Source organism: Scardinius erythrophthalmus (genome assembly GCF_964197995.2).
Source record: "Scardinius erythrophthalmus genome assembly, chromosome: 25".
Taxonomy (NCBI): domain Eukaryota; kingdom Metazoa; phylum Chordata; class Actinopteri; order Cypriniformes; family Leuciscidae; genus Scardinius; species Scardinius erythrophthalmus.
In genome coordinates, this window is record NC_138245.1 from 28346987 (window position 1) to 28485086 (window position 138100).

The window sequence follows — 138100 nt, forward strand, 5'->3', positions numbered from 1 at the left end:
AAGAATCTGTAAATAACTCTGAGAATTGCGCTGGAGGTGAACTGATGGAGATAATGAACGTGAGGAAACCGTAAACTCTGCTAAAATGCCAAACGTCAGTATCACACTGCTGACTTTTTATTGGGAAAAGGGGCAGGTGGGGGCGTGGGTGAAGGGGGGTAGATATGGAAATTATGGGTCATAATTAAAGGAAGATCAGCTCATATGCTAAATATGAGCCTCTTTGGCACAATGCACAGATTCCCTGAAGTTTAAATTTTAACACTTTGCTAGGTTCAGTACACCACAGAAAATAATTTCAACTCGTACATCAGTTTGCATAAACAAGCACAAATTCAGTGTACAGGAATGCACTTATAGTGAAAACCATGCAGTGTTGATAGTAACTGAATTGACAGTGCCAATGTGTCAGGAGCCGTTCTGTTCACTTACACTAATCTGTAATCAGTTTTTGCCTTAAGTCATATATATTCACATCAGTCAAAAGTTTGGGGTCAATACGATTTGAGGTAATTTATTGAAATATTTTTGTCTCTTATGTTCAGCAAGGCTGCATTTATTTGATCAAAAATACAGTAAAACTATGGAAGCTTGTTTCCACCACATAATAATAATAATAAAAATAAAAAAACGATTTGGAATTTTTACTTATTATTGCGAATTTATATCTTACAATTCTGAAGATTAAAAAAAGTCTTGCGAATTGTGAGATATAAAGTTGCAATTACCTTGTTTTTATTTCCTGGTGGAAACAAGCTTCCATTAAAAAAATAAATAATTATATATATATATATATATATATATTTATGTAATTTATTTCTGTGATGGTAAAGCTTAATTTTTTAGCAGCCATTTCTCCATTCTTTAGTGTCACTATGATCACTATGTCACTATGATCCTTCATAAATCATTCTTATATGCTGATTTCTGCTCAAAAAAACACATTTATGGAAAACATTTTGATCAATTTAATGTGTCCCTGGCTGCTGAACAAACGTATTACTTATATTATATAAAATAATAATAATAATGATAATAATTCCTTATAATAATAATAATAATAATAATTATGTATTATTATATATACATTCCTTTAAATTGTTCCTCTTGTAGTTTAAATTCATTCTTTCTGGTTTTAGTCCAACAGCCAGTTTAACCGACAACGTCAAACTGGGGAGGGTGAGTAAGTTTACTATTGTTTTGATTGTTGGACGAGTAGACAAGTTTGCCTCAGTCGTAACATAGATCTAAAGGGGCACTTGAGTGAACGCGCGTGCAGCACTTAAAAGGCAGTTATCCATCAATGTGCCCTGGTCCCCATTCGAGCATGGTACTCATCCTTTTTTAATGTTGTTGAATGGAGCACGCGGTCTCCATCGCAGCAGGGGGTTTCTGGGCAAGTCACGGAAGCCCCATCTAAGAGCAAGTGAGGCTGTGTCTCTCACGCCACTCGCTCGTACACACACACACACACACACACACACGCTGCTCTTGCTCTAGTTCTCCTAGACAGACTCATTTCAACAGCCTTGTGCACTGAACTACTTTTGAGGACAACTATCCACATACATGTACATGCAATGACTGTATAGCTTTAAAAAGGCATGACATTTCCTCGCGCTTTCATTTCCTTGCAAATTTGTTACTCTTTAAGACTTGACCCAATTTACTTTCTTTTTGTGCACGATTCATTGGTGCACATTTCTCTTTTCTTTTATGAGAAATAAACTGCACATATTTTTCCCTCTTCTAAAACGACTTTCCTTTTAAGCTCATGTCACCCATGTCATCCGCTTTAATATCACAGCTTATTTTTTTGTTAAATATCCTGTTTCACTTGGAAATACAGCACATTGCGGACATAAAATAGTTTTATGTTGACTAAGAAAATATTTTTTTTACTTGATAATTTCACATTTAATTGAATGTGTTACTTGCTATTTCCTTATAATTGTTTGTTAAACATGCAATTTCTGAGTGAAAATTGTTTCTACACCCATTTTTGTTTTGGCAGTGTACATGCAAATTACAAAAAAATTAACAAAAAGTATATAGAGCTATGGAAAATGAATGCGGATAGCAGCTAAGATAACCTTCACATAGAGCGCTGCATGCAGTGATGACGTATTTTTATAGCCAACCCATAAGTTTGCATCATCCCAGTTCCCTTGACAAAAACCCAACAGAATTTTTCCATTGGCGTCTGGATTATTGCAGAAAAATGGTCGCATGACTTCAGTGTAATTTTTCCCGAGAGTTTGAGTTTGAATAGTTTGCGAGAGCATGATTATAAACACAACGAGTGGACTAGTGAGTAGATAAGTAAACTTGAGATAAAAACTAAGAAAACTATGACGAAACATAATTATTTCAACAAAAATACATCAAATGTGAAGTGTCACGCAGGGAATTGTTTTTTCACTGTAAATTATACAATGACTTGTTCGTTTTCACTTCACGGTATTTTACAGTAAAATTATATTAAATGTACCATTAGATCTATCACAGTTATTTACCGTATATAGTAAGGAAACTTTCTGTTAACCAATTAACAGTTTTTCACTGTAGCATTTTTAGTCTTTTACTGTTAAAATCACGACCATTTTTTACAGTGAAGATACTAAAATTGCTCTATATCTCAGTACTGTTAAGGAGAACTAATTAAGATGCAGTAAAGAGATGTCATTTGTGACTTTTCATTCCAACAGACGTCTTTCTTTCGCTCACTCACATGCAGACATTCAACATGGTCTTGTGGGATCTGTCCTCAACGGTGGCGGCAGCAATCGCTTTCTTCCTGTTTACTCACAACTAGCCTTAATCCTTTTATCTGTCCTTGTACAGTCTATTGTGTGTGTGCAGAATTAGTGCCTATATAACAATGCATCATCTCAGACACATATTTCCATTATGTGTCCTGATTACATTGGGGGATGGCAGTCTCGTTTTGGACTTATTTATAGCTGATTATCACGAGAGAGAGAGAGAGAGAGAGAGAGAGAGTCAGTGTTAATAATTCAAATCCAAAAGAACAACTCTTCTCTCAGAGATTATGTGTTCAAGTGTCTCTTGTGAGGTTTGATATCAAGTACTGATTATGTATGTAGTTCTGGCACTAAAATCCAAAATCTGAATCAACAACCTTGGTGGAAGAATTTTAATAATTGTAATTATTTATTGAACATTAGTTTGTATGATCATGCAGATGTTTCTCCTAAAACTTTCTGTATTCTCTGAGGCAGAAATGGGCTTCTGAGTTTCATGATTTTGAAACCTGTTCCTACTATTTTGTAAAAGCAATAGAGAAATATGATTTTACCACGGTTAAAAGGTTAGTTCACCCAAAAATTAAAATTATCCCACGTATGGAAAATTATCCCAAATTACTGCATATGGTCATTACCGTAAGCATGGGCGCCATATATGGGGGAATAGTTAGGACAGTTCCAAGGGCCCCTGACTGACAGGGGCCCCAACAAATAAGTAAAAACTATATTTTTTTTTTTATCATATTATACACTATATAAACCATCATCATTGAGTATATTTCAATAATAATAACATGAATGATGTCTTTGATTTGACTTATTTTGGCAATACAAGTTTAATATCCCCATTGACCAAAAAGTAAACATTCATATTGACCGACCACCCCCCTGTATCTTCATGAAATGGTTTGGTCCTGCGTTAGCGTGCGCGGTGTTTAAACTTGCAGATTCGATGCGCCAGAAACACACAGAGACCACAATGTTGCATAGTAAAATAAAATCTGCTTTTCAACAAAGGAAAGAGAGAAAAGAGAGAGGGGAAAGACAAAAGAAAGGGTGTCAATCTGTAACCCAGTTTTTCCCCAAAAAAGGTGGGTAGCCTTTAGGGTTGCAAAGGGGCGGAAATTTTCCGGTAAATTTCCGGAAAGTTTCCGGTAAATTTCCATGGGAAGTTAAGCTGGGGAATTTTGGAAATATTCATTACCACGGCAACCGCTTGCGCGTCCACTCTGAAAGTAACTGTACACATAAGAGACGGATAGATACATTATTTAAGGTTATTTCTATTCGTTAGAATATTGATATATGAACTTGTTGTCAAGTAAGCCCCGTTGCGAGCATGTGCGTCTCTCTAAACTTTCAGTGTGCTGCACTGCTCTAGTTGACTTCTGCACCTTCCCCCCCGAAAATATCACGTTAATTTTGAAAACGTAATTCCTTTTGTGGATCCTCTTGGTCATTCTTCATGTTCCTTTGACAAATATCAGTGTCTCAGTCTCATGCATGCTGCACGTGAGTTAACCACGCCTACTTATTTACATGTCGCGGTATACACGGAATAAAAAAATCTGTTACGGTTGACATTTTCTTCCGCGGTAACGATATATACCGTCATACTGCCCAGCCCTACTTATGTGGTAAATAAAGTTATGCTAGCTTATTTAGCATCTAACTTATCAGCTTGCTATCTACTAGATGAATACATTTGTATGTGATATTTGCAATTTAAACATCTAATAAATATATATCCCCATAATATCATCAATACTTACTTCACTTTGTTTAGTCCACAGGCTCAAATGTGTGCCTTCAATAGTCTTGTGCTTTGGGCTTCTGTACATGTGATGGAGGCATGCACAGTGCCAGTGGGGGGTGTGGTCTCAATAGCCATGCAGTAAGCAGTGTGCTATGTGCATGTGATTGAGGAATGGCATGGATATTCAAGTGTATTTGAATGGCATCTGTTTGTTTTTGTCAAGATTATGCTAAAATATACTTTCCTCAACTATATTTAAGTTCCCTATGAAGAGCTAACCCTCAACTTTGAAAATTCCCAGTTTATTCCCGTTTATTCCCATAAATTCCTGTTAATTCCCTTAAATTCCCATTAATTCCCATGGAAAGTTTCCATCTTTGAAAATTCCCAGAATTTTGCAACCCTAGTAGCCTTTAGTCTGTGAGTGGTATTAACCTGTTGTCCATAGTGAAATAAGCTAACGTTAACTAGCTGCAGGCTAGTGTTAGCCTACATTTCATTAACATTTAATCAGTGCAGGGAAACGTTTAGCAAGATATTCATATTAAATCATTGTCCATGCCCATTTTAGCAGACTAAAGTTGTCAGCAGCACCCCAGTCTCCCCATAACTACCCCTCCCTGTCCCAGTGAAGAAGGTGAGCAACACTGTGTTAATGACTTAGCATCATTCCAGGGAGTCTGTGTGGGGTTCTCTGACTGTCTCTCTTGCTCTTTTTCCCATAACAAAAAAAGAAAATGAAATATTTATTAATGACAGAAATCAAAAACAAATTATTTTCTCACATAATGACCATCATGACAAAAAAAACAAAAACAAAAAAAACTCCTGTCTGTACTGGATGCAGTTAGAAACAATGAGTAGCTTACCTCAACCTGCATGTAAGTTACAGACAATATTAGAATAATCCAGTTTGATGTGTTCATTTAGACTGAATTTTGGCCGTTAAATGACATCTATAGATACAGACTTTATTATTCCCATCATTCCAAACCTCAAAACCTATTGATTTAGTGATCACTTGATCTGTTTTGTAGCACTATAATAACCCTGATGTGGAAATTCCGTTTTACACGTCAACTTTATTTTGTTGTTGGCATATATGTGCAGTTATGTTAAAAAATCTGCTGTTTTTCTTTTTTTTTTATCTGTCTTTTTAATTAATTTAAATGTAATTAATTTTACAATAAAAATACATTGAGAATGTGTAAAGGATTGCCTTAAGGACATTTTTACGGTGGCTTTTAATCTTGCATCAAATAGTGAACTGCAGACTTGCATTTACAAATCACAGCATTAAATATTGTGCTAGTACTAGTATTGAACTACAAGAAGCAAGACAGTTGCAAGCCTTTGATTAGAGTTATGTAAAGCTTTTGATGGGACAGTAAGGTCCTAGAGATGTGGTGACAACAGCTGCGCAGAGGGGGCCCAATTCGATTTTTTTGTCAAAATTCCTGGTGGCGCCCCTGCCCGTAAGCCAGTGATTGTAGTATATCAAGTATGTCTTTCTTACAAAAACGCATCGCTTCACTTCAGAAGGCCTTTATTAACCCCTGGAGCCTTATGGATTACTTTTATGATGGATGAATGTGCTTTTTGGGTACCATTCACTCCCATTATAAAGCTGGGAAGACTTGAGGGTGAGGAAATGATGGATAATTTTCATTTTTGGGCGAACTATCCCTTTAAGGTGAGTTTAGTTCACAACATGCCTAAAAAAAGAAAAGTGTCATACAGTATGTTGTGGCTTCTTGCTTTATTATCAAGTGCAGGGATGTTAAAGACAGGTACGGATAATAATATAACAAGTAAAAAGTGAATTTCACATTGTCTCCATTGAATGATTATTATTTAGGATAATACATCCTGATGCAGTGCTGTTAGTTTGACTTCTGCTTTGAGTTTCTTTTGTTATGCTTAACTTTTAATGTTCTGTTTCAGATGGCTCTTGTTCCACAAAAGAAGAACGGCAGATATTTGTCATGTCTTGCTCATGATTAGGTGCTGACTCCGATATAATGATGACGACGTGCATCTTCCGTCGAGCACGCGCATGTTCGTCTTCCACAGCTCCGCTGGGACACGCTAGATCCCACTGGGATTTTCCTCCATTCTCTCAGCACGGCTATTTGTGCTACACCTTGTTAGAACAAGTGCAAGAAAAATGTGTGGGGTCGAGGAAGGCATGGGAAGGAGTAAACTATAAAAAGAAACCGCCACTACCGTCTCCAGGCTGGGCTTAAGAATAGCTCGATTGGTAAACAGCTTGTCGGTTAAGGTTCACATAACATGATTACGGAAGCGAAAAGGACGCAAAACTATATTTTGCTCAAATTTCTCCTTCAAAACTAGACATGAACCAGAACCTACAAATATAAAAAAACTTCAGCTAACTAACTTTGCCGATAACACACATAACAGGGATCCAGATCGTAACTATTCGAGATCGAGAAAGCTTTGCATTTTCGCCATAGTCTCGCTGGAGCGCGCGCCAGTCACATTAAAGGGATAGTTCACTATAAAATGAAAATGAAGTCATCATTCACTCACCCTGGGGTTGTTCTTATGCTGTGTGCCCTTCTTTCTTTTATGGACCACAAAAGGGAGTTAAAAAAATAATGAAAAAATGTCCCGCTCGCACTCATCCATATAATGGCAGTGAATAGCGATCAGCATTAAGCTATTTTAAAAAGACAAAAGTATCACAGAATGATCCCATGTGATGTGCCGTGTGTTATTGTTTAATGTATGATGTGTAATTTGAAATAGAAACCCATTTATGTGTGGAGCCTTATTTAACACGACGATAATGATTTATATAGAGCAGCAGTAAGGCCTACCATGGTCTTGCACTGAAATGCAATGTGCTAAATTGGCACAAACTGTTTAGTGAATTTTGCTCCTCTCTGGCTTCACAGAGCTGTTTCATACATAACAAAGTTAATAACAGGACAAGAGTGCTCTCAGGTTTAATTAAGAGGGAGCTATCTCTGCCCACACATCTTTAAAAATAGATTTCACATCCACCGTAACCTCAAGGTTTCTCTGGTTAATATGCCAACGCTTTATCAGATCAGAGAAAGAGTAGAGTAGAAACTAGAAAGGCAAAAAAAAATACAAAAAACAGTTGGCTGACCTGGACGAGACAGTCATTAGAGGAGCTTCACCTATACAGGAAGAAATAAATGAAACTTAATTTAACAACATCATTAGTAACAGAACATCCTTGAATTAAAAGTGAGTGATATGAAAAAAAATCTGTTTTATCATATCAAAATATAGTCCAACGAACAATTATGTGTAGGCTATATAAATAATTGTATATGTTTAATATATTTATTCAGTTGTTAATTATTAATATATTTATATAATGTATGTATAATTGATAATTTTATAGATAAGTGTAAATGTTTATTTTTGGACAATTTAGTGAATTTCACCTGAATGGTACATTTTCATTTGAATAATTTTCTTTTATTATTTATATATTATTTCATTAAAGAAGGAAAATACCTTTACATTATATAACACTTGAATTCAAAAGCAAAAATGCAGAACATTAAAATTAATATTATCACTGTATATTCAAATATAGTTTTTTTTGCTTATAATTCAATGGAAAGTGTTTATACATAAATAATTATATATATATATTTAATATATTTATTTTGTATTAATATATTAAATAGTATTTAATTAACTTTTAGTTATTTAACTTAAATTATTGAATATAAATAATTGTGTATATCTTTACCAATATATATATTATCCAATAATAGGCACTGCCACACACACACACACACACACACACGCACACGCACATATATATATATATGTGTGTGTGTGTGTGTGTGTGTGTGTGTGTGCTGTGTGTGTGTGTGTGTGGCAGTGCCTATTCTTGGATAATTCAGTACATTTACAAATAAAAGCTACTTTTTACATTGTTTTTTTTTGTTTTTTGTTTTTTTGCTTGATAGATATCCAAAAATCATATTAATATGATTAATATGATAATGTAAACATCTTTACATTATACAGCCCTTGAATGTAAAACAAAAATGCTAAACATTAAAATTAATTTGATACAACTCTAAATTCGAATTGGAACTTATACAACTACATTCAGTTTCACATTGTCCCTCGTTAACATGTTTTTTCCACATTTCTTTGTAGATCTCACATATCCACTGATGACTACATGGATCTTTTTTCTGCCTGACATTTTCAATCATCACACGGTGCTATACATATATATTATAATTTATTTATGTATTATATTATATAGCACTGCTTGAATGCTGTAACAAGATGCTGAATTATAGAGTAATAATGAGACTGAATGACATTCTGCTATGACTTTTAATTACAGTTCACACATGAAAAACCAGCCAACTACGACCCAGTAAAAAGCTCAAATCTCACTCGCTGCCTTTCACCCATCTGTCAGGCACGTCCGTAATGCATTAGGGCATAACTCCATCTCCATAGCAGACAGTCGAAGCCCAGACTGAGCGCATAGACATCTTAATGTTTCCGAAAGCTTCCAGTCCCCCCGTAGAGTTTCCCCCTCCACACACCACTCAATCCACAGTTAAGATATCTTGTTAGTAGATAACAAGCGGTCTCTGCTGGGATTTCGATAGGCTCACTTTTATTTCACCAGAGGATGTCTTTCCGGGCTGCGAGAAGTGTGAAGGGAAAGAAAGCAGGGAAAAAATAAAAAAAGGGCTTGCTGTCAATTATCTTCCCTCCACCAGGCTCCAGGAGAAAGAGAGCAGGTAATGTTGGGTCCTGAGCTGCGGGCTGTCCATCAAGGCCCGGCTCGCGCCAGCTCTGCCAGGCCTGAAAAATGGATGGGAGCAGAGCGCAGCAAATGAAACTGAGTCACAGAGAAGGAGGGAGAAAAAAAGAGCTGGTCCTTTTGACTTGTGTTAAAGGCGTCTGTGTCCACCGCTGTTCATAGGAGACACACTTGAACCTGCCACACATTTGTGGTAAATTCACTTACATTTAGGTTATTATTAGGTTATTATAATTAACCGAAAAAAAGAAAAAAAAATACATATATATATATATATATATATATATATATATATATATGCAGAAAAATGTAAACTTTCTTTCAGCTAGTTGCAATGTTTCCCATTTTATTTAGTTGAACTTGATGTATAGAATAGCTTAAAATAAAAGAAAAATTAAAAACTATTTTGACATTTAAAACATAAAAGTATAAATGCTACAAAAACACACAAGAAAATTGCTAAAGTTTAAATAAAAACAGAAAATATATAAATAAAAAACTAATTCAAAATATTAATAAAAACTATAATAGTATCATAATTGAATGATACTAAAATTACACTGATTGTTAATTCTGTTATTATTTTTAAGCAATCAGACTTATGTAAGTACAAAGTTTGAGCATCGAATCCAAACGGCTAAATTGTTACTAATATGTTTATATTTCTAACTTGTCCCTGGTACTCAGATGTACAAATAACTCTGCAAATGATTCTTTAAAATGAATTATTAATTAAAATAATTAATATAATAAAATTAATTCCAGTCAATTAACAAAACATAAAGACATCAGTTTTTTTTATGTTTGTGTTTTGCTCATTAATACAGAGGTTCCCTATGTACATAATTACAATTTTCTAATTCATATATTCATTTTATTATGAAAAATAACTGCTGTGGATATTTACTGTTATTTATTGTTTTTCTTATGCAAGTTGGACACAGTTCTGTGAAGCTGTCAAAACAAGTCGCTCCAGAAGAGAATGATGAGCTGGTGAGGTTTGGAAGGAAACTTCTGGTAAGCGAAAACAAATATTAATTTGAATAGGTCTCTTCTTCCATTATCAGATTCAAAATCAGGTAAAAGAATGTTGTCTGGGGTTGGTTAAATGTATTGATTATGATTCATAATTAATGATCATGGTAAATGCTCAATTGGACTCTTGATGTGTCAAAAGTTAATCTTTGAAATTACTTGGTCATTGTCGCTAAGAATACAGCCTTGACTTCTGTTGCACGTTCATACAGACTGTAATCAAGATGCTGTAAGTTGTGTGAACGTGACATTTCAAGACTTACTGTACACCTTTAAGTAAATTGTCAATCCCAAAAACTGACAGTGTGAATGTATAGCCAAAGTCCCTTTGAGGCAAGTCATTTCACTCGGCGGCCATCTTTGAAACGCCTCTCGGCCGCTATTTCAGTCATGCAAGTGCAGCTTCTATCTCTTTAAATGGGGAAACATCAAATTCTTCAAATCTGTTCACCAAGCTTATGATTAAATTGACCACTGACCACAACCGTCTCATAATTTTTCTTCCTAAACGCTCAAATAATGACAAAAAACCTGCATTTTTCAGCCAATGTGCATACGCACGTCTCACAACACTATTTCTGCACAACTTTATCAATTGGCTCTTTTATTTAGAAGGCGGAACTTAATCCTCTATATTATGTGTTGCACTTTCTCCCATTCATAAGTAATATTAGGGTGTGTTCACTCTTGTTATGTTTGGTTGGATTAAAACGAACCCTGGTGCGATTGCTCTGTTAGCGCGGTTCATTTGAATAAGTGTGAATGCTGATATCTGAACCCTGGTGTGCAATAAACCGACCGGTCTCGGTCCATTTCCAAGCGAACTTTGATGCGGTTTGAATGAAATATGAACTCAACACGCACCAAAGACATAAATGAACCAAAAACGGGACATGATGTCACAAGATGAGACCCTAAAAATGACAATCCTCAAGCATACCTGTTTTTTCTTGTCATAGTTGCTATGTTGCCCATCACAGTTCAGCACAGGCATCAGAACCATGTCTCCTCGCAGCAGATCTTCATTTGTGTGTGTGACAGAGGGATTCCCGCTGCTGTTTTGACTCCTTTACACATTTTATAAGCTCTTCACGAGTTCTCAGCTGGTCAGAATATCATCATATGTAGGCTACGGACACACAACGAGCGCATTTCGCCCAGAACACAGCATTGTTTTGGATGTTCGGTAAGTTCGGTCGCAAAATATACATAGCCTAATAAAAGCCGACCAATCAGCTTGTAAACATATCCCTATGTCTTTAGGTTCGGTGTTAAAAATGACAATGTGAATGATAAGCGGGCCAGGACTAAAAACAAACCAAACTACAAACGTGAACACACCCTAGTGCACCGTCTTATATCTAAAGTCTTTGTTGTAATGGGGTAAAAAGTGTGGTTGAACTCTATGTCAGTTCTTCCATGGCATGTATTTGTTCTTGGTCATCTTAAATCATTTAAGGTCTGTGCATTTGATTTGTGGCCCATCTAAGTGAGTTTTGATAAATAATAAAAGATAAAAGATCAAGCAAATGCAGAGAGCAATTTTGGATCATTATGAAAAGAGATGCATGACACAAAAACTGCCAACATTCTGGACCCTATTTACATTTTGCAGTGCACATTCCAGGTCTTGAATGATTAATCAGTGCACGTAAAATTTTCCAGGGTTTAAAGGAATATGAAGAGTTGTTTCCATCAAGCAATTTTGTCACGGCGTCATGAAAAAAATGCTGGAATATAAAAATCAAACCTCTTCGATGGAAATCGCTAATGATGTTTGACTTGATATTTTCCCTACTGCCATTTTTCCCATTTTTTTCTACTCTTTTCCTGGCCAATTATTATTCTGCAACAAATCCAGCAGTCCGTCAGGTGCCAATTGACCGAAATGTGAACCCGATTCATTACTGATACAGCATCTAAAATTAAGCAAATGCTTATAGGCTTTATAACAAGAGGGCAACAGTGAACGCTTTGCTTTGTGCATGCTGGCTCCCGAGAGTACTGCAGTATCAATGCTGTACAAACCAATTAATTCATACGGAATCTCTCTGAGAATTTATGGACTAGGATGACTTCATCATTGCTTATAATTACTTTCATAGCCCTTGGGTTACTTCTAAATGAGCTAAAACCAGAGAAAATAAAGTAGTGTGTGTCAACCCGGGACAGGAAAGATGTACCGTCTTACACGGCTAAGCTGAGCTGGTCCGTACAGCGAGGTAGCATTAAAGCACTAATGCATGGATTTGGAAACTTTACGCTGCCCCTGTCAAAACCGAACCGGAGGTAATCAGTCTTGCCGGTGTCCAACCTTCATTGAGGTGTTTAATGTACGCTGCCGAGTCTATGTCGCGTGTTGGATCTTGTCAGTTGTGTGTAAGCATATGTTAGCAGGCATGCTATACCCAGACTTATTTTCCCGCCTGAGGGTCGGTTCCTCCGATTCTCAATATGCTGTGGAAGAACAGATTTGATTTAAAGACTTGCCTTTTAATTCATGAAGTGGAAAAAACATTGCCCCCGGGATAACAAAGGACATAGACCAAGGAACACAGTTTCCTTGCAAATTGAATGTCGTCTGCTTTAGCACATCGCCTCAGTTCTCCTCTTCGACAAACTTTTGGCTTCTGGCTACGAAAAGACAATACAAACAAGATTACAAAAAGGAGCCAGTATTACAAAATCTGGCTTTGAATCCTCTGAGTTTGACACAGAACCTTTCCCCCAAGGTTCAGACGACACATCGACAGTGAAACAGAGCTTGTGGGTTAATTATTTCATCGAGCAGATGTTACACTTTCGTGCTCTGGGTTTTATATAATTCTTTTTTATCTCGCAAATCCCTGTAGTGTAATTACAGCGGTAAAACCATTTACTCATTAGCATAGTTATGTAATCTGAACTAATGAACTGTGCTGGAATCACATTGAAAGTGAGAGTGTATGCACTTCAGATGACTGCTGCGTGCTTCTAGTTTTGTAAGACATCATAGACGCTCACGTATTCCTGCAGAAACAGGCTGAATCATTAGCAGGTATATCTGTGTTAAAGAAACAGTTCACTCGCCAATGAAAATGTACTCATGATTTACAGGTTGTACTGATCATGTCTTCCGAGCAATATTTAAACTATTGGTCATTCACTGATATTTGATTTTTTGGTTTTATGATCAATATAAGATATATATCAGCCAAATTGGGTATTTAACTGTGCTTGCTCATTTCATATTTTTACATTTAGATTACTTTTGCCATCATCTAATGCTTCCATAAAGTTGTCTTTTTTTGTTTTTTTTTGTTTTCATCTGACCAAATGCCGAGGATATTCAGAGATACATATAGAAATGTTGATACCGCTGAATATTCCTGCAGCGTTGGGGGTTTCCAATGAATACTTATTTTATGTGCAGAAAATTTGCATGCATGAATATGGTGAATCTGTGTTTGTCTTAACTTCCAGAGACCTCCTGTGCTCATTTACCGCAATCCATCTCCAATCTCAGCTCCACGGGAATCGTTCAACACGGCTCCAAAGGATTCCACGCTGTGAATATCCCCTGTCATTTCGTTCTACGTCCCGCAGCAGAACCGCGTTTCCATCCTTGCAAGCCTCTCTCTGGGCACGTCAGAGTCTGGTTGATACAGGCGTGGAGAAAAGCAGTGGTCTGTAATTGTCGTGCTGTGCTTTTGACAGTCCTTAACACTCAAATGGACGACCCCCATCTAGAATAAAGACCCGTGGCACTCACAGCATTGGTGTGTCACTGTCTGGCACCGTGATCAGCTGGGTGTCAGGTCTTGTCAGTGATCTGGCTCTGGGGATAAGAACACATGGATCAAGAAACCAACACTATCCATGAGATCCCAGACACTATCATGATGTGGTTTTCCAAGCAGCTTTAAACACAGGACACAAGTTGTGCAACGGATTGAGGCCAATGAGGTGAAGGATGAACAATAGTTTTTGTTGACAATAGTCAAGTCAAGTCATCTTCATTTATATAGCGCTTTTAACAATGTAGATTGTTCCAAAGCAGCTTTACATTGATAATAAGAAATTCAAGTATAGTGTTTTGGCTTTATAGCAGCTCTAGAATAAAGTTATTGTCCAGCTAAAGTTAGTTTGATTGATTCACTTCCGTCACAGCGATCATTAGTTATTAACTTAGGGGCCGCTATCACGACACCGTTTTAACTGAAAACTCTTAAGTTCTTTCTGCGCAAACTTCAAAAACGCGAACCAGTGTGAACACCGATGGCGTGCACATGCTTATTATGAGTTCAGTCTATAGTTATACGCGTTTGAATATATGTGCGCAGGCGTGTAGTCCATCCCTACAAATCAGCCCTCAACATACTACTTGTCTGGCCAGAATTTTTATTGCTTCCATGTAGCCACGCGAACCGGAATTATCCCGACAACGCTTTATCTGTAGATAGGTAAAGGGAGGGAAGGGTCAACATAAACCATGTCACTTCCGTAATCTGATGCCCAGTGGCCCCAAAGGGTATTTGGGCACATTTGGATGCTTAATAATATATGCAAGAAATTGAATTAGATGTCAAAACGTAGCATCTGCAAAGGAATGCTTGAGGTTTTTTCAGAATGAACGAAACAGGATTTTAATGATATATATATTATGTTTCTCCTATTATATACATAGGGCCAGATTTACTAAACAGGGCAAATTAGCGTGGGAGCGCAATCCCATAAAAGCACAAATGGGAGTGGAAAGTTCTGCGCATGATCTACTGACGACGAGCAAATTAATGAACACATGAACACAGCAGCCGTGTAATTTCCATAATGACCAATGCAATCTACCAAGAGTGCAAATTAGCGTCTGGATTAAGACATGCTTTTTTTGGGTGGTAAATAATGGTGTAAATACCAGTAAATTGACTATCACAAACCTTAGTAAATCACCTTCCATGGTTTCATTTAAATACTGTCCTCCCATCAGTTTTGCGTCTGGAAAGAAAAACTCCTACAATCGCATATGCAATAAGGTCAGCCGCAAAAATAACCTTGTCCGTGCCTTTTCAGCGCTAATTTTTCACTGCGTGTCTTTATTAAATCCTGACAGTAGTTTTTAAATGCCAGAATGTCACTTGGTTTGGAAATGGTCTAAATACTGTTTTGTATTTAAGGGAAACATAATGTAAAAAAAATACAGGGACTTGGAAAAATTTGTTAAGCAATTTTAACTTTGGAATAACATACACAACTGAATCATGCACAATAAGAACAGGAACACATATTAAAGGATCTCCGTGTAATTTTTTTGTTGTTGATTGTACTAAAGCATAAAAACACCATAATATGCTTGCAGAGATGTAGGAAACATGCTAAGTTCATGTACTTGTTTCTCTGAAACACAATACACCCAGTTATTCTACTTTGAAATGTGTGTTCCGTGACCAAATGTCTGTTTTTGTTTTGGTCTCTGTGATCACGCCCACTGCCAATTTATCCAATAGTGTTTTGACACCCCGGGTTGCCAGTTGGCGGAAATCACAGGGATGGAAGCCAGCAAATGAGCTGGGACAGAGATCACGAATTCTACCCGATCTAAAAAGCCTCGGCAATAAAAACATTGCAAATGTATACAGTAGCAGATCAACTTTACTGTGTTGATCTGTGAGCCTTGTCGCTATCTGTTGCGTGTCCTCAATCTGGCAACCTGTGTCGAGTCTGAGGGGAGACCCAACCACTAGCTGTCAATATTACATAGTGCAGCTTTAAGACTGTAAACTGGGTTAATTTTGATTTCACATTGGCCTACTTTGGTTTATTGGGGTTGTTGTTGGGTTTTTGACCTCCTGCATCTCAAACATAGAAACACAGTTGGGTATATATTTGCAGTGTGTCCAATAATAAGTCTCGTATTCAAATTTCTAGTCCGTGCACGGCATGTTTATACACTCTCTGAGGTTTTGTGTTCCTTCTCTTACAGTAGTCGAAGCCGGCGGACTCCTATCTTCTGCATTAGTGCTGGGAACAGAGATAAGCTGCTCTAAAACGGAGAGAGAGATCGTCAGAGCTGGTCGTTGTTGTGAAAGATTAGGAACACCCATTCTCAGAGCTGGGCAAAGCTTTCATTTGTCTGCTGTGCTCGACTAGGCCCCTTTCTCCCACTTGCAATTTCAACATTTGAGAAAAGTTCTGATTATAGCTGCCCGGGGTTTTTCTTTATCTTTTTGTTTTTGCAGCGTGGGAAGGGTGGGAAGAAAGGTCCTAATAATTGCAACTCGACAGCTTTAATTATGGCAGAACGTTTGGCAGAGAATTCATAACATGCCTTGGTCTTTTCCTTTTCAGGGTTTTGGCGCTAAACGCTCTGCAAACAATGAAAACGACGATTACGGTTTAATTGTTTTCCTGCACGACCCGAGTGGGGAAGCATTCAATAGCGATCCTCGTTCCTTATATCCACACATACAGCGCAAAATGCAATTTTAACCTGAAGATAGAGAACTGAAATTCAGGTCAATTTGATGCTTTTTAACCTTGAATAATAATACGACCTGCATAATCATCTCACGCTGCATTAGAAATCACGAGATGGTGATATCGAAGCTTTTTCATCTTTCACACCTGGTAATCCACAATTACTCAACATGAGTGCTGGATCTGAGCTTTATTCTCCGCAACAGACCATAATGTAATGTTTCGTCTCCACACCAGCTTAAGGGCCAGCAACAGCTGGTGAGATCACCTCGCCCCATCTGCCAAATGATGTTGGCTATCGCCATCCCTGCCCACAAGACCTTGAGCATCATTCTGTCTTCCTCTGTTTACGTACATAATGGTATTAACGAGAACTTGGCGCCGTCTCAGATCAACAGTTTTGTCTGCCTCCCCAACAAAATACATTTAGCAAAGATGTTTGTCGGCTACCGTCCTTCTTGAATATAACTCTCAAATTAGTTTAGCCAATGAACGTTACAGGTGTTCTTGCTGGAACCAGTTAAAGGTTTTATTATTATTCGTTTAGCAGACTTAAAGGAATAGTTCACACGTCATTCGTGCTTGAAGCTGAGCTGTAAGCTTGAATATGAGCAAACTTGATCACTATTTCAAAAGTTTTTAGTGAATTTGAACAACAAATTTCAGTCGTTTCCTATTGCAAACCTATTGTATGACTTCAGAAGACAAGGAAAAGAGTGCATGGGTCATATGGGCTACTTTTATGGCACTATTTGCAGTGCGAACACACAATTCTAAGTCTAAGAGAACGGTCTTCTCTCTCTCTTTTTTTTACATTTTTAATACATGGTTAGCATTGGTTTTGTTGCAATTTGACATGTTTTTTTTTATTTTATTTTACAGGGACAGTCATGCTTTACTCCAAGACATCTATAAAATGTTCTTAATTTAGCCATATTATATTCATTAATTTAAATAAGTTGTACTCATCTAATTTTAGTTGAAGAAAATAACATTTTAGAAAATGTTTTTTGCAATAATTTAAACGTTTATGTTTAACTTAAATAATATGTGAAAACTTTTTGCTATAGTTACTATCAATTTTTTTGTGTGATATCGTATTTTTGCCAACAGTACGGTTTTAATGAAAATGATAAATTATCCTTATTATGTATGTTTTTAGTCTTGTCTTCATGATTGATGGAATGAAAAAAAGATGAATTGAAGAGATTAAGGGCCAGTTTATACAGAACGCGTTTTTGCTGTTAAAAATGTGAGATGCAGGGCGGTGGAACGGAAAAAAGTGCAAGGTCTAGAGACGTGTTTTTTTAAAGTTGAACTTGTCGTGCGCGAGATGGTCTAGCCCGTCTAGCGTGTTTGCATTGAAAACAATGGAAAAGTAGCTCAGTGAAATGGAAATATGTGTTCTGTGTGAACAGCCCTTAACACAACCTGAAATGTTCCTGCTGTGATTCGAACCTACAACTTTTATGCCACAGGCCCCAAGATTTAACCATTAAGCCACATAACTGCAAGTATCCATTAAAGACTCAACACTTCAACAACCCCAGTTGAGTTTAATGAGTGATAACCATGACAATGCAAGTAATTAGAGAATGATGAGACATCAAAGACTTGCTTCAAAGGCTTTCGTGAGAGATTTGGAGGATGGCGCTCTGGGCGCTGGAGATGGATATCACACGGATGAGTCTCGCATCTGTCTCAGCTGTGCCAGCTGACGCAAGCCACGTTCCTCAGAATAACCCTGACAGCTCAGCTCCATCCTGACACGCGTGTGCCACCGAGGAGGAGCAGCCGAGGCGCAAACAATGTTTCTGATCCAACTAATTGTTTTAGACCAGTGCGCATGCTAAAGTTTGAACTTGCATGCTGTCAAACACTTTGATTTGAAGAACAGAAATAGAACCGGAGTTCCCCTAGCATGGCGCTCCAACCTGTCCAGCATAAACATGCGTGAAATCTTTCCATTTGACCCTTCAAGGCCGTGTTCCACTAGACCTGTCATATGAAAGACTCCTCAAATATTCCCTTGTCGGAAAGGGTTGTCTTATCGGTGCAGAGGCTATTCCATAGTTCATGGGCCGTGTGACACTGTGTCTAAGGTTCTCATTTTCCTCTCACTTAAAACACCGCAGCAGTGATGTCCCTTGTGGGCTCAGTCAGGGGAAAGCTGTCTGCTCCGAGGGCAGGGTCGACGCTCCTTCAGACCACGACTGCCAGAGCGCTGTAGGGAAATGGCAAGCCAGACATGTGCCGGACTGAATACGCAATGAGGATAGTTGTGAGAAAGACATATATGTCAGATATTTCATGATGTTAAAAACAAGCCAACTGAATTTGACTGATTACGTTTTAGTCGACTGGACGTGACGAGATTTCCTTAAGACCAAAAAATCCCTTTAGTCATTTGCGTAAGGAAAGTGGAATTAACGCTTAGTCCTGACAAGATTGAAAAGCGCAACTCTCAAGAGAGAGCATGACGTATGTCAGAAAAAAGTAAGAACCCAGAGAGAAATGTCATTGCTCATATGTTGCTCAGGAGTTCACTGAAGTATAGACTCTTAGGCCTTGTTTACACCTGGTGTTAAGATGCGTTTTGGTCGATCGGATCACACGAGGCAGACACATACCCGTTAACACCTGGTGTTTTAATCCGTCTCTTTTGTTCTGTTCATCATATAAAGCGATCGAGTCTCTAAACCGCTCAATTCATATGGATTAGTTTTACGATCTCTTTATGAACTTTTTGAAGCTTCAAAGTGGTAGTTGCGTAGCTGTCGATAGAGGGACAGAAAGCTCTCAGATTTCATCAAAAAGACCTTCATTTGTTTTCCGAAGATTAACAAAAGTCTTATGGGTCTGGAACGACATCAGGGTGATTAAATAATGACAGAATTAAAATTTAATTGGGTGAACTATCCCTTGTTCCCCTACCGAACTAAATCCCTAGTTTAGGTCGGTTCTGAACACACTGCTTAGAATTTTTTGTAAATTTCGTTGTCACTACCTTGAGGCGTTAATTCTGTTTGTAGAATGTGGTTGTCACTCCCGTAAATTACTGAACTATGTGTGTACAGAATGGGATTAAGCACTAAAAGGTTGATTGACAACTGAATTTAGCTGTAGTGTGTATGTGGCCTACCTTGGAAATCCAGTTCTCGCGATTGAATTGAAATTGACAAATTGAACAAATTGAATTTGCTCAGCGAGTTACTCTGGCGTCGATGCGTAATGATGCTCATTAAATATGCCCTTGTATCCAAGCTGCACCAATCACATCGGGTTATCTGATATAGGCGGGCCAGAGGCGAGATGACGACAGCGCTGTGACGTCAAAGTCATTAGTAAACTTTGCAAGATGGCTTTGGATGAACACCAGTTGTTTGAAACGGCTTTGGCCGCTACAGTGAACGAGTTAGACTTGGCTTTTTATCTAAAAGAGGAACAGAAGACGGCGCTCGAATCGTTCCTTTGCAAGAAGGGCGTTTTTGCTGTTTTGCCGACCGGATACGTCAAGAGTCTAATTTACCAGTTAGCTCCGCTGGTAGCTAAGCGTATGGGGCTTGTTGTGATTGGTCGTAGTGTTATCCAATTGCGTGCAGTGAGATTTTAAAATGCATGCTTGGTGCCGCCCCTCGAGCTGGCCGATTTTCATTAGTCGATGCCAGACCATTAATCTTTCAGATTTGGGTCTGGATTTCCAGGCTATATGTGGCCATTATGTTGCCCTTATTTATTGTGGGGTCTGAAATAATTAATTAATTATGGGGTCTGCATGCTCAGAGTCCAGTGTAACCTGCACGCTGTTGGAGCACAAATCAGCTTTCTTTGCCACCAAAAGATCTAACCCTACTTTTGTGTCAGGAGGATCTCAATCATTGAAAGTGAATCTGTAAGCATTTTTGCCTCTAGTTACCATGGCAACATCAGAGCCAAAACCTTTTCTGTTTTCAGCTGACATAAAAATCAATGTGAAAAGTTGCTTGTTTCACTCTTACTTACCTGACAGTGCATCATACCATGGCCTCCATAAATAGTTCTTTTCATTTAGAGCTGGTGGAATGAAGGGGAACAGAAAGAACGTCTGGAACTCCTAAATCCAGTGCTGCAGATGACAGATCCCCAGCCTTGAGTATTTATCACCCCAAATACCGATATGCAGTGATTTGAACAAATAGGTCTTTGTCATACATCCCACATTGCCAGTGTGGTAAAATTCCAGCAAACTACATCACGGATTCCCCCCTCTCAGACGCCTTTACTCTTTAATCACGCACTGTACTGACTTTTATATATAAATTTCCCCTCCCTTTTTATATTTCCCCATCTTTTCCCCACGTTAATAGCCTTTAACATAGTACAGTGCTGCCCTGGTAACAAAGAGAGGCTTCCTCAAGCCATTAATCATGATGACAAGTCCTTTGTTGTCAGTTAGCAGCTGTGCGCGAAGGAACATTACTCTTCTATTCTGGCCTGCGGTGCCGAGTCGGCCCGCTCTGCTCCTCTTTTCATGAGGAATCGGAAACTGGAGGGTCCAACCCCTGCTCGCTTATCAGCTGCTAATTGAACTCCCAGCTGTTAAGAAAATGGTCCCTGTGTGTATTTTCAGCCGAGTTTTGGCAGATATTGCAGCCTGGAGTGAACTCGGGAATGTCTGCCAGCCGCGCTAGTTTCTAAAGGTTAATAATTTGTTTTTGATGAAGGATGATGGCAAACTTTGAGTTGCGTGCTACAGTATTTTAAATGACCGGCCCTCTGAGAATTCCCTGCATGTCAACATCTCAACTTCATTTTTAGCTCTGGGGGTGTTTAGATATGCTAGCGCGAACCTATTCACAGCGATAGTTATAGCCGTAGGCACTCGGAAGCGTTGGCATGTGAAACTGCTGTTTTATTTACTCGCCTGTTGGCTGGTAACTTGTAATATTTGAGGTTGCAAACATTTAAATTTTTAATTGTCAATTGTTGTATCTGTTTTTCCTCCTTCCAGAATTCCATGTAGTGACACGTTTGTGGGATATCCCTTTGTATTAAACCATCAAAAAGACATATGAGGAACAAAAAGAAGGTATGAAAGTGGGTTTTATGCCCTAAATTATATTTATATTATACATTACTGGTCAAAAATTTGGGGTCAGTACAATTTTTCTTTTCAAATTATTAATACTTTTATTCAGCAAGGATGCATTAAATTGATCAAAAGTGACAGTAAAGGCATTTATAATGTTACAAAATATTCCCATTTCAAATAAATGCTTTTGTTTTGAACTTTCTATTCATCATAAAATCCTGAAAAAAAGTATTACGTTTCCACAAAAGAAAAATAAATGTTTTCAACATTGACAATAATAAGATTTTTTTTTTTGAGCAACAAATCAGCATATTAGAATAATTTCTGAAGGATAATGTGACACCGAAGACTGGAGTAATGATGCTGAAAATTCAGCTTTGATCACAGGAATAAATTACATTTTAAAATATATTAAAATAGAAAATTGTTATTTTAATTTGAAATAATATTTCACAATATTACTGTTTTTACTGTGTTTATGATCAAATAAATACAGCCTTGATGAAGAAAAAAATCTTACCACTTCTAAACTTTTAAACAGTGAACATACACTATTATATTATTATTTTTGGAGCATATTTTAAAAACATCAGAACTTTTATGGTGCTTTTGTCACTTTTGCTTCCTGGTTGTAAAAATAAGCATTCACTTTCATTGTTTGGAAAGGAGAAGCTTGAACATTCTTAAAAAAATAATAATAAAAAAAATAATAATTGAAGGGTGAATAAATAAATAATTTTAAAAAAGGGGGGTGAATAAACAATTATTCTGAATTTTTTCGCCCAATTGTTGTTGTTGTTTTTTGTGTCTTTTGTGAAGTAAAGGAATCCACAGAAAAACTTTATGGATTCAAGAATATGGTAATTTCATGATTGGTCAGGAATATTTTTGAATTGTAATTTTTCTCCATTCACCTGTCATTGGCGGGGTAGGTTATAGACGACCGCCTTACAGTGTTTTAAAAAGCAAAAGCAAATTCTAGCTATAGTTGCAGACAGTGAACTCAAATTGACCGCCGAGTTTTTCACCACTCAAAAATGCTGCACTTTAATTGGCCGTGACATGCGGTTAAGCGCTCCAGGTTTCCTCTCTATCCACCTTCAAACAGACATGAAAAATAACCCATAATGCGCAACAAAGCAACAAACCCGGCACAGATATGTATAAACATGACTCATATTGGAGTTGTTTTTGTCCTAACCACTGTTGTTGTGTAGATTAGGGTCTGTGAAAAGCACCGTGCGGTATTAGCCTGCTACGCGCTAACTGCTGTCGCACTGCCAAAAGCCTGGAGTCAATCCGTGTCTCTGGAGCTGCGTTTGGATCCGGGCGCCTCCAGATGAACTTTCCCTCACCCTGCCTCCCACAACCGCTGTGACTGCCACTAGCTCGCTTACAGGCCTCCTCTGAAAGTGACAAAAAGCCTCTGCTGTGTGGTGACGGGCCTTGTTCTGTCTCTCTCCTTGTCCACCCCCATTTCCCATTCCCACTGTTTTTCTCACAAGAATGGGAAGCATAAATGTGTGTGTGAGTTTAAGACAGCGAGAGAGAATGAGAGAGAGCAGGGTGTCTCTGTCAGCTCAGCAGAAATCCCTCCCTAATGAAGTCCTTCCTGTCACCTATAGCGTCTGTTTACTTTGTTCTTCCATTATTTTGCATAATATATGTGCATATAGGCTTGTTTGAGCGTGCGTCTCTGAGTCTCAGACTCTCAGCTCCAGCCATATGTGACTGAGATAACAAGTTCCTCAAATTAATGATGCTGCCGTAAACATATTTTTGGAGCCATGCTAAGTTCATTACATATAGGCTGTGTGTTTAAGTGTTTGGCTTCCTGAATATCGCATTCTAGTAAAGGGATAGTTCACCCAAGAATGAAAATACTCACCCTAAAGTTATTTCAAACCTGTATAAGTTTATTTCTTCTGTTGAACACAAAAGAAGATATTTTAAAGAATGTTGGTAATCAAACAGTTTACAGTAGCCATTGACTTCTATAGTAGGACGAAAAATACAATGGAAGTCAATGGCTACCATCGACTTTCTGGTTACCAACATTCTTCAAAATATCTTCTTTTGTGTTCAACAGAAGAAAGAAACGCGTACAGGTTTGGAACAACATGATGGTAATTAAATAATGACAAATTTTCCATTTTTATGTGATCTGTCTCTTTAAGAAAGTTTTGTGAATTTTTAGATTGGTGCTTGGTCCAGTTTCTGTACCCTAGGAGGTAATCCTGCGGTTGCCCCTGGTGGCTATGGGCATGAATGACACCTTTCTTTGAAGAAGGGATCCTAGTCATATCCCATATCGAAATGTCATAGAGACTCTTTGACTTGAATGGCTAAGAAACCCACTAGAACACTTTAGCAACTGCATAGAAATACAATGAAAACCATTTAGAACACCATAGGCAACAACATCTGGCAACTGACCACAGCACTTTAGCATTTCTTGTTGGCAGCTTTTGCTCGGGCAAGCCACTGACATTTACTGTGTGAAAATGTAGTTGTGAAAGCTTACAGCTGCTAACTGCATGGGCAACAACAAGTGACTAATTACTTCAGACAACAAAAACATCATGCCTCCCTTTCTGCTTAAATAGCTTTACTCATTATTGAAGAGTCCACATGTTTAAGATCCTCTCAGGGTCTTTAGAGAGCCGCAATCAATAGGAAACAAGTCGGATAACCTCCAATACACCCTCAAATGTCTGAAACATGAGCTGTGCTAACATGTTGATGCTTCTGATATCTCTGATCCAGGGAGTACAGGTTCAAAGTGCCTGAGGCCAAAATGAAAGTAGATTTTCTGTTAAAATGTGAATAGCGTTTAGTTATGGAAATGCGCTACCACAATGCTGGGGTGTTGTGGGTGGTTTTCAAAGCATTGCTAAGGAGTTTCTACGGTGTTTTGAATTTGAACCCTTTTGGGAATGTTGCAAATTGCTATGCTGTTGCTGGGGTTTTTGGCGGGTTGCCAGGTGGTTTTGAAACCCCATCCCCAAATCTCTCTGATAGCCTGGGCACTAGATATGGCTTGTATCCTTCAATGAAATGTAGCTAAATGAACAATAACACATCCAATTTACTTGGCAGCCGAGGTAACTCTAACGCCCCCTTGCTGAGGTTTCTTATCACAACAGCAGCACAACACGTCAAGGAGAATGTGAGCTTGCAGTGCATTGGTCAAGCATTCTCGTTTGAGAGGGGAAAGTAGATATCTGGCCTTAGGGTTAAAGGGTTGTTCAGGATTGGTCAGTAATATTTAGTAATATTAGTAATATCAGAATTTTATTTTGTCATGCTGGTTGAAAGTCTCTTCACATTCTGATAGCAATCACTGTTAAGTGGTCTAAATGTGTTTATATTTGTACAGTATATGTATATATATATATATATATATATATATATATATATATGTGTGTGTGTGTGTACATTATATATGTACAGTATATATATATACACCTGACACACATCACACATCATCAGCGCGTTTCATGGTTTGAGTTAGACAGACGTCAGTCACTGAGCACCGCAACTGAAACAGTTCCTCCTGAACCAAAACAACAAACTTACCATAACTACACGCCATAACTACCGTAATTTAGAAGAGTAACTTGGAGAGATGGAAACCCGTGACGTTTTACCCTGAGTGGTTTGTGACTCGAATTTATGCGTTTCAATGATGTGAAGTTCGGATCATTTTACTAACTCTCTCGTTCGATTTTGTTCATCAAAATGAACGAATCTTTATTCGAGTCATTTCATTTATTTAAGTGGCTTTAAATGTTATACTTTTAACAGCCAAATTCCCCAAAAACATCCACCTACACAATCTCGATCATATTTTGAATGAAGAAATCATTATAATGCAGCCAAAGATAATTTACAGGGAACATAAATATTTAATTTACCTTCCGAGTCTTTGATTCATTTGTCATGTGACACACGCAATGAACGGATCGTTCGTGATCGTTACTATCAACGCCAAAATGAATCTTCAGCAGTCTGGTGGTACAGGTCAGCGCTCTTTAAGTTGTTTATGTTCATTATTATAGTAATGTTATGTGCTCTGAGACGTGAGGTAGTCATGACGCTTTTGTTTGCTCCCTTGCTGTATGCGTAACTCGTTCATGTATTTTGAAGGAGGCGTGGCTTTGTAGACACTCTGAAAGGAGGGTGGGATCTTATGCTTTCAAAGCTAACTTGCAATTGCTAGCCTCTCTGAAAATGACCTACCTTTAACACTCCTTAGCATGTGTCACTAATTCAGTGAGAGCAGCACATGGTGCCCCCAATGGTGCTCCATCTAAAAGTTTCCCAGTTGATTGAATCAGTAGAACTAGTTAAAGTAAAAGTGTGATTCTGTCCTAAAAAAGCTAATTGAAACTGTCTTTCTTAACCTGGATGAATGGATATGAAACCCGACTGTCATCTCAGAGTGATTAATCATAATTAGGAAGCCATTTTGTGGTCATACTTCATAGCAAGATGTCATGTCTCTGCCTCTGATAAAGTGATAATTAACCCCTAATCATCTTCTTTCTCGAGGTGCATCACCTTTATGATGACGAATATGGAAACTGGACAATTTGGAATTGCATCCAAAACAAAGCAAACAACTGAAGGTAAGAGAAGCGCCTCATGAAAGCCGTTTCCAATATATGTCAACTGAATGAAGAAAACGTACTTTGAACCTTTTTCTTTTTTAATTTAAAAATATTTCTAGGGTGACAGTATTAAACTTTATTAAACACACGCACACCCACACAAGGGATTTAAATGAGTCTTTGAATGTTTTTTAACCATTCATTTACATAAACTGTCTGAACGAACTGATTCACTGAAAAGATTTATGACTCACTAAAAATAATCAGAGTTTGCAATGCTATATACAGCTTGTGTTTGATTATTACCTTCATTCTTGTTACTGGAAAAAGCTACTGTTTTTGAGTTGCGTCATTCTATAAAATGCTATTAAGTTGCTGTTGCTACTACTAACATTTGCTAAAGTAAGTTTTTACTCCTTTTTTACTCTTAGTGGGTTTTAATTTTGCACTGAAAGTCTTCAGATGCACTGAATATTAAGTTCCCAGTTGTGTGAATTAAATCCACGAGGGCAACGGTGCTAGCAGACGAGCACACATGACTACACCGTATTTACAGTTTGTAAGGATTCTTCCCGAGTGCAGTGTCACGTTCAATAGAGCCGGGAGCTAATTTTCACAGTCTATGAGGAGGACGGCTACATTAATCACTACTTTGAATTTTGAATCCTGGCACTTTCACGCAAGGCGGCTTTCCATGCCTTTGAGGGAGATAAGGCAATCTTTCACCATCTCTAATAGAATGAAAAAAGAGATAGGATGAAGCAGATCGAAAATGAGGATGAGGGTGGATGAGGAGTTTGTCCACCCTTGATTTGATCCAATCAGGCTAGTGGACCATTAATTTACAAAATGGCTAACAATGTGTATTACTCATAAACGCAACCTTAAGTGCTTGGATGGACTCGCTGAATAAAAACTCTATGCAAATTTGCAAAACAATGAGATAAAAATAAATGAAATAATAGAAAATCTCTGAACTCAGAGAGATAAGCACTTTATGACTTTCCCACCGACGGCTTAGGCGGAAAGAGAGACTCATTTGCTGTGATGTGTTTCCACAATTCAACAACAAAAGATTCTCTTTATAACTGAAACGTACAGTGAAAACACTCATTAATATGCATCAAAGAGAAAACGTAATAAAGGCACAGACTTCATCTTATTAGGATCATATGAACAGGCCTTCAGCAAACAATTTAGATGGGATTGAAGCCAAATGCATTGTGGTGATTCTTCAGTGAGGGGAACTTTTAGGTTTTTGTTTAAAACAATTTTTGGTTTTGAAAGATAGATTTTAATGTTTTGTTTTGTGTCTCTTTAATACCTTTTCCTAAATTTGAGAAGTGCAAAAAACTTAAATACCAGAATTAAGTGGTAAACCAGCCATTGTTTTGTCATGATCTTGATTTTAAAGTTTTCTTCTTGGTCTGCCGATAACGAAAGCCATTCCTAAGCTCTCTCTCTCTCTCTCTCTCTCTCTCTCTCTCTCTCTCTCTCTCTCTCTCTTTATATATATATATATATATATATATATATATATATATATATATATATATATATATATATATATATATATATATATATATATATATATATATATATATATATATATATATATATATATATATATATATATATATATGGCCTTTGACTTTGCACTTTTTTCCTAAGAACTTATCAGAATTTATTTGGTTTTTATGTACAGTTTTGTATAGAAAATATCTATAAAGATTTACTGTCACAAATAATAAGAAAAATTCAAGGCTGGTTAAAATTCATAACTTCTGTTGAATGTTTTCACACAGATGAAACATACTTTGAAGAAGTTTTGTTTTTCAAGATCTCAAGAAGTCAGAAATGACAGAATCAGCCATTAATGAGAAATAAAGACTGTCTAGAGTCTAGACTTTGCTTTTGTGATTATGATTAATTTCTGACTGAATAAGCAAAGTCCTCTCGCTATGGTTAAAGAGCTGAAGACAACGTAATAAGATCAGCAGGTGGTAACCTGTCATGGTCGTCTACACACTTCACGCTTGGCCTATAATGTGAGATGCTAGAGGTGTGTGATTTTTGCAGAGGGCTTAACTTTGAATGTCACATTGATCACACTTGCTGATTCGGCTGTCAGGAATGTAATTAATGTCGTTTTAGATGTTCTCAAACTGTCATCGCGATAAGAGCTACAGATGTTCTGCATTGAATCTGTGACACACGGTGTATTTTTACCACACTCACGTTGGCATTTTTATTTTTAATGGGCAGTTGACAGTCATATTAGCATATTACTTTCTGCACATTGATTACTTGATTACCAATTATATTATATTATATATACCAATTAGAGTTATGAGAGCGGAAAATGGAGGCTTCATGGAAGTGCAAATTAAAAATCAGTAATATTAATGTCTTTTTGATTAAGGTTATGTTACATTTATGGTCTGTCTCGCATGGTTCATCATGTTTTTGGTTTAGTCCTGTGACTCAGTTTTCCCCAGTCTGTCTAATTAGTCATCATCTCCTTCACCTGTGTCCTGTTAGTTATCTAATGAAGTTCCTTTTGTTTGCTCTGTGTAATTAGATGTTAAGGCCACATTTACACATAGCCGGGTATTTAGAGAAACGAATATTTCTCCCCCTCCGTTTTCAAAAATAACATTGTGCACACAACATCGTTTTCAAAAAAAGTTGTCGTTAACATCAACCCGCATAAATACAATGGGCGGCAGTGTAGGGAGAAGGATAAAGCCATGCAAGCCAATCAGAATCCTCAAAATCGACAACAACGAATAGCACGAGCGACTTCCTATTCCTTTCAAAACAACAGACATGGCGCGAGGTTCGTTCGTGTGGACAGACAGCGAAGCAAATGCAAACAGGCCAAAAGCGTTTGCACAAAAGTAAAAATGAACACCACTTTAACAGCATCCATGATCAAATAGTAGCCAAACAAACTTTAAACATAGGGCGCTCACATGACGTAAGCATTTTCTGGCGCATAATGTGACGTTTGAGAACCTAAAACCCCGTTTCTCCCAGTTGACACGGCAACACATAACCGGCGTTTTCAGAAATCTCCACTTTGGCCGGAGTTTTTAGAAATAATCGTTTTCTGGGATAAAAACGGCGTTTTCGTGTAAATGACAGGCCAAAACGCAGGGAAATATCTGCGTTTTCCCATCGTGTAAACAGGGCCTAAGTGTGTTTTTCTCCTGGTTCCTTAGTTTTGTCATTAAAGACCATTATCATCATCATCATCAGCATCAGCATCCTCCTCCTCCGTCTTCGTGCTATTTCCACTTCCACGTTATACGTAACAGGTTATACATCAAATTATTTAAAAAAACACTTTTTTAAAATAAAATAAATTAAAAAGTATAAAATGTATATTAAAAATATAGAATAAAATGAAACGTAGCTACTTCTGATCAGTTACATATTTGAAAACATGACTGTTTTATAATATTTTTAATAGTAAATACACATTCAAACGTTTACTAATGTCTTTGAGATATTGCTTATGTACAGCAAATTGTTCAAAATTATAGAAATGTAGGGAATTATAAAAACGTCCTTTTATTAAGGAATATATATCAATTTCTAAATCAATTTCATTAAAACATTTCAATAAAATATAGAATACAATTAAACAATATTGTGACTTAATCGGTTAAATATTTTAACATTGCTGTATTTTAAAGTATATTTTTATAGTCAAAATTACTTATTTCAAGATCCATGAAAATTTGATTTCCTCCTGAAAAAAAAAAAAACTCTTTTTAAACCAGCCTAAGATGGTCTGCTAGTCTTAGCTGGTTTAATCTGGTCTCCCAGCCTGACCAGTGCCAGGTGACCCATTAAGACCAGCAAACCAGCTTAGGATGTTCATCATACAGCATCTTTCATCCAAATTAAAATGATTTATCTGATTAATAAACTATAAGGACTGCTGCTTTTAAATGTGTGGTTTTCTCATATTCTTTCCATATTCGTAATTTAGGCTTCATTTAGCACTGAAACGAGCAAAACTATAAGCTTTGTTAATGCCATTTGACAAATTTGTGCGTGTATTTTTTCCATTAACCTTCTTTATTGTGCATGTCTAGCACTAGCTTGTTTTTTGTGTCATAGCGATTTCTGGTTATTTTTTGTACCTTCGTCATGGTTAGCAGAGCTGCAGGGCTTCCCAATGTGATTAGCTTAAAATTGGCTCTGAATCCCGCCATGGAGAACGTGATTTGCTTGTGCGTTTGAAGTTGGCGGCGATTTTAGGAAGCCTTTGAGTGGCTTTTTGAACTGAATTTGACCCGTATGTTCCATCCTTTCAATGTTTGGTCTGGCATTCGGAAGGCGTTTGATTAAAACTTCACATTAGCCTTTGATGAGAACAGGCTTCTCCTTTGTAGCGCACGCTCCATCTGGAGAACCGGCCACCATAAGGTTGGCATCTTCATTGTGACATGCCCACATGCCCTCCAGCCACTGATAAAGGGACAGTTCGGCCAAAAATATCAATTCTGTTGCCATTTACTCACCCTCGTTCCAAATCCACGTCGTTTTTTTTTCGTTTCAAGAAAGAAATATTGAAGAATGTGGGTGCTCTTTTATTAATAATACATACATTACTCTTTTAATAATATATATATATATATATGAAGACTTCAGATGCAAAAGCCTCTAAGTGCTATCTGAAACTTTCTTCTAAAATGAGCATTTTTTTTCAAGATCGTAAGTTCAGTAATTTCACTTTAATGACAATTAATAGATATATAAAGGCACTAAAGGATATAAATAACTGAACATAAACATACAAGCTTGATAAAAATGATCATTCTAGAAGGAAATTTCAGATGGCACTTAGAGGCTTTTGCATCTGAAGTCTTCATATATATATATACACACACACACATTTCTGTTGTATTTGATGTGAAATTGGACCTGAACCTTTTTTTTTTTTATATGTAATATATAATTTATATTCTTTTTTTGAAGTTTATTCTGCTCTTATCTGCTGACTGGAGCTTTTTAAGCTTCAAAAAAGGCTCAAAAGTACCATAAAAGCAGTCCATATTACTTGAGCATGAAATTATAAGTCTTCTGAATTCATATGACACAAAAGGGTGAGTAAATGCTATAGTATTTAATTTGACATTTTTGGGGTGAACTATCCCTTTAAAGTTTCTAAACACCCAGAAAAGTGTTTGAAAAGCATTTGTCTGCAGTTTTGTCAGGGAAAAATAGCTAAGCAATGATGTAATGGCAACAAGAGAACAACAAGTCCTGCCAATAACAGATGACGCAAGACAACAATGCATGCCATGATGTGTTAATAAGAAAAACATTGTGTTCATACATCATTTTTTGCTTAAAATACATTCATCTCATCTGTTTTCTTGGCATGAGCGTGATTCATCGCAATGTTAATTGCATTTATTATGTTTTCTCCATAAATAGGTGAATCCATTAGACTACACAAGCGTGCTGCTGCAGGTTTATATATAGCAGCCACTCAGTGTCCAAGACCCGTGTAGTGACCCGCACCATCTGCTGCCACACAGTGCCACAAAATGGCAGGCCGCAGGGTAGCCAGGCAAGTAATTCAAGGCTGGCGAGTGCCAAGCGCACTGCCCGAGCGTCCATCAAGCGCACAGGAACGTCAGGTCCCCAGCAGTGCTTCTCGTGCAGCAGTGTGTTGGAGTTTATTAAACACTTCGAGTTAGTGCGGGCCGAAGCACATGACAGCACATCAGGATGTTTGTTGCTTGTGGGATATTGCTGAAGAAAAGTTCGATTTAGTCGGTGAATGTAACGAAACTTTCATGCCACCGTCAAAAAAATATCATTAAAAAAATTAACGTTTATTTTTAAGAGCACTAAAGTCAGCGTGAAATGGAAACTCACCGTGTCTGTTTTCTAAACGCATGTTATGTTGAACACATTTGAATGATCATCAGACATCCTCCATCCAATCAACAACCCGCCCTACATTTGTTTTTCTCTTGAATAATACGTGCGTCACAATATGGAAGAAAAGATCTTTCGCTACTTTTGTTACATCAAGACTTTAAGATGTTTTCGCACTGGGATGTCATTTTTCCCATGATAATCAAGCACATTAAATGCAAACATGAATATTAATAAAATTTAATTTAAGATTTTATTTTATTTTATATATAATACTCTATATAATATATGTATGTGTGTATAAATATATATATATATATATATGTGTGTGTATATATACAGTATGTGTGTATGTGTATATATATATATATATATAATGGCTGTAATTACACACACACACACACACACACACACACACACACACACACACACACACACACACACACACACACACACACACACCTAGTTAAGTTTAGCAGAGGAAGCATCAGAAGCTTATGAATTTACATTTACACCCAAATTCACCTAATGCAAAAAAAATATATATTTTTAATATATATTTTCTAAAATAAATATATAAATTATTGAAATGAATGGCATACACACACACACACACTTTAGATTAGGGTCCAATTCTCTCTATTAATTAACTATTAACTACTTCTTTTGCCTCAATAAACCAATTACTGCTTATTAATAGTTCGTAAGGTTGTTGTTAAGGTTAGGTATTGGGTAGGATTAAGGGATGCAGAATATGGTCATGCAGAATAAGGCATTAAGTTGTGCTTTATAAGTACTAATAAACACCCAATATCCTAATATGTATGCTAATAAGCAACTAGTTAATTGTAGGAATTGGATCATAAACTATATATATATATGTGTATATATATATATATATATATATATATATATATATATATATATATATATATATATATATTCTTTTGTTTTTGGTATGAAATATTGCATGTTTTTTGGAGATTAAACCTTATGTTCTGCTAAGGAAACTTCAATAGCTTTGTGAGGAAAAGGAGACACAGCTTGGGGCGTCTCCATGTTGTGGCGGTGGTGTTGACGGGAGACGTTTCAGTTCCGCGTGATCCGTCGACGTGTGTTCACTTCTTCTTTCTCAGTTCTGCTCGGCTCCTTTTCACAAAAGCACACACTGTTTCTTCTCCGGAACGACTTGTCGCATGTAATTTTGATTGTGCCTTAATGATGTCCCATTGACAATTTCTTAGGAAAGAAAGCTACACTCATTGAGACATGAAATATTCTTGATTTTAATGAGGGGTTTTGGTTATGAGCTGCGAGACATATGGTTTGCACTGATTACAAGTTCCATCTCTGAGAATACCTGTCATATATGCGTTGTTTATGTTCTGGCATTGAAACAGAACAAAATAGCTTTTTATTTTTTCCTTTGTTGAACTAAAATCAGGCACAACCTGAAATAAAGATACGGCAGCATATGTGCAGATTTGTTTTTTAGTTAATTTTGTTTCATTAGATGCAGAATTTCTGTTGGAGAACTCAATGTTTAAAGTCAATGATTGCTCATCAAAGCATTTATAGTGCAGAATATATGCATTTATATTTGAATGCAATAAACTCTAAAGCAGCTTTGATGTTAAAATATAGTTTAAGCTTCAATAATTTGATTGGTCTTGTGGCATGTTTTAAGGTAGCATCATCTCTGTCTGGGTTTCTCCACGTCTGCTGAAAGGCGAACAGCTGTAAAGCTCAGATGCCGGGCTGCTTTCGTCTCCTCCTGAGGATTAGTAACTAAACAGCTAAAGAAGCCTCTCGTAAGATGGGAACGCTAGTGCGTCTAAAAGCACACTGCTGAAGAAACGAAATCATTTTGTGCGTCTGTTAATCTGAACACTATCTGGATATTCTAGGACTGAACACATAAAAGAATGCGTTCGCAAGCATGAAATCAATCCGTATGATTTAGTCACCCATCCTTAAAATGTTCTAGTCTCTTTTCCACACTGCAGAGGCACAATCGAATGTTCTTGGCCTTAAAATAGTCATGTGTAGAGGAAGGAGCCTTACATTTTAGCACTGCAAAAATGATTGTTCCTCGTCAGGGTTGTAAGCCTGGCAGGAATGTGTATGTTATATTGTTGTTTGCAAATATGTTAATTTTATTTGTTAGCTATGTTTGAATGAATGTACACTTCCGTTCAAAAGATTGCGGTTGAGCCGCGTCACCCAATGGGTGGTTTTTACCGCGACCACATAACTCTGACAAATGTCACGAGCCACTTCCTCTATTTATATTACTCAACTCCCGTAAAAGGTCTACCTTTATAGATTCAGGAAGTCAGGTAGGCGTATATTATATACTCTTCCTTGATTATATTATCTCAGGGTCTACTCTGATATCTACCGTACCCCCTCCTACCTGGGTGGTGTGGGTTAGCCTGCCGTTCAGTGCACCACAGCTCAGAGACTGTAAACCCAAATAAGTTGGCAAAACTCAAAAAATTTGAAGTAATCAGTTACATCAAATTTTTTAAGTTCAAGCAAAACTTGAAGATTTTATTTTTTTAATCATTGATTTTAATTGCTTTAAACTTGAAATATTTGAGTTAGCTAATTCATACACAACTTAAAATGATCATGTAATCTCAACTTAAAGGGGGGGTGAAATGCTATTTCATGCATACTGAGTTTTTTACACTGGTAAAGAGTTGGATTCCCATGCTAAACATGGACAAAGTTTCAAAAACTAAGTTGTACGTTTGAAGGAGTATTTTTGTTCCAAAAATACTCCTTCTGGTTTGTCACAAGTTTCGGAAAGTTTTTTTCGAGTATGGCTCTGTCTTACGTAAGATAGAGCGGAATTTCCTTATATGGGTCCTAAGGGCACTTCTCCGGTAAGATCGCGGGCGCGCGCGCACTCGTAGACTAGAGCAAGAGAGCGAAAGCAGTTCGCCATCAAAGCACCCTGCCCGGCTTTTGGGAAGTCAATGTCACCAAAGAAGTGTGTTTTTGGTTGCCAGGGCAAGACACCCTGCACAGATTCCCAAAGAACCCGGCGTTAAGGAACCCGTGGATGGAGTTTGTTTTCCTGAGCATAAACGGAGTTGTGTAAGACTGTTGTTCCCTGCATTTCGACGATGATTGTTTTATAAACAAAGCCCAGATCGACGGATTTGCAGATCGTCTAATGCTTAAGGATCGAGCAGTCACAATGATAAAGGTTCGCGGTCGTGCGTTGGAACGGTGAGTAAAACTGTTGAACAAATGTATCTGTGTGTTGTTAGCTAGGCGGGTAAGCACAGCTAAGCTTCGCCCACACGGCCCGCCCCCAGCCGCTCGTTTTTTTCCGGAAAGACTCGGTACAGCCTATCTTTCAATTAAAAATATAATAAAACAAAAGACTTTTTGGAGATATGAAGGATGCAATATTACTCTATAGGTACTCAAGATTAACAGGAGATTGAGTGAAAATGAGCATTTCACCCCCCCTTTAAATATTTTGAGTAGTGAAAACCTGCTACAGTAGCTTTAACTAGCTAATTCAGTAAATGCTACCTTGTTAACTGGTGACACTATGCTTTGATAGCATTAGCAGAACATAGTTCTTACTGAATGAGTACAGCAATTTAAACTTTTAACATACACTGTTCTCAAACCAAGCTCATGCTCCACTCGTCACCATGATGGTAACCAGCCCCTAACCCCATAACAAAACGTTAAACACGACTAAATCTCCCACTCAACACTTCATTTTAGCATTTACTCTCCCTTTTCAGTGTCATGGCAAAGCATGCTGGGAAATAGAAATCCCAGCACAGTTTCAATTAAATTTAAGTTCGTCTAAATTAAAAGAAACAAGTTCATAGAACTCACAATGAAACAATTCAACTTACTTAAAATGTGTCAGTTTTGTGAACTCAAAAAAAAAAAATTCTAAATACTCAAAGTTATTTTGATGGAATTTGTATAATTTGAGTTGGCCCTACTCAAACCAATTAATTATTTTGAGCGTTAGGGTTTTCAGTGAGCTATACCTGCTCATGCACTCCCACGGCCCACTCTGTTGTGACTGGTTGGCAACCTTGACTGACTTTGTAAAGGCTTCCGCTTGCTGCTTTCTCTCGCCAGAAGATCTTACACATACATCTACAATTCTGCTAGTAGCTCAAAAAGGCCCCATTTTATAATCACTACGCACAATATCTCTACATTTGCGCACATGCTGCTTCTACTTGCGTCAATATTATTCCTGCGTGCGTTAATTGTTACATCACTTGAGTCAATGCTTGGTTTTACCTGCGTTAATGGAATTAGCAATACACACATTTGTTTATTGTGCATTTTATCAGTTTTCTACCTTTCTAGACATTTAACTCCTGTCTTAATTTTTTAGCAGTTACACACAACAATGCTCCTGTTCACCCACACACATAATGCAACATACGTCATCTTTACAGGATTTGTGCACAGTATACGTTTTTGTCACCTTCTGAAAACTTCATGGCCTCTAGAGATTTTCCAAGATCTGTAATTTTCTGCTTTTTAATATATTTTTGCTTATAATTTAGATCTTTATCTAATATAACACTCATTTCTCTTGACATGGTCTGTAAGATTTTTTGAAATGTTTTTGAAAGAAGTCTCTCATGCTCATCAAGCCTGCATTTATTTGATCAAAAATTCAGTAAAAACAGAAATATTTTGAAATAATATTATTACCATTTAAAATAACTGTTTCCTATTCAAATATATATTAAAATGTTATTTATTCCTGTGATCAAAGCTGAATTTTCAGCATCATTACTCCAGTCTTCAGTGTCACATGATCCTTCAGAAATCATGATGATTTGCTGCTCAAGAACCTTATTATTATCTTTTATCTGAACTATTATCTTAACTTATTATCGATGTTGAAAACAATTGTGCTGCTTAATATCTTTTTGGAAACATACTTTTTTTTCAGTATTCTTTGAGAAAGTTTTAAAGAACAGCATTTATTTGAAATAAAAATAATTTCTAACAATGTAAAAGTCTTTACTGTCACTTTTGATGAATTTAATGCATCCTTGCTAAATAAAATGATTAATTTCTTTTTCACCCCAAACTTTTGAACAGTAGATATGGAGAAACATGCTTTCTGCATACATATTATATCAAACACCATCTTGACTCATTAATATCAATTATAACATGACGAGGCGTTCATGCAATAGTCATACTTGATTTGTAGAAAGGTAAATAACTAGTCATAAGGATGAGCAATAATAATGATTTCATTAGCATTCTAACAACATACTGTATGAGATCTCATTTGGCCTGAAGTTATAAACAGAGGCTCATAGACTCATCCAAATGTCTTGGCCCTGTTGCACGTATAGGCATGTTGCTCACAGGGGGACTGAACAGCACTAGCTGTGACCCAGCACAACATCTTCCCTGTATTCTCCGCCTGAGCAGGAAAGACATTGGCAGGCAAGACGCAGACCCTCGCTTTGGCTCCCAATCCCCCAAGTGTCTCTTCTTCCTCTCATCTTCTGTCTGTTTCTCCCGCCCAGCTGCAGAGCCAGAGATGGAGCAAGACTGCTTTATGGTAACACTACTTTATGTTCTACAAACATTTGTACATATTATAATGTGTATTATTAAACAAATAGTTCTAATTCTGATTAGAAGAGCTGTGATGTAAATCTCCTTATTGTATTTTTCCATTCATTTTTCCCATAGGGAGTTAATTGAAGAGTTATAAGCTATGCACCAATCCAACCAGCTATGAGGTGAATCATAACATTAGAAACTTTCATTTGAACCGAAAAAGTTTTGGAAAATCGGACAAAACGACAAAGGTAGGCCTACAGGACCGTGTACTTAACGGGAAAGAACTACAATCCCATGAAGCACTGCGAACTGCATAATCAAATTGAAAATGGAAAAATCTAAAACTACTCATTTACAAATGTTGGTTATATTAATATAAAAACAACATATTTTAAGTTTATTGCATAATATGCAGAAATATATAGAAACATTTTAAGTATTTTGAGGGTGTAGAGACGATTACGTCATTCGCAGTGCTTCACGGGAGTGGGCGGAGCTAAAGAGATATTTTGGCGCATGCATGTTGCTTTTTCGACTGATTGGTGTAATTTTCTATAATTTTCGATTGTTCATAAATAATAACACACTGATTTGAAATTGAATGTCCTGTTTTTTTATTTGCTAAAATGAAGAAATGATATTTGATTAACATATTTAATGCGCAGCATCTTCTGCTTGGGAAAATTTGAGATTTACAATACTATCATTCAGTTATTCAGTATTGTTGAGAATTAAAGTTACAGCATCATGGGTAATGTAGTTTTTCACCAGGAATTCCACTGTTAAACACGATCATTTAAAAAAAACAAGCTTAACAACATTGTGGACATTTGGTCTGTCTTTAAAGGTTTATACGTTATCGTTAAAAATCTGTTTCCCTATGGAGAAAGTGAATGGAGTTTTTACTTCCAGAACCCGACTGTTTCACTCTATTACATGACTCTATGGAATACTTGATTCTGATTCGACAATCGCAGCATTCTGTGGTCAAATATTTTTTGCATAATGACTATTGTCCCAGTCACTAGATTTCCAAGTTTCATGTCTCTCAAACGACTCCCTTTCTTTTTGCGTGCAAAAAAATTTGAACTCAGTATTTATTTGGTTTGTAGGTGTTATTATTGAGTTAAAGTACAGTCAACTTTATCTAAAAAAGCTGCACAAATGGGCAGCAAGTCACATTTATTTTATATATTGCATATACAATGCAGATTGTTTCAAAGCAGCTTCATATTAATAAACAGAAAAATAATTCAGTGTTGCAAAGTTAATCAATTATGAAACAAGTTCAATTTAGCTGGAAGCAACTCTGCGAAACATTTTCAAATATATAAACATTTTTAATTCAAGATACATTTACTTGAGAAGCAACATTTACTTACAATTTATCAAAGTAAACAAGAAAGCAAAAAAAAAAATTGTTTAAGATCATTTTTCTTGCCCCACTGAAAAATATTTTTTCTTGTTTTGAGCAAAAACTCATTTAATTTTGATAAACACAAAACTTAATATCATAAGTCATTTTGCTACTAAAGTAAATATATATTAATTAAAGAATTTTAAGATATGTTGATAGAAAACAAGACAAAAATACTTTTTTTGTTTTTGCAATGCAATCGTGTTTCTAATCAGCTCAAGTCAGTTCAATATTGATGCAATTCAGTTTATTAAAAGTGTTGATGTTGCAAAGTTAGTGTCATTATTCAGTCAGGATGACCAAATTATAATGCAGATAATTTATGTAGGCTATATTTCAACACTTATAAATGTCATGAAACCATGAGTTGTTAATTACTCGATGAAAGTTAAACTGTTACCAAATGAATATAAAAGCCGTTCACATTGAAAAACAATCAAACTTTTGATGGAGTGTTTACATTTGAGAAAAATGGCTATATGTTTAAATATACAGCAAATCTGGCATAATGTAGAGAAAGATCTTTTAAATGGCTAAAATTTTTGTGTATTTGAGCAGAAATCTGAAATTGGTTATGCAAAATGTGTTGATGCTGTTTAGGCGAGTGACACTAGCAGAAAAGCAGATGTTTTTTATGGTTATGTTGAATCAATGTCAGCAAAGCAAGTAAAGACTCCAGTTTGGAGGTTGGAAGTCTATAACTGAATCAGATATTGCCATGAGAAACGCTCTGAGAAGAGCAGATATGCAGACATCGTTTTATCTGCGCCTGAAGCACTTAATCAGAAAATCCATCAGACGATGGCGGCTGAGGTGGCCTCTTGTTCATAAATAATAACACACTGATCTGAAATTGAATGTCCTGTTTTTTTTATCTGCTAAAATGAAGAAATGATATTTGATAAACATATTTGATGCGCAGCATCTTCTGCTTGGGAAAATTTGAGATTTACAATACTATCATTCAGTTATTCAGTATTGTTGAGAATTAAAGTTACAAAAAGTGCAGCATTTCAGGAATATTAGTACAGAGTCATGAGGTAGACATTATGAAAGATCCAGATATTAAAATACGGTTTCAAAAAAATCCCCATAGTTGAATCTGATTCTAACATTTGATATATTTAATAAGATTAGATTGAATGCTGTATTCTTGGGGGTGTAATTTAATTATTTGACATTATTTGCTGCGTTATGTTTACCTTTAAGAAAAAATAGCTTATACATTTAATTATAACAGTTTATGCTGTCATGATAAATCTCAGTATTAAAGTCACATCATCACTTAAAAACAATTTTCATTTTGAAGCCTTACACTTCCAAAAATGAAAAAACTAAATTTCACATGTTCGAGAAATGATAGGGCTAGAATATGTTTTTTCACAATTCAATTATATTTTTTATTTTTATTTTATTTAAAATTTGCATTTATTTATGGATACTTTTATCGACTATAAAATGTTTTGTTGTTTGAAACAATGTTTCATGTGGTAACACTTCATATAAGTAAACTGTTTTTATTCAAGTCATAAATATAATCTAATTTGACATATGATTGAATAAACTCGTCTTATTAAGGCTACATGAATAAACACACGCACACACACACACAGAAATTTCAGGAAATTTTAGGGTCATTATGTTTAATTTGTTTAATTACCTTAAACATAAACAATTTTCCTTATTTTCTGTAAACAAAAATCTTTTTACAATCTGATTTCAATCAAATTTACAAAAAAAAATTGAAATCAATAAATATATGCATAGGATTGTAGCCGCAGATGATAAATGGGAGGTTTGCTGGATGTAATGATAGGGATGTGCATATTCCAAACCCTGCATTCTGATTGGCTGCTGTGTGTGACAGGCAGCGCTGGACCCGCCCCCGCGCTGCGCCTGGTGATGTTGCATGTGCCCGAGTGCAGGCAGTTCTGAAAGCAGTTCCTGATAGAAGCCACTGCTCCGATTCTACACTGGCAGAGAACGAGAGAGGGAGTGAGCGAGGGAGAGGGGAGAGCGAGCGAGAGAGAGGGAGAGAGAGAGAGATTTCTCCCCGTGCGCCGGGTCCACATTTGCACGATGGCATCAGATCCAGGGCTGCTGCCCCTCTTAGTGTGGACTATATCAATGCAGGTCCTGGGCTCCAGAGGAACGTCTAATAATGAAGGTAAGTGTGTGTGTGTGTGTGTGTGTGTCATACTGATGGAGACTTATGCTGTCTTGCTTTCAGATGTCAGGGTGATGCAAATGGGGAGACCGGGGCTAGTTGTCACAGCGTCTGTATCAGTAACTATGGGAATTAGACTTTAAAGTTAATCGAATATCATAACATTATACTTTTCTCTGTTTTTCCTACTTTATTGTACATTTCCACTGCTCTATTATAAAGTGTCCTTGAGTTGGTAGAAAGGCACTAGATTAAATAAACATTATTATTATTATTATATATTATTTTGTTACAGCTGTTAGATGACCACAATAAAACAAGAGTGGTGAACATTAAGAGAAAAATCTGACATAATTCAAACTTTTGGTTCAAAAATGCTCTCAGGAGTCAGTGTTTTTCATAAATACCTGGTCTCTATAAGTTGTTTAAATGTGGTAATTTTATACAGTGCAATTTATTATTGCCAGAAAGGATATTTTTGAATGTTACCTTTTCTAGTTTTGCATAATTTGATTCTGCCTGGAAAGCATATAATAGGCTGTTTAAAGGCAGGTTTTCATTGTGACAACATGCCCCACTATCACCAAATGTCAGTGTGTGTATTTTTTATTTATTTTTCCTGGCCAATAATGGTGTTGGCAAAAAATATTGACTTTCAAAAATAAACCTTATCTGGAGTTAAAAGTGTGACAACTAGCCCCGGTCTCCCCTTGATGACACTTGGCCGTTAAATGCATCAGTACAAATGACAGGAAAACTTTTATTGAGAGTGATGTGTGTGTGTGTGATTAAAAACAATGCTTTTGGAAAGTGCACATATATCATGAAGTAAGTGTGTGTGTTTGTGTGTGTGTGTGGGCTGATCGGTTGCTGTGAAAGAGGGAACACACACTGCCTGTTCGGATCTGTCATTGTGATTGGACTGATCCCGCCACTTTTCCAGAGTTCTGCCGGGCTCATCGGTGCGATAACACACAGCGAGAGCATTTCTGAATCTTTTTAGTGTTTCTGATATAAATCTGGCATTATATCACGGACTACATGACTATATCATGCTGTAAATCTTATATTTCAGAGCATCAGATTGGCAAAAGAGCACTGTTGGGGTGATAAGGGTCTTTTCTCATCATATCTAACATCAGATCATCACTGAGTCGTTCTCTTACACACACACACACTGCGATGTTGTCTTGCAGAATCCTGTGTGCTCTGTCAGGATATGTGGTTATTCCCTCGCATAACTCGCTCTTCAAAATTAAAGACTTTTGCTTCTGTTATTAACTTTCAGTAAAAACAGTAATACATACTTTTTAGTACGTTTGGATAGACACCGAAACATCCACTATTAATGTATTGACAGCATCTTTATTTAATTTCTTTATATAACTACATTTACATATTTTTTTTTATAAAATATAATATATTATAAATTAAAATATATGACAAATATAAGATAAATTTATCCTATGAATTTTATTCTATACTATTTTTTAAATTCTATTGATTTTCTTTACATGTTTTCATATTTATTTAATTTAATTTAATAGAAAAATATAATGTTATAAATTAAAATGTATTACAAATATTATAATTCATCCTATGAATTCTGTTAGTCTATTGATTTTCTGTACAAACATACATTTACATATATTTTATAATAAATTAGATCAATTTAATATGTAGTAAATTAAAATTAAGTCATATGAATTATATTCTATTCTATTGATTGTCTTTACATATTTACTAATCAAATTAATCTAATTTATTCTAAAATATGTTATAGAATTAAAATATATAACAAATATATTATAAATTCATTTTATGAATTTTATTCAATAGATTTTCTTTACAATCATACATTTACATATTAAATTAATCTAATTACTTATAAAATATAAAGTCGTAAATAAAAATATATTACAGATATATTATAAATCCATCCTATTAATTCTATTCTGTTCTATACTATTCTATTCTGATGATTTTCTTTGATTCATAAACACTTGCACATCTCTAAAGTAGTAAGATGAATATATAAAGTGTCTTTATTGCTGTCAGATATTGTGCATTATGAGATCTTGTTGATCATTTTTAAAGAAACGTCTTCATACTGTACGGGCCGTGCTGTAGAATATTGATCTCTGTTTTGATGTTGTGTGGACGTTAAGCGGTTGTGACCTCATGACCTCACTCAGCCTGTGTGTGTGTGTGTGTGTATACGTCATCTCAGGCTCAGGGTTTGCGTGTGGCCGAGGCTGCAGCTCGGCACGCATGTTGCGCTCAGACACACTAAGTGAACACACGGTTTGCGTGATATTTCTGCCTCTCTAGTCACTGTCACAAACGGTTCAATACAGCATGAAGCCCGCTGAGGTGAGAGAGAGAGAGAGAGAGAGAGAGAGAGAGCGAGAGAAAAACACTCTAGATGACAGTTGTGCTGTCAAACAAGGAGACCGGGGCTAGTTGTCACGCATAAGTTGTGACAATAGCTTAATCTCAGACGATTTCAGTCAGAAGTCCAATGCATAAATGCTAGTTTTTGCTTACCAATGCAGCATCATATTCTTGCCGAATCTGTTTGGTGAACAAGTTCCAAATATTTAATAGCTTTTTAATTTTTTTTATAGTCAAGTTTTTTTTTTTTTTTTGACTTTCAGTAATAAACCTGCCCTGAAAAATATTCACTGGAGTAAAAAGTGTGACAACTAGCCCCGGTCTGCAGTGTATAAACAAATACACCTTCAGCTTTCAATTTCGCCTTTAATTTAACGGCAGACGCTTTCAAAAGCATCTCAGTAGAAATTTGTTCTGAACGAGTTGCAGTGACAAAAGAAAACAAGGCACCTATTTTTGAGCTTTCAATCGACGAGACGCATGTTTGAAATTCAGAATAACTCTGTTCTTTAACGCTACGCTGTTCAGTGCTTTACTGCTGATGCATTTGGTATTTTGTTGAATTGTTCCATTAACCTGCACAAAAGTCTTTTGAAAATCCTTGTTGAAAAGAATTTCTACCTGCCCTATAAAGTACTTTAGTGTGAGCGTGATTAAGCCAGAGTTTGTATTGCATTGCATAAAACATCCAAGAGATTTCCCTCTATGATTGTGTTGTGCATATTCTCGTGTAAAAGATGAATCGTGTTGGCAGAATCGCTAAAACTCAATGTTTTTTTGGTCATGATTAAAAAGGCATACGCAAATGTTGACATCAAGTGCACTTACAGAGAGAGAAAGAAGTGTTTATGAAGTCAGTCAGAGAGAGCACTACAGTAATTGTAAGAAACATTGTACATTATGCAGTCAGACATACTGTATTAAGATATAATGGATCATTTTGTGAACGCATTGTGACCACATGAGTTTCTTTGGTTTTCTTTATTAATGTAATGTTATTTTGTTTTAATTTATTTTATTTTATTGTATTTATTTATTTTTTATTTTATTCAGATTGAGAGATATCCAGTTAATTTCAAACCCAAATTGCTTATGGCTAGAAGACAAGTGTAAGGACAAAAAATGATTAAGAAACAAAAAAGTTTTGACACAATAACATTTGTTAACATTAGTGAACTACGAATGAACAATGCTTCTACAGCATTTCATGTTCATTATTGAGAACAAATGTTGTACAGTATCTGTTAACATTAAGCACAGTAAACTTACATGAACATACACTATTTTATTAACTAACATTTACAAAGTTTAATAAATGTTGTAAAACATATTGCTCATTAGCTTATGTTAGTTAATGCATTAATTAATGTTAATAAATTATTTATTTTAGTGCCTTCCACTGTGTGAATTTTTTATTTTATTTTTTTATTTGCCCTTGATTGGAATATTTATCAGTGGATGTGTGAAATTTATATGAGAAACTAAATGAATTTAAGTCAGAGAGTTTCTCAAAGACCCTTTGCATGCTGAAATGAACGAGATCTTGTTTGAAGAGTGATTTTTTTTTTCCTTGTACGTGATTGGCACCTTTCTGATGAGAAAAGATTAGCATGAGTGTTGTTTTTTTGAATGTTCTGCTCTGCTCTGATGATTTTACAGCACACTCAAGGTTTGAACATGAATCTTTTGGGCTTTCTGTGAGGGAACCTCAAGCTCCGTATCTGAACCTCTTTAGTAGAAGAAGCCTTGCTAAAGGCGTTCCTCATAGACAAGCTCTTACTCTTCTAAAATCACATTAGTAATTCATTGATCCATGATGTAGTCATCTTAATGCTCTATAAAGTGAGTGTTCGACAGCAGAAGTTCATATTTTCCGATCTTATGTATATTAATTAAGTCAAAATCATAGTTCAGTGAGGTTCTGAGTTAAATGAAGTCCTGTTTATTTATTGTACATTTCGTTTTTTATGAATTAATAACAGTGGATGTATTAAATGTGTTTTTAAGTTTGTAAGAAATGCAAAAATATGTTGATTTTGTGCTTTTACAAACAAAAACCGCATTGTTATTTCAGTACAATCAAGTAACTGTTATAGTTTTTTATTAATATTTTGAAGCATTTTTTAATTTTTATATTTTCAGTTTTTTTTTTTCAATTTGTTTTAATAGTTTATTTTATGTTATTATGTCTATATAGTTTTTATTAACTTTTATTTCAGTTTTAGTTATTTTAGTAGCATCAAGGTAAACTAAATTAAAATGAGAAAAGTTGCCTTGGCAAGTAGCTGAAATAAAATAAAAATCTTATCTCATCTCAAGTATGAAAAATGCTTTTTATTATTATTAATTTAGTTTCAGTTTTAATACAACAACCCTGCTGCATAGTACTTGATTTTAGCGTGATAGATTTAAGTGAAACCTTTTAAAGTGCAACGAACTGAATGCTTTTCAACATTCAGCAGAACATTCTTCTTGATTTTTTATTTTTTTATTTTTTTTGCGTACGTGTGCAGTTCGCGATCAAGATTCTAGACACTTGCGCTTCTGCATGTAGGTTACATCAAAGCTTCAATGGCTTTAAAAGCGGGAAGAAAAGTGACTGCTGAAGTGTGACAGTAGGGAAAAAAATCCCAAAGCAAAGCCTTATCTTCCCAGGGAGAAAACAATGATTCCCGAACAGGACTGTCAAATCCCTTTCCTCTGTTTATATCCGCGCGGGAGGCCGAGGAAAGAGATGGCAGTCCTGCTCTGTAATTGGGGTCTCAGCATCACAGGGTTCATGCACAATTTCAGGAGGGTTGCGCACAATGTCCCCGACTTGTCCTGCTGTTTTGAGGCCTTGCACCATCTTCCTCCTGCAGGACATTTGCTCTGATCTGTTAAAATGACAGGAATGCAGTGTGTGAGATGCATTATGATTTCTTACATGTCCGTCGTCGCTGCGGAGGAAAAGCAGAGCTGAAACCTGCATGAGGAAACCTCTCTGTGTGGGGAATCTGATATTGATTGCGGTCCGTTTGTGACTTTGATAAGTGCGGATTCGGCGATGGGGAGAGACACTAGGCTGTAGTGCTTTAGCATCTGGGATGATAACACGTAAGGTTGTGGGTTCAGATCCCAGAGGAGAATACAAGGGACACTGAGATCCCATAGCTTTACATTGCATTCAATCGTCTTACTCGGTAGTACAGTTTTGTGCTATCTGCTAAAATATATGCACTAGCATTCAGAAGATTAAGGGTCAGTCCTTTTTTATTTATTTATTTATTTATTCTGCAAGGACACAATAAATTGATCAAAAGTGACAGTAAAGACATTTATAATGTTGCAGATTTTATTCATTTGAACTTTTTATTAATCAAATAATCCTGATTTTCCACAAAAATATTAAGCAGCACAACTGTTTTCAACATTAATAATAATCAGAAATGTTTTTTTCGAACAGCAAATCAGCATATTAGAATGATTTCTAAAGGATCATGTGACACTGAAGACTGGAGTAATGATGCTGAAAATTCAGCTTCGCCTCAAAGGAATAAATTAAATTTTACAATATATTCAAATAGAAAACAGATATTTTAAATTGTAATAACATTTAAAATTTTTAAAATAACATATTTTAAAATTAAAATATAAAAAAAATCACACTGACCCCGAACTTTTTAACAGTAGTGTACAGTAAATATCCTCGAAGCAAAAAGACAGATATTATTGCTGAAGCTCAAACTTGCTGCGTAACTCGAGAACGAACCTCATTGGTTCACACACGTCAAGCGAACATGCTTGAGCTTCTGTTTCCCACAGCTGATGTGTGTGTTGATGAATGTTTATATGTGAATTAAAGCCTAAAGTCAGTCTGTTCATCATATACAGTGATGTAACCACAATGTTTCCCGTGCGGCATCAGACGATACATATACCTGCACATGATCTTTATCAGACTGCACAGTCGACTGTCTGTGTTTGCAGTAGTGAACGTGTGTTTCGAGGATATCCTAATCAATACAGGCAGTTTGTGCTCGTGTTTAGTAGCGGCTAGGGCTTCAGACCGATGCCTGTCGAGGCGACTCACTTGGGTTTGGAACGGAGACTCGATTCACAGAAATAGTATACATTATTTGGTCTTGTTAAATGCATTCTACATTTCTGACTCTATAATGAAATGATGTGTCAGTCCATTCAATTTGCTCTAGTGCCAGCCTGAACGAGACCAACAGACCTGATGCATGACGCTTAAAAAAAGAGCCACTTGATGCTGTTTTTCAGGACGAAGGGAAGGATAGATAGAGAGAGAGAGGGAGAGAGTGAGGACGAAAGGAGATAGATGGCATTCGGGCATGGTGGAAATGGAGTGGCCCACAGCAGACATAAACGAATGCCTGTGTTGAAGTCTATGGCCGTGCTTGAGGGGTTTGTGTCCCAATGAGCTGAAGCTCCTGTGTGTGTGTGTGCTTGTGCCACTCATTCCTCACCAGCGCAGACACTTACGAACACTACCGATCAGGTGAAGGAACTAATCTGGTTTAAGATAATTGAATTAGATTTAGTCCAATAAATATTTTTAAAACGATAGTCACCATTAATCGTGCCAGACCAGGATTAAAGGGATTGTTAGAAGATATTTTATAGGATGTTTGTAACCAGACAGGGGACTTTAGCCATTGACTACCATCAATATTATTAGAATTATTATTTTTTTTTCTACTATGGAAGTCAATGGCTCCTGTCAACTGTTTGGTAATCAACATTCTTGAAAATATCCTCTTTTGTGTTTAACAGAAGAAAGAAACTCACACAGGTTTGGAACAACTTGAGGGCGAGTAAAAGATGACAGAATTTTCATTTTAGGTGAACTATCCCTTTAAGATTTATCTAAAAAGACACCTTTTAAAAGTGTTTTTGCCAGAATTTAGTTTTTGCCAGAATTATTCAGAATTTCAATTAATTTGTGCTTTTTACGACTTATTTTATACATACAATGACATACAATAAAAACAGTAGTGTATAGATTGTATTTGTATTATGGATATTTATGTATTTTTAGATATTTATTTTTTATTAATGTATTATATTAATTGTAATAAATTCTTTCTTACAAAAATAGTCTAAAAAGAAGAAATTCTCAAAAAAAAGCAAAAAAAAAAGCAGTTAGGTTAGTTTGATAGTTTTTTTTGTGTGCGTGTGTGTGTATATATATATATATATATATATATATATGATGCTTTTATAGGTTAACTATTATAAGGGTCTACATTAACACACACACACTCAGAAGGAAATTCAAAACTATTCTGATAGTAAGCCAATAATGGTGTACAGAGAATATTAAGTACATTTTTACTTTTACATTTTTAAGTATTTTTATTTTTTTATAATTATATAAAATCAGTATAAATACAAATATTTTACCTCTAAGAACTCATTTTTAAAGGAAACGCGTCTTCTTTTTTCATAATTTTCGATGTCCTTTTTTTGTCACTGGCCTGTTTATAAAAAATTTCAAATTCATAAACTAAGATTTGAGTTTATATACAGATTTATTGCGACATCAAGTCATATTCAGTCTTTTGTGGTGGTGGTGGGGGGGGGGGATCTCTTCAAGTGCTTTCTTGTGTCTGAGATTGAATTTGGGAATATTTTGAGTCTAGAAGATTCTTCAGTGTTCCAGCTCGCTCTGCGTCACGACGCAAAACAATGTGATACAGCGCTCTTGAAACTCTGTCTGATCCTCCGTGATGGATTTCTCCCTCTCTTTTCACGGTGGAAATGTATTTTAAACCTCATAATCTGCACATAAATCAAAGGTTTAACCTAATTCGGCGATGTGGCGAACGTGGTGGAAGTCTACAGTGAGATCTCCACAACCAACACGCTCGCCGCAATATTGATGCTTCGCGCTCGCACATTCATCACATTAAAATGTGACGAATAAATTCATCATTTAAAGCCAGCGCGGATGCTATAGGAGGTAGAAAATTAATAAAGATTATTTGAAAAAGAGAAGAGCAGCAAACGGAGCTCATTCTGAGGAAAAAGATTTATTTAATATCTCTTTCACCCCGTTGCATCACCGTACAACAAGTTTTTTTAGTCTGCGGCCCAGATTATTGGAGAAAAGATCTAGCTTGTGAACTGAAGGTTTAATAGAGGTGTGAGCGAGGCTTGATATTTCTCATACGTTAAATAATTACCAGAAAAAACTTGTTTACAACTCTTTCCCGAGGCCTTTAAACCTGTGGAAAATCAAGTTATAGTTTGGTGATGAAAGAAATAATCTCTTTTTCCAAGCGTTGGGTTTTGTGTGTGTGTTTGTGTGTGTGTCATTTATTTTTAGACTTTTTATTGAGAAACGTAACCATGCCAGTGTCATATCAGCGGCGACGTGGCTTTGAAATGAATTGGCCATTTTCAGTCGAGCGTGTCTTGTCATTTCACGGGGTACGGCTGAAATTGCTGCCGTTCTATCAGCGAGAGATCGTTTAGTATCTATATTGTACTGGACTTATTTCCATTAAATGCTATCAGAGTGTATAGATTCACCTCAGTGCTTCCATTGAATGGCAGCCCAACACTAAAGCCTTTTATATGGATTAAAATATGTCTATCTATGACTGTCAAAAAAGACTTATCGTTGTTCATCTGAGAAAGACTTATCCTGACTGTTATATGAGAAATCGTGCATTGCTTTAAGGGATTTACTGATTTTGTCAAATGATTTTGTCTGACGTGCTGAATGTGAACACAAATCGGGCTTATGTTTGTCAAGTCAAGGAAACTGAAGGAATTTAATAAAGTGAATTTGTAAGCAATGTAGATTTCTTTCAGTCTCCTTCAGAGACGGCGAAGGCCTCCCGAAGAGCATAAAGATGATCTTTCTGTGACTTTGAAGAGGATCTTTTAGAAACAGACGGACACTATCAGAGAGTTTGATGGGCCGGAATCAGTTCGAGAAGAGCGTAAAGGCCCGTTCACACACAGGACCATAATAATGTATTTCTAAAAATCGTTCCAAATATAAAGAAAAGCAGAGTCTACATCACAATAACGATAACGGCACAGAGAAACGATATCGTTGAAATCACTTTCAGAACAATTTTTTTTGATAAATGAATGATGAAAACAGCATTTAAAGCGGCAGGCGACAAAACGGCAGCGCTTATAATTAACAGAACGTTATCGTGCGTTAATATAGTTATCCTTATAGTTCTCATTCTTGCTGTGAACAGGCCTTAAGACACACAAATGCTCGAATCACTTGAGGAGTGACCTGCTAATATTATTTCCATTTTGGTTTAAAGTACGTATTAACCAAAATTATGTGTAATGCAAGTGTCATTTTTATCATCTCATTGATCAATTTAATTTTTTATTTTGACCTGACATACTTTATAAGTAAGGGTTAATTATGGAAGCTTGTTTCCGCCACTGAATAAAACATTTTAAAAGATAATTGCGACTTTTTATCTCACAATTGCGAGTTTACATCTCGCAATTCTGAATTTATTTCTCAGAATTGCGAGATATAAAGTCAGAATTGCATGAAATAAAGTCAGAATTGCGTGATATAAAGTCAGAATTCTGAGATATAAAGTCAGAATTGCGAGATATAAAGTCGCAATTGCGTCTTATAAAGTCAGAATTCTGACTTTTTTTCTCGCAATTGCGACTTTATATCACGCAATTCTGACTTTATATCTCAGAATTCTGACTTTATATCACGCAATTCTGACTTTATAACACATAATTGCGAGTTTATATCTCGCAATTCTGACATCTTTTCTCAGAATTGTGAGATATAAAGTCCAATTCTAAGGGGGGAAAAAAGACGGACTTTTTTTTTTTTTTTTTTACCTTAGAATAGTTTATATCTCACAATTCTGACTTTATAACACGCAGTTGCGACTTTATACCATGCAATTCCAACTTTATATCTCCCAATTGCGTGATATAAAGTCAGAATTCTGAGATATAAAGTCAGAATTGCGTGATATAAAGTCGCAATTGCGAGAAAAAAAGTCAGAATTCTGACTTTATAACACGCAATTGTGACTTTATTTCACGCAATTCTGACTTTATATCTCGCAATTCTGACTTTAAAACACGCAATTGCGACTTTATTTCATGCAATTCTGACTTTATATCTCGCAATTCTGAGAAATAAAGTCAGAATTGCGAGATGTAAACTCGCAATTGTGAGATAAAAAGTCGCAATTATCTTTTATTTTTTATGTTTTTTGTGGCGGAAACAAGCTTCCATAGTTAATGCCCGACGAGGTGTCCATTATCAGGTATTAATGGACGACGCGCGGAGGACGGTTGCCTCCGCCAAAGTCCATTAATACCTGACAATGGACACCTCGAAGGGCATTAACCCGCTCATACCATGGTCACTTGCCAAATAACACATTTTTAAAACATTAGTTTATATTTTAATTAGTTTTACAATCGAAATCTAAAGTTACAAGTTACAAACAATAACTTGGTTTCCTTGGTTACGCCTTACGGTTTATTTAGGTGTACATTATCACTTTTTAACGGACACCCTGCAGCCAATCAGAATCGAGTATTCACCCAGACCATGGTATAAGCATACTTAATGTCTTAAAGTGTTTCTCTTTTAATTTAACATTTAATTGAAATGATCATTCTAAATAAAGGAGTGTGTTCAATAGTGTATTAGTTTTTCCTCAGGTATCATTGAAATGAAATTTCATTGGTACACTCTTAAAAATAAAGGTTCTTTGTTGGGGTGTATGGTTCCATGAAGAACCTTTAACATCCAAGGAACCTTTCCATTGCACAAAAGGTTCTTTAGATTATAAAAGGGTTCTACACCATCAATCTCATGTGACCTCACATTGTTGGAGTAAATTTGTGTTTCCCATACATTGATTTCTTTGTTGCGGCCCGCCACAATATCTAGTGACCGCCACAAATAGATTTGTGCTTCCTATATATAGAGACTTCTGAAATTTTTGTATCATGATAAATTATCGCTAGTTGTGTGGTTCAGAATAATATAGAAGTTTTATTTATATAGCGCCTTTCCATAGCTCAAGGTCGCTGATTACAATACATTTACACACCCACATTACAATCACATACGGACACATATAGTCACATTATCCAAAATACATGTTAAGATATGTTTTTAGCTGAGTCTTGAACCGCAGATGAGATATTACGACGTGTAAAGGGTTGTGAACTCCATAATTTAGGAGCATTAACACTAAATGACCTTCCACAGACACCCGGGAACGGGCAGAGCTTGTTTTAATGTGGGGCTTGACTTGAATTTTTCCATTGTGAATTGATTGGATCATGAAAAGTACCAGAATTGAACAGATTTTGGATTTTTTCTCGAATTGTAGGCCTACATTGAGACTGTCAAAGCAGGTCAGAACCGTTTAAATCCTTTTGAAAACTAGTGAACATTAAATCCTTGGTCATTACTGCTACTGACTAACTAAAGCAAAACTGTAGCCTATGTTCCACATAGTGGTCTTGCTGTACTTTCCCTCATCCAAAAATAGCTTTGCAGGTCTTTTCGTTCCTCCAGCAAACAAGTGAGCGTACTCTCCCCGAGGGCCGTCCGGCTTTGACGTGTCCACTGTGTCCTCCAGGGACAGACGGAGGCTAGTGTTTGTGTATCTTCAGGTCTTCGCTCACCTCAGACTGAGAAGAACACGAAGCGTTGGCGTAAACCGATCCGTCAGACAGACAGTCGACTGAAATAATTGAAGTGTGAGCCGTGGAGGAGAACAGACAGACGTGTGCCGTACAGCGGGGGAATTCATCTCCATTTCTGAACGCCATCAACAATTCATTACAGTTCACTGAAGTCGTCCTCATCTAAAAGCGGCCGGATATTGGACGCGGAAATAGTGGCGATCTAATGACCGTTTCCTACAAGCGTGATGTGTTTTCAGTGGAGGGCCTCTCCGGAGCCTCGAGGAGAGATCATGAAATGTGTCCTCAAGGATTTCTCCGCTTCATGATAATGATAAACAGAATGTTGTTTTAAACGTCGTGTCGCTCGAAGACTCCCCGCAGAAGCTCTCCGTCGAGCGCGAGGGTGTTTAGTCAGGACGCCTTTGTTGTTTTCCTTGTGAAGTGTTGAAAGGATGTGTCATTTCAAACAGAGAGAGATGGCCGCTTTTCCGCCTGAGAAACAAAAGCACTGGCACATAGTCGCTGTGTGAAATCCGAAGTCAACTTAATTATAATGGAGAAAACAATATTTGTCAGATCAGCTCCCCGGTTAGCAGTCCTAACGTGAAATTTGCCTTAATCAGTTGCAGTATACTGAGAGGATAGAGAACCAGGCAGCTGAAAACAGTCATATACTTTTCTTCAGTTTCAGAATGTTAAGGCTACTTCAAATACTTGATAATGCTGTTAGATAGCGGATAAACCCTGTTTATATTGTTATCTGTTTGTCTTTCTGTTCATATTTCTTTCTTTCTTTCTTTTTTTTCTTTCTTTCTTTCTTTTTTTTCTTTCTTTCTTTCTTTCTTTCTTTCTTTCTTTCTTTCTTTCTTTCTTTCTTTCTTTCTTTCTTTCTTTCTTTCTTTCTTTCTTTCTTTCTTTCTTTCTTTCTTTCTTTCTTTCTTTCCTACAGCAAGGTTTTATTAATTGAGAGAAAACACACACACATATATATATATATATATATATATATATATATATATATATATATATATATATATATATATATATGTATATATATATATATGTATATATATATATATATATATATATATATATATATATATATATATATATATATATATATATATATATATATTAGGGCTGTCAAAAGATTAATCGCGATTAATCGCATCCAAAATAAAAGTTTGTGTTTGAATAATATGTGTGTGTACTGTGTATAATTAAATTTGTATATATAAATACACACACATGCTTGTATATATTTAAGAAAAATGTGTAATTTATATATAAATAAATATATTTATATATAATATAAATTATATATAAATATATACAGTATGCAAATATTTCTTAAATGCAGGCATGTGTGTGTATTTATATATACAAAATAATTATACAGAGTACACACACATATATTATGTAAACACAAACTTTTATTTTGAATGCGATTAATCTTTTGACAGCCCAAATATATATATATATATATATATATATATTAAATAAATACATAAATAAATAAATAAAATAAATGTGTGTATATATATATATATATATGTATGTATGTATGTATGTATGTATGTATATATGTATATATATAATTTTATTTATTTATTAATTTAATTAAATTTATTTAAAAAAAATATTTATTTCTTTTTCTTTTTTTTTCTTTTTTATACTTGGTATGCTTTTAGATTCCGGATTTTTAAAGCTCTATTTATGTTATTATCTGTGTTCTATTTTGAGAAACATAAAAAAAAATGCAGGCTGTTTAATTTGTTTTTTTGTTTTTGTTTTTTGTTTTGTATTATTCAAAGTGTTTCTCAATTAATTAAACATTGCTAGTTTAATTTACATAATATAACATTTTCTAAACAAAAAAAAGTGTATTCAATACTTGTTCTGTCACCAAAATATGTTTTGAGAATTTTGAAATTTCAGTGGTATTAGTAGAATAGACGTCTGAAATATCCGTATCATGACAAACAACAGCTAATTTGGTTGGGTTTGGTTGTGGGTTGTGGTTGTCACTGCCAGGGCCGTTCTTTGGGCAGTGGAACTGGTGTGAACGCAGTGTGTGAACATGGCCAATTAGAAAGGAAGAAATAATGATATTTTCCAGGAAGTTAAAAAACGTCTTTGTTTTTGAGGAGTTTGCTGTTATGTCTGTGTGTGTTTTCCTTTCATAGAGTAGAAGAGCAAAGGAGGACGAGAGAGATCAGTGATTTGAATTACTTTGAATTACTGTTGAATTACAGCCATATGGATGTCCTGCCTATCAAAATTCATCTTAAAACCTTCATCAGTATCCTTTGTAAAACTGCATCTGTTGATGTCGCTCCATCTGGAACAGATAGCTGGTTTGAAATAAAATTTAAAAGAATTTTCCTCAGCCTATTAAGATATGTTGAGCTCTTAGCATTGTAGTTGCAAAAAAGAGAAAGATACATACTAAATAATTTTGAATAAAATAGCATTTCTGATCACTTGTTAAAGTAAAGTAACAGCACACAAGATGAGTTGCATGCTGAAGTTTAACACTTATTGTAAAACTTTGTTCAAATCCCTAACCTTAACGCAAGCAATAGTAGTTATTAGAGCTTTTATTGTTACAACCTTGTTTTGAGCATTTGAAAATATGCTTTGGATAATTAAAATTCAAAGCAAAACAAACAAACATGGATATATATATTTAATTCTCTGGTTGATTCCTCCCCCGTTTGCATTATTCACACATCTATTCATTAAAAATACATTCCATGCTAATGATAAACATTATGTTCCTATTCCCATCAGGATGGCATCCTCATTAGTGAAAGCTTTACATTTTTAGCCCAGAATGAATTGTTCTTAATCGCTCTGGTGGGGAATTTTCTGAGATCATGCTTCATCCAATGCCATTTTATTTTTAAAAAATGTTTTAATAATTATTCAGGATTTTGCTATGATGCTATATTGAGAAAAGTGAAATTTTGCTGGTTTTAGTATAGATAAATATTATAAATATTCCAATCTTATTAGGAAAAGCTTTACATTTCTAGCCCAAAATTCATTGTGCTTAATCGACGGTTGATGGTACACTTTCTGCACTCGCTGAGACCAGTGCTTTTATTTTTTATTAATTTTTTTTTTTATTTTTTTTTATGACACATTCTTAGTGTTTTCAATAACTAAACATTACTAATTTCATTTAAATAGCATTTAACTTTCTAAATGATATACACACTTCTTCATACATACTATACGCACACTTATATTTTTATAAATAAATATTCCTGTCTCGTTAGAAAAAGCTTTACATTTCTAGCCGAAAATGCATTGTGCTTAATCGCTCTGAGACTGTTGGTGGGACGTTTTCTGTCCTCGCTGAGACCAGTGCTTCACCTGTGCTAGTTTTAGACACTGTAATTTGTCCGTCAGAGACCCAGAGTGTTCAGGCCAGAGAAGCCCTCCATCAATCCTCCGTTTCTGAGAGACGCTCAGAACCCAAAGTGGAGAACAGTTTTCAGGGTGTAAAAGGAAAAGATAGAAAAGTTAACCACTGCCCGCGGGACGTCTCAGTTTGTGAATGAGCACAACTGTAAACTTATTTCAGAGCAGGTCGTGACTTTTCTGTTTTTGACGGATAGACACTTTAAAATTACATTTTCTGAGGGGGCAAAAGATTAAAAATGATTTTAGAAAGCGTACACCTGATTCCCTGGAGAGATGCTTTTGTTGAGGAAAGGCATTCGTCACGGCTGACAGGCATTTCCATGTGTAATTGTGACATGGGCTTCTGAAATGGGCCGTTGTAAGAGGCCCTGAACGGCTGGACGGTGTGATTAGCGTTGGCAGATTAGTGTTTAGTATTACTTTCATGGGCATTATCTTTTGGCATAACTATCAGATGACATTTTATGTTTTTATATCATCTGAGAAGTTTGGGGTTGGTGAGATCTTTGTGTGTTTATAAAATAAGTCTCATCAAGGTTACATTTATTAGATAAAAACGCAGTAAAAATAATATTGTAAAATAATATTATATTATAATTTAAATGAACTGTTTTCTATTTGAACATTAAAATGTGATTTATTCCTGTAATTCTAAAACTTGAATGTGGAAATGTTTTTTTTTTAGCATTTGTATAAAACGTATTTTTTTTTACACTATACTGTATGTTTGTTTGTTTGTTTGTTTATATTTATTTATTTATCAGCAGCAATTATTTTTCTAAATTTATATTTCTTTTATTACGTGTATATACTGTGTGTATATACACATATATATTTACACACACATACACACACACACACACACATAGATATATATATATATAAAATATAGATTTATATAAAGCTTGTAAATGTAAAAGATTCTTGACAATATCAGCATAAACTCTTATCATTCAGGCATAAATTCAATAAAGTAACTGGCAGTTATCTTTGAAGACCAGTAATAATGTTCTCCTTTGATAACATAATGATTGGTAATATACAGTATACACGTCACAGTCAGAACAGTTTTGAAGATTATTGGTTCGTCACACCTTTCTAGTTTAACTTATACATAAATCAGGTTAGACAAACCAACTAGAGGGCACTGTTTAGAGATGGTTTAGAAAGGTGTTGCATTTGTTATATATATATATATATATATATATATATATATATATATATATATATATATATATATATATATATATATATATATATTGTGTGTGTGTGTGTGTGTGTGTGTGTGTGTGTGTGTGTGTGTGTGTGTGTGTGTGTGTGTGAGAATGACAAGTATTTATGCTGGTATTGTGTCTGGGTATTTTGAAACTTTTGAAGGAGACTATATTTATATTATACAATATGTATATATGTATAGCAAATCAATTTGCTAAAAGGAATCAGACTTCTAATTTTGAGGAGACTGTTCGATTTTTTTGTTAGGTTTCTCAGCTATAAAGCGGCATTTGCACAATGCAGTGACAAAATGTGAGGTTTTGTCATGCTACACACACACACACACACACACACACACACACACACACACACACACACACACACACTGAAGCTTGGTACCCTTGGTTTTAAGTCTGTTAAAATGGCCTCGGAATGTATTTAACTCGCGCAGTGTCACTGCCAGTGCTCTTCTAGTGTGTGAAACATGTTGACACACAGATGCTAGCGCTTCTGTCCTGTAGTGTGTTCTTGGCGTCTCAGTTCTGAAAGCAGCTGTTCTACTGTCACACTACAGATAAATGTTAAGTTAGTAGCAGCGCTGCCGCTACTTTTACTTAGTTACTCCTCAACACCGGTTTGTAGGAAGGAGCCAAAGAGCGAGAGGGAAAGAAACAGCGAAAGAGAGAGAGAGAGAGAGAGAGAGAGATAGAGGCCATCTGTTCCTACTTTCTGACCCAGTGCTCTCATCAGGAACAGCCTTTCTAAATTAGAAGTCCAATCACTGAGAGCACTAATACTGCTGATTACAACACGTGCTCCCTGCGAGCGAGGGATAGAGAAAGACAGATCAGAGAGAGCTGGAAAAGTTCTCTAAGTAGAAAATGAACCAAAGTGATGACATTTAAAAGAAATGCAAAAAAAATTGCACAGACAACCTGGTAATGAACAGAATGAGAGAGGTTCCCTGGAGTACTGTACTGCTTTTACATGTAAAGAAGAGGAAGAGCAGCTCATCTGATGTACAGCGTGGTTCTTTACTTAGTGCGGTCAATTCACGTTAATGCATTTAATTCATTTTTAAGGACAGAAAACGAAATGAATGCCCTTTGTTTAAGTTTAGCAGCATAAATGTACTGTATAGCAGCAATCCTTGCTTGGCGTACTTGCACAAAAACAATAGATTCTATATTTCGGGTTATACTTTACAATAAGGTTTCATTTGTTAAAGTTTGGCATGAAACTGAATTTGTGATTGTATTTTCTTCTCTATTGTGACGAATATCCGAGTGAAACGGCTTCTCGAACAAGAAAGAAATGTAGGGCAGGACTTGATTTTGTTCATGTGGAATTGATTGGATGGTTGTTTGCTATTGGTGGATCTCATGTGAGTGACAGGTTGTCCCGCCCTCGCTCCAGTGAACACGTCATCAGAAGAGAAGAGAAGAGATGTCACTGCATTTTATACATAAATGTATTTTATATTAGGGGCCAAGTACCGAAGGTGCGTAGGCACCTATTGTAATAGAACCGCTTATGGGAAAGTTATGAAATTTGGCACACTGATAGAGGACAGTCTGAAAAGTCACCATGGCAATTTTGGACTCTCTAACTCGATCAGTCTAGCGGCACCAATTGTCCAAATTTGCAGTAATTTTTATGCTAATAACGTTTGAATTGTAAGGGCTAGAAACAAAATTCTGAATGTGTCTAGTGTCAAGTTATATTGAAGTTTCCAAAACTGCTAATAGCTTTTGTTGCATTTTGGCTATTGTAATGAAACTGTTCTTAATTGATGCCTTGGATCATGCCGAGAAAATAGATACCAATTTTGCTATAGGCAAATTCTACTTATTTTCTACTATTTTTTTCTTCTTTGAAATACTGTGTTTACCAAATAATGTAGTTTTGGCAGTAGATTGATAGTATAAAGATCATTAAAAGGTTTTTATCTGAGAGTAGTTTTATTAGGTGTTATTACCCAACTAGCCAGCATTTGAGAATTACAAAAATATAGATTTTTTTTTTTGTTTAGTCACTCTTCCAAAGTAATGAAGAAAAACTTTTCCAATGCCATTTGACAGTAGAATTGTGTTTTTGCTGAACGAGAGGACTCACATTTTCAATATCTAAAGTGCTTTCAATTGTGTTCTAAAGTGTTCCGAGTTAACTTTTTCACTCAAATAAAGATCAATCTGTTATGTGCGTTTCAGATGGCAAGATACACTATAATGACAGACATTGCAGTAGTCAAACAAATCATTGGTCTGTGTAAATGTCTCTGACGGCTGTCTGGATAGATTTGATGACAGTAGTGCTGTTCTACCTCAGGCAGGTCTGCTGTATGTGAGACAATACCTGTATTTATCTGCCCTTTAATCTCTGAAACTTTGCTCGCCTTTTATGTTCACAAACGGCTACATTACATGAAAGGTAATATCCACATAATAGGGGCACTTTAACATTTAACATGAAAATCGAGGTCTCACTTAACCCTGATCCAGACTGCAATGATAACCCATGCAGTGTTGGGTGGAATGCATTACTAAGTAATTAATTACTTTATTTGCTTTTCCCATTATAGACTAGAACAGTTCTATATAAAACAATAGTGGATTTAATATAAAAAGTAATGTCTACTGTTCAAATGTATGTTTTTAATGTAACCTTCTCCCTTTAAATACTTTGCTCTTTCAAATAAATAATATAAATTTGCATAAATTAATCTTGAACTGAACAGTTTCATGCCCTGTATTGCTCAACTGGTCAATGTTGACATGGGATTTAGAAAGTTACAATTATTAAAGGGGTGGTATAATGCCTCTTTTCACAAGATGTAAAATAAGTCTTTGATGTCCCTGAGTGTGTATGTGAAGTTTTAGCTCAAAACACCCCACAGATATTTCTATATAGCATGTTAAAATTTGTCTCTTTTTGAGGGTGAGCAAAAACGTGTCGTTTTGTGTGTCCCTTTAAATGCAAATGAGCTGCTGCTCCCGGCACAGGGGGCGGAGCTTCAAGAGCTCATTTGTTAGCAAATCCTGTTACCTCTTCTCAACATGGACTCACCCCCTTTGTTGCGTGTTCCCGGAGGCGGGGTTTATGTAAATTATAGGGTTCGTGAAGTCACTAACCCGATAGGAAGCTTGTGTAGTCCCTTCCAGCCGTTTGTTGTAGTCCTTAAAAAACTATTTCTTTATAAGCAAAAATCTCCCTTTGCTTTGAACTTTGAACATCGTAACTTTGCAGATGTTGTTTATGCTCAAACAGCAACATTACACACTAACTAAAGTTAGAAAAGTGAAATCATAATCAACCACCCCTTTAATAACAAGTAATGCAATACTTTTTAGAGAGAGTAATGAGTACAGTAATCCAATTACATTGTTGAAAATGTAATTAGTAGCTAGAAATTAATTACTTTTTTAGGGTACGATTACACAACAATGATATGCTTAAAACAGATACATTTTTCCTTTGATTTCTCCGCGTACATACGACACCATGGTCAAAACTATTCCCATTCCGCAAAAAAGACAACAAATGCTACCAGGCCATTAGATGGCGATGAAACACTATAGACTGAACACGTAATACGCATGTACATGACGTTATCGTCTTCAGAGATGTACGTTTTGTTGTTTACATGGAGACAGTTTTCAAAAATGTCCCCTTTAAAACCCGTTTTCATAAGTTGGCGTTTTCAGGCACCCCAAAACGCCGTTGTCGTGTAAACGAACGGCTAAAACGCATAAGTTTTACGTTTTTAGTTGAAAACGGTGTCGTGTAAACCTCCCCTTAGAGTAACTTGCCTAACACTGCCCATCTGTGACCTCCATAACATTGTTAGAAACACCATTTCAGCCGCGGATAGACGTAACAAGTCAAATGCAAGGCAACGGCAAGCTTAATTTGTTGTTTTGTGGTACCTATGGGGCGCTGAAGCCGGTTTGTGTTATCTGTTAGTGGCGGACCTGACACATGTCCATGTGGCAGCTGGCATTTTCTTAAATTGAAGGTGACTCCTTGTTTACCCATTTCCAACTAGTAGGGTGCAGTGAATGTAAAGCAGGATTCAGGGCTCTGCACTTATTGGGGGTAAAACTGGGTCAGGTGCACGTCTCACGCCGACTCCTTCTCCACACAGATGTGCACATCTGTCACAGCTTCCCGCGTCAAGTGTCCCGCCGGCAGCTCAGGGCCAGACGCGCACCACCTCTCGTGTTTCCCAGATGGATGGGAGCAGGAAGATACAGTTTACCGTGTTTATCTGTGAAAGAAATCTAGCATGATTTGGCCTTCGGATACATTCACAGAGAAAAAAAAAAAAACGTGTTCCATGGTGACCTTGATTCGTACCGAAAACAGGCTAGGTGTCTGGTCATCAATAAAGCCTTGGGGAAGGCCCACTGCATATGTCATTATGTCAATGTTATGGCTGTACATGCTTCATCATGCTACATTTGTGCCTCTGTATAATCTACACGACAAGCAATTATTGTCTTAATCGGTACTTTTGTCTTGTTTGGAAAGGCTTCTTCATTTGTCTTCATTGGACATTTTATGTAAATCTACTTTTAAATCGTATTTTTATTCTTTACCTTTTGGAAACCTGTAATTGTTGTTTTTATTGTATTGTAGACCTGCTTCTTTATATAGAGTTTAAATGTGCTCTATAAATAAATGTTGTTTTTGTTGTTTTTCTGTAAAAATATCTACAAATTAGTGCTGTCCAATCGATTAATCCTGATTAATCGTTTCAAACATAAGAGTTTGTACGTGTGTGTGTGTATATATATATATATATATATATATATATATATATATATATATATATATATATATATATACATACACATACACACACACACACACACACACAGTCAAACCAAAAATTATTCAGATATCATTTTTTATATTGTTTTTACTAGTGCATGCAGGGCACTATAGTTCGTTTATGTAGGTGAGGATAACAAAATAAAGTAAACTGTGACATATTATCCCCAAAAAATCTTCATACAGTGACTACCAGTAACATGTATAAAATTTGAGACCAACAATTATTCCGACACTTTCACCTGACCATGTTTTGCTGGAGTGTTGTTTCTTTAATTGCTAATGCGACCTTTTTACACACAGACTGAACAGAATGAAGCATTGCTTGGTAATTGGTTGAGCTAAACTGGTATCATCTAACAGTGTAGTTAAATTGAACAGCTGATAGATATTCAATCTAATCCATTTGTGAGACAGTCTAACAGAATGATGGACAAAACCAGTGATAACTCTGAGTTCTTGTCATATTTTATTACCATTTTCTAAACTATAGCGAATAAACTGATAATGTGAGAAATGTTGAAGGTGTCTGAATATATTTTGGTTTGACTGTATAATTATTTATTTTCAAAATGTTATGTTAAATGCGATTAATCATGATTAATCGATTTGACAGCAATACTAAAAGTAAAAATATATTGTTTCTGAAGTAAATAATCTCTAAAACAAGATAAATTGTGAGAAACTATATTATCTGTAAACAAACTCTTGTTTTCAGATAATCTTGAATTTATTTGACTTTTCTTAGCCCTTAGGTATATTTGTCAAACAAAATATGCACTTAAAAGAATGTGTATATATATATATATATACAGTATTTATATAGAGAGGTATATTTTGAATGTCTTTGTAACATGTTTTATTTTGAATTTACAGTGAATCTCCTGGACACAACCAAAATCTCAGGAGACTGGGGCTGGCTCACATATCCTTCACATGGGGTAAGAAAATTCTGTTTCTTCATTATTATTTGTGTGTTTTGAATTTTTACTTCGGTGAAATGCATCATTATTTATGCTAAGAGGAAATCGATTATACTTTGACGTCCTGAAGTGAATAAACATTGCGGTTTATGCTGCATTTGATTTCGTTTTTTTTTTTTTATTATTTACTATCCAACATGTCAACTTTGGCTTCAAGTGGTGTGAGTTTAGGGTGGGACTACCTGTTTGTTTGAAGAATGGAAGATAAAGTGTTTGAAAAATGCATTTTAAATCAATGATTATTCTTGCAGTTCCATTGAATGCCACTATGAGCATGCTCCTCCAGCTCAAACCAATTTGATTTCTGATTGGCTCGTTTAGTCGTTTTCAATGACTGTAAACCTGCGTTCTTTTGCACGATCACTGTAGCTGTTTCTAATTTTATGATGAGTAGGTTATGTTATCAAAACTGTCCTGTTAGCAGTGTTAGAGCCGGTGGCACAGAAAACACATAAAGCAGCTTTAAAGTCAGCATGAAATCAAAAATGACCTATTTACTATACTTTATTAATTCACATAACTGGTCTTATTGTGAACAGCTGGTGCATATAAATAAATAATTCCAAAGGTCTTTGTAATTTTTCATCAAAATGTTACAATTTTCTTCACCTATAAAACAGCTTTTTACACAGAGGTTAAATTGGTCCAGAATGACTCAAAAATAAGCCACAAATATTTAAAGGAAATGTGTGTGTATCATAAACACACACACACACACACACACACACACACACACACGTTCTCTAATTCCAAACTCTGTCCCATTTGACACATTATTCAACCACTCTCATCTGTACCATATAAGAGAGAGAGAGAGAGAGAGAGAGGTGTGTGTGTGTGTGGGTGAGGAGAGGACAGAGCAGAGAAGAAAAAGGAAGGCGATGTTCAGATTTGGCTGCATTTGCATATTCTAATGGAGAAAATGATGCATGGGGTATTGAATTAACGGCACACAAAGTGATCCAAGCGTTGAACTGTCACAATTAGCGAGGGTTTCTGTCAGAGTCTGATGGTGGAGTGATGTCGCTTACTGTGACGCGCCGACAATTACCAAACCACCGCTGATGTACTGGAGCAATCCCTCCGTTATGGGCTCACGTGTTTAACTGTGGTGGAGTGCAAGGAAACTCCTCAAATCAAACCTGGAGAGTCTTTCAGCAGAATATGAAAAGGGTTATTTGTACATTATGTTGTAAATTATACTGTCTTTAGTGCTTGCCTGTGCAAAAGTCTCCTCCGTGACGGTAGTGTGTTGTGGATAGATATCTGGAGATTGTTTTGTTCTGGGTGGTTTCTGTGATATTATAGTCTGTTATGGCTCATGTCCCTCTATTGTACCTCTATTGGGTGATGGGGATAGCTTACACAAGAACAAAACTGTAAGCTTGTTTGCTTGGAAAAGTAAAATCACATCTCTTTTCAACAAGTCACACAAGTTTGAGGTAGAATTAGTGTAGAAAAAAACATTGCATGACTTTAATACTTTGGGTTATTGATCGGAAAATGACCTGGACTTCAATCTAACTTTGGTTGACCAGACACCATGTTGTGACTGCTTTATTTTATCATTTATATTTTCATAAATTAGTTGTAAATTTGTAATGTTCTACTCTATTCTATTCTATTCTATTCTATTCTATTCTATTCTATTCTATTCTATTCTATTCTATTCTATTCCATAACCGTAATAGTTTGAGGTCAGAAATACTGTCAAAAGTTTGGGGTCAATACGATTTTTATTTTTTTATTAAATTAGAATTTTTTTATTAAAAGATGCATTAATTGATCAAAATTGGCAGTAAAGACATTGAAATATTTCAAAAGATTTCTATTTCAAATAAAGGCTGTGCTTTTGAAATTTTTATTAATCAAAGAATTGTAAAATCATGGTTTGCACAAAATCAGCTCAACTGTTTTTAACATTGATAATAATAAGAAATGTTTCATGATTTCTGAAGGATCATGTAACACTGATGCTGAAAATTCAGCTTTGCGTCAGAGGAATAAATTACATTTTAAAATTGTTATTTTAAATTGTAGTAATATTTCACAATATTTCTGTATTCATGATTAAATAAATGTAGCCTTGGTGAACAGAAGAGACCATTTTAAAAAACATTAATAAATCTTACTGACCCCACTTTTGTATGTTAGTGTGTATATATACGTTATATAAACATCAGTATGGCTCAATGACATTTTTACAGTTCAATTTAAACCATCTATTATGTTGCAGCTGCTAATAAAGTTACTCACCAAAGCCTATTTTTACTCCCATTTGTCGCTTGGTAGGTGTTCAGTTTGTATCCTGGGTGTGAGAGAGAGTGCGCGCGAGAGAGAGAGTTTCTGAAAGACTGAAGTCATAAAGGTGCACAAATGAAATGGATTTCCTCTCTTACAGAGAGCGCATTTACTACGACCTGAAAGGTAGAAAATGGGACATACATAATTCACTGAAGTGCGCTTTCAATGCAAGTCAACAAGCAGTAACGCAGTAAAACTGCCAGATAACGAGCGTCCCCGTTTGCGTTTGCCCTCTAATTACTGTTTGTTAGATGTATTCTAAGCGAATAATGCAAACTATTTACTTGAACTTTGCCACCGTTTTTCGTTCGCATCCACTCAGTCACATAAACACAGAGGACCTGGAACAGCGATTAAACCGCCTCCTGTGGGAAGCAGTTATTTCTTCTTCTCTCAACTGTAAAAATAATTTCCACAAATACATTATGTTAGTGTGCATATTCACACTGGCACAGCAAACACTTCCTCCCCAATACTTGACAGCTAGCTAAAATTAGCGTGCTTTAACAGCTCTGCATTAGTTAGTGTACCTGTCTGATGTGACTGCGTCGGTCCCCGCTGAAATGAGCCACGACAAATGCATCTCATTTACACGCCGCAACGCTATCTTAGATGCATAAACTCCTGTTTGCTTCTCTAATAGCTGCACTTTTATTTTTTTAATGTGCATTCAACTTCAGATCTGTTGACTCCAAAAACTAATTTAGCCGATAGGAAAGTAAAATAACAAATTACATGTTTTTAATATCTCATAAGTCTCAATTGCTGGACAGCGTAGATTAAATGTAGAGCAAATGAAGCCTGATTTTTTTAAAGCTTTTTTTGTTTGTTTAGAAAAAGACCTCACTAAATTCATATGCACCTCCTATAGAAAAGTGTGCTCAGATTTGTCAAGATACCAAAGTCTTCATATTAGGATCTCAGACTATTGATTGAAGATTTTGATATATTGGCTAATGGGAAACCGGAGACTTCTCCATTTGTTCTCCATTTAAACCAATTGCTCTGGATGGATGGATGGATGGATGGATGGATGGATGGATGGATGAATGGATGGATGATAGATAAATAGACAGATAGACCGACCGATGGATGGATGGATGGATGATAGATAAATAGACAGATAGACCGACCGATGGATGAATGGATGGATGATAGATAAATAGACAGATAGACCGACCGATGGATGGATGGATGGATGATAGATAAATAGACAGATAGATAGATAGACCATTAGATGGATGGATGGATGGATGGATGGATGGATGGATGGATGGATGGATGGATGGATGGATGGATGGATGGATGGATGGATGGATGGGTGGATGGATGGATGGATAGATGGACCAATCGATGGACGGACGGACGGATGGATAGATGGACGGATGGATGGATGGATGATAGATAAATAGACAGACAGATAGACCATTAGATGGATGGATGGATACAGATTCACAGATGGATAGATAGATAGATAGATAGATAGATAGATAGATAGATAGATAGATAGATAGATAGATAGATAGATAGATAGATAGATAGATAGATAGATAGATAGATAGACCAATAGACAGATAGATAGACCAATAGACAGATAGATAGATAGACGGAAAGACGGATGGATGGATGGATGGATGGATGGATGGATGGATGGATGGATGGATCGATGGACCGACCGACCGAGTGATGGATGGATGGATGGATGGATGATAGATAAATAGACAGACAGATAGACCATTGGATGGATGGATACAGATTCACAGATGGATAGATAGATAGATAGATAGATAGATAGATAGATAGATAGATAGATAGATAGATAGATAGATAGATAGATAGATAGATAGATAGATAGATAGATAGATAGATAGATAGATAGAGATATTAAAGAGTTTTCATCAGTAATTTTCAAGTTATAATAGTTCAGATCAGTCTTGAATGAATTTGTTGAGAAATATTTGTAAATATAAAAACTAAGGGATTGCATTGAGATCTTTGACTATTAATCGATCTCAAATATTTCATTCTTTTTAAACTTCTGTACTCTTACAGTATATGCCAACAATTGTCTCATTGGTTTCTACTTCAATCTCTCAAAAAGAATTTCCGGTGAAACATGAGCAACCATGTTGAGACGTCCACAGAGTCTCCAACATCTGAGCGATAAATGATTCCACACACAGTTCCTGTTGTTGCTGGTACATGCGGATCACGTAGAAGGTAAATACAGTTTGTTTGGTAGTCACAGGCCTGACCCTCATGTTAAAGCGCACGCCGCTGTCTGCTAGAATCGCTATTGATGGATTAAATACTTCAGCCCGCTTTCTGCCCCTGATTCCCATTTACAAAAGGATTTGCTGCATGGACACTTTACTCTATATCCATTCGTCTTTTTCGAGGATTCGGCACTTCCATTTCCTTAAAATTCAGTCTTCCAGTGAATGCTACGTGACTTCGGCGATGTGCGGCGCGACACAATGCATGTTACCGTCTGGGGCAGAAAAGAGCAGAGCACAGAGAGATTAGACTTCACATTTGACGTTTTAATGCTTGTGACGTGTTCCCTGTCACAGCGGAGGGGCCGGCGCGCAGTGAGTGTCTCGTGGGTTTGATGATAAAACGTTTTCCGTGGCAGATTGTGTCACGCGAGGAGGAATTCTGCAACTCCAGGTCGCTTTACACACTCACTGAGCACAGCTATAAGAAAATGTAGCATATGGTTACAGCAAATCTGTCATGTGCCTTATCATATATGTTGGAGTTAATGCTTGTATAGACTGGATTAGATACTTTAGACCAGATTGAAGTTTACTTTCTCAGAATGATGTCTTGGACTACTAATCGTATCATATTTAGAAGCAGGAGTTTTTACTATCATGTACTGGAAGCTTTATCTCACTCATGATAGTAACAAATACTAAATTGTGCTCTCTCTGACAGCCGCTCGACACATTTCATTTATATCTCCGTCGTGGTTCCTGGGAGGTCTGGAAGCTTGTCACATCTCACTTTATCAGCTTTATTTTATAGCTATGATTTTAGTCAAAGGCAAGAATGTATTGTTATCGGAATGATTTTAACAGTGAAGATTGCGTTTGATTACATGAATACCTCTATAGTGACTGCTCCTGATAGACATGCAATATGTAAAGCTGTCTGTGCGTTACTCTCTGGGATTTCATGAATTACACTGTAGACTAAAGGCCCCTTCACACCAAGGATGATAACAACAATAAAGAAATCATTCTAAATATAAAAGAATAGCAGAGTCCGCTTCACATCTATAATGATAACAGCACAGAGAAACCGAATAAAGTGCAATGGATTTATGTAAAGTTTGTATTAAGTTCACTTAAGTTAATAGTTGTTATAATTTTTAAAGCCTAATAAAGGTTCAAATTGATAGCTTTTAATTTTACTGTAATGCTGAATGGCTATAATGGCTAAAATTGAGAAAAAATAATCTATTTCATAGAGACATCATATCAGTATTGGTTTCGGTCATACTGACCTTCTTTCATAAAAAGATGCCATTAAACAAATATTTAAAATATAGGCTACTGTATTTATATTGTTTCTACATTAATTTGGTGATTAAATGTGAAATTATTACAATATGAAATTATTAAAATATTAAAATATTAAAACTTTAGTGTTAGGTGCAGAACAATGTGTGAATAATTAATAGATGTTTTAGATTTTTTTGATTGACAGCACTAATATATATATATATATATAATTTATTTATTTTATATATATATATATAATTTATTTATTATATATATATATTTATTATATATATATATTTTATATATATATATATATATATATATATTTATATTTATTTATTTATTTATTTTATATTTATTGATTTATTTATTTATTTACTTATTTATTTACATATATGCTTTTGATAGCTTGCACTATCACATCTTGAACAAATGATTGCGTATATTTTTACTCTTTTGTACTCATAAGTATGAATGGGAAATGAGAATGGGCTGCATTCTCAGCAGTAACCTGACAAAAGGAATAAAAGCCATCTCAAACTCCGGCCCGAGGAGATGGATTAAAATTGGATTAAACCAGCACCTTGACTATGAAATCCATCACGTTCCCTCATGCAAGTAGGAGGCTTATGGAAGTTGTGCAAGCATAAAGCAGAAAGGAGTGATGAGGAGCTGACATGGACTGAAAAATGAAGAAATGCTGCGCTTTTTAACCTACTCTTGTGTGTGCAGTTCACTCCTATTGTATGTGTATAACCCAGGGTTATACACGTGGATCAGGCCAGGTGAAATAGAAGTGATATTTATTGGATTTGGCCAATTCAGTGACACGAATGTAGGAGGAGCATAGATCAGCCAGTCAAGAGAGAATATCTGCATGTTCCCTCACTATATTGTATAATACCGTTGTACAGTTTAACACAACACATTTTGAGACCTGTAGATCTTTTGCTTTGTTCCCGAAACAGGGACTTACATTTTCATTTATGAATTTGGCAGACGCTTCTACCCAGAGCGACTTACATTGCATTTCAAGGTACACATTTTACATTCTTATCAGTTCTTGCTTTCCCTGGGAATCAAACCCATGACCTTAGCGTTGCAAGCGCCAACGCTCTACTGTTTCTGTACTTGTTACAATTTGGCGTTTTCCTCTTGGTTCGGTTCGCTTTCACAAGGCAACATTTTAAAGCGTACCAAAATGTGTTCATGCAAGTCACATGTGAGTAAAACTTATTGGTAAGAGTTTCCTCTGCATAGTTCTTCCACATGCGATGTGTCTGCTTATAGTTGTAGTGAAACACGCAAACACAAATAATCAACCATCCATCCATCCATCCAACAGAACACCCTAGCAACCTCCCCAAACAACCACCTAGCAACACCTTGGTGACCCCTCAGTCAGAACACCCCACTGTTGTGGCAAGCATCTCTCACATTTTCTTCAGAAAATGTAAATATACAGTTAAGCATTTGATACCCTTGGCTGTGGCCCCTGGATGTCAAAGCTGATTAAATAAGAGGTTAATTGGCTCGTCTTGATGAGAAATGTATAACTGAGAAAGACAAGTTTTAGATTTGCTCATTGTTGCATCTTCTGAAACTATGACAAACTGCTGAACTGTAACATGAGCAATTACAGCTATCGTTTAAGCGCTCTACATATCCCGAACGTGCTTGAGATTCGAGCATCCAGCTAACAGCTGCACATGTTGCTGTGGTTCTTTAGAAAAGTGTTGACTAGCTGTGAACACTTAGTGTCACCTTGCGCCGGCCGGAACAAACATGATCTGTCATGAAGGACAGGATGCACTGCCACTCTTTCGCTCCAGCTTCGGAGGAATGTGATTTACCAGTTCTCAGAGAGCAGGACAGCAGGGCCACAAGTGTCCATAACCTGTGCTCTGACAGGGGTTACTGCGAAAGTGCAGGACAGATTCGGACAGTTTCAGACTATAGTGTACTGTGAGACGTCAGGTTGAAGCTCTAAGGACATTTCTGCACACTGAATAGATGGGAACTACTGTATTCAAATTCATTTTGTAATTCTGCATCCTGTTTGCTGCCTTAATTCAAATGCAGGAATTGAATCACAACTTAAAAGACTTCTTAATTTAATTCTGAATGGCACACGGCAACAAGAACAGAAAACACCCTAGCAACCACACAGCAACATCCTGACATCCAACACTATTTAAGCACTATGATATGAATATGGATGAATGTAATTCATTTTCTCAATAGATTATTCTATATTCATACACAGACAGACCAATGATAGATAGATAGATAGATAGATAGATAGATAGATAGATAGATAGATAGATAGATAGATAGATAGATAGATAGATAGATAGATAGATAGATAGATAGATAGATAGATAGATAGATAGATAGATAGATAGATAGATAGAGACAGATAGACCGATAATATACAGACAGAAAGATTCTTAAATATTTAATGGAGACTTACACACATAAGTGTGTCACTAATGACAGAAGGCTGATGCAGGGTTTGTATCTGAATGCATTGTTATGGATCCTCACTGCAGTCAGCCAGCCCTGAATCATTTATGCTCCTTCATGGACTCATAGTGAGATGTCTTTTTACAGTCCAATTGAAGCTGGCAGTGAGACGGGTGACCCCAGGCCGACCCCTGGCAGATATCTCTGCTGTCTGTACATTCCTGCAGGGCTCCTGTCGCCATCGGCTGTCACCGAGCCGAATCACTCAGGCCTTGACAGCTGCTGTCCGATGGCTTCATTATGTTCCTATCTGCCTCATGTTTGCCATGACACATCTATTGACACCCACCTCATTTTTTTCGCCCACCCACCACAATCGATAGCAGTGATAAGACAGACAGAGACGATGACAAATGGACTTTGAGAAGGAGATGATATGGATGCATCCAGATGTCCGCCCACTCCCCCGTTACCCGTCTGGAGATGTGAAGAGATTTGGAGAGACGTAGAGAGATGTGGAGAGACATAGAGAGATGTGGAGAGATGTGGAGAGACGTAGAGAGATGTGGAGAGACATAGAGAGATGTCACCCTGCGCTGTCGCATGGATGCACAGCATTACTTTGCAGCACCTGAACGCGGTCCGAACGGTCATGCGTGTTTTGCGGTCACAGACGTGCAATGTTTGCATCATGCTGTATTCATGTTTGCAAAGGGACAGGAAAACACCAAACCGAGGTGCCAAACTGCAAACTTGATGCATTAGAAGAAAGGGTGACACTTTACCAGACATCCCCCCCATTTACTACTAGATAATAGTAGGCTAAATAAACACGAATGAGCAATAGGTATGTTGAAAGGTTCATTAGTTAACATTAGTTAAATGATTAATTAACATGAACTAACGATGAACAATACAATTTGTTAGCCTATATAATAATCTTTGTTAATGTTAGTTAATACAAATACAGCTGTTCATGTTAGTTTTCACTGCATTAACTAATGTTAACAAATACAACCTTTGATTTTAATAATGCATTAGTGAATGCTGAAATTAATATTAACTAAGATTAATGAATGCTGTAGAAGTTTTGTTCATTCTTAGTTCATGTTAACTAAGGTAGTTAACTAATTTGTTAAGGTAGTTAACTAACCTTATTGTAAAGTGTTACCGAGGAAAGTAAATGAATGTGGGTAAATATGTGTCCAGCATTCATATTAAATAAGAAATAAGATTTAGACCGAGATGATTATAAAATGTAAAGTATTATATGACTAAGAACAAATCATATGAAAAAATTGTATGTGAAATGAAAATTTTATTTTATTTTTACATTATTGGATTCATATTATATAATTTTCTTAATCACTAAATCATTTACAATCTCTCAGTCATTCAAAGTTTTTTTTTTTTTTTTTTTTTTTCAGTTTTGAATGAATATTTTACCCGCATTTTTTGTTGTTTTTAAAAATGTTTTATAAATATTTCATAATTCCCAAAGGTTGGTAAACATATGATTTTATTGAATTAAAAGTAAATAAATGGTATGTAGAAAAACAAAACAAAATTTTAACTAGGTAAAAAATACCATTTTGATTTGAAGGCCATACCGTCTATCAGAAAAAAAAACAGATTGATATTCTTGATGGTTGCTAGGGTATTCCAGGTGGTTGCTAGGGTGTTTATATGCGGTTAGTGTATTTTTCTATTCTAAACACACATCTGTGGGGTTCTGACAGTTTTGATAGTTTAATGGTGCTTCTCAGCATAGTTTTGGAGTAATTACATTCACAACCTGTCTAATGATGTCCCTGGAACAGCTTCATCTGATTAAGAAGAGCAGGATGTCTTCGCTCTCCTCAGGACCACAGGCGCTTGAACAAATACTGAGATTTCATCACCTCTGAAGTAGTGAAGGAAAAGCAAAGGTCTTGAGCAAATACTTCGCAATTTGGTGTCAAGAAAATGTGTTTGTACAAGAGCATTATATGAGCGGCCAGTGAAGACGTCTGCTCACAGGAACATTGTATTGCTCTTTCACAGCTCAAGAGACTTATTGGAGATCTCAGTTTAAGTAACAAGTTTGTCTCAGATGTCTCTCCTAAAAATCATTAGGAGAAATAAAATCAAAATGGGTCAATAGTTGACATACAATATGAATATAAAGCTATAAACTGAATGTGGATAGCAGCTTAAACCATTTGATTTTTCTAAGAATTTGTTCAAAATGAGGCTTTTGCTTGCAGAATTTATTATAAATTTGGCAAATCTGAGAAACTTAGGCCATGTTTGCATCTGCGTTTTAAAGGTGCATTGCGCAAGTCTCTCAGTTTTTGCAGAACTATGCCCCCTCTGGCGACAAGCGAAACTGCAACACTGCAACTGAACGCGCATGACGTCACGCCCAGTCTCAAATTCCGACCCGAATCCCTCTTGTTTATTTTACTGTACAGGATTATAGAGGCAATCGCAGTGATCAGAGAAGGGCTCATTCAGCCCATCAGGCAATTTTTTAAGCATGTATGGGTTAGAAAAACGGGTATTTTTAACATGAAATGTTGCGCAATGCACCTTTAAACGATCGGATCAAAAAGTAGACGAGGGAGACACATTCCTGTTTACACCTGGTGTTTTAATCTGTCTCTTTTGTCCACTTTCAACCAATTCTGTCCAGATTTCTTCGAGGGACAAACTTGCGCAATTTACAAATGAACGTGCCCGGAGACGGCTGAAAAACACGGAGAACAGCAGCTTTCATTTCTGCTCTGACAAACTCTGAAGTGGTCAAAAGTGGACAAGCTCAAAACGCTTTAGACCCCGTTCACACCTGTATTTACCATTGTCTATTTGTGATCCGATCGACCAAAACGCATCTTAATAGCAGGTGTAAACAGAGCCTTATTTTGATTTGCCTATTCTTGACATTTCAGTAGAACATTACATAGTTCAGTCATTCTTCAGAGATTTAAAGCCGTTGAAAATGCCTGAATCCTATTCTCTTGCTTGGCTCAGTTTATTGGACTTTGCTCTGAAGTGCCGGACACATATGTTAACAATGAATGATGTTTACAGAGGGAGATGTTGTGAACCCCGTAAGGCTCTGGATGGAGCATAACTCTGTGTGCTAGCGTGAGGCCGACACACAATTAACAGGCCCGTTCCACAAAGGTTATCACTGTCAAAGACTGTATTCCAATTAGCAGGCAGAGAATTCAGTTCAAATCAAGATTTCTCACACTTGAGCGAAGCGGGAGGGGGACGTTTCCAAGATTAAGCATCTGCCTTGATGCTACATGATTGTGTCACTGCAAATACCACCCCAGGATGGCCAGTCGTTCTGTTGCTTTTGTCAAACAAGATTCAAAGGATTTTCTCATCCTAGCTGCTAATCTGAAATTGGATCACCGAGAACTTAGACAAGACTATTCTCTGTCTGTTTCTTTTTTTTTCTCACCAGTTGCATTTATGGCTTTTCACACTATTCTTATCCCTGTCATGCCACTTTTAACCCTGGGTTAAGTTTCGAAGGGGTAATTTTGAAGGGGGTCAGCACCAGGGTTATTATAATAAAACTAAAACCATAAATGAAACCAAAACCATAATAAAAATATTGTTTGAGCTACTTGTCAAAGCAACATTTCTCATTTTCATTCAGTTTAAATACTTAAATACTTTATTTTAAGATAAGATGATGCAGTTACATTGTACTTACTCAAATAAGTACTGAGTAATATTAATAGTGTACTATACTGTACTAACATAATTTACTGTTGCTATAGTAAGTACATGTAGTAACGTGTAACTACATCACCTTAAAATAAGTATGTATGTATATTTATGTATATATATATATGACACAACAAAATTACTAAAATGTTAACAAAAAAAAACAAAAAGGAAAATATAAAAAATATTATAATTTATATATATAGGCTATATATATATACCTTTTCGATATCGATATACTGTTAACGAACTTCCCAACCCACATTGCTGAGAGAGACGTTGAATATAAACGTGCTGTGCACTTTCCTCTCAATAAGAAAGTAAACACAACAAGTGTTAACAACAGCAGTTAAGAAAGCAATTCACCGGCATCATGATCATGATCATGTTCATGTTGACAGATGAGATAAATAAAATTACACTGTTATGATAGTTTGATTATAAAGTGTATTTGAGACTTTATAGATCTGTCAAAAAATAGTTTGAATTAATCCCTTTTCTTTGCTTGACACATTGATATTACAGTACAGAATAGCTGTTTCGGGATTATCCTGAACATTGCATTATCATTCGTTTCACGTCTTATAGAATGGAAAAGAGGATCTCGGAAGCATGCGTAAACGTCTTATCCTTTTGATTTTCCTGGCAAAATGACTAAAACACTTTTCAAAATATCCTCCTTTTGGAACGACATGACGTTGAGTAAATAATAACAGAATTTTCATTTTTATGCGAACTACCCCTTTAAGATAACCAGCCAAAACCTGATGCTTTAGTGTTATTTTAGATTTGTACAGAAGAAGTGGAAACAAATGCTGTTTTTGTGCATATTGTTGTGAGATCTTCCGGGAATGACTCTTGGGATGTGTTTCAGAATCACTTTTATTCCCTGGAATGACTGCTTGTATGTTTGCAGCTGTTTGTTTGGCGGCGAGTTCATTCCAGGAACAACGGATTATGAATGTATTCAGGAGAAAGATCTCCCCTGCTTGTGACTGACAGAAGTTTGACGTGTCCCATAAAACAAACCAAGATTAAAAACTTAAATATTTTATCCAAACAAAGATGTTAAATAGAGTTAATAAGGTTCCCTGTGTGAAAAGAGGGAAATTGGACCTCATAGGATAGAATCATTATTATTAATTAATTGTATTTCTAATTATTATAATGAATTATTTATTAATTTAAATTTGAAATTGTGTAAAGCTTCAGTAAAGCTGTCATGGGGCTTATTAATTAAATGAATAAAAGTTTATAATCCAAGAATATTTCTACAAGAATTGAAATGAACTTAGGGAATTTGGATCACTAAAACATGAATGGCTTTATTAAAATTAAATTATTAAAATATAAATAAATATATGTGGAATATTAATTTAACTTATAATTATCATATTTGTATTAATTATTATTTTATTTAGTAATTCTTAAATAATAATGTGCTTATATCTTTAGTAAATCTGTCAGTGAGCTTTCTCAATAAATTTAATAAAAGTTTCTAGCCCAAGAATATTTCCCATGTACAAGGTACGGAAATGATCTGAAACCATTAATCTGCATTAAAAAAAGAATAATACCTTTTATATCGATATGGAGATTATGGAGATTGGCTTAATTTACATAAAAAGTGTCTCAATTAAGATTAAAAATATCTGATCTGAAGGATTTTCATTGTGGCTCATTGTTCCATCGCTTTGATCAATTTCAATCATTTTCTTCCACTGATCGTCTAATATGTGATGTGGCTAAAAACAAAACGCAGGCTTTTATCGGAAACCTCATGAAAGAACTAAGCGAATTACTTCCAGCCCTCGAGCCAACCTGAAAAGTGTTAGATTTTAACAGACTCTCTAATCTAATCATTAGTGCAAGGACAAATTAAATTTAACCGCTAAATACTCAAAGTGGGAGGCTGGCTACGGTGTGCGCTCCAATCCAACAGTTTAATTACCGCAACGGGCTTTTTGTAGTTTTCCCATGGGAAGCGTGGGCCGAGGTGAGGCCAGGGAAGCGAGGAAATCTGCTCCTTTGGAAGATGTTCTTGTGAGGAGAGGCCAAGTTCACGGTGGCCAAGCTCAAGGCTCCTCTGAGGTCAGCGTTTTCCCTTTCAATTAGTCCGGCTGTGTCCGTAATGTATTCAGGAGAGGCGATCTGCTCAAGGCCAGCGGGAGCTCAATGCTATAGTGTACTATGTTTGCTATGACAGGCATAAACTTCTACTTTTCTGATCACTGTTAGAAGTTCGAACTTTTTCTGCAGACAATGTGAGTGTTGCTTGTCTTAGAAAGTGCCTCTATTTGTGAGATATAGTGTGCTCCATGGATAACGTATTTTTGTAGGGCAAAACAAAGCGGCAACCTCCCTGTCTCTCTCTTGAAACCAACACGGAAGTGAATTAAACGGCAATTTATCAACTGGCCGCTTGAGTCTGGCTGCAAAAGTGAGTCAAATCTGCATCTCCCCCATGTTAAAATGGCCAACTTTACAGCAAAAAAAAACATGTTTACAGCCTGGAGCAAAAAGTGGTTTTGGTCTATACAGCTAATTTTGCCCTTCATGACAACTGTGAGGGGGGTGAATTTTTGTATAACTCATCCGTTTAAATTATATTAAGCTTTACATTTCTGCATAATTAAGGGTGTCCACTTTTGAGTGACAGGTGGATTCCCGCTGCTGTGGTCATTAGTCACCATTAGCCGTTTGTCTGCTGTCTGTTAGCCGTCACGTTACCTCAGCTCATTGTCTGACTGTAAAAATAAATAAATTCGGAAGTGACGCGCTACCAGGATGGCGACGGTCGGCCATGCCCACTTTAGGCTTCAAAAACGGTCTTCAGAAACCTACGGGTGACGTCACGGACATTATGTCCATATTTACAGTCTGGCAAAACCCTGAAATTAGTTATTAGCACTTTTAGCATTTTAGCAAGTCGGTGGCCGCGTCTGAAATCGCACACTCTCTTGAGTAGGTTCTTATTTTGAACAAGTAATTACTTCACAACCGCTAAAAAGTATGTTTTATATAGTAGGAATGTGTGTGATTGTAATCTGGACGTACTACATTCGCCATGTTGTCATAGTCATGTGACCTACCAGTGCAGTTACGTCGCTTCACTGCCATTCACAAATCTTCTCCCATGCCCTCATGGGATAGTAAAGTGTCCATCGTACGCACACTTCAGAATCTCATCGGAAGTAGTAGGTCATCAGGGTACTTTTATGAGTACTGTGAATTCGGACACACTTCTTTTGTCACAGGTTTTTCACCTACTATATACAGTAGTAGGGAACTATGCTAATTTGGAAGCAGCCTGTTTAGCTTTTTACTAATGCTTTCTGACTTCAAAATTGATTAAAAGTTTAAGCGAAGATTATCTCATGATGAACAAAAAATTATAAATATCCCATTGGGTTTTTGCTAACTTACGGGTTGGCCTACAAAAATACCTCATCGCTGCAGCGCTCTATTGCTAGCGGTGTTGCTAGTTACAACCCATAAAATGTGCTTTTGCTTAGTGATGTCTTCCCCATTTGTAGAATCTGTTCTCTCAAAGACATTCCAGCCTTGTTTTCACATCTGCCCGCTGTTTATCTCGCCGTATATCACGTAAAAGTGCATAATAATATCCATAGAGGAGAAAATAGATGTGAGATTAGCCTTGAAGAGTAGCGAGCTAATAACAGAACATCCCAAGGCGCTCCACAAACTGCAAACCATCATTTTTCCATAACAACATAATGATAAGTGATGCTGTTATACTGCTATTACTACCAATAGCCACAAAGTGCACAGATGCAGATGTCAAATCCTGGCCACTAATTTGCAGACACAAACCTATGTATACAAACCTAATGTGCATTTTTGCATAACATTGACAGTAACAAACCTGAAATTAGCTTAAAATGTTTGCATTTGTTCATTTGGCAGACGTTTTTATCTAAAGTGACTTGCATCACAGTGTTATTTTAATATTATTTATATAGTATTTATTCATATTTTGAATGAGTTTTATTTTTATGTTTTTGTAATTTTATGTGCTAATGAGTTAATGAAAACTATTTTTAGTATTAGTTTTTGCCTTAATTTTACCGAACGATAACAACACGGCATTGCATTCCAGGTATACATTTGATCCATTTATGCATTTCCTGGGAATCAAATCCATGACATTGGTGTTGCTAGAGCCATTACACAGTAAATGATGATAATAATAATTAATAAATAAAAATCAGTGAAATGTATGGCAAAACCAGCAGATGTGCTGGTTTTGCCATACATTTCACTGATTTTTATTTATTAATCACCAGATCACCAGAACTTCACAATAAGAAAGAAAAAAATCATCAACTGAAAATAAATAAATTTATAAATACATTATTACACGTATTTTCACTGTAAATTATTAGATGATTATACAGTTCTTCACCATATAAAGAAAGGAAACTTATTGTCAACCACTATTGTTAACATACTGTAGCATTTTTACAGTCATTTACCGCTAAAATAACGATAATTTTTACCGTTAGAGCTAGAGGAAATGTGCATTAAACTGGATGTATTTTTATTTAAATTGCTAGCTATAAGCATTTTAGCTTACCTTTTGAACTTATCAGAAAACTGACCAAGACATCAATTTACACCAATACCAACTATAAAGTAGATTATAATATAATACATTCATTATTTATAGTTTTCCCGCTCCAGATCCCTCCCGAGCATCATCATCTGTCTGTCCACTCTGTTTATCCGGCAGCCCTCCACTTTTAATTAGCTGTGAATAACCGCTGCTCGCTCACGGCGTGTGGCGTCAGTAAAGCCTGGCGTGAGCCGTGAGCTCGTGAGATGAAAGACCTGCTGTGTGTGGAGGCACGTAGCGGACCCTTCTCATGGGGCTGGAAACCAGTCGGGCTGGAGGTCTTTCACTCCGCAGCTAGCCTTCAATTCACCTGCTTTACTATTACATGAGAAGGATGAAAGAGAACAGCTAATTGCCCATAGACAGCGCCATCAGAAAATACCTTTATGAACTGTCCATACACTCTCCTTTTCTGCGGTAAAGAGAGAAGAGGGTCTTTCGTTAAAGGGATAGTTCACCCAAAAATGAAAACCTGTCATCATTTACTCATCCTCATGTTGTTCCAAACCTGTATGAGTTTCTTTTTTTCTGTTGAACACAAAAGAAGACATTTTAAAGAATGTTGGTAACCAGACAATAGCCATTGATTTACATATAAGGAAAATAAATACAATGGAAGTCAATGGCTGCCGTCAACTGTTTGGATACCAACATTCTTTAAAATATCTTCTTTTGTGTTCAACATAAGTAAAAAAAATCATACAGGTTTGAAACAACTTTTGAAACAACTCATGGTGATGAAAGTTGGATAACATATTTCGTCAGTGTTTCTAGAAGTCTTGAAGAACCCAAGATTTCAAATATTTAGTATTAATGTTGGGGAGGCTACTTCATGCGTGGCAATCTAATGTATAATTACAAGCATTGACATAACCACTATATTTTGCATCTTCTTCTTAACCCCCCCCTTTATTTTTCCCTCTCTCTCTCTCAACTGCTATCACGCTACTGAAAACTGTACTCGAATTTGTAGCAACTTCTTTATTTTGCAATAGTTTTTTTTACCAGTTTGTTAGTTTTGGTGTTCTCTGGTTGTGGACGGCTTCATTCTCATTGATCAGCATTTCCATTTTTTGCTTCAGGCTCTTGATATGAATCTTTAAGTTCATTTGCAACTCATAATAAAATATTTATTCATGCCTGATTATTTGCATTGCATAAGAAAACTGCTTAAGCCGCACAAAAACCACCCATGAATAACGAGGGATACTGAACTTTATTAAGGAAAGGCAGGCCACATTCATCATGATATTAATCTTATGCACTGCAATGCATATGTAAACGTTTTAAAGAAGCTCTAATATATATCGCTGTGAAAAGTGATATGCTGTTGAAGTAATACTGGACTGATTTATAAGAATCTTCACACTGTAAATATGTAAATCCACAAGTTAGATCTCTATCGCATTAAAGATGTGTTTGTAACAGCACATTTTGAGCGTGTAATCTCCTATCCTTAAAGGTGCACTTTTTTTCGCTTTTCGCTGCCTTTTATTTTATTACTTTATTTTATTTCATTAGCTTAAATGTGTTTTTATGTGCTTATGTTTATGTGCCTTGAGCATCACCTGAAAGCACTATATAAAGTAAACACATGTTGTTGTAGTTATGATTATCAGTAGTAATTTGGTCAGTTGCATGACACGTCTCATCATGTGAAGACAAAGGAATTGATTGTGGACTTTAGGAGGCAGGCTCCTCCTCCCACCCCTGTCATCATTAGAGGGACTGATGTGGAGGTAGTTGAGGACTACAGGTTTCTGGGGGTACATATTGACTGTAAACTGGACTGGTCTAACAACATCAACGCTGTTTTCAAGAAAGGGCAGAGTCGGCTTTTCCTACTGAGGCGGCTTAGGTCTTTTAACGTATGTAGGAAAATGATGACCATGTTCTATCACTCTGTGGTAGAGAGTGTCGTGTTCTTTGCTGCTGTGTGTTGGGGCAGTGGGGTGAAGACAGCTGATGCAAACAGGCTGAACAAGTTGATTAAAAGGGCTGGTGCTGTCCTGGGTGTCAGTCTGGAGAACCTGACAGAGGTAACTGAGAGGAGAATGCTAAAAAAGCTTCTCGGTATCATGGACAACCCTTCTCACCCCATGTATGCCTCTTTGATGGGCCATCGGAGCACACACAGCAATAGACTCATAGCCTCTAAATGCAGAACTGATCGTCACAGGAAATCTTTCCTACCTGTGGCAATAAGACTGTACAACTCTTCACTGCCCTGTAGGTGATTTCTCAGGATTAATAACAATGTCAATACTAATGATACTTTGTTCCGTAGGCAAATTGTGCAATATTACAGAAATGTATGTCATTAACTGTTTGTTTTATTCCACTATTATATACTTATATTTTAATTATTTACTTTGCACTGTCATTTTTCAGAACCATTTGCACTAATAGTTATATTACTGTATTTTATTGTATTTTATTTATATTTTATTTGCACTATTTCATTGTTGTTATTATTATTTAATGCACTTTTTCTTGTTCTTTTGCTGCATTGAGCATGCTTGTGACAAAAGAATTTCCCTCGGGATAAATAAAGTTTGTCTTATCTTATCTTATCTTATCTCCATATAAAAGAAAACGAAGGAAAATGTAATAGTATTTATTCGTTTTTATGTAAAACTGTTTTAATTTGCGAAATCAATCTTTCAGACGTAACCATTTTCAATAATAACCCAGATTCCCCTTCTGTCTTCGCACAGTGGGATGCAATCAATGAAATGGACGAGTACTTCAGCCCCATCCACACGTACCAGGTGTGCAACGTGATGAGCCCGAGCCAGAACAACTGGCTCCGGACCAACTGGATCCAGCGTGACGGCGCCCGGCGGATCTACATCGAGGTGAAATTCACTCTGCGAGACTGCAACAGCATGCCAGGCGTTCTCGGTACCTGCAAGGAGACCTTTAACCTCTACTACTACGAGACCGACCGTGATGTTGGCACGACCATCTGGGAGAGTCAGTTTTCCAAGATCGACACCATCGCCGCCGACGAGAGTTTCACCAACGTGGACCTGGGGGTGAGGAGACTCAAGCTCAACACTGAAATCCGTGGCGTCGGGCCGCTCAGCAAGCGCGGCTTCTACTTGGCGTTTCAGGATATAGGAGCCTGCATCGCTGTGGTGTCCGTTCGAGTGTACTACAAACGCTGCACGGGAATGGCTCGCAACCTGGCCGTCTTCAGGGACGTGGTCACGGGGGCTGACTCGTCCTCGCTCGTGGAGGTCAGAGGTCAGTGTGTGGACCACGCCGAGGAGAGAGACACGCCAAAGATGTACTGCAGCGCTGAGGGCGAGTGGCTCGTTCCTATCGGACGGTGTGTGTGCAGCGCTGGGTTTGGGGAGCACAGAGACAACTGCATTGGTGAGTGACAACACCCTACATTTGAGTTGCGGTTTCACCATCTTCAAGCACATTTGAACATTTTCAGAACTGTATTTTTGCATTTCCAAGCCCGAAGAGTCCAGTCTAGCCCTGCATCCGAATATGCTTACTTTCATACTATGTAGTAGGTGAAGCTATGTGAGCCAAGTAGTATGTTTGAATTAATAGTCATAAAACGGCTGGCGAAAAGTACCCAGATGACCGTCCAGATTCTGAAGTGCGTATATACTGGACACAGGAGTGGAGCTGTGAATGGTGGTTAAGTAGGTCACATGACTATGACAACATGACAATGTAGTACATCCAAATTTCATTCATACTACACACACCCATACTATATAGAACATACTTTTTTAACAGTCACGAAATGATCAAATGTAGTGCCTACTTTACATTATGCGATTTTGGATGAAGAATATGTTGTTTGGTCGTTAGATAGTGCCATCTTCAGTTTAAGGCAATGAAAAAAAAAAGATTTTTGTCATCTGCTAGGCAAGAAAATTAATGATATTTATCATAATTCAGCAGCAGTACTGAAAACAGAATGAATTTAGTGATGCAACTTAATGGGAATGTTTCCGCATGCTAACAGTAATGCTATAGATAATAACTATGGATGCTTGATATAATAATTAGTGATGGTTCACGATGGCTGAATAGACTGCTCCCTTTTTTGGGTTATTTGGAAGTAATGCTGAAAACAGAATGATTTTAGAGACACAACTTCTCGGGGAAGTTAATTGAGGTCATCTAGTGCGTTTATAGTGTTTTTTCATACTTAATATAGAATGCTTAATATTTAATGTTTTTAACATTAATAATATGTGTAACACTTTACAATAAGGTTTAATTTGTTAACATTAACTAACAATGAACAATACTTCTACAGCATTTATTAATCTTAGTTCATGTTAATTTCATCATTTACTAATATTATTCAAATCAAAAGTTGTATTTGACAACATTAGTTAATGCACTGTGAACTAAAATGAACTAACAATGAACAACCGTATTTGTTGCGGTAACTAACATTAACAAAGATTAATAAATACTGTAACAAATGTATTGCTCATTGTTAAACATGTTAGTTAATACATTAAGTAATGTTAACAAATGAAACCTTACTGTAAAGTATTACCATAATATTGTATTACCATTTTAGCTGTAAATATTTTAACAAGTGATGCTGAGTAGAGGATGGTTTCAGAGACACATTTTAATATTAATAATATTCATATTTTTAGTATAAAAAAATTCAATATTCTATTTTGCGATACTATAAAGAGGTCTTCACAACTTCCTGAAGACCATTTTAGCATGCTGCATGATAGCAATGTCCCAGCCGTCAAAACACTACTTTTATAACAAATATTTAAAAATAAATTTTAAGTTCAAAATGAAAACTTTCTCTCTAGTTTTTCCATTTTCTCATTTCTCCAGTTCTCATTGCACTGTAATGTATAGTTCACTGGACACATGACTAAATGCTGTGGAATTGTTATTAATTCAATTTCCCTCGTGTTGCCAGAATCACAGCATTCTGTTTTGAAGGTATTACTCAAACCATCACAAACTCACACTTTGTCAGGTGATTTTCTGCTCGATCTGTGGCTAATAGCACTCGTGGCAATCCATTTCCTTTTCCTCTCTCCTCTCTAAAGTGCTGCCGCCAGTCAGTAAAGGTTAAGTGTCTGAGCCGCAGAGTCAGGCTTTTGGTGTCTAAACTGGGTCGCTGTGCTAATTCTCTCGGTGAGCGCTCCTCCTCTAGTCACGCACATCTCAGGGACAAACCCGACATGGCAAACTGGGCTGGGCTTGGACACTGCAAAAAAAAACAAAAAAAAAAACACTCTTAAAGCCGTAGGCGCAGACCACGTGGAAGGATTGCATGCCGTCGCAATAGAAAATGTCAAAAGGATTCCCGTTTTCTTTGACCGAGATCCAAGCGATGGGCTCCTACTAGCATTTTAAGTGCCGATCAAAACAGAGCACTAGCTTCACGTCTCACTCACGTCAGCTCTGTTTTGGGTTTTCCAGTAGGCCTTCCAGTCCAGCGTGAAAATGTAGGGAAAATATCTATTTCAGAGGAGATGAGATAGTTCATGCTATCGGGATAGCAGGGAGCCTTGTCAAATCCACTCCATTTGGCAACTTGATTTAACCTACTTAGATTCAAGGGAGAGTGTCTTCCCCACATGTTCAGCCGCCGCTGTGGGCTAACTTATTCATGAGCGCTTGTAAACAGACTTCCATGCAAAACAATTGTGTTTGGAAGGGCATGATGGCGCTGTGCTGGGGTTAACAATCAGAAATACAGCGGGCTCTAAAGGTCTGAGGTCATATTGAAAATTAGGGATTTTAAAACGTGGAAGGAAATAAAGTTTTAGGATTTTGAAAAATGTATAACCATGAAATGGTATGATGCAAAATAAACAAGAAATATTTCAGATTTTGCAGTAAAATTGTGATTTGGTCACCTTTTTGGATTTTCTCATTTTCTTGCTTTGAGCTGAAACTTTTTACTCAAAATGTTGTGCTGATGATATAATTTGTAATGGAAATATTACCGTACAAAGTAGTGATGTAGTACTTGAGTCCGGTCTCGAGACCGATTTCTGCTTTCTCGGACTCGACTCGGACTTGTTCCTTCAAAGACTCGGTCTTGACTCGGACTCGGCATAGGCGGTCTCGTCCCCATCACTAATCCACTAGAATGCATACCACTAGAAAATTTTCATTTGCTCTGCATGTCCTAACTATGATTAAAAAAGTCAGAGTGGGCTTAACATGTTGATGACAGAGCAGCACTGTTGAAGCAGTTTAGAAAAATAGGCAGAAGATGATGCATGTGGTAGGGATTTTTTTAATGATAGTAAAAGCATAGTCCATATTAAGACGTTAAGACTGCTCCTCTAAACAATTCCCAATCTAGCTTAGTCTGTAGGCCTAACTGTTGATTATTAACTGGGGTGATATTAAATCATGAATATGAAAACTGACATGTTTTTATGGTCTTGGTCTCGACTCCTAAAGACTCGGTCTCGACTCGGACTTGCTTCCTCAAAGACTCGGCCTTGACTCGGACTCGACTGAATTTGAAAACTAACGGACTAGGTCTCAACTCGGACTCGACCCTTCAAAGACTCGGTCTTGACTCGGACTCGGCATAGGCGGTCTCGTCCCCATCACTAGTACAAAGGTTTGGGGTCGGTAAGATTTTTTATTGTTTTTGAAAGAACTTGAAATCTCTTCTGCTCACCAAGGCTGTATTTATTTGATCAAAAGTACAGTAAAAACAGTAATATTGTGAAAATATTATTACCACTTTAAATAACTGTTTTCTATTTTAATATATTGTAAATATAATTTATTTCTGTGATCAAGCTGAATTTTCAGCATCATTACTGCAGTCTTCAGTGTCACTTGATCCTTCATCATTCTAATATTGCTGCTCAAGAAACAAAACATTTCTTATTAATAATGTTGAAAACAGTTTTTGCTGCTTGTTGAAATGGTGATTAAAACAAGTCAGGATTCTTTGATGAATAGAAAGTTCAATAGAACAGCATTTATTTGAAATAGAAATACATTATAGATGTCTTTACTGTCACTGTTGATCAATTTTGCATCCTTGCTGAATAAAAGTATTAATTTATTTCTAAAAAATGTATTGATAGCAAACTTTTGAAACTTATGTCCTGAAAGAATAATGCAGTGTTTGCAAAAGAATTGTATTAAAACTTTAGGTAAGTTAGACTCTGCTGCCACTTACCTAAAGCATTGTTATATATTGTGGCTCTGTTAGTTACCCAGCATGCACTGCGGCTGGGGTCAAATCAGAGTGAGTGTAAAAGTGTGTGGAATTCGGTATGCATTGTTGGTTGAAGCTATGCATTTCACACTAAAATTGTGTTTTGGATGTTGCAATATGAAAATTCATTCAGCAGAGTCTAAGTAAGAATGAATGTAACGGACGACCACTTTTCGAAGCAGCAATCCAGTTTAATGACGGGGGCATCCTTCATAAAGTCTTTTGATATACACTGCCTTGTCTAACATTGACAATACGATGCAAAAATTGCGAGGGCACAAAACCAAGCTTAACAAGAATGCCGTACATTGTCCAAGACGAAGAATTCTTTATTCTGAAGGGCTCAGAGTTCAGAGTTGTTTATTGAAGTCTTTTGTTCGTCTGTGAGCTTTGTAAAAAGCTTACGAATCTGACTTCGTAACACTTTCTGACATTAGCTGATTTCAAAGCCAGTCAAAAGCTACTGTACATTGTTGAAGAGGCCATCTTTTCACAATCCCAGCCATCAATTTCCACTTTTCATGCTCTCACAGATTATAATTATAAACTCCTCTGAAGAATCTAGCGTGTGCTTGTGATTGTTAGCCTCGACACATCAGCAGCCCACTGGCGACCGGTAAGGGGATTTCAGAATGCTTTAGTCTGTCACTCTTAGATAATGATATTTATTTTCTGACAGCGTACAATCGAACGAATAGGAAAGAATGAGCTGTAGAGTTTTAATAATCTTACATTAGATCATAAGCCTGAAAGCAGCCAATCAAATGTTTTTATTCCCCAAGCAGACAGATTCATTCTTGTCTCATAGACACTTAAAGTCCTCCAGCTGTGTGTTTGTTTCTCACTGACTTGAAGACACCTGACAGAAATATGATGCGATTTGAGAGATGTGACGAACTGGGTTTGCACACAAGTTAAGAATGCCATTTATTTGCACGACTTTGTTGTTCGCTTTGCTCTATTATATCGCATGGTGAAAATGGATTGCGGGTGGTTAGCGAATAAGAAACAGTGTTAAATCTTCTGAAACTTCCCCAGCTAAAGTTGGATGAATTTTTCCTGTACTGTAAGTAAATACTAGGTAATAGAGGAGGTCAGAATGACAAGTTTTACCTGAGATTTGGGGTCAAATATCAGTAGGGGGGAAATTATTTAGTTACAGACATGCAAACTTTGGGGACAAACATGTAAAAAGTGCATATAATGCAACAAGAATTGCTAAAGTAAACAGATTTTACGATAACTCTTTATTTCGATGGTCCACTTTAGACATTCTAGGGACTATAAGTAACTTTGCATCTGCATGTTAACTAACTCTCATTGGAGTATTAGTACTTTCCAAGTACATGGCAATTTATTCTAGTAACCCGAACATTAATAGTCTACTTATACTCTAATGAGAATTAGTTGACGTAGTTGGAAATTAATGAGAGTTAGTAGTTGCAAAGTAAAATGTCTAAAGTGGACTATCGAAGTATAACCGATTAGACTTATGCTGCCATATATTCCCCCCATATGAAAAGTGAGAATTGACATGTTGACCTCCAGTGGATAACTGATGTTTTTGTTTTGTTTTTTTTTTACCAGAAAAAAATTATACATTTTTTAGCCGGGGGCCTGTGGTTGAGGTGACACAGAATGATCCAGCTGGTATTTGCACTAAAATATTGCATTGCATACTGTGTGGCACAACTGTTTAGATGCAAATATATGAGATTTTTTTTTATAAAAAGTCAAGATATCTTAGAAAAGTAGCACACTTCTCATGACTCGTGTCTGTGCATTTTCTGAAGGTAGGGAATTATAGGTGTTTTTTTTTTTTTCCATTGAGGACACCATCTGTGTGTATGCAGTATAATAAGCCATATGTATTAGCAGGAAGATTTGTTGTCACAACACTAAAATAAGGAAAGAGCACTCATGTCAGTGCTGAACAGTCGTTTTATATTTCTATATATTTTATTATGCTGAGGATGAACGTGAAATGACAGAACCTGAGAAAACCACTACGTGTCAACTAACTCTCATTATTAGTAGACTGTTAGGGTTCGGGTTAGTAGAATAAGTTGACGTGTAGTTACTTATAGTCAGTAGAATGTCTAAAGTGGACTATCAAAATAAAGTGTTACCCATTTTTTGACACGTAAGTTTAGGGGACTGTAGTTTTATATGGATGAACATCTTATCTTATAACAACCCTACAGTCTCTTTCTATTCTTGCACGTGTAATGCAAAAGTTACCTGGTTCTGGTCAATAAACATTGAGTATTTTTTTATGGATTGCATTACTCTGCTTATACTTCCTTTGTAAGTGCATTACGTTAAACATGTTTTTTTCTTTGGTGACAGAAGATCTTAACTTGTACTGAACCTGGAATGTTCATACCTTCACAGTCTCCCAATGAGTGCTGTATGTCTGCTGGATCATCGTTAAAATCCCACATTCTAGCAGTAATTTACTGTTTTATTTGAGCCACATTGCATGTCAAATAAAGCGAAACAATTGCAGCCAACAGCACATTGGTGGCCCTGATAACAAAAGCAGATACTGCGCCTGTAAATGGAAAGAATGAGGATTTGCGAGAGGGGGCGGAGTGGTAGGGTGGGCGACTAATTAGCCTTTTTTGTGTCTTAGCTGGGCGCGCATTGTGTACAGCGTGAGGGTTTTCTGGCCAACATATTACACAGGGATTAAATGAGGAAACGGGGGGCTCCAGTGGACAATATTAAAGCCCTGCACGCAACGATGCCATTGTGGTGATGCCGTTTAATCTGTCAGACCACCATGCAGGCGGACGGAGGAATAGTGTTGGGGAAAGGGGCTTTGTCCCAAGAAAAGAAATGAATTTTATCTCAGCAAGACGGAGCTGGACCATGTCACTCAAAATACACCCCCCACCCCTCCCCGTAAACCATCAATATTGGCACTTGCATCAGAAATAGTGAAAAACATCCTGTGTAATTACAAGCAGACAAACAAAAGCTATGTTCATTTATTTTATGCAACTGGCATCCATATTTTGTATTATAATGATGTGGGTCTATAGATTCAAATGCATGTGTTTGCACATTTAATAACACTGGAAGGACGTGAATGACAGTGCGGTGTTGATAATATGGGGAAATTATTAAACGCATTACATAATCAGATTTTTAGATTGTGATTTTCTTTCTTGCATGCTCTTTCTCAAAGTTAATTTCATTTGGAGGATGTGAATATACACAGCTGCCTCCCAGTTTGCACCCGAAAACTGAATGTCTTATCAGGCTATTTGCATTGCCATTGTTCTCATGCAACAAACGGGCTGTGTGATAAAAATCCACAAAGCCGCTGCATCACAGCAACTTCATAAGACAGATCAAGTCTGTGTAAGACTAAAGAACAAAAAAAAGCACGCTCGACTTTTCTCTGGTAATTGGCGCGCACAAAACATTTCTTCATTTAGATGGCTCTTTTTTGTCAGCGGCACTGTAAATGCCTCGCTCCGCACTCTTCAATTAGACACGCTTAGATAGGTGACAGCAATTCAATCAAACAATTAGCAGCCATTTAATGCTCATTAACAGAGAGGCGTTTGTCTCATTTGATGTGGCTGCACACTATTTCCAAAGAAAAGCACTGTTGGACTGTTGCCGTACGCAGATTATTGCACAATAGCAACATGAACACCTGTTGAACAATGAACTTTTACCCACCAGAATCTTAATGTGAAAACAAAGAGGTTTTACATCTGTTGTGTACTTAACTATTGTCAAAAAATATTTTTGTATTACATTTCTTGGTATTTTTTGGTATTTAATTTGTTTGGCTATCCATCCATCCATCCATCCATCCATCCATCCATCCATCCATCCATCCATCCATCCATCCATCCATCTATCCATCTATCCATCTATCTATCTATCTATCTATCTATCTATCTATCTATCTATCTATCTATCTATCTATCTATCTATCTATCTATCTATCTATCTATCTATCTATCTATCTATCTATCTATCAGTACAACACCATTATACTGCCTTGAAGAATAATAAATAAATACTTCAAAATTTCTATAATATATCATCATTATTTATGCACTTTGTTTTTGCTTTACTTTCTTTTTAGTGTTTATCTTTTTGTGTCTCATATCTAGCAGGTTTCCTCAAGTCCATTACCCTGGTAATTTTTTACATATGAAGACTTCAGATGCAAAAGCCTCTAAGTGCCATATGATATTTTCTTCTAGAATAATCATTTTTATCAAGCTTGTATGTTTATGTTCAGTTATTTCACTTTAATGGCAATGAAAATTACTGAACCTAATATATGAGCTTGATAAAAATGCTCATTTTAGAAGAAAATTTCAAATGGCACTTAGAGGCTTTTGCATCTGAAGTCTTCATATATTGAAAATAGACTGGGGTTGAAAAATTACAACAAAGAAAATCTGGATTTTTTTTGTTTTTGTTTGTGTGTGTGCAAAATAGGAGTATTTTCATTAGTGGTCTTACTCTTTTGGACTTTGTCCAACAAATAAATGACAAGTAGCCTAATATCATGGCAAGATATGATAAAAGCAGTTTAAATCAACTGAGTGACTAGTTTTGGTAAGCCTATTGCACCAGAAATGGAGATAAATGGTCTTTACGCTCTGTGCCGACTGGGGCGGCATGCAATCATGGACTCGCTTTGCTACATAGCTTACGCACATCCGTAGTGGCTAAAATTAATGCCAGCCAAGTTTTTAATATCTGTTCTCAGGTCCCTTCCTCCGCCAGGATTTGTTAACGTGGTGCCATGTTTCATTTCTGCCTATTAGTGCATGTGAGAGACGTTTAAGAACATAATTAAAGTGGGACGCCCCTGTGGGAGCGTTCAGGTAGATTAAACGACTTCATTAGCTTTACGCTACAGCAAGTGTGTGATGTAGCCACTGGACAGAAGCACTGGTCCGAGATCCAGGGCTGTCCCGCTGGGAGTCGACTGTCAGACGTGTAGATGCTTCTCGTTAGCAAGAGTTTCAACGGCCTAACTAAATATTACTGGCTGGTGACTATCTTTTTAAGTTTGAACTAGTTTAACTGGTTTAAGGTGGCAATCCGGGTCTGTTCACTAATAATAATAAAAAAGCGGTTGCCGGTCTTAACTGGTCTGATTTAATGGTTTTAAAGGGGTTTGGAGCACTTTTGAGCTAGTCAGGATGGTTGACAAGTTGAAGCTGAATACCAGCCAGACTGGGAGACTAGCTAAAATCAGATAAATCCAGCAAACCACCTTAGGCTGGTTTCGTTTTCAGCAGGGTTACTGGCACAAGCTATGTAGATAAGATGGATTTTTTCCCCCCCTGATAACCCAGCTTGACCAGTCAAAGCTAGTATCCAATAACTACACTGAAAAAGGGTTAGTTCTCCCAAAAATGAAAGTTGTCATCATTTACTCACCCTCAAGTTGTTCTAAACCTCTTTGAAGTTCTTCTGTTGGACAATATTTTGAAGAATGTTGGTGACCAAACAGTTGCTGGTCCCCATTGACTCCCATAGTATAGAAAATAATACTGTGGAAGTACGTTTGGATACCAACATTCTTCAAGATATCTTCCTTAATGTTCAACAGCTTAAAGACTTGGAACAACTTGAGGGTGAGTAAATGATGACAGAATCTTCATTTTTGGGTTAGAGGCTTGGAACAACTTGAGGGTGAGTAAATGATGACAGAATCTTAATTTTTGGGTGAACTCTTGAAAAAATAATGGTGTAGGATTTACTTTGAAACGATTTTCCATCAGAAGTTGCTAGATAATTTCGCCAATAATCACAAAGAAAATAAACACGAAATAATGAAGTACTGAAAAACTATTTTCTAGTAAAACATACACTCCAGTAATCAGTTTCGACTTTCAGTGTAGACTTTTAGCTCATCTCGCAGAAGGACGTTAAAGCTGCAGAATACTTTTTAAAGGAAGTTATAACTAATCATTTGTATTCTGTTTAATCATTTATTCGTTTCTTTATCCATATCAAGGTGCAGCCGAGCCTATCTGCGCAATCACTGGGATTCTCCAAGTCAATAAAGTCACCGGCCGCATTTCTCCTTCTACTGTTAATGACTCTTCAAGGTCGCCCCCAATTTAGACAAGTTGGTCTCCATCTATCAAGCACTTAGAAACAGGCACCACTTTTCTTGAGTAAATTGATCTGATAGCAATTACCCTCCTGCGCTTGGAAAGTTTAAGATGAGATCTTTGGAGGACACAGTCTAACCACAACTACAGACAATAAGATTAAGGGCCAAAATAGAAAACAGAAGCAAAATTGGATGCACGTCCAAACAGACCCACACACACATATATCTATATGTATATTAATGCAAGTATTTGAGAGTAAACTAGATACTAGGCTCCCCTGCCCTGTTCTTATAGCCACACTGTGTGGTTAATATCAGATTGCGAGCCACAAACAATTAACTCCTTACGGCCCTCTTATATACCCATTAAAAACCTCCCTCTGGGATAAACAGACATTTTTACACATGGCCGGTTTCAAATTAGGCTGCTTTCTTCAGACCAACGCAAGCCATTTTCACAAATTAAGATATGCTTGTGTGTCAAAGGTATATGGCTATTTTGTGCATAGGGGGGTTGAGTTTGTTGGCTTTATAACTCATCCGCTTCATCTTCTTTTAGCCTTGGGAGCAATTAAAGGATTAGTTCAATGAAAGTTTTTTTTTTTTTCTCATTTAGCCCTATATTGTCCCAACCCCATATTATTTCCTTTTTTTAATCTGTGAAACACAAAAGGCGATGTTATGCAGAATGTCCGAGCTGCTGTTTTCCATTAAAGTGCTGGTGATTTATATTGTCAAGCTCAAAAAAGACGTATCATAGGGACGTTATTCACTGATAGTCAATATTTGAATGTCTAATGTGCAGCAGCATAGCAGATAACAGCAGTACTTGTTCACGATGAAATGTAATCAGTGTTGTTTTAGTGTCATTGAGATACTATTGTAGTTTTCAAACTTGCAACATCATGATTGGTCACATGACATGCGAGAACCAATTATATCAAACCTGGCACGACCTACAGTATATAATGATGCCATTTTTGATTCAAGTCATTTGGACTGCTTTTTAAAATACTTTTTTCTGCAGTGTAAATCATTATTTACTTTTGTTGTTTGGGGGGGAAAAGCAACTCTTCCTAACATCTAATTTGTATTTTTTCACAGAATGAGGAAAGAAAATAATATGTGGTCGGATAATGGATGACAAAATGTAAATTTTTGTGTGTACTGTTCCTTTAAATCTACAGAGGAGGCAGTGAGTAACATTTAGCAAAGCCGCAGACGTTATTATGACTGACTGAATAGTAAGTCTAATGCAGGTAAATCCTTGTATTGTAATGCAAAATATGATCCACGCTGTTTAAAATCAAAGACCTGTCTATTTAATGGCTATCAAAAGGTCATGTCTGTGTTCGCTGTTATTGTCCTCTTGGTTCAGCTTGAATTTCATGCATGAATTGGCATTTTGATAGTCAGAGCCGAAGCTTGAAGGCCCAAACGCTTGCGAGCAATTCATCTTCTCCTCTCCTTATCCGTCCCTATTTATTTCTTTATTTATTTGTACCCTCTGGTTGTTCGATCTTGAGACTCATTCCCATGTGGTTTGAGGGCCAGTCAGCATTAGGTGTTATCGTGGCCGTGCGGCTTCGGGATCTGGACGTGCCAGTCATGCTCGGTATCGCTGCTGCTGCTGCTGGGAGTTTTGCCTCGGGATGGATTGGCCGGCTCCAAATGTCACTAACCTTGATTAATGTCACCCCTAAAAGTGCTGTCGTGAAAAAAAATTGCAGAAGCTTTTTCTTTATGATTTGAAAGAAACAATACAGGTGCAACCTGTGGAAAATCTTCGCCTTTTGATAGCTAAAAGAGAGTGTGTATCAATGCAAAGCTTCTTCCCTGAGTCCACCCAGAAGGAAACTAAGCTAAAAAGGTATTTCAAACATCGCCTTCTTAGTAAAATTTATTTTTAATGATAAAATTTAGGCAGTTCTTGAGCTGAGCATGAGCTGATGTGCCTCAGAGGAATATTTCTCGCCTTAGATATGAGATGCAATGAATTAGAGTTGTGCTGAAGTTTTTTAAATAAATTAAATGATGTGCTTGCATGAATATTTGAATATGAAAGTTTGGGGTCAGTAAGATGTTACAGTTTTATTAAAACAGTTTTATTAAGCAAGGATGCATTAAGTTGACCAAAAGTGACAGTAAAGTCATTTATAATGTTACAAAAGATTTATATTTTAAATAAATGCTGTTATGTAGCACAACACTGATAATCATAACAAATGTTACTTGCATGTTAAAATGATTTCTGAAGGATCATGTGACACTGAAGACTGGAGTAATGATGCTGAAAATTCAGCTTTGCATCACAGTCTCTTAATTAAGTACACAAAAATACAGCAAGGTCTTTAAACTCTACTTCTAGAAAATGAAGAATAAAGAATATGCATCAGGTGTGTTTTATGAAGCCACTGTAAACTTTATCGTTATATTACAATGCTATCATATTTTGTGTTTGTCATGTTTCTTGTTTAACACAAGAAAGAGACTCATACAGGTTTGGAACCTTTTTTGGGTGAACTAACCCTTTAAAGAAAATCCAGAGCTTCCCACTCGTATTTATTTACTTCGTGGGGATATTCATGTGCGTTCAAATCATAAATCCGATCTTTCCGACATGACTTGAACGCACCATAACAGTGCACTTTTGTTAGGCCATTTAGGCATTAGCCATTATGTCATGTTTAAACAACAAATCAGAAATGCTTGCGTTGTATATTAGAGGCTGAATGGGAACATCTGTTGTGTTTTCATGACTCTCACGGGAAACAGTCATTACATTAACAGTACAGGCCTTCATACACCTTCAAAATGGTACGCCGCTGTACTGTATGTGTGGCTGGTCCAAATCTAGAGCAGGACAGCGCGTAGCGGGCGAATGACACACTAACGTGAGCGTGCGGGATGTGTCCGGAGCCTGAGCTATCAGTAACCCCTTCAGTGGAGAGCATGTGTGTTTGGAGGAGCTGTGATGAAGTGCCCCATTTCCAGCTATGATTTCACTGACAGAATCATACATCACTCAGACAATCCTCCCTGCTCATTAGCAGCTGTTGTGCGGCTCCCAGAAGGGTTCTGAAGGTGTTTGTGAGTGTGAAGAGTGTTTCCGTGTGTATTTTCGTGAGCATTGCAGTATACTCAGAATGACTCTCTTATAATAACAGGTTTTTTTTTTTTTTCACACTAATGTCACTGCTTTTGTATTCCGGAAAGCCATGAGGTTGAGGACTGTATGCGATGATCGGATCTTCCTTTTAGTTGAACGTAAAAAAAAATCCCGTAAAAAAACGGTAAATCTCTGGCAGCAAAGTTTCCAGACGGGTTCTGTTAAATTACAGCAAATAACCATTTCACAAAATTACAGGCAAAAACCGTAAAAATACAGAATTGACTTTACGGTCAAAATTAATTAAATTACAGTACTTTACTGTTGATAATGGCTTATTAAACCGTGGAAAAACGGATAAATTATGTCAAATTACATAAAAAGAACATTTAACTTTAAGGTTAAACTGTAAATTTAGGGTTTTATAAAGTTATTTTATAATAATGCTCTTGTCTATCTACAGTAATTATCTTTTAATATATAGTTTTTCTGTGTAAAATAACTATGAAGTTATGTATAAAAATGGAATAAGTACATAAATTCAAATACAAAGTTTGTATATTTACAGTTTTATTTTTTGCAGATCCAGTTTCACAACTTTGACCAATCTCTAATTAAGTACTTAATAATAGCAAATGTACAGTCAATTTCTGTTAAATTAACTAAATGTACAAGTACGGAATACCTGCACATTTACAGTATTACTCATTAAACAAACACTGAACATCAAGATACGTGAATGATAGGAAATACAAGCTTAGTATATAATTTAGAACATGTAAAAATATTCACATTAAAAAAAAATTACTGTATACCTTTATACTCTAATATAACTTATTTTAAACATTTACAATTACATTTTATCCAAAGTGACTTAAAATTAAGAGAACAATAGAAACAACAGGAGCAGTGACAAGTCCCAGTTAGTGTAGCACAGTGCACAATTTTTCTTTTTTTTTATTAAAACAAAAATGTAGTATTATTGGGTCAAGTGTTTATGAAAAGATGGATCTTTAGCAGTTTCTTGAAAATGTGTTGAGTTGGGCAGGTCATCCCACCAGCAGGGAACAGTCCAGGGAAAGGTCAGTGAAAGTGATTTTGTGTCTCTTTGGGATGATGGCACCACAAGGCGCCGTTCACTTGCAGAACACAAGCTTCTGGAGACACATAGATCTGAAGCAGTGAATTTAGGTCTTGCTGCAGCATCTGGATCAGTTGCAGAGGTTTGACTGATGCTGGAAGAGCTGCCAGGAGAGCATTACAATAGTCCAGTCTGGATAGAACAAGAGCTTAGACAAGGAGTTGTGTGGCTCCGATAGGAAGGGCCGGATCTTTCTGGTGTTGTATAAGGCAAATCAGCAGGATCACACAGCAAGGATGGTTTGGCTGAAACCATAAGCAGTTCTGCCTTGGCAAGGTTGAGTTGAAGGTGAAGGTCATTCATCCAGCAAGAATTTTCCATCAGGTAGGCTGAGATGCGAGCAGCAAACGTCAGATCCTTTAGCTGGAATGAAAGGTAGAGATATGTGTCATTAAGTGATAGGAAAAGTCATGTTTCTAAATGACAGAGCCTAGTTACGCTAAAAAAAAAAAAAAGAAAAAAAAAAAAGATGAGTGGAATCTATTCAATCGCGGTCTTACTGTAGTAAAACCAAACCTTGTGCAGCTACAGTGGCCTCACAAGGATCAAATGAATATTCACATGGGAAAATACAGTATAAAACAAATACAATTTTCTGCCACTTTTAGTGCAATCATATGGAATCAGAAGACTCGGCCATTATGATATTTTAAATTACTTCTTCCCATACCTGATTTGCCATGATCATTCTGCTTTCCACTTGACCTGAAATCACAAAAAAATATTTTTTAACAACTCAGTATTACATTTACACATGTAAGAATATGTTCCACTGAGACAATGCAAAACCTCAACTGACTATGATCTGGAAGCTGAGCAGGAAAGGCTAACAGTGAAGTTTTGAGCTGAGACACCTAACGTTAGGGGTGTAACTGTCTGTTCATCTGGATCAATGCAATTTTCATAACCAATGATCAAAAGTATCCTATGAAAAAGTCTACTATGGTGACCCCAGGTCATCCAAAATGTAGATAAGTTAATTTCTTCATCAGAACACAAACATTCTATCAACTTTTATTTTATAAGCCTAATATATGCACATATAGGCTATGCATTCTATAGGCTAGCTGTGTGTTAACAAGCAGATGCAGCCAGAATATGCAATTTATCATGCTGTGTTCATATTCTAGTCTCGTTTTCTTAACAGTCTTGATAGCCACGTTAACCCTTATGAAAATTAACTAACGTTATGGTTTAACCACAAAGAAAAAACAAACAAACAAACAAACATGGTAGGCCTATTTCAAAATATTCCGCCATTTAAGAGATCGATTTAACGTTACTGACAGATAGCCTACTATCGCGTATTAAGGAAGATTTTATACACAATTAAACAGAATTTGATATGTATAACAAGTCTACGAAAGCTTGTTTTAGGTCTTTTGAGATGTGGGTTCAACTGATCTTTCTTAAAACAGATGGAAAATGTAAAGACGCATGCTACATTTTCAGTGTTTTGCCCTCCAGCTCTCGCCAGTTATGACTGAACATAATTTAAGAATGCTAACGTTAGCTTGAAAACTGTAAACGTAACACAAATGTAATATAAAATATCGTTCACATGTTAACTTACTTAGTATAATGAGACTCTTACCTCAGCCGGTGATCGGTTGGCATGATGTCCGCCGTGACGAACAAGGCTCACAGAAAAGGGTGTTATTTCCGTAGAATTCAAACGGACTGACTCTGACAACAGCTCCTGCTCACAACTGCTCTTGACGAATACGATTGCTTTGAACCACTGTTGATCTCACAATCCACTTCACGAGAGTACCGGTAAACTGAATTCAAATCTCCCGCTTGCCCAAACTCGACTGATCAGCTAACGTTAACCGTTGTGGGCGGGAGTAAACAGCGGAAAAGTAATGGCGGCGAATTTGAATCTGCTTCATCGCGCACGCGCACTCACACACACAAAGCCCTGAATGTGCAGCAACGGAGATTTGGAAAAATATTAATAAAATATACATGAAATTATGGGAGAATAAGACAATGAAATAATGATCAAAATGAGTATAAAATAAAATGTGAAATAAAAAATAACTGTAGCATATGTAGGGTACTGTATGTACAAAAACTATTATTTAACCTTTAAAAAGCTCACTTTAACCCCCACATGCTTAATAATCTGTAAGGCAAACATATTGAATAGATGCAGATTTCCGCAGTTATACCTTCTTTTCTTTGTTTTCTAATTTCACAGAAAAAATCTGTAAAATATTACTGTAATTTCTATAATTACTATAATTTCTGTAAAATTACACATAACTCTGTAAAAATACAGACAAGTTCCTTTTAAAAAAAGTAAAATTGATGTAAAACCAAAATACAAGCAATTACCTGTAAATTTAACAGTGGACCTTTAAATTACAGAAAATGCCTTTTATTTTACAGATATTTGCTGTATAATGACAAAACGGTAAAATTCTGTAAAAAAATACAGACAATTACCTGTAAAATTACACTTTTTTTTTACAGTGTATTAAGGTCATAAGGTCAAATATTTGAGCCATTAACAATACTTTTGGAAACTTCAGAAAAATAATCAGACAAAATCTTTTGGATAACAACATTGAATATTTAGCCAAAAGTTTTTTTTTTTTTTTTTTTTTTTTTTACATCTATTATTTTTATTTAAAAATACAGTGCTATGCATAAGTTTAGACACCCATGCTAAAGTTGACTAAAAAGAGGAATAAAAAATCATTTTTTGGAAATTGAACTTAATGCCTTAATTTAAAAATTAGGAAAAATCCAACCTTTAAGGACACCAATTTTCTTTCTGAATTGAATAATGTATCGTAAATAAATAAATGTTCTTCCTTAAAATACAGGGTGCATAAGTTTGGACACCCCTATGTTAAATTCCCATAGAGCCAGGCAGATTTTTATTTTTAAAGGCCAGTTACTTCATGGATCCAGGATACTATCCTAGAGATTGGCATGGAGTACTTTCCATAAGATCATCTCTCAATGCAAATCAAACCAGCTATTAGGCTAACTGAACTAAAACCATGCCAATCTCTAGGTATGGTGAAGGCTATGTGATGATGTGGGGCTATTTTAATTCCAGAGGCCAAGGGAACTTTATCAGGATGCATAGTATCCTGGATCCATGAAGTAACTGGCCTTTAAAAATAAAAATCTGCCTGGCTCTATGGGAATTTAACATAGGGGTGTCCAGACTTATGCACCCTGTATTTTAAGGAAGAATATTTATTTATTTACGATACATTATTCATTCAGAAAGAAAATTGGTGTCCTTAAAGGTTGGATTTTTCCTAATTTTTTAAATTAAGGCATTAAGTTCAGTTTCCAAAAGATGATTTTTTTATTCCTCTTTTTAGTCAGCTTTAGTATGGGTGTCTAAACTTATGCATAGCACTGTACTTAAGAAAAGTAACAGCTATTTGAATGTTTTATGTAATTTTGGCCAAAAATGTTATATTATATTATATTATATTATATTATATTATATTATATTATATTATATTATATTATATTATATTATATTATATTATATTATATATATTTTTTACTTATTTTAAAATATCTATTGTTATTATTAAAAAATAATCAAGATAATACATTATTTTATTATTTATTTTTAATAATAAAATAACGTTTTATTAGCCTACTTAGTGTTTTATTCAGAAATTTTAATTTATGGGGGTAAATTTTCAATGCACTCCAACTATTAACACATTTTATGTTATATTATATTATATTATATTATATTATATTATATTATATTATATTATATTATATTATATTATATTATATTATATTATTTTTGTTAATTATATTTTTAATTATATTTTACTTATTTTAAAATATCTTTTTTTAAAAGATAAAGCACTCCAACTATTAACATGTTTTTAATTATTTTATTTTATTTTATTTTATTTTATTTTATTTTATTTTATTTTATTTTATTTTATTTTATTTTATTTTATTTTATTTTATTTTATTTTATTTTATTTTATTTTATTTTATACATCTCTATCAATCTTATGATAATTTCATGTTGAACTTTTATTTCTGAAATGTGGAATTTCTCCAACATGGCTTGCAACAGTTACCATGAAAAGACACCCATTCATTATAAATTAGTTGAGTGTATGAGGTTACACTATGGTAAATAAAAACATTTCATTTGTGCCGATGCTTGTTGAATTCCAACACCTTGCACAGTCACACACCTTGCATGAAAAACACCTCGGTGAATATTCTTTTCAACCATATTTATTTAACTATCTACACTCAGAGTAAAAATCAAGGTCAGCAAACAATGGCTGTAGATATTCATTAAAATTCATTGTAATGCAAATGTGGCTGCAATGAGAGCTGCGCTGACAGGTGCTGACAGACCAAACAGTGTGCAAAAAAACCAGAAGAACACCGCAGCCCTAATGTAGTGTGTGTAAACACCACTGGATAAAGAGCACTGGAGTCTCTATCTCCTCACCCCTCTTGCTTTTTTTTTATACTCTTATCAGCTTTGAAAAGAGACTTACTAAGTAGAAAGAGTCTTAAAAGTGAGATTTCTGCCCAAACAGAAAAGGTCACCAAAGTTCATCATGATTACCTGATATCTGTCGGTGTGTATGTTGAATGCGCGCTTCTGATTGTGTTGCCAGGGGTAGTCTGTCAAAAACTTCAAAGCACAGACGTCACCGCACTCGATTGAGCGTATGTTTATCGTGACCTGCTTTTCAACTCGGGAGCTTTTCAAAAAAACATCAAGGGAGGGAAGGATTAATCGGATCAAACCAAAAGAGAAAACAGACAAGGATAAATACTGCAAGAAGGAATACTTTTTGGACTCCCTGGGGTTTCTGTCGGTGGAGATAAAGATCTTGCTATCGCTCTATGTTAATTCTCAATTCTTTTTTCCCCCCTAAAGCTCAGATTCCTCACCCATGTACATGTTGTCCTTACTTGAACATTTTTTTTGCAAACTCTGAGCCGCCACACTTGAGAGTGACAGTTTTGCACTTCTTGTTCAACAACTTGTTCGAATAATATTCAAAGTCAACAAAAAAGGCATTTGCAACCCATTTTGCTCATGTGTCTCTGAGTAAAACAGGACATTCAATGAGAAAGCATGTAAGACTTTATTTTATCATCAGGGAATTGTGTTGTTGGAAAATGTACTAATGAATCGTGCACAAAATAAGACAATGAACATGTACAGTATTAAGAAACTAAATAGTTCACTTTGATTTCATGACTTGTTTTATGTACATCTAAGCGGCAAAGAATCAGTTTGTGGATTGTGTTTGTGTTTTCTGTTAGCATGTGAGGTGGGTTTCTACAAGCCAGTGGCGGGAGATCAGCAGTGTGGGAAATGTCCTCTCCACAGTCACTCCGAGACACGAGCGGCTCTATCCTGCCCGTGTGATGCCAACTTCTATCGTTCCTCTACGGATCCACCGGCTTCTCCCTGTACAAGTGAGTCTTCATGCTTACATATCATCAAACCAAGAAATTTGAATTCATTTTTTTAGATACAATAGCCCAGAAAAGTATTTGAAAACACATTCAAATGTCTGAATGTCAATGCATAAGATATAAATGATCAAATTTCAAATGCTGCAGGATATTTTCTCTTCACTAACTTATAAGTCGATTACTTATAATCAGTTGGTGTTTTGGTAATTTTTAGTGGATGTATGATGTCTTTTCTCCTCATTTCCTTTTATTTTATAATTTATTAATATTTTATTGTATAAATATTTTTTAATGTAGAAATAATCTGATCAGCTTGAGTAGCAAGCTTAATAAAAAAATAATAATCTTATTTTATATCATTAATTAATTTTGTTATTTTTTATTTTATTATATTTAATCGTAAAACTAAATATTTCTGTCATATGTTTTGCTTGAAAAGTGTGCTTGTGCTATCTTTCTTTAAAACATTGATGATTATCATCATCATCATTATTTTTTTATTATTTTTAGATTAATCTAAGTGTCCAAATACTTTCTGGGAACAAATATGTAACTTGTTCTAAACTTTTAATGAGTGTAAAAATCGTAAGACAAGATTACTTGTTGAACCACGGTCGTGTGGTTACTGAAGTGCAAATTCAATCATTCTCTTTTGATCGGCTAGCCTGATAACCACCAATTCCCTGAACCTCGCTAATTAACCTATAATTAAGAAGTGTCTAACTTCCCCCTCCCCGCAGGACCTCCGTCTGCTCCAGTAAACATCATCTCATCTGTGAACGGCACCTCGGTCAATCTGGAGTGGGGTTCACCTCTGGACGCAGGGGGCCGCAGTGATGTCATCTATGATGTCCTTTGCCAGAGGTGTGACAAAGACGGCACGCAGTGTGAGGACTGTCGGGTGGGTGCGGGTGGAAGTAATGGGGTGGGGAACGTCAATGGGGGTGTTGCAGACACCAGTGGAGCTGTTGGTGGGACGGCTGGGGGAGGAGGGCCCTTGAATGGGGTCGTGGTGGCCCGGACAGGAGCGGCGACGGTGCGCTTCATCCCACAGCAGACGGGACTTACAGAACCATGGGTGACGGTGCTGAATCTCGCCGCTCACGCTAACTACACCTTCCGTATTGTCGCGCTAAATGGAGTCACACACCTGAGCAACGAACTGCCACAGTCTGTGATGGTCAATATCACCACAAACCAGGCAGGTAGGAGACACTGTTGGGTCATTAATGTTTGTAATGATTGCATTCATTATTCAGGTAACACTTTACAATAAGGTTCATTAGTTAATGTATTAACATGAACTAACAATGAGCAAATACATTTGTTACAGTGTGTATTAATCTTTGTTACTGTTAGTTAATACAATTACAGTTGTTCATTGTTAGTTCATTCACAGTGCATTAACTAATGTTAACAAATATAACCTTTGATTTTATCAACGTATTAGTAAATGTTTAAATTAATACTAACTAAGATTAATAAATGCTGTAGAAGTATTGTTCATTCTTAGTTCATGTTAACTGATGTAGTTAACTAATGTTAACTAATGAACCGTATTGTAAAGTGTTACTATTATTCACATAATTCTTAAAATCCAGGTCTTACTAGCCTAAGGGGTTGTAGCTAGTTGACCAAACATGATGTGTTTTGAAACATGGTCAATCTTAGCAAAAGTGGCCCCACCAACTGATCAACCACCTAAACTAGTTTGAACCAGCTAATGACCATAATTTACTAGTTGTAAACAGTTTGACAATATAGTCTATCAGTCCTCACAGCCAAGCCAGCTAGTAATTTAACTAAGCAACCATCTCAATTAGCTTGAACTAGCTAATAACTATGAATGACCAGTTTGAATAGGCTTAAGGCCCGTTCACACCAAGGACGATAACTATAAAGATAACGATAAAGATATAATTCTAAAAATTGTTCTCCATATTAAAGAATAACAGAGTTCACACCACAACTATAACGATAAAGATATGAGGAACGATATCGTTGGGATCACTTTCAGAACGATTTTTTTCCAGCTGTCGAACGATAAAACACTGACAGCCAATCAGAATCCATTCTAGCAGGTCATCCCTTTTCGCTACTTTGAAACCGCAGCGCGGGCGCGCGCGTGCTTAGAATAAAAAGACCGTTATCGGTCATTGGTGTGGACGCATATATAGTTATCTTTATCGTTATCTTTATAGTTATCGTGTTTGGTGTGAACGGCCCTTTAGTCAAGGTGATCTACCAGCCGTAACCATGTTGATCTTGACCAAACCAGCTACTAATTTAACTGATCAAGCACTTACATTTGTTTCAACCAACTAATGACCATAAATGACCAGTTTTAAATAGGCTTGGTCAAGGTGGTCTGCCAGCCCAAATTAGGTTGACCTCTGTTCCATCAGATAGCTAGTCTAGTTTGAACCAGCTAATGACTCTAAATTTTCAATTTTTAACTGCTTAGTCAAGGTGGTCTTCCAACCCTAACCAGGGTGAACTTTGTCCCACCAGTTAGAAGTCTAGCTGTTCAAACGCCTACAATAGTTAAATAGCTATAGTGACTGTAAATGGCCTCCTTCCAACAGTTAAGACCATGGGTTCATGTACTTAGCTAGTTGATTAGCTAGACTAGCTTGCTGATGGAACATGGGTCAACCTGGTTACGGCTAGTAGACCACATTGTCTAAACCAGGGGTGCAAAACTCAGTTCCTGGAAGACCACAGTCCAGAAGAGTTTAATTCCAGCCCTGCTCCAACACACATACCTGTAGTTTTCAAATAAGCCTGAAGGACTTGATTAACTGGATCAGGTGTGTTTAATTAGGGTTGAAGCTAAACTCTGCAGGGTTGATGGAGTTTTACACCCCTGGTGTAGATAATGTCGTAATGTTTAGATAATCAGCCGTAACCAGGTTGATCCCTGTTTCATCTGATTTATCTCCTAAGCAGTTTTTAATAGCTTAGTAATGGTGGGCTTCCGGTCCTTACCAGGTCCAATAAGCTAGTTGACTAGCTGATCAATCAGCTAAACTAGCTTAAACCAGCTTAGATATAAATGAACAGCTAGAAACCATCTAAAGCTGGTACTATCTGGATTTTCCAGCGGTGTGCTAATACTTTAAATTGTATTGCTTGTCAAATCTATACAATTATTGTTGTAGAATGAATCTGCTGTCTTACTAAAGGGACCATCATGTCCTTGTTTTCACAGCTCCATCTCAAGTGATGGCCGTCCGGCAAGAAAATGCCAGTCAGAACAGTGTCATTCTGTTCTGGCACGAACCAGCTCAGCCCAATGGAGTTATATTAGAATACGACATCAAATATTATGAAAAGGTAATTTCTTCAACAGAGTGAATACACTAAAGTCCTAAAGGAGTGATATTTATTCATTAACTGAGCAGATCTTGTCAAATGGCTTGATGGCGGGTCACATTTTATAGACTAGCCTGGAATCAAATATCTCAATTTAACCACTCGGTTTATTGGCAGCTCGGGCTAATTGAAAGGAAATTACCAACCAATAGCGCTCTCAGACTGATTCAGTGAGATTAGTTAAAGTGACATTGAAGGCAAACACAGCGAGTGCTGCCAAACACTGGAGGGAAGTTAATTGTCGCATGAGCCGGGAGCTTTGCTGCCTAATGGCGCAAAAGAGAAATCAGCTGTGACAGAGAATTAGTATACAGTGCCTAGTCAACAATGCCACTATGTAAATATGATTTACGTGCAATCCCTGTTTGCCAATCCGCTGCCCGTGTGTTGACTCCTGGGGAACGATGCTTAACAAAAGACTATGCAGTGGTTTTTGATGGATATACGGTGCCGGCGGTCTCCTCAGGGGACAGGGCAGCATCAAAGACGTTTTAACAAAGCGAAATGCTTCGGCGGGGACAGAATTCACGGACGCAGTGGGGTGAAGCGGGGAATGCTAACAGATTAGTGAGCACTTCAATTTAATCGGTCCAATCCTCCATCCTGGGTCTCAAAACAAGATTTTGTTGGGTCCTGGTGTGAATTGTCCACTATTGTTTTTATGGATTGTAATCATATAAATTACATTAAATAGTCTATTTATTTGAATGAAACGTCTCATTGTCTGACTGGGATTTTTCCTCAGGACCGCGAACAGACAAGTTATGCTACAATAAAGTCACAGAACACCAGCGCTAAAGTGTCAGGTCTGAAGCCCGGAACGAGCTACATCTTCCAGATTCGGGCCAGAACCTCGGCTGGCTGTGGGCGATTCAGCCAGTCTGTGGAGATTCAGACCGGGAAAGCAAGTGAGTGTTAAATAGTGCTTCTGACATGAACGATAGTCAAATCATGCGGCTTGCTGAGGAGAGACGGGCCATTATTTTTCCAAGCAATTGGACTGGACCAGAGGCTGTTGTTCTCATAGCAGGTGAAATATGGAAAGGAGACTTTGATGTTAATTCATTTTATAAATATTTTTGTTAATATCTGTCAGTGAGGACAAAACACAAGGGACACAGCTATGAAAGGGAAATATATTTTAAATAAGCTCTTTTTAAAAGAACAATGTAATGATTAATTGTTCTTCTATTAGTTTATTTTTTAGTTTAATATTTTTCATATGTTAGTAATTTAAGTAATCATTTAATATTTTTTTTTTTTTTTCATGAATGTACATGGAATATTGAGTTAAGAGGAGTGTGTTTTAATATAATGTTATAAGTTTGCTAAAATAAAGAGAAAATCAATTGAAATGGTAAATTTGATCTCTTCCTCCTGCAAGGACATAGTTATAATGTTTATTTGTTTTGTAAATATTTATGATTAAATAAATTAAATACATTTAAATAATTAATTAATACATATATGTATATATGTATATGTACTTAATTAACATATTAGGAAAAGTAAGTTTTAATATAAAGTTATAATTTGTGTTTGGATTGTGTTTTAGAGAACATCTTTGCGTCTCTCATTAATCTTAAAATGTTAAAAATTAATTTGTTGATAAATTTTCTAAATTTATCAAATCAGAGTCCAAAATATCTCCAATGATTTGTCCTTGAATGATCATGTTCTTCACAGGCACCAAAAATATAAATACAAATGTATGTCTTATATCTTCAGTTTATATATTCATATTCATATCTTGTGAAGCGTATTGTTTGGATTGTACACAAACATGCCATTTCTGGCCGAACGTCCCCTGGTGATGATTCAGAGTGTTTAATGATGCGGTAGACTTAGAGTTGATATTTGGTTTCTGTGTTTCTTCACCAGCTCCGCTGCGAAATACCAACATGGCGATTATCTGGATCTGCTTGGCTTCGGTAACGGGACTGGTGACATTTCTGGCCGTTGTCATCTGCAGAAAACGGCAAGAGGAGTACTTTGAATTGTCTGCATTCATTTTCCCTGCTTTTCTTTGTAACATATGTAAAAGGGATAGTTCATCTAGTTCATTCCAAACCTGTATGACTTTCTTCTGTCTGTCTGTGACTGAATCATAGACTGAATGACTGAATATTTGAGTAATTCAGACTGGTTTTGTGAACTGGAGCAAATGATTCATAGAACAATTAGACTCAAAAGAATGATTCATTCACAAATCAGACATCTGCTCTATTGAAAGCACCAACAATAGGGTGGATGTTTAGATTTTCCATGAAATATCTTTGATTTTGCTATTGTACATCTTCATAAGTCATACAGGTTTAGAATAATATGAGAGTTAATGAAGAAGAAATCTCATTAATCAAGAGAATATTCATGCCAGCTTCCCATCCTGAAATAATCCCACTCAAACACCTCAATGAGTCATGCTGTAATTATCTGTGAAAGAGTTTCACTAGACTATACTGTATATATTTAGGTACATTTACACCCTGAAATACATACATAACTTAGTTATCTTAGTTAAAAATACATACTTTAAGAACAATAACTTTAAAGATATCTATAATGATAACTATATTAGCATCCACACCAGTGGATGATATCGCTCCGTTTATTCTAAGCGCTCTAGTTTTGTCGTCTGCCGCTTTAAATGCTTGAGCTCTTTCAGCAGGATTCTGATTGGACGCCAATGTTTTTATTGTACATCACCTGGAAAAAATCATTCTGAAAGTGATTCCAAAAATATTAGTTGTGGTGTGGAATCTGCTATTTTTCTACATTATGAATGATTTTTAGAACAATGTCTTTATTGTTATCATTATACGTTGTGAACGGGCCTGTACAATAGAACATTTATTTGATTGATTTTAGACTAAATAACACTGCGAATATTCTTAAGTCATATAAAGCGCAACAGAAATAGAAATCCCATTCATTTTCTCCATACAGAAATTAATTTAATAATGCAATAAGGTACAAAAGTGCTGCAAAATATCATGAAACTCATATGAAGCTTTGTGAATTATGTAGTGTTTGCATATGTTTGAATATTTTGCTATAAAGGTCAAATGTATATTTTTTTTATACCGATTATGTTGTGTTCTACAGCTGTTTCTGATTTGATTGCGTTCTTGAATTTTTTGGGGACTTTTGAATCAAATTCAGTTTAATTAATCTCAGAGCTGGTTGATTTGGATCATGACTTGAACTCTATTGAAGAATTAAGGAAATCCCTATGGAGAAAATGAATGTGAAAAACACTGCTCTCTATTGCTTTTAGATGCCAAAGATTTCCATATGTTTCCACATGAATTTGATGAAAATGTATCATCACTTTAATGAACGGACACTTTTTCAGTTTGTTTGATAAATATAAGGCGGCGGATTAAGTCAAAGGACGTTTGTTATTCCTATGTGAGGCAAAAATGTCTTGAAGTTCTTTGGTAATTAAGTATCAAGTTAATTAAGTTTTACATTCTTTAAGTTTTATGTTTGAATATTATTAACATGTGGGATGTACATCACAAGACCCTTCAAAAAAAAAAAAAAAACTATTTCTGTTTCTCCTTCTGGATTGCGTTACAGTCGTTGTGGATACAGCAAAGCTTTCCAAGACTCAGACGAGGAGAAAATGCACTACCAAAATGGCCATGGTATGAGACGCACTCTTTTCCCCTGATGATTTCTCTTTTAATGAATTTTAGGCAGGAAACTATTGCTTTTTTGGTCCAATATCTTGCTGTATCTGCTGTCTGGGCCCTTCAGAGATTGTGGCTGTGACTGAAAATTGCTTTCATGCTGCAATATGTGACCAAATGCTAATTCTGTTTATTCTAGTATCATTTCCAGAAGCCAGATTTTATATTGATCCCCACACATATGAGGACCCCTGCCAAGCTGTCCATGAGTTTGCCAGAGAAATTGAAGCGTCCAGGATCAAAATAGAGAAAATCATCGGTTCAGGTATAGCTGTCCTTGGCAATACACCTGGGCATCGATTCGGGAGACTACATGAGAAAAACTGGAAAAACATTGACATGAAATAAAGAAAATAATCAAAAAAGATGATATCATACAAATCAAGATGAAAAAATATATAGTTTAATATCGATCATGTCCGAATCTATCATGTTCACTTAATTTCGCTTAATATGGTGTGTTCCTGTTCCTGTTCTTGGTTAAAGCAACACCAATGATTCTTTTGCACCTTAAAATAATGTTTCCAAAATCGTTTCAGTGGTTCATCAAGTCGTAACAGGGTGGACGGCACTTCTGCATTCGCTTTCCGGCCCTTTATCGGCTATAACAGCACTGTGCAAGTTTGCCAGATCGGGTTGCGGATTTGTAGTTCGAATGAGACATAAGAAACTACAAATTTGACTTGCTTTACGGCAAGCATTACAATAGTCATTATTTTGTTTTTCTTCGTTTCTGATGTCACAATACATAATACTTTCATAAAATCATGCAACATACTCTACCTTGTCTGTGGACATCGTTATTTGCAAACCCGGTGCTGGATAAACAAATGGCGTGTGTGTGACGGTAGGCTGCGGGCGGCGAAATCATTTACGACAGCGGTAATGGACAATTCCGCTTCCAACCTGTAGGGCGACCGAAGAGGAAAAGTGCTTTGGTGTTGCTTTAAAGTCCCTGTAAAGGCAATTCTAAAAAAAATTCTAAACACATTATAAATGTTAGAAATGTATTGCTAAAACAGACTTTAAGCTTTTCATCACAGTGTCTATATGATGTTGAGGTCCAACTTTGACTCTTCAATTGCAAAAAGACTCAATCACAGCTATCACAAAAAGGTTGCGAGCGGTCATCGACTATGTTTACATGCATCCTGATAATGTAGTCATAATGAGATTTGGGCAATATTGCGATTAAACGTTGCCTCATGTATGCACAATACTTTGATCAAAATGCCATAAATTCATAGCATAAATTATAGTTAAACGTGGCATATGCTGATTTTAATTGCAATAAACTGCCACTTTAATTGTGTACATGTGCATTTTTTGAGTGACTGACTTCATGTTGCCAGTGTTATGCGACATGAATATAATGCAGTAGATTGATGGTCAAAAACACTGAAATGCAGACACTTTTAGGCATGTGACTGAGGCTGGATACCAAAGAACCAGCAAACAAATCTGTGTGTGAGGGTTTGACATCTTTTGAACAGGATAATCATGTAGTATGTTATGCCTCTTCATCAGGGCAGTCCTAAATAAAATATATTTTTTTGCTATTTTTATGCTATTTTTATCTTATTAAAAATATATATCTTTATCTTCTCTAAATATCTTATGAGCACAACTGTACACATAATTTTAGTATAAATGACAAAACATTCAGATGTCATGTAAATATCATTGTGAAGGTTGAAAGTCTTACTTGAATCCAGATCCTACATGAGTGGACACTGTCCACCGTATAATCCTTTTTTTCTGGCACACATCAGGAGAGTTTGGGGAAGTGTGTTATGGGCGGATGAAGCTGCCCGGGAAACGTGATATCCCAGTGGCTCTGAAGACTCTTAAAGCCGGCTACACTGAGAAACAGAGGAGGGATTTCCTCGGCGAGGCCAGCATCATGGCACAGTTCGATCACCCGAACGTCATCCACCTGGAGGGGGTTGTTACCCGCAGTAAGAGCTTTAAATGTCCATCAGTGTCACACACTTGTGAATGGAACATTTTTAAAATACGTTATTTTGCATTCAAAATCATTTCAAAGCATTTATGCAGCAGAATGTTTCCCCTATATCCCAAATACACTATATAATTGAATACAATTGTAATTAATTAATTATATACAAATTGTTAAAAATGTTTTTACTAAATTATAAAAAAAATGTATTTCAATGATATTATAAAATAATAAAATAATAAATGTATATATATATATATATATATATATATATATATATATGTATATATATTTCTATTTTTTATTTTATTTTTTATTTTATTATATATAAATAAATAATATTTTAGCATACAATAAAATAATATTAAAATTATATATATATATATATATATATATATATATATATATATATATATATATATAATTATATTAATTATTTTTTTGTAAAATGTATATAAATGTAAAAAAAAAAATTATATATTTAAAATGTTTTTACTAATCTGTTTTTTCAGATTATCATATATACAGTATATATATATATATATATATATATATATATAAATTCAAAATCAAATTGTTACTTATCATTTTAATTCATAAACGTATTATATTATTTTATAAATGCATTATAATTTTTATATAAATTAAGTAATACATTCATTTGTTATAATATTTTTTTCTCACAAACTCAAATTATCAGTGTGATATTTTTTGCATTATTGCTAAATAAGGCCCTTGAGGTTGATATAAGACCCCTCTGCCTTCACATGGGGTAATGATCACAGTATATTTTGCAATGATGATCAGATGAATGTACATCGGTGTAAGTTAATAATGCAAGTAAAAAGTGAAGAAAACCTCTTCTGTTTTTCTTTACCCAAACATTGCATCATCTCTCCAATCTCTTGACATCTTTTTCTCGTTCTTTCCCCTGTTTTTCTCTTTGTTTTTGCATTCTCTGCCAAGGCAAACCGGTAATGATCATCACAGAGTACATGGAGAACGGCTCCTTGGACTCTTTCCTGAGGGTGTGTAAACACGTTCCTGTTTGTTCTTGTTATTTCGCTGTAGTTTTGCTTCGCCTCGCTGAACCTCCCCGTGAACCGAAGTTAAACTTCACAGATTTCTCTCCCTCGCCTTGTTTTTCTTCCCTCGAAACAGAGACATGATGGTCAGTTCACCATTATTCAGCTGGTGGGGATTCTGCGAGGCATAGCAGCTGGCATGACTTACTTGGCTGATCTGGGGTACGTCCACCGGGACTTGGCTGCCAGGAATGTTCTGGTCAACAGTAATCTGGTGTGCAAGATTTCAGACTTCGGTCTGTCGCGCGTGCTGGAGGACGACCCTGATGCAGCCTATACCACCAGTGTAAGTGTCCGTTACCGGCTCTAAACCAGTTTATAAAGCCAGAAACACACTCTGCAGAATCGATGAAGACGCAGTACTTAAGGGCCAATAGAGTTAGCTTCGAATGTTAGTGCCATTAACTTGTATTGGCTGTTACTTGAATGTTAAATATTTAACAATAAATTTAATAAAATGGGACAAACTGTCTATTTGCACTAATGTCTGCTATAGCGCCCTCTGTGGCAGTGATGAGGATAGATAGATAGATAGATAGATAGATAGATAGATAGATAGATAGATAGATAGATAGATAGATAGATAGATAGATAGATAGATAGATAGATAGATAGATAGATAGATAGATAGATAGATAGATACGTATATGCATTTTCAGTTTTTATGTTTACATATATATATATTATTTAGAAAAATGTATTTTATTCAGCAAAACATGAAATATTTCTTGAGCAACAAATCAGCATAGAATGATTTCTGAAGGATCACGTGACACTGAATACATACATTACATACAGATACAGATATGATCATATATTGATTTTATTTATATTCATGTTTTTCTATTATTGTTTTTTTTATTTTTCTCTTTATCTTATTGTTATTATTTTTGCATTGTAGGACGAGAAACTAGGGGGAAACCATTTCACTACATTGCCTCACATATATATGTATGTGACAAATAATAAAGATACCTTGAAGTCTGGAGAATACATCACAGGAATACATTTTATTTTAAAATCTATTAAAATAGAATAAAAATATAAAAATAAATTGTAGTAATATTTCACAATATTGCTGTTTTTACTGTATTTTTGACCATAAGAGACTTCTTTCAAAAGCACTGAAAATCTTTCCGTCTCCATACTTTTGAATAGAAAAAAAAAAAAAATGAATGTTTGGTGTTGTTTCTCCCTAATCTTTGTCCATCTGTGTCTATATGGAATTTTAGGGAGGAAAGATCCCAATCCGTTGGACGGCACCGGAGGCCATTGCCTACCGGAAGTTCTCCTCCTCCAGTGACGTATGGAGTTATGCAGTGGTGATGTGGGAAGTGATGTCATATGGAGAACGGCCATATTGGAACTTGACCAACAGAGATGTGGGTCTAAAGTTGTGTCCCAAAGGACGCGCTATACACTATGCACTTATAAACTATGTACTTATGCGCTATGTATTTGGAATACACACTACTCATGCTGTTCTATGACGTTTTGTAGTATAAATAGTGCAAGTGCTCAAATTGGGACTCGCCGTAAACTACACTTCATATTCATATTGGCTGTGTTCGGAATAGTATGCTAGCATACACTGCAAAAAAAAAAAAAATCTTAATAAGCATTTTGTCATATCCTATGCAGAAGTACATTTATCTTGGATTTGTAGGATTTTAGATTATTTATTTTTTGGTATTTCAACAAAAAAATTTTAAACTAGTAAAATACAATAAAGTAATAATAATAACCAAAAGCATGTTTCCAGTGTGATGCATGATTCAGAAGTAACATCAGCTGTAGTGTACTACTTTTTGACTCAACATTTGATCAGATTCCCAAGAGTTAAGACTGTTTTTTTTTTTTTTTTACATAAAATTGGATTAAAAATATCTATATAAAAAAATTACTTAATGCACATATTGAGATAATATGACAACAATGTAGCGTACAGCTGCTTGTTAATTATTTCTCATTTCACAATGAAGAATGTTGCTCATGCTATATTCAAAAGTAGGTAGTATTTAGTATTTAGCATGCAATGATAGTTTAATATTTCATTCCGAACATAACAAAACATCAGCCAAATCATTTGATCAATTAGACAAATCAACTGACATATTCAGTTTACTGCAGGTGATTAAGTTCTTTTAAACCATCTTCTGAAATCCTGATTTTATCTCCAACAAAAACATGAAGCGGCACAACTGTTTTCAGCATTGATTATAATAATAAATGTTTCTTGACCACCCAATCAGCATATCAGAATGATTTCTGCTAGAGTGAATATTCCCTAGAGTGCCATATCCCATGTATATGAATTGAGTTTGATTGTTTTTTCTGCAGGTGATCAAGTCTGTAGAGGAGGGTTACCGACTCCCGGCCCCCATGGGCTGCCCCGGGGCCCTCCACACCCTAATGCTGGACTGCTGGCAGAAAGACCGCAACGAAAGACCCAGATTCTGCCAGATCGTCACGGTCCTGGACAAGCTGATCCGGAACCCCGAGAGCCTCAAGTCAATGGACACATTGTGCAGGTGAGCGGCGGCAATCGATACATGGTCTTGGGGGGATTTACCTGACAAATGCACTTTGTCGATGTCAGATATCATCTGCATTAAAAGTCTCGCAAAGTTGACGAGAAAGTTTCATATGAGTGGCTGGGAATACGACTGGCTGGCTTAGTGTACGTTTTCCAATAAGCTCATCTCAAATAGATGTGTTCGCTGTTAAATAAAAGACCTCTGTGCTATATTGACATTGATCTGCCGTGAACCAAAAAAGAACGCTTCTGCTTTCACAATTGGACTTGTATAAATTGCACAAGTCCTGTCAAGTTGCCGGTGCATATCCAGATGCGCTGGGAGCGTTGATGGGAAGAAATAGGGATTTCATCCCTGTATTAATCTACCCAAACCAGCCAGATCTACAGCCACCCTCTTTCCTGCCTTCTCTATCATTTTAACTCATATTGATTTTCTGCTCGCCGCATTTCAAAGGTACATCTCGTACGCGCCGCCTCATTCCAACTGCTCTCATTTCAGACTAAACAGTCCTTTGATGAACAGAAGCATTCCTGATTTCAGCAGCTGCAGATCAGTGGACGAGTGGTTGGACACCATTAAGATGGGCCGTTATAAGAACCACTTTGCCGCGGGAGGGTATCTGACTCTAGGACACGTGATGAGCATGAAACAACAGTGAGTTGATTGAGTTCTCGCTCCGTAACACGATGGAGTGCTTGAGATTGCTAATGCAGAAATGAAGCCTTTTAGATGCATCATCTCACCGTCGCAGGGCTCCAGCTGGCTTCGTGAATCTCAGCGCTGAGGTTGATGGAGGACAGATTGGAGGTGTCCTTATGGCTTTAAGCCTTTGATTGATCGTCATCTCCTCAAGTGAGATGATCAATGACCATTAGATGCAGTTTTGTGGTGTTTCAGGTGAACAAATACACAATGCTCAATGCTATTTCTATCGGTCCAGTTTTAGTGGATTTGTAGACATTGAAGCAAATCAATCTATTTGATTGATTCAATAAAAAAAAAAAAAAAAACTGTGAACCAGCTTGGTGGAGACCAGCTTTATCGTGGATTTTAGTGGATTTCATGGGTTTACTTGTGACACATTCTCAAACCTCTGCTTTTAAATTGATTTGCTTCAGATGTTTGAAAGTTTCGATCACCCAAAAATGCAAATTTATCAAACCCACATGACTTGGTTTCTTAACTAAAACTAAAACTGAAATAAAAATAAATTAAAGCTTAGTAGAAATAGTAAAAAAAAAAATCAAAATAGCAAAAGCACATAGCGAAATTAATAATACTAAAATAACACTGATTAATTATTAATTGAAAGCAATTATGTTGTCTTTTATGGCTATTTTGTCCATATTTCTCTCCATATTTCCATTAACCACTCAATCGGAATATATTGAAAGCAGTTCTGTTGTCATTTATGGCTATTTTGTCCATATTTCTCTCCATATTTCCATTTACTACTCAATGGGTCATTCAGTGCTCTTCCTGTAGGTCAATTGTGGACCAAATTCCTTCAAGATTTATGTGTGAAAAAACCGACCAACTACAACCGTGCTTGTTTCAAATCATTCGTTTGTTTCAGATGTTTTTAATGAAACTTTAAACACAATAAGCCCATAATTAGAGCTGCACAATTAGTTGTCTGATTAATCACGTTTACGGTTACAATTGCCATGATTAACTAATCTTGAAAAGGGTCAATTACAGCAATAGAAAGATTTCTGTATAAATGTTTGTGTAGCAGTTGAGCATTGTAGGCAATAGCAGGCGTTAAGTTCACATTAATAATGGATGAGTTTTAATGTGAGTTTTTAAAGCTTGTTTTGGATGTTTACATTCATAATAAATCATATGAATAAAAAATAATCATAATTATGAGGGAAACAATTGATCATAATCAATTAATCACATTTCTTTTTTCCAGTGACATGCAGCGGTTGGGAGTCACATTAATGGGCCATCAGAAGAAGATCATGACCAGCGTCCAGGTGATGAGAGCCCAAGTACTGAACCAGAGCGTGCCGTCGGTGCACATATAATCACAGACCTCATCAGAATGCAAGTACATATTGATCTGATATGTGTTTGGGTCTTGTTTATGAACTTCAAAAGACTCTCCCTTCCTTAGCGAAAACCTGACGTGGATTGCTAATGGGATAAGGATGGAGTTTTTCTTCTTCAGCGGGACATTCTGCAATTATCTCTTTTACTTCCTTTTGTAAATGTTTGGACTGCCTTAAATGACGCGTAATTTAAATATCGTTGTACATGGATAAAGATTTTATGAATAATAGAGTCATGAATATGTGAAAGTGGACCTAATAATGAATATTAAAAAGGTGGAAATGAATATGCATAGTTTTGCCACACCCACCACAGCACCACAACGGCTTGGATGAAACTACGAGTGCCTCAAGCGCTGGAACGTGACAGAAAACAATGCGACGTCGCGGGAGAGGAAGAGTTAAGCTACAAAACGAGACCCTCAGGAGGAAACGTTCGGGCTCCTGCGAAAGAATACGGACAAACGCTGAATTAGTCTCTGTGGTCGTAAAAAGGGAAAAAGGCAATTATGTATGTCGTGTGTTTGATTAAACACTCTGAAACTCAACCTGCTGTTATTTATTGCGTGCAGAACAGCGCCGGATCCCTCTGGAAATGGGAGGAATGAATATGTGTAAATGTTGGTCTGCGGAAAATAGAAATACTTTTAACTTACATTCCGCTTGAAATCTGTCTGAAATGAAATCTCTATCTTTCTCATACAAGTGGATTCAGAGTTCAGGCCAGTTTTAAAATATTTATTCTCACCCTGGGAAAAGTTTGGGCTGTCTTACATCATTCATTTGACTGACACTAACGGATTCAATAATGAGCTAAAAGGGTAAATCGCACGTAATTGTGTGGATCTTGTAGGCCTAATGGTGGGACTGACTAATTTAAAGTCAACATGAAATCATAACTGACCCTGTTTACTTTACTAGATGTTCCTGGTCTTATTATGAATGATTAATCTGTGCATGTTATTCCAAAGGGAAGAAAAAGTTTCGTAGTTTTCATCAAAATATTCACCAGCTGAAAGGACGTTCCCCTCCAGCCACGTTTCACGTTCCTATCAGGTCCCGCTACACATTAAATGCCCTTGGACATCCTTTTCACAGAAGTAAAATGGGTATTGAATGCCATTTCATGTTGACTTTACAAAAACACTGGACCTCATTTCATTTTTGAAAACAGGGTATTATCTGTATGTTCATCCTTTTATTTATTAAATTATAATTATTCAGTTATAAATATTAAATTACCTAATTGTGCATTTGTTTGTAAGACAAAAATTAATGGAGTTTACCATGAAACATATGTGTAAATATTAATAAAATAAAGTTTTTTTCAGCTCTGTCTCTTTCTGATTCTTTGAAATGAGCAATATCCATACGCATCTTGGAGTACAAATAAAAACTATCTATCTATCTATCTATCTATCTATCTATCTATCTATCTATCTATCTATCTATCTATCTATCTATCTATCTATCTATCTATCTATCTATCTATCTATCTATCTATCTATCTATCTATCTATCTATCTATCTATCTATCTATCTATCTATCTATCTATCTATCTATCTATCTGTCTGTCTTTATCTAGTCTATCTATCTATCTATCATCTATATCTATCATTTGTCTGTCTGTCTCTATATGTCTATATATCTGTCTGTCTTTAACTATCTTGTCTGTCTGTCTCTTTCTCTATCTATTCATCTATCTATCATCTGTATGTATCTATCTATCTATCTATCTATCTATCTATCTATCTATCTATCTATCTATCTATCTATCTATCTATCTATCTATCTATCTATCTATCTATCTATCTATCTATCTATCTATCTATCTATCTATCTATCTATCTATCTATCTATCTATCTATCTATCTATCTATCTATCTATCTATCTATCTATCTATCTATTCATAACAACAAATAGGATACCAATTAAAATAATTTATTTTTGCATTGCAAACAAAAAGATAGATTTTTGTAAGTATTCACCATGGCATTACTTTAATTAAAATGTATTTATGCAAAATATATGTACTTATTCTGTTCATGTTTGTGAATGACCCTTCTTCACAGTTTTGGTGCCATTCACCCACACGGATATTTGTCAGACATTATCGTGCATTATCAGGCATACCTGAGTCTCCTGTCCCATCTCTCCGGTGCGAACCACAAGCCAACAGCACTTCAGTGACAGCAGAGCAATTGCTTTTAATGTCCGCTGGGCTTTAGCGCTCTCCTCTGAGAGGTTTCTTCATTACTTTAACGTAAAGCTGCGAATTTAATGTCTTAAAACTGATTCACTGCATATATCAAGAGACTGTCAGCTTCCATTGTCACATTATGAAAGTTGTCATCTATGTGGAAACAAAATATTAGCAAGTGTTTTGTCTGTGTTTCCCTTTGCCAGGAATATAACTTACCCATTTGGATGGTTCTCTGCATGACGCGGTGAAAGCATCCATGCGCAAATGTCACCTTGAAGCGGATTATATTCAGAATTCATTACAGGTGAATGGTCACATATACAGAACCTGTACACACACAACATCATCAGAACTCCAAAAGCAGTCAGACAATTTAGTTTTTGCAGGCACAGTGGTCTGAATGTCATTTCATTGCATAAAACAACTTTGTGCTATTCATTTTAAAGAAACATTAAACAAAAAAATACTTTTGATTTTAATGTTTTACTAAATATTTGAATGAACATAAACTAAGATTAATAAATGTCGCCCTTTTTTCACCTTTGTTGCCATTGGCTTTTGGCTTGCTTAGTTGGGGACTTTAAATTTAACATTTAATTTAATATTCAGCAATATTATTGATCTGCTTGCATTGACACTATTATATGAGAACTGAACTGAGCTGGACGATGATATCACGGTTTTCTCCAGAGCGGATATATATATATATATATATGAACTAAATTAATAACTTTTTTACAACAAAAATGAAACATCACTGAACTTACTTAAGCTGGACTGTGACGCTATTTTCTTCTGGAAACAAACTTTGTTGCATTATTTTCCTGTTATCTCTGTAAAACTGAAACAATCCGTATTGTAAAAAGTGCTATATAAATAAATGTGACTTGACTTAGAAGTAATTTTCATTGTTAGTTCATGTTAACAAATTAAACCTTATTGAAAACTGTTACCACAAAAAACTAAAAAGAGCTTGTAATAGAAATGAACAGATCTGTATTAGACTTTCTGATCATTGAACTAAAATGATGACAGAAGTGAAGTTAGTTAAGTGACATGTTTGATATCTTATGTAACGCATGAGATTTAGACATTTTTTAAGTGTCCAAATACATTTGGGGCTTCTGTTTGACTATAAAGAAGCATATTGTCAACACTGAACTGATTTGCACTTCCCACAGACAGCTAAAGTGACTTTCTTCCGCAGTTGGATGTCAAATATTTAGTCTGTCCCACAAAACTCTCAGATGAGACGAGTTCAATTCAAAGACAGCCTGGTCTTTGAATTGCCCGTCGGAGATAACAGAGTTCAGTGTTGTGGATATGTGTGGCGATGTAGGAAACTTGTCCTCCATCACTCTCTCATTCTCGTTGAGTGAGCACAGTCAGATAGGACGCCAGGAGATCACGCAACAAGCTGTGCAGCAATGTGCCGCCCTCCCACACGATCATCATCATATTACAGCACAGAAGAGTTTTGACTAGATGGTAGTCATTTTTACAGCTGTGATATAAAAGATTGCACAAATATTAAAATATTAGTGTAAAGACATAAAAAACTAATCAATTACATTTATATACATAAATATATATATATATGAAGAGATCAGATGCAAAAGCCTCTAAGTGCCATTTGAAATTTTCTTCTAGAATGATACATTTTTTAAGTTCAGTAATTTCACTTAAATGCCAATGAAAATGACCTAATTGCCATTTAAGTGAAATTACTGAACTTAAATATACAAGCTTGATAAAAATGATCATTCTAGAAGAAAATTTCAGATGGCACTTAGAGGCTTTTGCATCTGATCTCTTCATATATATATATACTGTCAAATCGCTTAAAGGTGTTATCAGTGATTTCATGCCCAAAAATAATTTTATCACATTCATCTAATCTTTCCTAACGATCCGCTAGCTGCCCGCTATGGAAGCTTGTTTCCGCCACAAAATAATAAAAAAAAAAGATAATTGCGACTTTTTATCTCACAATTGCAAGTTTACATCTCGCAATTCTGACTTTATTTCTCAGAATTGCGAGATATAAAGTCAGAATTGCGTGTTTTAAAGTCGCAATTGCGTGTTATAAAGTCAGAATTCTGAGATATAAAGTCAGAATTGCGTGTTATAAAGTCAGAATTCTGACTTTTTTTCTCGCAATTGCGACTTTATATCACGCAATTCTGACTTTATATCTCAGCATTCTGACTTTATATCTCAGAATTCTGACTTTATATCACGCAATTGGGAGATATAAAGTCAGAATTGCATGATATAAAGTCGCAATTGCATGTTATAAAGTCAGAATTCTGAGATATAAAGTCAGAATTGCGTGTTATAATGTCAGAATTCTGACTTTTTTTCTCGCAATTGCGACTTTATATCACGCAATTCTGACTTTATATCTCAGAATTCTGACTTTATATCTCAGAATTCTGACTTTATATCACGCAATTGGGAGATATAAAGTCAGAATTGCATGATATAAAGTCGCAATTGCGTGTTATAAAGTCAGAATTGTGAGATATAAACTATTCTGAGGTAAAAAAAAAAAAAAAGTCCGTCTTTTTTTCCCCCTTAGAATTGGACTTTATATCTCACAATTCTGAGAAAAGATGTCAGAATTGCGAGATATAAACTCGCAATTATGTGTTATAAAGTCAGAATTGCGTGATATAAAGTCAGAATTCTGAGATATAAAGTCAGAATTGCGTGATATAAAGTCGCAATTGCGAGAAAAAAAGTCAGAATTCTGACTTTATATCTCAGAATTCTGACTTTATATCTCAGAATTCTGACTTTATTTCACGCAATTCTGAGAAATAAAGTCAGAATTGCGAGATGTAAACTCGCAATTGTGAGATAAAAAGTCGCAATTATCTTTTATTTTTTTTATTTTGTGGCGGAAACAAGCTTCCATAGCCCGCCCCATAAGCATGCAGTCAAAAAAACGCGTCTCTGTAGGCAGCCTAGGCTCTGAGATCTGCACACAAAAACAAATGGTTTAGCCAAACACTCAAAACCAAAACAAATAGTGTTCCAACCCATCACCGACAGGGGGAGGGTGTTGTGAGGTTTTGTGCTCGTGCACGGCTGCACGCGAAGTCAGAGCTGAAGAAAACGCTGGCTCAAAACCTCACAACACCCTCCCCCTGTCGGTGATTGGTTGGAACACTATTTGTTTTGGTTTTGAGTGTTTGGCTAAACCATTTGTTTTTGTGTGCAGATCTCAGAGCCTAGGCTGCCTACAGAGACGCGTTTTTTTTGACGGCATGCTTATGGGGCGGGCAGCTAGCGGATCGTTAGGAAAGATTAGATGAATGTGATAAAATTATTTTTGGGCATGAAATCACTGATACCACCTTTAAACTATCTAACATAAAAGTTTGTAAATATATAACACAGTAATAAAATATAACAATGTGTGTGTGTGTGTGTATATATATATATATATATATATATATATATATATATATATATATATATATATATACAGTATATACAAGCATACACACACATATATGTACTGTATATTTACACACTTTTATGTTAGATGGGATTAATTGTGATTAATCGATTTGACAGCACTTATATATACATATACTTATATATATACTATATCACTCATCCCGACCACTTTTTAACTGAAAAAGTAGGCTATAAAAAATGTGGCTTTTGAATTTCACTCTTAATAAAATCCTGATGTCAGAAATCAGGATGCAAAGCACATTTGATATTAATTTGAACACTGTAAACAACACCATAAATTACTCTTGTCACCAACTGCGTTTAAGATAAATATATTCAATGTGAGTGTCCACAGTTTCCCAAAGGGACAAAATGCAAACAGCGGTGCTCTTGTTGTTGCCCAAACATTTGCGATACGTGCAATTTATACAAACTCTTTGATTAAACATTCATAAGAACCTTGAGTTTCCAGTGTTGTCATGCATGTATAGTGTTCGTACTTTTACATTTAGTGCATACAATATCCGTAAAGAAAAATAATGTCCACATGACCCACTTGTGGAAAGGATGGAAAGGCTGGATTTCTACATTAAACCCTGGGCAAAATAAGTTGGAAAGAAAATAATTAAACATTTATGTGCTACAAAGATATGCTGCATGATTCTGTGAACTTCTACTGTAAGCGGCTCTTAATTAGCCTAATGAATCTCTACCATGAGTCATAACACTCTCATACTTGCATCCATAAAGAATTTAAGAGATCTACAGTGTGACCTAATTACCTGACCAAGTGGAGTAAGGGTTTCCCTACCTTGAGAGCAGAAATTCATAACTTAGCCTGTTAATAAAATGTAATAGTGCCCTCATTAGCACATATGTAAATTGGCATCATTTCAATGCAAAACCTTTACTCTGCTGGCCTCGGCGTGCACCCTAACCACTCAAACTTTCTCTTTGATGTTATAAGCAAAGTCTGTCACCGATGATCCTTATTTGCATGAACCTGATACAATCCATGCTGTGCAAATTATCACGCCCCTGGAGATATCAACCAGACAGAGGAGAAATTAAGCTCTAACTCAGAAGATAAGATATTTCAAGGGCCGAGAAAACGCAAATGGTTCGGGGTGAATGCTGAATCAGGCGCTTCCGTGTGTTGTTGGCCCGGATTAAACCTTGTTAGTCACAGAGAGGCCTGACCGCCAATTCAACTTCATGGAGCTTATTACCGCAAAGAGATTCGCACAATAGAGCTGGAAGTGCTTCCGTTAGCGTGGAGGGCTAATTCAATCAGTAATGAACGGATTCCGGTGTTTTCTTTACCCTATAGGAGACTGTTTCGAACACTAAAATAAAAATGTCATAATCCATTATTTATCGTTCTTGTGGGTGAGCATTGTCAACACAAACAACAACTGGCTCAATAACTGATTCCAGCAGACGCCATAAAAACACGTAAACCTCATCATCCTTCTAAATGATCCTTATTGATTCCAAGGCACGTTCTTAGAATCAGATGGTATTGTTAAGCATCGGCAGGGGCAAAATATATCTGAGACTGGCTGTATCTTTCGAAAACAGGTCTTTTTCAATTATCTTAAGAATAGGCCTACACACACACACACACATTCATTTTGTTATATTGTATGCCTATATAATAATCGCGATTATACCATGGTCTGGGTGAATACTCGATTCTGATTGGCTGCAGGGTGTCCTTTAAAAAGTGATAGAGGACACCTAGTAAATAAACCGTCAGGCGTAACCAGGGAAACCAGGTTATTGTTTGTAAAAACTTTAGATTTCGATTGTAAAACTAATTAAAATATAAACTAATGTTTTAAAAATGTGTTATTTGGGAAGTGACCATGGTATAAGCGGGTTAATGCCCTTCAAGGTGTCCATTGTCAGGTATTAATGGACTTCGGCGGAGGCAACCATCCGACGCGCGCCGTCGTCCATTAATACCGTCTATGATTAATAGGCCTACCTAACAAATGGACACTTTGTCGGGCATTAACACATAGACAGTATATAAACGGGCATTAACCCTTACTTAATCGCATCCAAAATAAAAGTTTGTTTACATAATATATATGTGTGTACTGTGTATAACTATTTTGTATATATATATATATATATATATATACATATATATGAAGAGTTCAGATGCAAAAGCCTCTAAGTGCCATCTGGAATATTCTTATAGAATGATCATTTTTATCAAGCTTGTATATTTAAGTTAAGTAATTTCACTTAAATGGCAATGCAAATTACCTATTAATTGTAATTTAAGTGAAATTACTGAACTTAAATATACGAGCTTGATAAAAATGATCATTCTAGAAGAAAATTTCAGATGGCACTTATGAGGCTTTTGCATCTTAACTCTTCAGTATATATATATATATATATATATATATATATATATATATATATATATATATATATATATACACACATGCATGTATATATTTAAGAAAAATGTAAAATGTATAAATTTGTAAAATAAATTACGTAAAAAATTACGTATATACAGTAGACTATATGCATGCAAATAGTTCTTAAATGTATGCATATGAGTGTATTTATATACACAAAATAATTATACACAGTTCACATATTATGTAAACACAAACTTTTATTTTGGATGCGATTTATCGGTGTGTATATATATATATATAGTTTTTTTTTTCTTTAACGTACGCCTTTAGGCGTCTAGTGGTGAGGATACTGTCTATGGGATTTTTAGACTCTTTCTGCAGAGTAGTTACACCAGTAGGTGGCGGTAAGTAGGCTAACTGTCTTTATGAGTCATTTTCATAAAACCGATTCCTTAATAAATGCTTATTCATTCAGGTGACTGTCTTTGTTAGTGAGTCATTTGAATCATTCATCCAACCGATTTGTTCAAAACTCTCGTTCATTCAGGAAGGAAAAAAAAAAGTTTTTGGAGTGTCTATGCAATAACTAACTGTCGTTTGTTGGGAAATAGTTTCGTTGCCGGACCAAAACAGACAACTAGCGATTTGGGGTCTAAAAGGTAAGTTATTCATTATTATCTTATGGTATAAAAACACCACTAAATCGTGCTGCCTCCTGAATGTTAAGTTAACTTCTCAGAAACGGGCCGATTTTCTCATTTGTAACGAAGGCTTTGACACGTTTTATGAATTTAGCATAATAAAGTAACAAAGCTATTCGTCATTACAAACTTAGTATGTCATCATTTCTCAAAATTATGACATACTAAGACTAAGTCATGACGAATAGCTCTGTAAATAAGTTTGTTGAACTACTTTCTTATGCTAAATTCATAAAACTTATTATTTTGCTTTATATGACTCAGACATGTTTGCGATTCATCATTAGCCTACATTTAAGGTAGCTCAAAATCTAAACTCTACAAAATCTAAAAGCTCATTTTCCGCCATTATGTAGGCTATGTACACCAAAAGGTCAAAAAGTGAACAGATTCATTCAGTTACAGATATTCTCTTTCTAGGCTGTATGTTTCGTAGGCAGAGTGAATATTTGAAAAGTTTGAAACTGTCCTAGTTAACTCACTGATCTTCCCTGTGGTTTGTTTTCCCAGCATGCCTCAGCTCCCCCACTGATGTAGTACAAGGGGGCGGCAGCATGCATGCAGGCGCAGCGATGGGTACGGTACTGTTGTCTGTCTCATTCTTCCAACATTTATGAAATTCAGATCAACTGATGTGACCCAAAAGTTTCACTATCAACAGAAATGAGATTTTAACACTTTCAGAAGCAAAGTAGATGCAAATATTGCTGCAATGCACTTTCTAAGGTGTTCTAATGCTGAGTCTCTCCTTCCATAAACGTTTGCTGGGATTTTTATTTCATAATGTACATTTGATTGCATAGAAAATTACCACACTTCTCCTTAAATCCTTAAATATTAGCATTAATAGTGGTGATCTTTACTGTTGGTTTTGATTGACAAAACATTAACATAAGAATTAACATAAAACGATCCTATGGCCATGGTTGAATTACAATGCAATCCAGTGACTCGAATAGAAACAACAGATGCAAATCCACATATGGATAAAAAGAAGGCAAGAGAGAGTTGCTGGCAAAATTTCACACCTGTATCGCTGAGCGTGTTCGTGTGGACAACAACTAAGCAAGACTGATTACCGGTCTGATTACTCTAGGCAAATTACTCTAATGTCCATGCCAAAAATAAATTTGAGGGAATCAGCACGTTTCAATCCGGCTCTCATTAAGAAGTCCAATGAGGAAGAGAGGGGGGAAAACACGTGTAGAAATGGAGCACAGAATTAATGTGCATTGATCTCCAAACCCCTGGAGCCACAGCAGTGCCCTAGCCTGATTCCTCCTCTGGTCAGTCCTCTGGGCACCCGTGTTCGCTGACTGAACCTCTCACCGCTGGTCTTACTGTCCCGTGTGTTTCCTCGTGGGTGTTTGAGCAGCAGCGCTTTGTGTCGGATAGCATCTTCTTTTTGAAGGGAAATAAAAGTTCAGCACTATGGATGAAAGCGAACCACTTCTGTCTTTACGTGAACGTGTTCTTCAGTAAAATTAGCAACGCACTGTGCAATAACTGAACCTTAAAAGTTTTTCACCTTCAAAACCTGAAAACGTCCTCTAGATTGATGACGCAAAATTAATTAGGCAGCATTTACTGAAGTGTCTGTTTAATTATAGTCCATACTGCATATACACTATAGTCCTATAGCCTATATTAGAACCAAACCTTTTTTCTTTTCTTTTTTGGCAACTGAGCCTCTTTTGTGTTCTAACTTTTCAATAAATATAATTAAATGGATTTGTTTTTTACAATTTCTTATAAGTGTTTATCTGTGCAAAATACATTTTTTCATCTCAAACCCACCAGTTTGTAGGCCTTGTTTGGCTCATGTTGGGTAGCAGATCTCTAATTCGAGAGACACAGATGGAGGTTTGATTACTTTCAGTCTTTGTGTCAAAAAATATTCCAGTTGGATGTCAGAGATTGGAGTTTGTTCTTCATGTATGGTCTGTTTTTCTTTCAAACTTCACTCACCCTGAGTCACGCAGGCTGAGACACGGCAGCAAGGCCTCATGGGCCGCCAGCCAGAGCTGCACGCACATTCAGACGTGCCGTTTCTGCACGGAAACCACCAAGTGCAGTCACTCCATCACCATCTTGATGCCATCCGACCTCTCTTTTTCTAAGCTATGCCCTCCACCCCCTGACAATGGAGGAACTGTCACTATTTTCAGCATCAAATATAGATGGTCTGCCCGTGGATGTTGTGTTGCACGTGAAGCGTGTTTGTATCCGTGTGCATGAGCGTGTGAGCCAGTGGAAGTGGAGCGGTTCGTTTCATTAGCCGCGATGTTTCATTCATGAGAGAGCTTTTCACTCAGGCTCCACACCGCAAGACTCAGAGTCACGAAACGAGCTGCTCATGCAAACGGGCATGAAATCAGATGCGCAATACTTCGATCCATGACAACTTTCTATTTCTTTAGATGGAGCACAATCTGTCTTTTTCCTTGAGTGCTAATGGACCATGTGATGATGAGCATTTATCCATTGTATTATTATTACGGTAAACTATTTTGTATATTTTAAAAGACCAAAAAGCATTAGATGCTCATTAACTCATTAGCTCATATAGACAGATATTAATGTTATACAGAACACGTGAACAGCATTCTTGTTCTATTTTAGAAAACTACATTTATATATTAAAGATAATTTGTAATCATCTACTGTAAATTAGTACATTAATTAGCAATTAATTTGAGGTTGTTTTTTTTAAATAAATAACATATCACGTAATTTTTTTAATAATATTTCTAACCCATACACATGAAAAAAGTGTTTTTAGAAAAGTGTTTCAGGTTTTTTTTTTTTTAGAAAGAAAGAAAGCATGCGAGTTCAGAATTGAGTTCTCTTTCGCATTTCTCAAGCTCAAATGGTTTAAAAACGCTCGAATGTTTAAACTGACAGGAACTAAAATACAATCCAATGATAAACTTTCACTCTATGATGGTTAAACTTTGCAATGAATCTGTGAATCACGTGCATTTTAAACCCTGGTGGCTGGTCTGTACGGATCAACTACGATCCCTATACTCGACATCTGTACATCGCGATATTGATGCTAAAACAATATACCGTGCACTGCAGCCCTTCCTTAAAACCTGTCTTGCGTCAACTGAAACGTATTAGCCTGGTTAAAACCAGACCATTCTCAGTAGTAACTGAGTTATGGTCTGGCAAAGCTTCATTAATAACTAATTTCCAAAGGGGCGTCACCAACGGACGTCGCTCAAATGCCTCTGGGCGCAATTGGATTGACCTAAAACCAATCAGAGCGATCGTCATCGTGTAAAGCCATATGTTGCGTCCCAATTCGCCTAAGTTACACTACGCCATAAAAGTATGTACTCTTTTTGTGAAGAAAATGTATTTACTTTTGAATGTGTAGCAAAAAAGTAGGCAAGCTTTGGGACATACTACTTCGTCATCTTTATCGGACGGATCTGTCGCGTGCATCCCGTCATGTAAACTGCCCTGTCAATCATCTTGTCACGGTTAAAATCCTCTATTAAATCTAATTTAATTTCCTACCGTTTCGGAGAGAAATGTAGTAGCACGTTCATCTGCCAGTGGGTCTTTCATGGAGACTGTCCTCATGTGTTTGCAATTTGAATATAATAATGCATTTAAAAGTTGGTGCGCTTCACCAACGGACGTCTCTCAAATGCCTCTGGGCGCAATTGGATAAACCTAAAACCAATCAGAGCGATCGTCATCGTGTAAAGCCCGCCTCAACATTTCTGATTGGTGCCTCGATTTGGACGGATTAGAAATCGGCTTGAATGGGCTCTTTGCCAGACTACTTGCAGAGCAAATCTAAATTTGCCAGAAGTTTGTCTGGGTTTTCCCAGGCTAGAAATGTATTAGGCTAGTTTGTAAATATTTTAATGCAATCTTCAGTCTTTCAAATAAAAAAACAATATTTTAATCATGACACATTTCATTTTATGTTTATGAACTTGACATTTTTAAAATTGGCCAATTTTGTAATGTTGTAACCCTGTACAAAATATTGTAGTAGTGGTATATTTGAGCACTGACCTGGCAACCCTGGTTTGATTGTGAATTTGGATGAATTCGTCACTAACTCAAATGTCAACTTTCTACCGCCAAACTAAAGATGTTGTTTGTCAGTTGCATCCTTCAAGCCAAGCTGAGAGTTAAAATGATGAGAAAGTCAATGAGAGAAAAGAAGAAACAATTTGAGCAGTGCCCCGTCTGCGCAGTACGGCTAAATTGAAGAGGCTACGTGAATGCACCTTTTGATTTGATTGCTTATGTAGATAGAGAGGGCAGAACGTTCCCTCTGAGCCTGTTCGCACAAGAGGAGAGACAGATTCGAGGCAGGAGTAAATCCTGTCTGTCTACGGCGCTTCATGCGAGATGGAAATGCATTACTCATGCGGCACCTTATCAGCTAAAAGAGTTTGGCTATTGGTGTGCAATTAGACGTGCTAATCCTTTATTTAAGAGAAGCTAGTGAAACAGCCGCCATGTTGGGTGGGCTCTGAGATTCTCAACTTTTCCTGGGTGTTTTAAAGGGGGCTGATTATAATTTTTTTTATTATTATTTTTTTAAGTTGCTTGACTGTTCAAAAACACCTTATTTTTCACATATTCTCCATTGTTGCAGCTCCTCTCTTCCCAGTCTGTCAGTAACGCTCTGTTTAGTTCCTGTCTTTATGAAGCCCCTCCTTCTGAAAAGCGCAATGCGTTCTGATTGGTTCAACTGCTTTGAGTATGTTTGGGAAATGTCGCACCCCTTAGCATAACCTTACCATATTCTGTATTCTGATTTGGAAATACCTCACATGTAGTTAGTTAATTGTGTTGCACGTACTTTTTCGTGTTGTGTTTAATGTTATTTTTTAAGCTAAATGACACTATGTGGCTTTGTGGTTGAAGAAATTATAACACTAGTGTCTGTTAAATGAACAATGTAAAATGGTATGCAAAATCTTTCTACTCCGTATGTATGATAATTGATAAGTCTGATTACAAAGTAATGGAAGGAAATAAACAAGTATATTATTTCATTTCCATGGTAATATGACCATAAACTGAGCAGTTAGTTGTAGAGCCTACAAAGTCGAAGGCAGAACTGTGTTTAGGGCGAGACACTTGCATGACAAATATTAGCGTGCCATAAAGAAAGACACACTGACTGGGGTCGACTGCTGAGAACAACAGATGTCACTGCTGGAGACGTCCTTGAAATGACACTGGGACTACAAAATTAATTTGCTCAGATTTGCCCTATTCAGGGGTGATCCAATTAGTAACACAAAATTATTTAAAATGCAATTTACTGAACTTTGCCCTCTTGCACTTTAACCCTGCATATCCATTAGGTACAATGAGTTTATGCTGTCATTAGCCACACATAGAAAAATGTTTTAGAATATGAATTTAAGCTTTTTCAAATGAAATATTAAGTTATCTGCCACTGTTTCAAAACATAATTTGTTATAATACAGTATATAGCCTAATTGTTAAAATGTATAGGCCACAAATTGTCAACTTTTGGGATCTAATCAAACTACCTGTGCATTTAAAGTCAGCATTCGCAACCCATTTCACTTCTATAATGTGTCATTTCAGAGTGAAACAGGATATTAAGTACAAAGTGGGTGTTTCCCATATTCTTTTTCTAAAAAAATAAAAAAAATAAACACTTTATAAACTATAATCACTGGCTTCCGGTAACAGCCGTATGCGAGTCTAGTTCCGGGGGAAGAGTCTTTAAAATAAATTTTGAGTGAATGCAAAATGCATTTAAAAAATATTTTGGACATTAAAAATATTTACATTTAAAATATATAAATAGCTAAATTTAGTAAATATAAGTTAACAGCATGGCTTTAGAAGAAAATATATTTTTCAAATATAAAATATATTTCATTTAAACCTTTAAATGTGACCCTGGACCACAAAACCAGTCACATGGGTCAATTTTTTTAAATTGAGATGTATACATCATCTGAAAGCTGAATAAATGAGCTTTCCATTGATGCATGGTTTTCTAGGATGGGACAATATTTGGCCGAGATACAACTATTGAAAATCTGGAATCTGAGGGTACAGAAAAATCAAAACATTGAGAAAATCTCCTTTAAAGTTGTTTATTTATGTTCTCGATTGTGCTGCATTCACTCACAAAAATAAATGTTTTATATATTTATGGTAGGAAATGTACTAAATATCTTCATGGAACATGATCTTTACTTAATATCCTCATGATTTTTGTCATAAAAGAAATTTCTATAATTTTGACACATACAATGTATTGTTGGCTATTGCCACAAATATACCCGTGCGACTTATGACTGGTTTTGTGATACAGGGTCACAAATGTCAAAATATACTTCAAAATGTATTTTGCAAACATTTGCAAAATGTATGATTTCCAATCAGAATACATTTTTTGTGAATGCAAAGCAACATTCCATCTAAGCAACACATTTAACGTGCTTTCTATTGCCATAAATATACATGGCCTGGTTAATCATTTGGTTTATTGGAGTGTTACCTGCACAGCCTGCCACCCTCAGTGCCCTTGCTAGGTCGCCATTGCCTTGGCTGCCCGTCATTGGCTGAACTTGGCAAAAGTCTGGAGCTCCTCCGTACGGCTGGCAGGCGGGCGGCCCCTGGGAGTCGGGATTGTGTGAAAACACTTTGAAATGATAGTTTAGCCCAGGAGAGCACTTGACACGCACTATATTCCCCTCTCCAATCGACAGGCAAAGCAAGCTCAGAGCAGGGTAAACATGGGCTCAGGGCGTAGACACACTGCGAGGTCCCGAGGAAAGAGCGCTCATCTCACGCATCCGGTCCACCGCACAATTACCACTCTGTCCATCACGGGTCTCCTCACCGGAGGCTTTTCTCACCCGCCGCAGACGCGTTCATTCTCCTCCCGGCCTGTCTGTGTATTCAGCCTCGACAACTGCAAATAGACAACAGGTTGACATTGACAGTCTAATAAAGAGTGTTGACACTGGATATAAATCACGCAGTGCTGCATGTTTATTTGCGGGGGCGACTCTCACGTCTTTGTCATATTAATAGTTATACAGATGCGACGAAGAACGTGTCAATGGAAGGACGAAAGGTGTTCCTGCACTGAGTTTACACTGTTTTTTTTCTGTATCTCGAGCACCGCTTGACAAGACGAACTGTCGCTCTCACTAGACACAGACTGATAGGCCCAAAACATACTCAACTGATGGGTCACAAGCTGTTTTCTGTTCTGAAAGGGTCGTAGACAGCTGGTAAAAGGGCAAAAAAATAAAGCACATGCACTACACTTATTGCTTAAAGGAACACTCCGACTTTTTGTAACTTTAGCTTATTCACAGTATCCCCCAGAGTTAGATAAGTCCATACATACCTTTTTCATTTCTGTGCGTTCTGTAAGTGTTATTTGACGCACCCACCGCTAGCCTAGCTTAGCACAAAGACTGGATGTAAATGGCTAATGGTAGCATACTAATCCCAATAAGTGACAAAATAATGCAAACATTTTCCTATTTACATGTTGTGATCTGTATAGTCACAGCGTGTACAAATAACAAGGCTATGTGAGACAGAGACCATTTTTAATCGTATAAATACTGGGAACTATATTCTCACTAGGCGTAGGAGCACAGCTACTTGGGCGGAGTGATTAGCGCAGCACACAAGACGCCCTGTTGTTGATTTAGCTGTGCTCCTACGCCTAGTGAGAATATAGTTCCCAGTATTTATACGATTAAAAATGTTCTCTGTCTCATATAGCCTTGTTATTTGTACACGCTGTGACTATACAGATCACAACATGTAAATAGGAAAATGTTTGCATTATTTTGTCACTTATTGGGATTAGTATGCTACCATTATCCATTTACATCCAGTCTTTGTGCTAAGCTAGGCTAGCGGTGGGTGCGTCAAATAACACTTACAGAACGCACAGAAATGAAAAGGGTATGTATGGACTTATCTAACTCTGGGGGATACTGTGAATAAGCTAAAGTCCCAAAAAGTCTGAGTTTTCCTTTAAGATTCCACAGTAACTAACATAGGAATGCAAGCAAAAGCTTGACCATCCATTCATGTATGAAAGTGCTGCCTAATTGGCATATTAATCAATTAATTGCTTGTTTTTATGTTACTTTTAGGGACTGGTATGCATCAAAAGTGGTGTTTTTAGAAAACATACAGACATCTTGCACTAAATTCTTGAATGTTTCAAACATTCAATGCCGCAATCCTTTTCATATCCAGCAATCTAGTTCAAAATCAGGCCAGAAATGATACTAAACAGACCTCTGTTTCCTTTGGCAAACAATTACAGGTTGTTAGGCAGTAGACAGAACAAAAAAAAAAAAGATTTTGTGCTAGTTAAATATACTATATAGTAGAAAAACATATAATTTATTGAATCAGCATTATTTCGAGTGCTGGTCCAGACTAATGTGCTTTAAACGTTTAGTGTGGATTTTCCCCATGTGTTTTATTCGAGAAGGGTCTGTCTGAGACTTCAGTCGACCTTCACTGCACAGAAACAACCACAGCAGCGGTGAGCGTGGACTGGAAGTGTTTGACAGCTTACATTTAAGGAGATCACAGCAACCTTGCCTGTGTGCAATCATCACACCAAGGACTTTACTGTTCCAGAATTTCAAACTATAGAAAACGACTCGAAAAGTGCACCCAGAATGATTTAAAATGGAAGAATATTACAATGCACTAGAATTGAACATATTAACTGAATTAGAATCTCATTGAAATGAAGGGGAATGTTAAAATATAGCTATCGTACGATAAAATATCCATTGAAAGAGGGACTCTAGACCAGAATATCACAGATATTTGAGGGTTTCACCTCTATTAAATTACTTTCTCCCTTTTTAACAGTTGTGAAGTAAGTTTCAAACCAAATGTAGTACCTACTATACAGTATGCGGTTTCAGGCGCAGCAATTCAGAGCATTTCAGTACAGCTCAACCAATGGCAGGAGTTTGGGGGCGGGACTCTCTGTTTGCCTGACCAATAGCAGACGGGGGAAACCTATTTGAAAACAGATTATTTTTACTTTACAGAAATTATATTTCTTTTAGAAAAGTTCCGCTAAGAAACCCACTAAGTCCAGCTAATAACTGCTGTGTTGACACATCCGACAGCTTATTAGCACAGTAACAATAATTTGGAGTATATCTGAGGCGGATTTGCCATAATTAGATTGTCTCTTTTTCTCTCCCTTCTGCTGCACTCTTTCATTTGAGTGAAAGATACACATTTCCACTTGTTCCTCTTCAGCCCATAAATATGTTATTTATTAATGAGAGAATATTTTATGGCATGTCATGATAGCAATAAATGACAGAATATTTGCCAGAATTACTTACTGCCAGGAATGCTATTGGCCAGATGGCTGGTATTTCTAAATAAGAAAAAAGAAATGAAATAAACAAGGATGGAGATGAAACACTAAGACATGCTGCAAGGACATTTTTTTTATGACAAGTATTTTTAGCCATGTTTAAAATGATTTTGTTTGTAGTAATGGTGTCACATGCTAACCTGTGATAACATTTACTCTCACTTCTCAATAATTAACAGAGTTCTTGATATCTGTTTCTCTGGAGGATTGCAGTTTGAAATCCCAGTGTGATCTCATTGGTATTCATAGGTATTTGTATGAAAAATTTACTAGTTAAGGCAATGAAATGTAATAATATCACACATTTTTTAAATGTAAATGAATGAAATTGCACCTGAGGTTTGAATGGAAAGATTCCAGTAATTTGAGTTATACAGATCTTAAGTTGTACATACTGCAAAAAAGGTTTATGTTTCAGATGCTGTCAAAATATTGATCTTGTGCATTTCATTATCTATCCAAATGTATGAAAATGCATGTGTATACTTAACAGTTTTTTTAAAACTTATTTTATGTGGTTATGTTTGGATGCATGTGGACAAAAAGAAATGTATATATCGAAATATTTTTCATTTACTGTTTGAATTAAGTTTGTGTGATTTAGTGTTGTTATTAACTAAAACTAAAAAAACTATCAAACATCATTTTTTGGTAATTGAAATAAATAATATATATGTATTAGATGAAAAACTTAAATACTAAATCTAAACTGAAATAAAAAAAAAAGCTAAATAACATATCAAAATGACTAAAACGAAAATTTAATTGAAAATATAAAAATAAACGCGAAATCAAAATATTAATAAATACTAAAATAGTGAAAGTAACAACTAAAGTAACACTGGTGTGACTGTGTTAGATATATATATATATATATATGTGTGTGTGTGTGTTTGTGTATACAGACAGATCTCGAAAATATAATATTCCATAAAATAAGGTGCTTATTTTTTAATACTAGTCACAACACCAACTAAGGCAACACACACTTTTGGCAAAATTATTTTATTTATAATCTGGAATATAATTAAACATTTCTCTCTCTCTCTCTCTCTCTCTCTCTCTCTCTCTCTCTCTCTCTCTCTTCTCTCTCTCTCTCTCTTTCTCTCTCTCTTTCTCTCTCTCTCTCTCTCTCTCTCTCTCTCTCTCTCTCTCTCTCTCTCTCTCTCTCTCTCTCTCTCTCTCTCTCTCTCTCTCTCTCTCTCTCTCTCTCTCTCTCTCTCTCTCTCTCTCTATTTCTAGAGGGCCACAAACAGCATTTCCCGTACCTATAAACCAGCTGTCTCAAGAACATGCTAAACTTCCCAGCACTCAAGTTCAGTCCGACTGCATGTGACACGTGCCTGGTTTTGCCCGTACGCTCTGAGCTCATGAGAGGCGTCTGACTGTCTCCCAGAGTGCTGTGTGTTCCAGTGAGAGGGCAGACACTGTTACAC

At 36.2% G+C, this 138100-nt stretch overlaps 1 protein-coding gene across 1 annotated transcript; it reads left to right on the forward strand.

Moving 5' to 3' along the window:
- Positions 1-41492: 41492 nt before the first annotated feature.
- Positions 41493-119818, forward strand: epha8 (eph receptor A8; the record flags this gene model as incomplete). Its single annotated transcript, XM_081358370.1, has 17 exons — positions 41493-41580; positions 64003-64067; positions 83468-84131; positions 103621-103776; positions 104517-104981; positions 106988-107112; positions 107897-108059; positions 109033-109138; positions 110734-110801; positions 110986-111111; positions 112619-112804; positions 113773-113834; positions 113968-114177; positions 115124-115273; positions 116232-116422; positions 116930-117085; positions 118350-119818. The coding sequence occupies 17 exons, from the start codon at positions 41493-41495 to the stop codon at positions 118462-118464; spliced, it is 3096 nt and encodes a 1031-aa protein (XP_081214496.1). The 3' UTR covers positions 118465-119818.
- Between the last annotated feature and the right edge of the window lie 18282 nt (positions 119819-138100).